The following is a 144,179-nucleotide window of genomic DNA, read 5'->3' as shown; positions in this document are numbered from 1 at the left end:
CATTGTAAAAAAAAAAAAATAAATAAAATAAAAATGCCTGCAAGCCTGGCAAAGAGCTTCCACTCTGTAGGAGACAGTCTCAGTCAGCTGATAGTGACACAAAGTAAATTAATGTGTTTCCCAACACTGGTGGCAGCTTAAGCCTTGCATTCCTCAACACTGCTCAAATAGCCAAGAGAGAACCATCACAATCTCCCCCTCTTCCATTGTGTAAGTGGCTATGAGCAATATTAGCCATGACTGGATTAGCATGGATGCGCACTTTGAAAATTGCATGCCAAGGGAGCCCTAATAAAATACTTTTTCTGGTGCATTTTCAGTGTACTGTGATTTGTGACATTTAGTATGGATAGCATGTGAACCAGATGTAGGCATTGTTCCAAATGTCTCAATTCAAGAGACCCGTCACAAACCAACCAACCAATGGCTGCTAGACTGTTGTGTTGTTTATCACAAATGTTGTTATTGTAGCTTGACCTAAGTGTTACTTTTTTCAGTGGGAATGGATTATATGTTTTCAGAGAGGCTAATTTCAGCATGTCTTTCTCCCCTCTGGCATTACGGCCCTCAGAGCTCAGCCAATAGAGGTCTGTAGCAAATTGAATAATGGCAGAGGGTTAAGCTGAGCATCTGGCAGACCCAGGTGTGTTTGTACATCTGCTTGTGTGTGTCTTTCTGCGGAAGTGTGATTGCGCGTTCTACACACCACCCCCTGCTGGCGGTTGGACTACAGCACCTCTCTCAGTGGCCAGGGGCTGCCAATACCCATCAGCGTCAGCGTGGGCAGCCCGCTGGGTGCCTAGAGCTGAAGTAATGCGCTGCCAGCGAGCTTTAGCTGCGCCATGCTAATGTGTGCAAACCAGGATGAAGGGGAAACATAGGTGAGCACCTGGGAGGGAGGCTTAGAACGGCCACTCACACGCAGACCAGGCCAACTTCATGCATAAATATTTTTTAAAGCATTTATGTGCATATGTGGCTGTGCCTCAGATGGGTTTGTGCATGCCTTCTGGTCATTTGTGGCTTTTTACAGTGTTTTAATTATTGAAGACATGTGGTCTGCTATGAGCCATGCGGTTGGAGAATACCTGTAGTGGAGCTTTAAAGATCCAAAAAATATATGGTTATTATTAGTATTATTGTTGTTGATAATAATTTAATATTAGTGCTGTCAAACGATTAATCGCATCCAAAATAAAAGTTTTTGTTTACATAATATATGTATGTGTACTGTGTGTATTTATGATGTGTATATATAAATACACATACATACAGTATATATTTTGAAAATATTTACGTTTATACATTTATATTCATTCTTATATTTTATATTATATATAAATATATTTAATATATAAACTTTTTTTTTTTAAATATACATGCATGTGTTTGTATTTATATATACATAATAAATATACAGTATACACATGCAAACAAACTTATTTTGGATGCGATTAATCGTTTGACAGCACTATTTAATATATATTATTTTTATTTTTTATTACTATTGTATATTATATTATTTTTATATTTAATATGTATATTTTTCTAATACATTCTTTTTATGTATTCATTATTGTTCACAAGTTAGGGTCGGTAAGATTTTTTGTCTTCTCTCTTAATTAATGCTTTTATTCTGTAAAGATGCATTAAATTGATCTAAAGAGACAGTATGACATTTGTAATGTTCCCAATGTTTTTAACATTGGTAATAATCAGAAATGTCACTTGAGCAGCAAATCAGAGTATTAGAATGGTTTCTGAAGGATCATGTGATACTGAAACATTGCCGTCATGTGAATGCATTTTAAAGATGTACAATTAATTTTAATATTAATATATTTTAACAAAAAGTTAAAAAAATATTAACATCGAAAACAATTATTTTAAAATGACAATAGTATCAAAAATAATACTATAGGAAACAATAGAAGCCAACTGAATGTCTCTACTGTGATAGACAAACAACTGTGTGTGTTTGTTCTTTTGCTTAGGATTTCTTGTTTCAGAGCTGTACTATATGATGAGCTGTCAGATTGTGTAACCACATGTGACAGTGATGTTTTAAACGGCTACAAAAAAGCCCCCAAAAAAACGGAGTGTCTAGTGATAGTAAAAAATTGAATGCAAAAGCAACACTTTTAGATAGATCAAACCTCTGGTGAATCAGACAGCAGGTGCTCTAATGGGACGATGGGGCTGAACTCTTCCCGGATAGCGTTGTGTAAAGAGATGGCTCCTTGTGGAGATGGCCTTGGCCCTGAGTCACCAACTGACTTAGTGTGACAAAAGCGTCTTGTCAAAATGTCACACCTTTGCCTCCAGACTGCTGCTGTCCCCCAGGCTCAGACTTCAGCTTGTCCGCTGTCATCCATTCTGACACGGGACCTGGATTTGCTCTCAACGTTGTGGCCCTGCAAACAAGTTCAGCCAATAGAGAGGAGGCTGGAACAGCGGGAAGTGAGGAGGGAGTCGTGTTTGAGATTTCAGATTGTACACAAGAACAGATGGAGGGAGGGGACAGAGTAAAGGAGTTGTTATTGTCAAGCTCTTTGTCAAGCGTTTGCTGGCTTCATTGTAATGAAGTCAACATTTACTCAATGCTTTTGTCTAGATGAGCATGTAGTCTAAGCAACAATTAGCGATTAGCAATAATGACAGACCTGTTTCAACATCATACAGTAGCTCTGTTCCAAGACCTAGTGTGATACATCAACGCCTACAAACTGCCTTTTAAGACATTAACTTGACTGTCCTAGATTCTCATGAGTGACTGATTTGGAAAGTTCTGCATTGACAGCAACTCATACATAGCATTTCAACATGTGATCAGTAATTGATTTGAAAAGGAAAATTCATCATTTCTTTTTTTCTAAATGCATGTTATTGCGCTTATTTGCAAAGGATTTCTCCTTAAATGTACGGTGGCTGAGAGAGCTCAACGCACTGCAACTTCAGAAAACACATGCAAATAGAAAAAGCACCAGCAAACCAAGAAAACGTCTTCATCAGATTGACAGCACGTGGTGCAAATGCTCACAACGCAAACAAATATAGAAACGCACTGCAAATGCTCACAACACAACCAAATAAAGAATTTTATTTATTTAATTATTTGTTTGGTTGTGCTGTGAGTATTTGCAGTGTTTCTTTATTTAGTTGTGTTGTGAGCATTTGCAGCGCTTGTGTTGTCAAAATGATGAAGTTATTTTCTTAATTTGCAGGCGTTTTTTTTTTTCTATTTGCAGCGCGTTGATCTCTCTCGGCCACCGTATAAATGTTTTATTATTATTTTTTAATAAATCAAAATATCATAGCTTGGATCTTTTGGTGACGTGACAGACTTCTCTCTGGTGACGTATGCCAGACTTCTCTGATCATTTTGTTTGCTTAAACCCGTACCTATATTATAATTGACTGCAATCTTTCATTCATATCTACCTCCATACATTCAGCAACCGAGTGAAAGAACAAGTCATCACCATGCATTTTTTTGCTTTTTCGATAATCCATTACACTTGGATGTAGGTCTTCATGTGGAAGAAATGATCTGTCTGTACTTCCGTTTCAGCGCTACTTTAATGAAGTTTGATTTAGCATTTTAGCATGTAACAGTATAATACTGTAAGCATAAAAATTCACGGAACACAAAAACAGATAAATATTTATTAATATTTTTACTATTTATAATCAACATTGGTCACTTTGGATTTTTTTTTTTTTTCACTAAGCTTTCAATTTTCTTTGATATATTTAATATGTTATAAAGTATTTAAAGGATTAGTTCACTTCCAGAGTAAAAATTTCCTGATAATTTACTCACCCTCATGTCATCCAAGATGTGTCAGGATCCTGCCCTGTCTTGTCTTTGTTCAATGTTTCTTTGTTTGTTTTGTGTCTAAGCACATGGTTCTGTCTCTGTTTTTGTCTGCCACGTGCTCCTCTTGTCCCACCTCCTTGTTTCCCCTGGTCACGCCCCCTTGTTTAGCCCTTGTCTGCTTGATTGTTTTCACCTGATCCTCGTGTTTGCTGCTCTGTATATTGGGTTTCTTTACCTTGTGTCTCTGCTGGTTTGTTTTGGTGTTTACCTGTTTCTTGGTCCAGAAATTATCCTTTGATCTTGCTCTAGTTATTTTTTGATCTCAGTTAATTTATATCCTTGTTTCCTTTTTGTCTTCTCTAGTTCTGTCTAGTTCTTGTTTATTTGATTTTGTGCATTCTAATCTAGTTTTGTTTCTCTTTTGATTCAGATTTTCATTTACCCTTGTTTTTGCAGTTCCAGTTCCTCTTTGGATCTTGGCTTTTTGTTTTTACTCTTTGATTATTTCTTTGGCTAGTTTTGGTCATTTATTGCTTTTTCTTTGTTGTCTTTTTGTTTTCAATGGTCTGATTTGTGTAGTTGTGTTGTCTTGAGTCTTGTCTGGTTTGTTATTGTGTTTTGTCCTGTCCTGCCCTTACCCAGATTCCCTGGCCACTGACCCCTACTTCCTGGAAGCCGCTCTCCACTCTCACGTGTCAAGTCTCTGGTTCTGCGAGTCCCTACTTGGCAGCTAGACTGGTGCGATTTATTTGAGTTTCACTTCAAGCTACGGGTTCCCTGTGTTCCTGCTTCTGTTTGGACTGTTTCACCCCTTATTCTTCCTGCTGTTCTAGTCTACGTCTTGTTAATAAAATACCCTTGTCTGCTCCTTTGCATCTGGGTCCCATTTCTTGCAGATCCCTGACAAGATGTTCATGTCTTTCTTTCTTGAATCGAAAAGAAATTAAGATTTTTGAGGAAAACATTCCAGGACTTTTCTCCATATAGTGGACTTCAATGAGGATCAGCGGGTCTTATCTAAACATCTTATCTTAGCTAAACGATCAGTCATTTAAAAAAATAAATAAACATGTATATACTCTTTAACCACAAATGAATGTCTTGCAGTAGCTTGGCTTCATGCGTGACGTAGGCTGAAGTACCGACCCAGTGTTTACAAAGAAAATGTGCAAAAAAAGGTAAAATAATGTTGTTGGACGATTTTGAAGTTGGAGAAAATGAGATGGGAGTTTTTCGCCTTACCCTACCTTTTTTAACCGAAGAGATGAAGCACTAACCATGTGTGACTTTTCCAACGTGATTATGTAATGCTGAAATTTTCAATTGATGACAAACGTCCATTACTCTTCCGAAACCCAGAAAAACATCTCTACTGATGAAACAAGCTAATAAATGCACAATTGCGACAGTATAGGCTTTGTGTGTGATGTTTACATGAGAAATGCAAAATTTAGCAAATTAGCAAAAAATAGCTTGATTTTTGCTAAGTATAGTGATTAGCTTGATATAAAAGGCTACAAATAACATATTTCAGCAACATTATATGTGACCCGTTCTGGCGAAATGTGTCGGAAGTCACATACGGGCCGCTCCATTTTAAGATAATGGATAATGTGGAAAAACAATGAAAAAATCGATTTTTCTTTTTTTTTTTAGCTAATTTCAAAGAACAGACATTCAAAAATAATCTCCCAAAGTTTCGTAGTCCAGATAATTGAGTAAAGGTATTTAAATGACTATTAAAGTTGACTTAAAGTTTTACTAAATTCACTGGAAATGAACATTGCTTTTCTCAACTCCTCTCGTCACTTCTGAGCATTTCACTATATTCCGGGTATCCCCTGAAACATCACTATCTCTGCTCTCCAAATATGGTGTCAAACATTGTATAAAACCAATCAAAAAGCTTAATGTATACAAACAGTGACGTAAACGCTGATCATTTCTCAATGGGAAGCCCCGTTTCGACTGACCGGCACGCAATTGGTCCAGCCATCCTCCTGTCAGACTAGCAGCGCTCTGTGTAAACAAGCTAGCAGATCTCCTCAGAAAGATAGTTCAATACTGTGTAGTGTAGTATAGTGTAGTGTAGTATACTGTGTGTAGTTCTGTTTATTAATTTGAGAAATGTCGCTGTCAAAAGAGAGCAAAGTCGCCAAAGCGTTAAACTCACTCACTCATTCACTCTCTCACACGCTTTCTCTCTGTGACTGCGTGTACATGTGTGTGTACGCGCGAGGTGACAGTCAAGGATGCAGACACACACACACACACACACACACACACACACACACACAGACGCACCCTCTCTCTCAAGCAAAAATGTACCTCTGTTCAATCTTTCTGATTTTAGTAAATCTTTGTAAAAGTGCCTTTTAAAATATTTATTCCAATAAATGCTTTAAAATAATTTGAGCTTCAGCCTGGTTTAATAGCATTTATATATATATACACAAATGTCTTTGGTCAAATTAAGCTGTAAAATAAATAGTTTATCCCTTTAAATGCAATGGATTTTGAAAGATATCAACAAAAACGGGCAAAAGGTTTTCAATTGTAAAAAGAGGGCAGACGACCATAATTCAAATGGGTATATCTTTAAAACCATTCAAGGTTTAAAGCTTATGGTCTCCTCTTTCCATTGATACCAAAATCTCAATTTTGAAATTTGGGTCACTGTGACTAATTTTGCTGGATCAGGTCACATATGGCCATTATATGGAAGTTATTACAAACACTCGATGGTGGTTTAAAGTGAATTTTGAGTAAAAGCGTAGTATAATCTTTTCTGAAACGCAAGTATGGACGAGCATCATTTTAATTTTTAAAACACCGTTTTTAAAACTAAAACGCACTAGTGTAAACGTAGCCTTATATCTATGGGGTTGGAACGCTTACACACTACAGCCTCACGTGTGAGCCACGTCTCTGGGCGTAACAGCGTAAAGTAGTGTTTTTCCTTGATGCCTCACCAGAGCCAATAACCAGCACTTGATTTAGGCACATCAAGTATGCTGCATGCTTATTGGCTTACTGACAGATTATTCCTTAGGTATCGAAATTTGGTACCGAACAACAAGACATTTTCAATACACGATGGTATCAAAGCAATTCTAAAAGTAAGAACTCTGTACCTAATCTGTAGTTTCTGGACAGAATGTAACAGTCACCCTAAAAACAAAATACATGATTGAAATTACAAAATTATTAAAATCATGTTGTAAAAATGCGGTTTCATGAAGAGCATTTCCCATAGAAGAGCACTGCTATTTTTTCACTTTTTAAAATTCTTTTCTTCTTTCTGACTGCGCTACTGTGACGCTGGTGTAGGAATTAAATGCATTAGAGGTATTAACGAGCACATTAAATTAAGACTGTAACTGCTGGGCTGCTGTAATGGTGGTAATGAAAGGGGTGATTGCTGAGAGCTGAATGGGCATGTAATGTTAAAAGGAGTGAGACCAACATTCTGAGAATACAAATCCAGTTAAGAGTCAGAGTTCTCCATCGCTGCACTCTGTTTTACTGCACATGGTTATTTACTGCTCCCACTGTAATACTATTTTACCCTCTTATGACAGAATGGTGGACCATATCTCCTGCCATACCCTTCTGTAATACCAAATAATGGAAGGAGACCAGAAACATGAAATGCTTTTCATCACTCCGCTTTGTGTCATGCCAAAGAATTACCCCTAAGCATGGTAAAATCTCTGTAATGCATGGCCTCTCTAGGCTTATTGCTTTACGCACCTAGCACCCATTTACAACAAGCAAATCAGGTAAGACTACAGGGCTTATTGAATATTAATGACATGACAGACCATAATTAATATTCATGAGCAAGCTAGTAAGTTTTATAATTATAAGTGTTCCTCCCCATTTTTCAGGTGACAGATATGTAGATTGTACTCAGCGAAGTTCGCAGGAGGTTGGATGCATAGCGAAGGAGTTCATTGTGTGTGCAAGAGACAAAAGAAAGGGAGGGAGAGAAGGACTGAGGGATCACACTGTTGAAAGTCAGTTAGATGGTAATTAAAAAAGACAGGAACATTGGATCTCCAGCTGGGCTTGACGTGACTGGTAGAATGCTGCCATTAGTGAAGTAAGCTCTCTGCCTCCCTGCTCTCCTTACAGCCACTAAATTAGCAACAGAGATGGAGACAAAATAGGAGACGGGGGATTAAAGTAACTCATTCCAGGAGGAACACGAACGTGACAAATATTTATCGTAAGGAGGGTAATGTGGTGGATATGTGAGATGATAGTGGATAGAAGAGAGAGGAATTCATTCCCATAGAGAGGAAAACAATGGATTGGTGTAGGAAAGATGAGAAAGGTCAAGAGAAAGAGAGATGCACGTTTAAGGATTGACTTTGAGTTTGTGTTTGAGCCAGCGAAGCAGAACTTCAAAATAGACTGAATAGGATACAGATAAAACCAATCTTTCATTGAGGCTCCATTCATTTTCAAGACATATTCTGTTAAGTAGTGCTTACTGTAGTAACCGTAAATTGATGTTGTAAAATGCTACCTGTAAAGTAGCATCTTGAAAGTGCAGAAAATTATTTTGAATTATTTAAAGCAAATTCATTTTTAAAAGTTGCTTATGCTTTAGGCATCTCAGGTTTTCAGAGTATATAAATTTTTATACATTTTGAAATATTAACTTGTTTTTTTTTGACCGAAATGTTTGGGGAAAAAATGGTATAAAGTTCCTGAACCAGTTTTTTTTTTATTTTTCACAGTCATCTAAAATACTATTTTCATTGTGTAAAATTGTATTTCTAAGTAAAATTGACTAGAATGAATATCACAAAATATTAACTGAATTTAAAGGATGAAACTCAAAGCAAGAACCACAGCAAACGAACAAAACTGTAAAAAACAACAACATTGAACTAATGACATGATTTCGAACATTTATGCATTTCAGTCACAGAATGAATGACACGAATACTTGGCAAAGTTTTTTTTGTCTTGCTCTTTAGTCTCGTTTTTTTTTTTTTTTTTCGAGAGAATAATGTTCCAAAATCCATTAGCAAGTGTTATCTCTCTGAATAAGTTGATGAGTAAATAAGTACAGCATGTCTTGTGATTTCCTGATGTCCACTTTAAAACTTTAAAACTTGAGAAACAATGGCAGTTAAGGGGACATTAAGCTGGACTTGGAACACTGAGGGAAGATTGTGCAGTCTGAAAATCACTGACATGGCAGATTCGGACAGCATTAAATTACAGAGAAGCTCTGGTTATAATTACATAATTTATCAAACTAATCCCATCCGAATAAGGGTTTACGCCTTCCTTCCATCTTTTACGTAGTGGACATATTAATATTTAAGTATGTGGTCACCAGTGACCTTTGTTCCCTTACTGAGGTAGCCAAACACTAGCATTAGCGATTAGCATCCTCTCAGCTGTGGCACAGTAATGTTTTTACGTACTTTCATGAGCTTTGATGTTCTGGCATTCTGACCTCTCTTTCTGCATAAAGCTGGAATAATGCAGCTGCCTCAGTAAATACTTATTATTGGGTCAAATGTTACATCTCAACAAGCTGTCTCCATCTCATTCCTTTAATCTGGTTTTATAGAGGCCGCTATCAAATGAGCCATGCTCACATCAGTCTCATGGAAAACATACAGTAGTGTTGTCTCTCATGGGCATGACATCCTTAGTAGAACATGTCAAATGAGAGTCTAATTAATCTCAAGGGAAATTTAAAGGTGAAGGGTGTATTTTTAAAATATTCCAGTGTAATGTGCAGAGAATACTGATCTTCAGCGTTTAATCTGCCCTGCATCGTTTGTTAGAGAATTGTGTGTCTTTTTGAGGAGAGGTGTTGTATGTCTTTTCTGAGCAGTTGGACCTGGTGAGCCATAAAACCGGTGAAATCCCTTGAAAGGAGGACTACTAGATGGCCGTATCTAGAGAACAGGATATCACAGAGACACAGTGGTGAGCTCTTTTGGCTTGAACCAGTAAGAAACCATCTAGTAGCCGTGCAAAATTCCCTCACATCATATAACAGTATGCAAAAAGAAAAAAAACACCCAGAATACCTTAGCCACCAGAAATCAACTCCCCGCCCAGCCTAGATTCTAGTCACTAGTCGCTCTCTTCCTGTTCCAGGTTTTTGTCATCTACATCTGCCTTACCTCTTTCTTTGTCCAATAACAAGTTCAATGAGTTTCACCTATGTAGACCAGTGGTTCTCAACCAGGGGACCAGGGCCCACTCAAGATGACTTGATTTAAAACAAGACAAATTAGCATTAAAATGGCTAAAACAACTACAAATAAATAGATATTTCTTATTTTAATTCATCCCTTGATTACTTTTTTTCTTTGTTCCCCCACAGTCTTTAAAATCCTAGATACAGGTCTGAGGAATTTAAATGAAAACATTTAAATCTTTAAACTCCATGGGCATTTTCATAAGGAATATACATTTTGTAGTTATGCCAAGCTCTAAAGTGTATTATTGGTAGAAATTGTGAATAAAACACATTATACTTGATCTTTATGAAGTAAAACATGAACAACTGGAAAAGTACATTCAGCTCTTGAAACTTATGGAATCCTGCAATTTAATTTACAGAAAATCAAAGTGTCAGGGCTTTACATATTGTTGTGCACAATGGGGGACCTTGGAGTCAAAAAGGTTAAGAAGCACTGACGTACACAGATCTTCATTAATGAAATGTTGCAGCATGCATTATTGGGTTTCCTGCATCATTGAGATCTCTATCAAAGCCGCTTTTAGGCAAGCCTCCAAGATTAACCAAAAAAGCCAACGCTGCAGTTCGCAGAGAAGGAGGCCAGAGGCCTTTTTTTATTTTATTTTTTTTGAATGGTTGTCAATGGAAGCTTCACTATGCTGGATAAACTGCTTTTATGGGAAAACAGCTGATCTTTTAATGAATCAACATCCTATTGGCTAATCTTCAACATCTACTAATGCCAATAAACATTCATTTTGTATTGATTTATTTTTACAATTTACACAAAAAATGCTGTTTTATAAGAGAAGTCACAGGCAATTTTGTGACAGGTAGAATTCGGTTTCCGGCACTTCTATGATATCCACAAACTTTATTTGACTGTCGCACAACTCAATGACGTCAACAGTGTGAGTGGTTATCAAAGCAGACATGAAGCTTTTTTCATTAGTAGAGCCGTGGACCTTGGTTTTCCCCAATAATAAGATCATCTCTGATCTGTATTTATACCAAATCCTAGATGCAAGTGTAAAATTCGCTACCTATTGCATTGCGTGTAAATTGCCAATAAGACTGTAATCTCATTATAGTTTCATTGGGACGGTGGCCTGTTAATCAGGCTCTTTCATCCAGACCCAACAGATCACGGCACCGCTGATGGGCCGTCACGCCAGAGCTGCGTCTTCTGCGCAGCCAGCTCATTAGCGGCAGCTATTCAGCTCTTCACATCCACCGCCGGTATTCACCCAAAGAGTGACAGTCCCCCGCCTTCCGCTCTGCAAATTACCATCACAAAATACCCCAGACTCTACCTATTAATAATGCAATTAGCTCCCTTTCTCCTGCCCGCCAGCTTCTATTGTGTAGCCTTTGAGGCCTTCGGCACGTTTGTTTCTTCTCCTGTGACACCTGCACTAGTTGCTCTTGCACTTCGTGAGGACTGACTCGCGACTTTCTGAACATACTGGCGTGGATGTTGAAAATAGCCTGTATTTTTTTGTGATGCTGAAAATCAGATGAATAGTCAATAAATTTGGAGTTTGAATTGAGCTTTGATTGAGTTTCGTCTCAAGAATGCAGTGGCACGGGGTCTGATTATCAGTGACGGAGAGGCATGTTAGAGGCGTTATTTATACCCCACTTGTAGTGGCATTCATTAAACATAATGATGAACAAATGAGCCAAGCCACGTCAAGATGAGAACAGCGTCTTCTCTATTCTTGCCTTTTCCTCATGTGGTCCTTCCTCGTCTTTGCACTTTATAAATCTTTCTCTTTGTTGTCCAGTCTCTATCTTCCACCACTTTTCTGTCCTTTGTCTTCTTTATCTGATCACACCAAGATTTCTTTTCCATACCCTGAGAGAGCAAGAGCAGAGTTCTGTTAACAGAAAATTGTCTGTCATTTGAAGAATTGATTGAAAAATGATTGACCAGACCAAATCTTGTTTTTATGTCAAAATCACACACATAACACACACAGCTTTCCATGTTTTATGAGGATGTAATGGTTTTACACCATACACACTGTATTTTCTATCCTTACCCTAACCCTACCCCTCCAAACTTCATTTTAGATGGAAAAAACAACCTTTGTTTAGTATATGATTTATAAGCTCTACATTTGAATTACCATCAATTGCCATGATTAAACACTCACATCTTTTAAAACACTAATAATTTACTGTTGATTGTGATCTTTAGCAAATCTCAGGATGAATCTGCATTTTCATTGTGTACATTATAATGTTATGATGCCTAAATTCAATTTTAAAAATGATTGATTTTAGTTTTTAGTGTTTTGTTGGTAACACTTTATTTTAAGGACCGTTTCTCAGTATTAACTGGTTGCTTATTAGTATGCGTATTATTAGCTTGTTGGCTGTTTATTAGTACTTATAACCCACATATTAATGCCTTATTCTGCATGACCATATTTTAGATTCCTTAATCCTACTCCATACCTAAACTTAACAACCACCTTACTAACTATTAATAAGCAGCAAATTTAGGAGTTTGTTCAGGGAAAACTCTTAGTGAATATTACTGTTTTGTTTTTAATTTATTTAGACAAAATAGTGTAGAATTTTAATTTAAGCCATTTATCAGTTATAAGCCTTAATATGAAAATAATCATCAGGCTTTTGGTATTGGACTGAATTTTAACATCGGTGCATCATTAGTGTGAATATAATTTTTGAATTTGCTTATATTAACATTTAAGTATATCAAAAGTGAAACTACATAAGGGAATGTAATGATGTATGTGTATATATAATATTTTGGAAAAGAAAAACAACACTAGATATAAATAGATCATGATGGAAAGCTTATCTCAGTCCATCAAAGTGACGGATAATGATCTGACGTGCCGAGTGAGAGCAGGAGAAAGCGAGAGACAGTCTTCGGTCCCAGGCTTGTTATGCTTTGCTGCACTCGGGTCATCTGATCTGGCTCCTTTGGACACTATGTAAAATGGATCATGTCTCTGCATTAGATTCATGTGAAATATGAATGAAGGTCTTGAGCTCCAGGGCTCTCTGAATCACTTAACTGCCATGTCCTCCACCACCTCGCATGAAAACTATCATCCACACCGTTTCTCGTTTTTTCACTGTAAATTCAGTCTCTGCTGTTGTCCAGCTGTTATTTCATTAAGCTAGGCAGCGAGAGAAAGAAAAGTGAGCTATAATTACCCCAAGGTATATCACATTCTCAAATTAGGCAGTTTTGAAAAAGAAATTGTAGGTGAAAAAGAATTACTTCCAAATTATGCTACAGTGTTTGTTTTTAATTCTAAAACTGTAAAAGTTTTCTGTTTGGGTTAGAGTGTGTGAGTGTATTAGCTATAATTAAGCTTGTGGATTAGCTGTTCAATAATATACATTATAGTAAGAGAGGGCATTGCTTGGTTTGTTTAAATGGTCTGGCATGTCACCTTCTGGCTCAACCAGTGACGTCAGTCAGGTTAGTGCTATTAAATCTTCGAGAATCCTGTTTGAAAACAGTCATTTGGTGCCACATTCCACCTCAAGATGAGAACAGCGTCTTCTCTATTCTTGCCTTTTCCTCATGTGGTCCTTCCTCGTCTTTGCACTTTATAAATCTTTCTCTTTGTTGTCCAGTCTCTATCTTCCACCACTTTTCTGTCCTTTGTCTTCTTTATCTGATCACACCAAGATTTCTTTTCCATACCCTGAGAGAGCAAGAGCAGAGTTCTGTTAACAGAAAATTGTCTGTCATTTGAAGAATTGATTGAAAAATGATTGACCAGACCAAATCTTGTTTTTATGTCAAAATCACACACATAACACACACAGCTTTCCATGTTTTATGAGGATGTAATGGTTTTTACACCATACACACTGTATTTTCTATCCCCTTACCCTAACCCTACCCCTCCAAACTTCATTTTTAGATGGAAAAAAACAACCTTTGTTTAGTATATGATTTATAAGCTCTACATTTGAATTACCATCAATTGCCATGATTAAACACTCACATCTTTTAAAACACTAATAATTTACTGTTGATTGTGATCTTTAGCAAATCTCAGGATGAATCTGCATTTTCATTGTGTACATTATAATGTTATGATGCCTAAATTCAATTTTAAAAATGATTGATTTTAGTTTTTAGTGTTTTGTTGGTAACACTTTATTTTAAGGACCGTTTCTCAGTATTAACTGGTTGCTTATTAGTATGCGTATTATTAGCTTGTTGGCTGTTTATTAGTACTTATAACCCACATATTAATGCCTTATTCTGCATGACCATATTTTAGATTCCTTAATCCTACTCCATACCTAAACTTAACAACCACCTTACTAACTATTAATAAGCAGCAAATTTAGGAGTTTGTTCAGGGAAAACTCTTAGTTAATATTACTGTTTTGTTTTTAATTTATTTAGACAAAATAGTGTAGAATTTTAATTTAAGCCATTTATCAGTTATAAGCCTTAATATGAAAATAATCATCAGGCTTTTGGTATTGGACTGAATTTTAACATCGGTGCATCATTAGTGTGAATATAATTTTTGAATTTGCTTATATTAACATTTAAGTATATCAAAAGTGAAACTACATAAGGGAATGTAATGATGTATGTGTATATATAATATTTTGGAAAAGAAAAACAACACTAGATATAAATAGATCATGATGGAAAGCTTATCTCAGTCCATCAAAGTGACGGATAATGATCTGACGTGCCGAGTGAGAGCAGGAGAAAGCGAGAGACAGTCTTCGGTCCCAGGCTTGTTATGCTTTGCTGCACTCGGGTCATCTGATCTGGCTCCTTTGGACACTATGTAAAATGGATCATGTCTCTGCATTAGATTCATGTGAAATATGAATGAAGGTCTTGAGCTCCAGGGCTCTCTGAATCACTTAACTGCCATGTCCTCCACCACCTCGCATGAAAACTATCATCCACACCGTTTCTCGTTTTTTCACTGTAAATTCAGTCTCTGCTGTTGTCCAGCTGTTATTTCATTAAGCTAGGCAGCGAGAGAAAGAAAAGTGAGCTATAATTACCCCAAGGTATATCACATTCTCAAATTAGGCAGTTTTGAAAAAGAAATTGTAGGTGAAAAAAGAATTACTTCCAAATTATGCTACAGTGTTTGTTTTAATTCTAAAACTGTAAAAAGTTTTCTGTTTGGGTTAGAGTGTGTGAGTGTATTAGCTATAATTAAGCTTGTGGATTAGCTGTTCAATAATATACATTATAGTAAGAGAGGGCATTGCTTGGTTTGTTTAAATGGTCTGGCATGTCACCTTCTGGCTCAACCAGTGACGTCAGTCAGGTTAGTGCTATTAAATCTTCGAGAATCCTGTTTGAAAACAGTCATTTGGTGCCACATTCCACCTCAAAAGTGTGATAAACTTGCTGGAAAATCTTACTCTATTTCCTTAATTCCAATATATAGTGAGCAGGAAGCTTGCTGAGGGAAGATCTTTCTTTATGTGTTCGCATGGCTTCCCTTCATCGGTTGTTCTCTTCCGATCTCAGTGCCAGGAGCAAACATTGTGAAAGCAAAGGTCAAAAGTGAAGAGATGAGGGAAACATTGAGAAATATTTGAAGACAGGGAGAAACGGAGAAGGAGGGAGAGAGCGACAGATGGCCGGAGGGAGGCTGGTGTTGTCCTGGAGTTCTGCGTGTCGTCATGCAGAAGTCCGTTTCCATTGTCACTTTTACTCTCTTTCCACCTGTCACTTGCTCTCAATCACTTTTCCATCCTCATCAGTCGCCCTTTTGTACTCTTCATCATCTCTGACACTTTCTGACTATCCCCTGCCAAACAACTTATTTTTACATTGTGTGTCGTGCATTTGAAACAGTGTCAGATAAATACATGTAGATGTCCAAGAGACAGTATAGACAGTCCTCTCATATATGAATGGACGAGATCAAATCATTCATATGATGTGTATGTAGGAATGAATGACCCTTTTTAGAGGTATACATTTCATATAGTATATAAAATGTATACCCCTAAAGGATCTATCTGTCTGTCTATATCTAGTATCGGTTTTGTTTCGTTTTTTTGGCATCAAATCTTTTGATACCATTGTAGTCAGATTTTATTACTGATTCGGCATATGTTATTAAAAATGTTTTGGAAATTTTGATCTTTCACTTTTAAACTATTTATGAGCTCTAATTGTATATAGCTTTTTATATACATTTTATATATAGTAGGTTTTACTTGCCATTTATAGCTCAAGTGATATGGCATATTTTTAATCACAACTGACTTAATGATGAACAGGAATACATGGGAATAGCTTTTTCCAGGTATTATAGACCTCCTTGGTCTAAATTAGAGCTGTCAAGGTAATGTTTACACAATTATCATAGCCAAAAAAATATAATAAAAAATCTTGATAATATCTATCGTGAAATTTAAAAATTGAGTATTTCTTATTTTTATTTATTTATTTATTTAAATGAAATCCAAAAAACCTCCACACCGGTGAGCTAATTTTAGGAATACAGGAAGGGTGTTTCGCTTACACCTCTCCGACAACATAAGTTGTAGCAGTAGTAGCTACGCACTCATTGTGTCTGATTATGCAGACTTTCATATTATATAGAATGCAAAAAAAACAGTACGCCAGAAGAGTAGTATGTCGTAATGTATAGTATTCAAAAACTGTAGGCAAAAAGTACCCAAATGACCTTCCCTGTAAAGAAGTGATAAAACTGCAGCAGTAAAAAAAACTATTAATTGGTTAACCGTAAGCTCTCCTACTATATCCGGTGAAAAACTGTTTTGGACAATACATATAATTTTATGGGAGTATACAGTTTTTGAAAGTGAATACAAATGTATAATTTATAGTGAAAAACTGTAAATTGACATTCCCAGAATTCCCTGCGATACATTTCACAATTGATGTTTCTTCTTAGTTTTTTCTTATCATTTATGTTCATTAGGGTTGTATGTTTCATCTAATGTTGTTAAATTAATGTTTATTAATGTAATGACAGTATGCTATTTCAGATATTTCAGCTATACATTTTAATAGTTAACTTTTAACTATTAATTTTTCGGATCATTGGTCATCAAAATATTGGTCACAGACATGGAGATCTACTTTAAATTTCACCAAACTGATAACACACAAAAAACTACCACAGATCATTTTTTCAGGCCATTTTCAGATTGAATGATCAATATAATGTTCATTCCCAAACGCAGGAGGCAGAATTTATCGCATGAGCCAATCACGGTGAATATAACCAGTCATATCCAATCATATCATTGCCTCCTCTCCAGTGTTGGGGAGTGGGGAGTAGCTAGTTACATGTAACGGAATTATCTAATTTAATTACAAAATAAATTTAACTGTAATCAGTTACAATTACTAAGAAAAAATGTGTAATTAAATTACAGTTACTTATGAAAATGTTAACGATTACAAAGGGGGTTACATTTATATATTTACACACATCCACATACAGATTTAGTTGATTTCTTTCCCAAATTGCACTGACTACTCTAAAATATGAGACATAGACCTACGACCCTATGATTTCCGCGATGCGGAAAACGCGGATTGGTTCGTAGAATCCAGTCATAAAAATGGAATTTCTATAACGCGGATTGTCACGGAATATGCCACATTTTGGATGAATAAATCAAAAGTAGGTCAGTACACTTGAATCAAAACGCGATATGGACTAGTGTCTGTGAATATTAAGCCGCAAAAAGACAGTATATTAATCTTGCACATTCTGTGTAAATGAATGGCGCAGACGCGCGGTTTCATTTACCACAACTACTGAAGCGTGTGTATCGCTTGTAGTGTTTTCAGCCTCTGCTGCCTCAATATGAGTACATGAACACATAAACGTAATCTCTAGAAATTCTCTTGAGTCACTTCATGAGCATTTTACTGTTTCTTTTTAGAAAAACTATTGTCATATCATATACAAACAGACACCAATGATTCAAAAAGACACATGATTATTAGCTAACCGTGATTGGGTTTTTCCAAAGCATTGTTAGATGCCAGTGTTTCCTGTAGTCATGCAAAGATTTGGTTTCAAAAACAGTAACAGTAAACTAATTCTTATTATTTTAAATCTGCATTGAACTTCAGATCAATCTCAAAGTAAAAAGTGGTTCAAATATTATCATCCTAATTCAAGTGATGAATGAAGGATTTTGAAAGTCTGACAGTAATCAGTGTTGAATACTACTGTTAACCCCGCATGGTGTAAATGTTTGAAAATGATTAAAAGTTGAAAACATTCATTAGAAATTTAGAAAAGTAATCAAAAGTAATTAGTTAAATTACTTTAGTAAAGTAATTGAAAAAGTTACACGACTATTACATTTTAAATAGGGTAACTTGTAATCTGTAACCCATTACATTTCCAAAGTAACCTTCCCAACACTGCTCCTCTCACATGACTTTTCCCCATTCATTCTCAATTAGCCCCCACCAAACCCAGCGCACACTTTAGGGGGTCTGTTAAAACTCGGTGGGCTTGGGGGAGGCGAGACTGACGCAGACTCCCACTGTAACTTTATCTGCTGGCATCTAAATCATGTCTTTTGAGGTGCTAGAAAACTTTTGGTGGCCTGTACGACCCACTCAAGTACAGAAGAGTGCACATAAATTCACACTCTCCCAACATAAAACAGACCAAGATCAAACCCTGCTAAGCGTTCTGATACACACAGATATAACACTGCCATGATCAATAGATCAAAGCCTTCTGGGACACTGGAGGATCAATTAGCACCCAGCTGGTGAGAGGGTGTGTGTGTTAATGTGTGATGAAAGCAGAAAGTGAGCATCCCGAATGCCTTTTTTTTTTTTTAGAATGCATTACATCCTGGTATTTATGACATCACCTCATTATCATACTCATTGTCATGTCATTGCTATGGAAATGGGGTTCATACGAGCTTGGTCCGTCTCTCCAATCTGCGGCGTGATCTTCAGTTCTTCTGACACATGAGCGGCACCGCACGTATAATCAAAGCGCTCGTGTGCTCTTTGCATCTCCCATTTTGTTTCCCCTCACAGGAGAGACACTGTGTTTAGCTCAGTGTCTGAGGAGGCACCTCATCTGATCCTGTTGCTGTGGCAACAGGGCCCGGCTTGTCTCGGGCTACTGTCAGGGTCCAGTGCAGCTTAACATCTGGGAGACAGACACACTCCCTTCCTCTCCCTCGCTTTATTCTCGCCCACCCTTAAGACAAGTGTGTTTGTGTGCATCTGTGTTACTACGTCACTGCTGTGTCATTAATGATTGTTGCGCTGTCTAAATGATTTTGAATGCAAGAACGCATTTGCCGCTTCTTTTCAGAGAATGTATCTTGAATTAAACATTTTTCTTACCCCTTTGGCTCATGTTTTTGTTGATTTAAACAAATCTAATAATATTTAGTGGGGTTAAAAAAAAAATTTAAAAAACAATTTGCCAGTGGGGTAAGAAAATAAACTTAAGACATTATTTCTGAAAACAAGTCTTAATATCGTAGGCAATTTGCTTCTCAAGTGAATTAGTCTTGTTTTAAGGATGTTTAGCTTTTAAGAAAACAACAAAAATATGAATTTAGAAAATTATTTTAGTAGTCTGTTGTTCCAAGCTAAATGCTAATGTAACCCATCATATTAAAATTGTAGCGGTTTGAAGAATAAAACATAAAAGTATGCTTTTGTTGTTCATAATCACTTCTGAGCACTCAAGTACTTGAAAACTGATGTCCATCTAATTTAAAACAGCCTTTGGGATACATTTCGGCTAGTTAGGTAGCTAACTAGGTTTTAAAACATAGCTGGTGTGTTCTTACATGCCCTGTCCTGTCTATATGTCTAAAGATGATTTTTTTTTTGGTTGATGGGAAGCATCACATACAGTTTTCACGTCTCAGTGTGACACTAGATACAAGGTGTTAAAGGGGTGGTTTACTGCGATTTCACTTTTTTCATTTTAAATAGTGTGTAATGTTGCTGTTGGTGCATGAACAGTATCTGCAAAGTTGCTGCGCTGAAAGTTCAACGTAAGCGGAGATATCGTCTTTTAAAAATCAGGAAGTTTAATGCCTACAAAAACGACTCATACGGGACTACAATGAGATACTTCCCAGGTTGCATACGTAAAAAACCCATAAATTTGCATCAACCCCTCCCTCCGGAACATGCCAAAGAGGGGGCAAGGCCATGTTCTGCGGCTTTGTCGAAGAGGAAGAGTTATAGTGGAGAGTCGTAGCCATGCCATCGAAACGGTGTTATTTTCACCCAGCTGTCAGGTCTTCTGTGTTCGGGCTTCCTACGGACGCTGTAGTTCGTCAACAATGGTTAACATTTATGTTTGATTATGTTCCTGACAATTACAATCCTAATTCAGCTTTCTGTGCTGCGCATTTTACGGAAGACAGCTTCCAGAATCTACACGAGTTCAATGCCGGATTCACACAGAAACTATTACTAAAACATGGAGCAGTTCCAACTTTAAAACCAGAGGCAACAGTTGTTGGGCCACAACCTGTAAGTAAGATTTCATAATTTTAAATGTATTTGCATGTATAATTTCAGACGTAATGTTTTAGTTTTATCAAGGACGTAAACAAATGCCAACGCTGGCTTTAGTAGCCAGTTAGTTAAATGCTATTTCGTGTGTCTTTGACAAACGCTGCATAAACATTTTGGACCCGAATGTGTAATTATGTACTAATTTTGTAAATGTATTTTCCATGTATACTTTATGACGTAATTTTTCGATTTGATCAAGAACGTAAACACAAGCCAACGCTGTTTGGTTATAGAGGCCAGTTAGTTCAATGCTATTTTGTGTGTATAAGACAAACGTGTACGAACTTCAAAAAATTATATGTAATCACAACAGCAAACTTCCATTCAGAAACGTTTTGTAAGAGCCGTGCTTGCGGAAGTTCTGCTTGACTCTCTTCATTACTGCTTTCTGGGTCTGATTCTGGCTCAAACTGATACGGCAATATTGACACCATTATTTACATTTGACCGCAGTACATACAGCTGTCGCCTGTGAAGGTGATGGGCGTGAAGTTTCCAGACAATGTGCAGTACGCAGTTTAGCCAATCACAACACACCGGCCCAACTGACCAATCTGAGCCCATCGCCTGTTTCTGAGGGAGTGGTTTCATAGAATCAGGAAGTCAACCGGTCGTTCAAATGACAGAGGAGAAAGAAGCTTACAATAAAGGTGAAAGATATGAAAAATAAGGCGTTTTTTAACAAACGAAACACGAAGACATGTTATATTGCACCCCATAAACACAACCAAGCAAAGAAAAAAAGCAGTAAACCACCTCTTCAAGTTCCACTGCTGTTTATAAGTGCACTGTGCTGCACGATGTCCCCTCTTTGCCTAGATTTCAAGCATTAAAGTGTTAAATGAATACAGCTTAAACACACTTTGCTTTGTTTGCCTGAGAAGAAGCTGTTTATTATTGCTCTAGGCTGCTCATAAAATTACAATGAAGTTTCTTCCATTTAAAATGTAGATGGAACAAAACAACTGCCGCAGAGCCAGCCAAACATATTTGGTCTTGAGTGCGATGCTCATGGATTTGCAGAACAGTGCTGTAGGCCGGTAGGTTGTGTTTGTGTGTGTTAAAGGTATCATAATGAAGGAAAGCCTAACACAATTCTGTTCATATTTATAATTTTGAAATATTAAATGTGCAAATTCATCTGGTTTTTTTAGTCATTAATTCATGGCACTGTTGAATACTTGGTGTTGCTTGATATCAGATTAAGGTGACCAGATGACCATAATGAAAGGAGGCGTGTCTGAGAGGGTGGTAAAATTCAAAAGTGCTCTGGTGTATTTTAAGAGAACGTTTTTGTTCAGTTTATTTAAAAAGTGTGAATGTGGTAAATGTTTTAGAAGAAAAGTTAGCTTAGGACTATTGAGTCATTGACAGTTAATTTATGACCCAAGTGTAATGGCTACAGTATATTTTGTGGTGTACTGTACATTCATTTTCAATAACTGAACTGTCAGTTGTGATATGCAAGGATAGGATCGGATATAGAAATTAGTTATATGTCCTTAAAGGGATCCAAATCATTCACTCGTTCTCAAGTCACTTCAAACCTGTATGAGATTCTTTCTTCTATTGAGCACAAAAGACGATATTTTGAAGAATGCTGGTAACCCAACTTTTGATGGTAGCCATTGACTTCCATAGCATGGTTAAAAAAAAAAAAAAAAATACTATGGAAGTTAATAGCTACCATCAATTGTTTGGAATAGGGATGCACCGAAATGAAAATGCTTGGCCCGAAGCCGAACAAAATGAAACACTGGGCCGAATACCGAACACGGTTTTTCGCATTTTTCACACTTCTTTTAAAACATTAGAATATATTACAGATCCCAATTTGAACACTATTGGTGAAGACCTCAGTGCTTCTTTTTGTTGACAACAGCATATTTATAAATGATTCTCATTACGAATTTGGGAAGATGTTTGTCGCACGTATCGGATTGTCACATGCCTTTAAAAAAAAATGAATAAAAATGCAAATGACGAGTAACAGTGTTTTAGCGCAGATTTTCCTTGCGCTTTGTACTTTGAACCCTGGTGCTGTGGGCTCGTGCAGCGCTGTTTGAATACATGCAATCCGTGCGTGTATTAGAAAACAACATTCTGCAGTTTATTTACTAATCGTTTGAGGCCATTTCGCGATTTCAATCATTACAGTAACCAGCATCAACCACCTGCAGCGCTAAGCAGTCTCTCGCTGTCGGTGCTTGTAATTATTTTTGCATCTTTCTCTGACAGTTTTAAATACTTTCATACTGCAGACGTGTTTGCTGCATTAGTGCGCACCTCTATTTGATCGTGTCATGTCATTGTTCGGTACAATTTATTCGGTCTTTTCGCTTATTTGCTATTTTCGGCCGAACAATTTCAGTTGCCGAACATTCGGTGCATCCCTAGTTTGGAACAGTTGAGTTGAGTTTTGATATTTGGATGAACTATCCCTTTAATATGTGCTTTCTGAATGAGGGTTAGCCTACTGTTTCTTATCAGTTTATCCGCTCTGATTCAGTTTTTATATTTTGGAGGTGTCTAAGATTTTTACTCATTCTGCCAGGGGTTCATGTGTCACTTTCAGCTGCTGAAAGTGTGTGTGTTCAGCTGCGATTCACTGGATGATGACAAGAGTTTCTTGACAAGAGAGTCTTTCTTAACGCGATGAGGTTGTTGAGAAGGTCAAGGGTTTTTAGTGAAGTGTGTACTCTATACACACGTCTCACTCTGAGTAGTGACATCCAGCCATCATCTGCCTACTTTATCTGGTGGCTCAGCACGCTGTGCTCTTGAGCAGTATGTGTGTTGCAGTTAGCTAACAAATTCAGCAGATAAAGAGCTGAGTAAAAATAAGGAGAGAGAAATGATGGCATGAACAGAAATGATAAAATGGACTGTGAAAATGAAGACTGTATTGGAATTCAGTGCAGTTTTTACTCTCGAGCGAATGTATAGCTGGAGCACAATAAAATGAAAATTTGCTGTAAATTTACATCCCTAGTAAAAAAGTAATATATTTAAAATACATTTATTTCATGTAGTTCAAATCTATTAACATGTTTACTGACATATCACTCAAGACTTGCTGATATAAAAATTATAATTAAACTTTATTTGGAATACTTCTTGTGCACAGTGCACAATTAATTTCTTAATATTAAGCCTAAAATGTGTTTTAATGTCATTATTGATGAGGATTGTATGATCTTTTGAATAATATCAGTCTTTAAATGCAGGATATTTAAAGTGTGCCTGGAGTAAACTTGCAATAGTTCCACTTTAGCACAGTCAAATTAGGGCTGGGCGGTATATATCGAATACGATATTCATGCGCATCTCGTCAGTAAAGCCGGTGTTCTGTCGATTTGTGCTACCCTGTCAGATTTTGCTACCTCCCATTAAAACAGTAGGTAGTACAATTCGACAGCGAAAAATGCTACCTGTCAAATTATGATTTATTAATGTCTACACATACCGCAACCCTAAACCTACCCTTACAGTAATGCAAATACAGTAATTATGTGTTATATTCGCAGTTGTGGCTAGAAGGGATACAGCTACCGGAAACCAACAATAAATAATTTTTTCTACCTATTAGATTGTGTTTTATTAATGTCTACACCTACCCCAACCCGAAACCTACCCATACAGTAATGCAGATACATTAAATATTGTTGTTCAGCATGAGAAAAAAGAAGCAATATTGATTTGCGCATGCGCAGTAAGCCCTGGTGGGAAAATCTGACGGGTAGGATAAAATGTCAGGACACCGGTTCCGTGATTAGCGCCATTTAATACACAGAGTTCACTGACAAGCTACGCAATATGCGTTCATTATCGAAGGCGATTCATCTGCGATAATGAACGCGATATTGCGTAGCTTGTCATTGAACTACGGCTCTGTGTATTAAATGGCGCAATATTTGAAAACAGGTGATGGAGATTTAGCGCTAATCACGGAACCGGCTTTACTGACAAGATGCGCATGAATATCGTGTTCGATATATATCGCCCAGCCCTAAGTCAAATATACTTCAGTATATCTTTAGTTGGACTTCAGCACTGCTTCCATACAATTGAAGTGGATTAAGTGCAAAACTAGTTGTTCCAATTCAGCAGATTTTAAGTTTACCAGTTTAGCATAACAAAAGTACAATTGCAGGGTATTTTTATTAAGTGCATAAATATGTAAATGTATTTGTGGTGTACTTAGCATTACATAAATATAATTCAAATACATTTTAGTATATTTATTTTTCACTAAGGATCCAACATGTAGATGAGTTTGTTTCTTCATCGCAACAAATTTGGAAAAAGTTAGCTTTACGTTCTCTGCAGTAAATGGGTGCCATCAGAATGAGAGCTGATAAAAACATCACAATAATCCACAATTAATCATTAAGGCACAATTTTTGGGTACTGTATGTAAGGTGTTTTTTTTTTTTGTTTGTTTGTTTTACTTAAAATAATCATTCTTAATAAGAATAAAATAGAATGAGGAATATACTTCTATTAGAGTATTTTATCAGATAGGCAAGTCACAGATAGGATATCTGTTTCTGCTGTTTTGCCGATTGTGCTTAATATTATTTAGCTAGGTTTGGAGAGGTGATCTTGGATCTGAGAGACGGAGTGAGTTTTTAATTTACTGGAAGATGAGTCTGCTCCCACAGGCAGCCATGAGTCACCATGGCCTTCGTCGACAGAGTTTCACACGGACACTCACACTTCACACCACACGGTCATCTAACGAGAGTGCAGCACGCAATCACTCACACACACACACAGAGTATACCAGAAGAGCAGGCAAAGTTTAGACTGCCCATACAAACCCACACAATTAAGGACAATGATGCAGGCAGAGTTCAGAGGTGCTCTGTCGATTGTACACTAGGGAGATCCACACTGTTTCTCTTCACAGAGCTGTGGTGCACTCAAGGGGTGTGCATACTCGCTTTTATAGTGAGATAACGGTGAAAGGTTTTAGTTAACTGCCGTTATTAATCCTCCTCTTAACATCTCTTAACACCAATAACCAGAGCAAGTGTCGCACACTCTCCCTTCAAAACACACACTGCCTGCGAGCTCTTTACATACGCATGCTTAATGCTAATGCGCGGAGGGTGGTGGGAGTGCTTCTGGAATTTGTTCCTTTTTCCACTGAGAGTTGCGTGGTTAAAGCGGAACGGCTAAACGAGCGCAGAGGCAGTCAGCTGAGGAATGGCTTCGGTTGTTTGCAAAGCTCCTCGTGGCTGTAGGTCGTCTGAGGCGATAGAGGTTCTACATAGCCTGAGCGTTCGTTGGGTGACGACCAAACTCGCCTCAGAAGTCTCCATCTGAGAGAGAACGACAGAAAGAAGACATGATGACAGATTAAGAAAGAATATGTAATACCCTGTCCCCTTTTTTTCCCCTTTTGATTTGCTGATTCAAAGTGATTCAATGAATCAGTGATTCATATTTGAGAAATATGATGCTTTTCTCCTAAAGGCTGCAGAAGCTTAAGAAGCTCTGTCAGCTGAAAAAATTACTTGATCCAGCTTAAACTGGTTTGCTGGTCTTTGCTCATCTCCCATTCTGTACTGTTTGCTGGTTTCAAAGAGGTTTAAGACACATTTCAAGCTGGGGAGACAAAATTGACTAATCAGCAGCAGGATGGGAGACCAGCTAGATCTGCCTATAAATCAACAAAGACCAGAAAACCAGCTTAAGTTTTTTCTTCTTCTTCTTCTTCTTCTTCTTCTTCTTCTTCGGCAGGCTCCTAACCAAGCCTCATAAATAACCGTTTGTTTTATGTAGGCAGTTGATTTTAATAGTGTTTGCTGTTAGCATATTTCTAAGCTAATGCCACAATACTCTGAACATCAAATTATATATCATGTGTAAAATGGTTCATTTTTTAAATGTTAAAAAAATGTTATTAATACATTTTAGCATTAACGAAATACAAGTTAATTCATAATATTTCTGTCTGTTTTATTTTTTTTCAAGCCTGTCACAATGCATTTTGGTATTACCATTTCACAAAGGGCATGTACTTCACATGTTGCTAAGATAATGCTGCAATACTCTAAAAAGCATGGAAATAGCATACGCAAATATTGGTAAAATAATTCATTTTTAATTGCTGAATTTATTTTCAGAGTGAATGCAATAAAAATATATTTAAAGTCAATCATTTTTGTCTCCCATCATGGATACATTAAATTTTTTTTTTTACACTAAGCCAGTCGCAGTGCATTTTGGAATTGCCTTCTTTCACGAAGATTACATGTGATGCTGTCTTTAAATTTGTCTAAAATGAGACTTTGATGAGAACTTTGGAGGCATAGTAATTAAATTAGCTATGTTTTTAACAGCCTTCACATCAGCTGCACAATGCCTTCAAATTCTGCTTCTCTAGGGCAACAGAAATGTTAGAGAAACAGAGAAAGTGGGATGGACAGAGCTGTTGTTGTAGATGAATTAGCTCATGCACAAGGCCAGATGTCACACCTGCAGCCTGTCTGTGTGTGAGGAAACATTTACAGCATGTGCTTTAACCATCGACTCACACCACGCTAGCTTGTCCGTCAAATCTGTTTAGTATGCTTCTGCGCAGCACCAGTGGTGCATTCAAATCGGAGTTTGTTCTGCAATGGGAGACAAATGTTGTGTTCTCTGTGGGACCTAGAGTCCTGGTCTCATTATTGAAGTCTCCGGGGGAGCGGAATATCCTAAAATAGGTTCCTTCCTCCTCATCAACTGCTTCTCATTCCCTTCGCTCAACATCTCCAACTCTTGGGCTGACTGTAGCTATATACAGGTGCTGGTCATATAATTAGAATATCATCAAAAAGTTGATTTATTTCACTAATTCCATTCAAAAAGTGAAACTTGTATATTATATTCATTCATTACACACAGACTGATATATTTCAAATGTTTATTTCTTTTAATTTTGATGATTAGAGCTTACAGCTCATGAAAGTCAAAAATCAGTATCTCAAAATATTAGAATATTACTTAAGACCAATACAAAGAAAGGATTTTTAGAAATCTTGGCCAACTGAAAAGTATGAAAATGAAAAGTATGAGCATGTACAGCACTCAATACTTAGTTGGGGCTCCTTTTGCCTGAATTACTGCAGCAATGCGGCGTGGCATGGAGTCGATCAGTCTGTGGCACTGCTCAGGTGTTATGAGAGCCCAGGTTGCTCTGATAGTGGCCTTCAGCTCATCTGCATTGTTGGGTCTGGTGTCTCTCATCTTCCTCTTGACAATACCCCATAGATTCTCTATGGGGTTCAGGTCAGGCGAGTTTGCTGGCCAATCAAGCACAGTAACACTATGGTCATTGAACCAGCTTTTGGTACCTTTGGCAGTGTGGGCTGGTACCTTTGGCAGTGTGGGCAGGTGCCAAGTCCTGCTGGAAAATGAAATCAGCATCTCCATAAAGCTTGTCAACAGAAGGAAGCATGAAGTGCTCTAAAATTTCCTGGTAGATGGCTGCGTTGACTGTGGACTTCAGAAAACACAGTGGACCAACACCAGCAGATGACATGGCAGCCCAAATCATCACTGACTGTGGAAACTTCACACTGGACTTCAAGCAACATGGATTCTGTGCCTCTCCACTCTTCCTTCAGACTCTGGGACCTTGATTTCCAAATTAAATGTAAAATTTACTTTCATCTGAAAAGAGGACTTTGGACCACTGAGCAACAGTCCAGTTCTTTTTCTCCACAGCCCAGTTAAGATGCTTCTGACGTTGTCTCTGGTTCAGAAGTGGCTTGGTAGCCCTTTTCCTGAAGACGTCTGAGCGTGGTGACTCTTGATGCACTGACTCCAGCTTCAGTTCTCTCCTTGTGAAGCTCTCACAAGTGTTTGAATCGGCTTTGCTTGACTGTATTCTCAAGCTTGCGGTCATCCCTGTTGCTTGTGCACCTTTTCCTACCCAAATTCTTCCTTCCAGTCAACTTTGCATTTAATATGCTTTGATACAGCACTCTGTAAACACACCTTTCAGTAATGACCTTCTGTGACTTACCCTCTTTGTGGAGGGTGTCAATGTTTGTCTTCTGGATCATTGCCAAGTCAGCAGTCTTCCCCATTATTGTGGTTTCAAAGAATAAGAGATACCCAGAATTTATACTGTAGGGATCGTGATTTATTCAAACTCAAATGTAAATATTCTAATATTTTGAGATACTGATTTTTGACTTTCATGAGCTCTAAGCTCTAATCATCAAAATTAAAAGAAATAAACATTTGAAATATATCAGTCTGTGTGTAATGAATGAATATAATATACAAGTTTCACTTTTTGAATGGAATTAGTGAAATAAATCAACTTTTTGATGATATTCTAATTATATGACCAGCACCTATATATATATATATATATATATATATATATATAATTACTTAAATTATTTTTAATGTTAACTTTATTTAGTTCTTTTCTTTCTTTCTTTTGTGAATGTCTCATCCCTGCTACACATTACTGTCTCTTCCTGTCTTTGTCATTTCCATTTCCATCTTTGATGACCATTTCTCCTTACATGGAGTGTAGCCCTAATAACCATTGAGAACAAAGGGTCACACTTCCATGATGAACACAAAATGAACAGTCTACACCTGTTCATCCCTTCTAATTCTGCTTCATTGTGTCTGACCCCTCTATCTATAAGTGTCCTGTCCATCTTAGTGGCAAATTCAACAATACTGTGCTTTGGTTTCTTTCACTTCAGGGTGCCAATTACAATCCCATCTTTATCCTTCTCCTCCTCAGTTGTCGCAGTATTATGTTGACTTAAACATAAGCCGTAGCTGTCTTAATCAGCTAGCACTTGTAACTGATGGAGCTGCTCTCAAAATGAACTTGTTTCGTCACTAATCACGCTTATCATCCATCTGCTCCTCCTCCTCTCTCTCGTTCATCTTTCTCTCTCTGTCAGTGCTACACTTAATCACTGTGGCTCTGATGGCATATGTATTGGCACTGGTGCTGTGCCGTTTTTCTGATGGGCCTCAGGAGGCCTGATTGTAAGTGTCTTTGATTGGTTGATACTCTGACCCTCCTCTTTCGCTGATAAGAGCTTTCTCATACATCATGCATGATCTTATCATTAAGCCATTTTGCATACGTGCCAAAGGTATGCGAAACCATTGTCATAATGGCCAACGGTGAGTGAAATGGGAATATTTACTGTCCATTAGGGCTGCAACAAATGATTATTTTGATAAATAAATAATCTACAGTTTTTTAGAACAGTTAAGGCTGGAATACACTACATGATTTTTCCACCGAGTTACAGTCTGGAGAAGTCGACGCTAGTTGCTGAAAATCAGAGCCAGTCTGCAGATTTCAGTTGACATATTTCATAGAAAATTGCGTAGTGTATGATGGTCACAGACTCACAGATTTTTTAGCTTCAGACTCTGATTCCATCCAGTCGGGGGAGATCAAACATGTTTGATATTTTCAGCCGATTTTAGAATACACATTGTTTTCATTTGTCACATGTCTCCTATTACGCGCACGTTTCTGCGTGAGTTTGTTGTGACCAGAAGGAATTTAAAGTCTGGTATGATCCCCAGTCGTTTAGTGTATGTTGGACAGTTTTTCCTCTGTGACTGTTACAAACTCGGTAAGTTTATGATGCCTAGTGTTTTAAAATCTGTTCAGATTTTAAATGTTGTGTAGCGTATTCCAGCCTTTAGTCTTGTGTTGCAGCACCACACTGGTCAAATTGTGTTATTGCAGGCCCTTACATTAGGTCATATGAGGTCAGTCAACTATTTGACAACAAAAATATTTATTGGCATATTTTTCTTATTGTTGACGTTGTCGATAATGTCTATAAACATTCTTGAATTTTTATAAAACAAATATTTATGTCCTTGTTATCTCTCTACATATAGAAAAATAACTACCTTTTTTAATATTTAGCAAATTTAATTATTTAAATATGCAACTTATACTTAACTGACTTATAACCAGCTTTGTATTGTTACAGTGTTGGTAGTATATGTAAACATACATGTTTATACTTTCTATGTTACTTGTGTTATATCCCTTTTTAATCATCAGGAATAAACCTGCACCCAGATATCTCATTTATTTGACAGCTGGATGATGTGTTAAATGATTCGGGTGAATTTTGCAGACAAATAAATGTTTGTGTGTTCAGGTAACATGGAGAGAGATTGCGCACAGTTCATTTCATATTCTTCCCACATTTTAACAATACACAGCATATTTTTAAAAGTTATCTTTTTAAAATTGGATTAATTGGTTTTGTTTAATTTTTTGTACTGTTGATTGTTTTCTTTTTCTATTTTGTTTCTTTTCTGGATTCTTAAAAAAAAAAAAATTATATATATATATAATTTTTTTTTTTTTTTTTTAACTGCCTATGCAGTTCATGGTAATACTAAAGGGCTAATTAAATGCTTTTTTTTTTTTTTCTGAGGTGCACCTATAATCTTAGTATGTTTTAAAAAAAAATCCAAAACAGTCATAATTTGGATTTAAATGGTCATTTTCTGCCCTCAATTTAGCCCTCTGATTTGAAAGGGTGCGTCTGCAGTCTTTGCATATGAAATCAGCATTACGTGTGGAACTTTCACTGTGTTTTTAAAATAACAGCCACCAAGACTAAATAATTAATCAGAAAAAAAAGTATAGCATTATATTCAAAACTACTCCCGTTGCATTAAAAGTTGCTGCCTTTCACTGTAGCCGAACACAGCCATGTCATGATCATCTTATTGCAATGTGATTTCTGCAATCTCACAAATACTTATCATAACTATCATCGTAACTACCACAGTGAAAACGATGTAAATAAGAGTCTCGTTGAGCAGTACAAATCGTGTTATTGATTAGAATAGGAGTTTTGGCGAAATCAAATCATTGATAGACTCGCACTGATCTTGAAGTAAGGGGCGTGTCAAGGAGAAATCGTCGCAATTTTAAATCTGGGCATTTCAGAAGGGTAGAAAAGAATAATTAACGTTTCAAACTGCAGACATAGTTTTGAGTTTTGAAACTTGCAGCATGTTTTTATTGTAGAGCAATCTCTCATATGTGTAAACATTTCATGACCCCTTTAATAAATTCCAGTATTTGATTTTTAAGGACATTTTTATTCACTTTTATATGATAAACAGTGCTGGAACTGTGTTTGGTTGCCACTTGATATCCAAAGTGAGATCAGTTCCTGAAGCAAAATCGGCTGCAAATCCTCGTCCTCACTGATCCTACTGTGACCATTTTCCTTTTTTCCCCAATAACTTCTTTGAGTGAAATGTTTTCCCTGTGTGCATGTGATTTCACACCCCTTCAGCCTTCCTTCCTTCCATCTTTCTTTAAATAAACGGGCAAATGTTTCTGTCAACCTATCGGCCTTGACTCACTCTCTTTCTTTTCTGTCTCCCACCCCTCTCTCTCTCTCTCTCTCTCTGTGATGTGTACTGTGAGATTGATTCTGTGCTCCTGTCCCTTTAATGTCATTTAAGTGTTTCTGTGGGCGCTTTTTTCCCTCTGCCAAAAGCTCGCCTTAGAACCTGATGAGGTATCAACAATAATATAAAAAAGAAAGGAGCAATTTCCTGCAGTAACCATAGTGAACGCTTTGCAGCATGATGCGGGTGCTTGCTTTAGCCCTATGGGGGTTGCAGTCTCCATTCTAATGATTAAAGCAGGAACACAAGCCTGCGAGGCTTTTTACAATATTACACACGCAAGTTCAGAGTGTGGCCAGCACTGTAGCAAATCCCTTAGTCTAATATAGCACATGCATATTGAAATGTGCATTTTTCTTCTGTGAAAGTTTGAATGAGGTTGAAGAAAATTTTTTGAAAAATTGCCCATAAATCACATTTTACTGAGTGCCAGAAGCCTCTTTCCGGTGCAGTGCGTTTTTGGTAGTTCCTAATTAATTGCGGAATGTATAGCGCTGTTAGATCCAGCAAAAAGCGAAATCAGCAGCCCTTTTGCCCTGTGGCTAATGCAGTTCAAACACTAGAAAATGTTTCATGAAAACAGGAAATAAAAGACAAGTGTTGGAGATGAGAGGCAGGAGGGAGGGAGAAAGAGAGAAACATGATGGAGTGAACAAGGAAGTTAAACGAGGAGGGGCAGACGGTATGAACAAACAGAAAAAAATAGCTCGCTAAAAGGTTGACCAAGCCGGAGGAAAAGACGGAGTAGAGTAAATTGAAAAAGAAATGGTCCATAAAGGTGAAGAGATGAGGCTTGTGGAGATTTAGTGGAGAGGCCTGAAGATTTCACTCCAGCTAACAGGCCTGAGGGAGGAAGGAGTGTTTTTTTGTGATGGGCTTTCACTATGAAGGTTGCATTCATTTAGTGGAGTTTTCTTTGGATTGGTCCTATTCATACAGTACGGTGCTTGTTAATGTGATGAGATTACATTGGTGTGAAATAATAAATTACACCTTCGATGTAAAGTGTATACACACACACACACACACACACATGATAAACAAGATGTTATATTGTATGATGTTTTGTGAATATTTAATGCTTATGAAGCAAATGCAGGAACAAGATTTATCATTATTAGTGGTGTCATAAATCAACCCCAAACACCGCTAATAATGGAAGATACATGTGAAAAGCTAATCTTGTTAGCAATAAATCTAGGAAGCAATAAATACCCACCAGTGACATAAATAAACCCAAAACCCTAAGTATTAAACTGCAGCATGGAACTTATTCTGCTAGCAATTATGTAGCAAACTGCTTAATTAGACAACCATTCAAAAGTTTGGGGATTTTTTTAATGTTTTTGAAAGAAGTCTCTTAGGTTCACCAAGGCTGCATTTATTTGATCAAATAAACAGTAAAAACAGTAATCTTGTGAATGTGTTCTATTTTAATATATTTTAAAATATAATTATATATTAAATTATTATATTCCTGTGATGGCAAAGCTGAATTTTCAGCATCATTGCTTCAGTCTGCCATGTCACATGATCCTTCAAAAATTATTCTGATAAGCTGATTTGGTGCTCAAGAAACATTTCTTATAACTATCAATGTTGAAAACAGTTCAACAGTGTTGCTCTTTTTTTTTCAAGAATGTATTTGAAATTATAAATATTTTGTAACTAACACATTTATTTTTTGCTAAAGTAATTTCTTTCAAAACAAGAACCTTACTAACCCTCAAACTAGTGTATGTCCTAGCACCATGATAGCAATTTTCCCACAGGTAAGCACCTAAAGCAAAAAGTTTAAATGTCTAATTTTGTGTATTATTGTATTTACTTGTCTGCTGATAAATATTAGCCTTAACATAAGCTTCCTCACGTGGTTCGAGCGCATCAGTATCATGGTGATCCTGCTGAACTGCGTCACTCTGGGGATGTACCAGCCCTGCGAGAACATCGACTGCACCTCAGAGCGCTGTCAGGTTCTACAGGTCAGTGTGGACACATATATACACTAACTAGCTCTGTTCCAAAACATGGTGAGCGACCTACTAAGTCAGCATTCTAAATGTCACAAAATGGAACAAATGGTCTGCCGATCTTTATTTTTTTATTTGTTACCTTGTTGGGCTCAATAGGGAAATTAGTTTTTCTGAAATATTTAATGCACAATTATTTAACTTAAATTAAGTTACCTTTTTGAATAGCTTTGGCAGCAGGAACAAACCTAAGATGCCTTAAAATGCTGCCTTCATGGGAAGCTCCGTAGGTTTTGAGACAGAGAATCTATATTACTGTTTTTCCTGTCTAAAATCAACCTGATGCAACAGACCAGCCCTGAATGTTGTTAACGTGTCTTGTCAAAATGCAATTTTTTTGTTAGTTAAAGAGAGTTTTTGGATCATACACAGATTTCCAGCCCATCTTGTATCAAGATACAGTCTTCCTCCTTTCTTTCCCTCCATTTATTATCATCATCCCTTTCGACTCTCTGTGGTTAATGAGGCTCTCTCTCACTCTGAGAGGTTGACGAAGCAGACAGAACTCGGGGGGTTTGTGTTGACAGAGTATGTCCTTTAATTGCTTATGTCATCTTTCGGGAGCTTTAGGGACGTTTTTATGTGTCCTCTAAACTCTCCATGCATCCACTGTCCCAGGAGCCCTGCTGTGTTCATTATCTTGCCTGGATGTGACGGCTGGGTCCAGGGAGTCTGTTCAGAGACCACACATAAAAACGTGCATGATCGTTGTGTGTTAGAAAAATCATCGCCTATGGCACTGCTCCAGTTCAGCTTTCATGGTTTCATGCAGTTGGTGATCATTCTTTTCCATGTAGTTACAATGAACGTAGACTAAGCCTTTCAAGCTTTAAAAAGGACACAAAACACCATAAAAGTTTGATTTAAAAAGGGGTCGATACAACAATGCACTTTTTTCCTAGTCTTCTGCTGAAGTCTTATTATAGGTGTATGTGACGAACAGATCTAAATTGAAGTTATTCACTAAAATCTTGACATCCACCTTAACTTACATTTGTATGTTCATGGGAGCAATGTCAGATTCGTGAACATATTCATGATTTATTCAATTTCAATGAATTGAACTAAATGTCTCTTTGATCAGATTTGGTTGGCAGTTGATAGCTTACAGGAGACATTTTCAATAAGTGACTGCTTTAATTTCGGTGTGTTTGTCATTCAAATCTGGCTTCAGAGGACTTGTATGAGCCACTTATAATTTTTTCTGCTTTTTAAATCCATTCATTGTAATTGGGGGGAAAAGGGCAACAAGTACTAAAATTCTCAAGAATTTATTTTATGTCCTGGAAGAAAGTCATTCATATGTGTTTGAAGCAACATGAAACTGAATAGATGTCTTGACTTTCATATTCAGGTAATAAAATAGTAGCAGTATTTTTGCCCTACTTTTTTCATAGCATTCATCAATGCATGCAATATAAACTCACTGTATCTTATAAATAAAACAGGGCTCTTGCGGGCAGCTCGTCCCCACACCACATCAATATGAGATGAATTTATACGCTCCTCTTGTTGAACAGTGTCATCAGGGATGGTTGTAGGTTGGTGAGTTTGACTTCTGTCTGCAGTTGTGAATCTCCTCAGTGTGTGCAACACCATGAGACATTTTGCTACACCGTCTAGATTCAAAAACCCTGTGTTCACAATAATCAAGGCGTAGACCAATTTAATCTGATGGAAAAACGTACTGCTTAATGGCATAATTCACCAAGAAATGAAAGTTCTGCCATCATTTAAACACTTTCATGTCTTTCTAAACCTTTATGACTTTCTTTCTTCTGTAGAATATATTTAAAATCTTGTGTTTTTGCACATACAATCAAAGTCAATGGGGTCCAAGCAACACTGGACCCCGTTGACTTCCAGTGTAAAACACACATACACAGATGATCTACAGAGGAAAGTAATTCATAAAGGGATAGTTCACCTAAAACTGTAAGTTTTACAAGGATTAAACATAGGCGAAGTGCTGTAAGTCATCTTAAAGGCTTTTAGTCCAGGAGATAAGTTATCGAGATCTTCCCCTAGTGACTAGGCTTTCCGCCAAATTGAATTGAATTTTATAGCAATTCCCAATCACTTTCCACAGTGCATAGCCCAATTAAGAAATAACGCTGACTGTGAGCTTACCTCATATCTCAGGCTTACCTGTGAAAGTGGCTTACGTTGCGGCAGGTTGGAGGCATCAGACGTCAGCTTTACCTTCTCATAGGTGCAGCTGAAATGGAGCGAGAGCCATGACTCAATGTTTTACCAGTCAAGATGGCTGACAGTATTCCCTCAGTGAGCTCTCACTGTTCAGAGCTGTACTTTCATTGTATAAAAAGAGTTTTGAAGAGAGAAATGCAAATTAAGAAGGTCTGCAATGCGATATTTCTCACATTAGCTTTTTGGATTGACTGCAAAACAAAAAGACGGGGTTGAAATGAAAACTGTGTGGGCAGGAATGAAAGTCTGTCTCTCTCCTGCTTGCTGTGTGTGTACCGACTCGTATAGAGAGCCATATGTCAGGTATGGCATGTGGAAGAAGGTAGCTTTAGAGGAAGCATCCTCTTGGCGCCAGGATGTTTGCGTCCTCTGGTCCCACAGGGGATCTTAAAGCAGTGCTGTTTTGCTCGCCTGCACTGGCCGGTTTCAAACTCTTCGTTTCTCGTGCGGGCATCCATCCAAATTGGCATCGCTGCCCAATGGCCTCCTCCCTGTATCACACATAAACACTCTGTAGTGTGAAACAAAACCTGTATCAGTTCTACTTGGCAACTGGGGACATGCAAAGTGACTAAGACTAAGGGGCACAACGTAACAGACGCTCTATTTTCTGCATGCGTGTGCAGGAAAATTACGCTTCTCACATCGTTATAATTATCCCTGCAGGGTTGAACTTAAAAACTGAACGAGTGACCAACATGAGAACAGAAACAAAGCCATTGATGAGGGCGATCACGGCTTGACTGGTCTGTGTAATCAGTCGCTAGAAATCCCAGCTATCTGTGGCGTCGTAATGAGAACGCAGCAGGGCTTTGACAGCGACAATCACGCGTCTGAGTGTTTGTAAGGAGCTAATTAACAGCCCTCTTAAAGTCTGTGTACTCGCGCAACTCAATTGTTTATGAAAGAAACGTTTTCTGTCAAATGGATCGTCTGCTCTGATCATCAGTCATCTCAGCATCGGTTGGGAAATGAGATCCAGGGTGGGTCGTCCGGGGTCAGGTAAAGTGAGGGTGAACAGGCTGGATGCTGACTGGACTTCATAATCAATCATTCATTCATACAAGGTTCTTAAAAGCCCTTGCGTTTCAAGCTCATTCAGTGTTTGACTTCTCTCAGGATCTCATTAGCTCTCATTGGCAGTCAGATACTGTGTATTAAAAAAACTGATGCCGTGCAACACATTGCTAAGTATTTTGGTTACGGTGTCCTTCCCAGAGCAAATTTGAATGCTTGGAGGTTATATTTGCAGAGTATACAGTTGAGCAGAGCAATTAATGGATCGTGAACCAGATCTGGAGAACTGAATCCATCCAGACTGCTAATCATTTATCAATTAAAATAATTACGGCGTGTCTGTCTCTCTGTTGTTCTTTAATTATCTATCTATCCATCTACCTACAGTATCTGGGTATCAAGCTATCTGTCTGTTCTGTCGCTCTATCTATCGTTCGGACTGTCAAACAGTTTTTGAGCATCCTTCTTCCTGAAAAGCACCAGCCCTCACTGATTTACATAGGAATAACAATTGACGGAAACAATATGTGTCTTGTTGTCTGACAAACAGCTAAAGGAAAAACATGCCTTAAAAGTCTCGATGATGGCCCAATGCGTAGCTACCATTTTCTTTCCAAGAACTCAGGTTCGCTTTGCAATCAGCCAGTAAGTGAAAGACCTAATCTTATCTTAATCTTATGTTGAGTCTGTTTTCCAAAAAGTATTTTTTTTATTTCTTTTATTCATGTTTATCGTTATTATTAAGAATTTATTCAGACAGGAACAATTTAAACTGGGCTTTACAACTTGAAAATCTGTGGTATGTGGGGAGGGACATTCTCATTCTTGAGTACATCAGATTGGACAGATCTGTGCTGTGTTTGTCAGCTTTTGGGAGCACATTATAGTGATAGTCTCAAAGCAAAATATGGAATTAATGTCACACTAGATTCAGATTTGATAGGGTCTGTTAAAACACACACTGTTATACAAGTGTCTTTGTATAAAGACTTCATCTCTCCTTCTCTCTATCTTTTAGGCATTCGATGCATTTATCTATATTTTCTTTGCACTGGAGATGGTGGTGAAGATGGTGGCTCTGGGGATCTTTGGCCGTCGCTGTTATCTTGGCGATACTTGGAACAGACTGGACTTTTTCATCGTCATGGCAGGGTAAGGGCACTTCCGTTTTCTTTCAGCCTTTCTTGACACACCATTCATTCTAGCTCCAGGTGAATTCGGGGGCTATAGTAACCCTGAGCGGGTTTACCTTTTACCTCAGTAGAGACGTCTGCATTCTGTGACCTGTATTAATGGACATTTCATTTCAGTTGTTCTGGGAAATTGGCTCGTGTAGAATATGACTAAAGGTTTACAATGTGATCTCTGAAGTATGTGTGCTTCATGTTTAGCTTCAGATTGCCCTTGATGGGCTTTTCATGTATTCTGTTGTATGTCCAGACCAAACACTTCAACTACAGTCCTTCAGATCTCACTTATGTCGAGTAAAAGCATCCCACATGTTGTTTTGATGCTGTTTTCAACATCTCCCAGTTTTCAGTTCTAAGAAGAGAAGTGAAAACTGCTAGAACTGCTATGAGAGTATTAATTTACCAAACTTTTCTGAACAATTCTTTGAGGAGGACATCAGAACAGAAAGGAGAAGCATTGGATCAACAGGACAGACCTGCTGGAGCGAGATAAACTTGTTTTCATTTGTAATACACACACATAGTCTCTGTCTCTGTCAAATTTTCCTCTCTAGATCACAGGAAACAAACACTCATAAGTTAAGAGGCTGAACAAATTGGAACACAGCCGTAATGTGATACAGGGTGTTAATTTTTTATTATATGCTACCTTAATTGGCTATGAGCAAAGCGTCCCATAACAATTTTTCATTCTCTCATTTCCTTTCTGCTTTTTCATGCTAATTTAATTACTCATCCAAATGTCTGTTCAAGTACTGTAGGGTAGTTCAGGGTTTGTAAAAGTGAGCATCCCCATCCCAGGTTCTTCTCAGATCTGGCAGAATTTGCTGAGTGAAAGATTACACTCATTATAACATGATGGGCTTGAATGTGGCCTTGTGTAATGACAGACATTAGTCTCTCCCATGCTGGTCCTTCTGGCATAAAACACTTTTTTGTCATGCGCACACACACAAATCACAGTTTTGTGGTCTGTGATAAATTCCCACTATTTTTGACAGTTTGGACTTGTTGATCTTGTCAAAGCAGTTTAAGGTTATATACCAATCTATCCTGAGGGTTTTAGAGGGATGTTGTGGGTTTTTAGTTGGTCATGTTGGGAGACCAGATGGCTGACCAGTTAAACCAGATGAACACCAGCTTTTAAGGGATCCCTTTAACTTGCTAAACCTGTCAAATATTTTTTTTTTTCAATGTGGTTCAGGGCACCTAGTTTTCCCTGCTTCCTACTATTTACCTTCTGAACTGAAGACAAACAGCTAATTACAAAATTGCTTCAAAGTAGATTAAATTAGCTGGTATTTACTCAGATAAATAAGTACATCTAACGCTCGAGGGAAGGTATTGATGGAGGAAAGCACTGAGAGAAACACTGAATTTATTACAATTCACAAATGAAATGCTGTGCAAGAAAACCATTAAAAAACTGCAGACAGGATGGACATGTTTAATTTATCAAACAATTATCATTTTTTTAAGTGTTGAAGTCATGATTTGAGAGCAAACAGCAACTAAAAAAAAATGTCAAATGTGACCCACTGGAAAGTGTAAAGTGTATGTTACTTCCACGACCCAGTGAATCGGTCTGCACTGCATGGTTGAAAAAAACTTAAGTAAACAGATTTTCTCTACACTCTCCAGTGGGTTGCGTCACGCTATGCGGTTCAGTTGAGTAGTGCCGTTTCATCTCACTTTCAGAGTGTTCGGCTTCTCGTACAGCTTATAACTAATACAGTAAGGTAGTCTGCATGAGGGACCTCTAAAGGAATAGTTCACATAAAAATTTCAATTCTGTCATCATTTACTTCCCTTCATGTTGTTCCAAACTTGTATGTCTTCTTTTTTATTTAGTTATGAGGTAGCCAAACACTTCAAAAGAGGGATGAAACTCAACTGTGCAGTGCTGATGAAAATCCATGTGACCTTTTGGCACAGAGCGGATCCGTTTCTTATGGTACAGCACAGATCAGTTTTGACCACCTGCTGCATATGTCTTAGGTGGATGTAAAATGGAATTTAAAATATAATTATTTCTGTGCTTTAGACCTTGCAGATGATGTAAACTGTTCCCTTGAACTGCTCAGACACATCTTGGGGCATTTTAGTGTTGCTATGTTGTGCTGTGTTCAGTTTCTTGCATACAGAGCTCGTCTATAAGGAAGGAAGGTCAGGAGAGAGTCAACTTCAGATTGGACTCACTGTTGATAGGGGAGCATGCTTGCGCACTCCTTGTACCACGGGCAGAGTGAAGATATTTAGAGACAGCAACAGTATGGAGGAATGTTAGATTTTTACTGAGGAAATCTAGGATACATAAAGGGATCATTGTACTTAAGTTGTTTACTTGTTTACTTGATCATGGGAATATCACAGTTTGGTCATATTCTAATCAAGCAGTCATCATGTAAACGTGCCAACCTGATAAAAACATAACCTGATTAAACTAATATTTTGGTTTCTCGATATCAGAATAAATGCTATTATGTTCATCAAGGCTGCATTTATTTGATCAAAAACACAGTAAAACAGTATCTTGTCAAATATTATGATGATTTAAAATAACTGTTTTAACATAATTTGTTTTTGTGGTAGCAAAGCTGAAATGTCTCACGTAATAATTCAGAAACCATTCTAATATGCTGATTTGGTGCTCAAGAAACATTTATTATTATCAATGTTTGAAACTGCTGTGCTGCCTAATATGTTTGTGAAAGCTGCAAGGATTAGTTAATCAAAGTTAAAAAATAGCATTAATTTGAAATATTTCGTAACAGTGTAAACATCTTTGCTGCCACTTCTGATTAATTTAATGTATCCTTGCTGAATAAAAGTTATAATTTATTTCAAACAAAAACTTGTATTTTGTAATTAATCACTCTAGTGTGCTGTTATCAAGGACATGAGTGAGAACTATTGATTGGATTAAATTACTGCATTAGAAATCGATTGAAATAAATGGAAAGCAAATTCATTATTTCCACAAGAGAATAGCAGGAAAAGAATGTTGTGCATTAGTTTTTTGGGAATATGCTTTTTGGGAATATTCCAGCTGTGGAACATTAACAGAATAAAGAAAAAAAAAACACTTTTTGTGTTATGTAGCCAGAATTGTATTGCTTTTTAACTTGTACAAATATCACTCACAGTATTAAATTAGTCGACTAATGACTAATGACAGTCAAGAACAGCCGACTGACTAAGCTACTTCCTCACTCTTTAATAAGACACCTGCGCTTGTTTGTCTTTCACGGTTTTGACACTTCTGGGGGCAATCATACAGAAATATTCTCAGAGTAAGACCTAACGGCAAATTCATTTAAAAATGAAATCCAGATGGGACGTTTAACAAACGTAAAGTCATTTGCACTCTATGAATGGTGGAATTTAAAAACTGCCGGAGCTCAACAAGTATGAAATATCACCCACAAGCGACTACACCGCCATTAGTGCACATTTTAATGAGAACCTGCGACTTCCCGGCGACGAAGACATGTTAAACAAAATAAAATCGAAATGTTACTAAGTACCCCCTGGGATACACGCACACCTGCTTGGTAAACACTGGATTAAGAGCCCTGTTACGTCAAGTCCTCTCCTGTGTGTGTTTCCTGTGTGGTGTGATGTCTGTGATATTTTCTAGACGACTCTTTGCTAATCCTTCTGTTGTGTTGTGGGTGAAGCCAGTGAGGCTATCACTAAATACACACCCAGCTTACATGCCTCTTTCTCCCCATTTTCCTGCCCCCCGCCCCCCCAAACACACACACTCACACCCAGCCTCAGAGTTTCTATTCTCACAAGCTTAGATTGCCTCACTGCCTTTTTTAGTCGCTATCTCTGTCTTTTTCTCTCTTCCGTCTCCACACCCACAGAAGAGTCATCATTTTTGCAGTCTCATTTCACAAGATGCACACAACAGCACACATACACACACATACACACCCCACACATTAACACTCTAGAAGACTGACGGTACATGAAAGTGAGGGAGATGAAGAAAGAACAGAAGAAAGAGGCTGCAGCAAAGCAGTGAACAATTAGAGAGAGGCTGCCCGTCGGCAGGTAGCTAATTACTCTCACAGACACACACTCTGATTGATGTGTGCTGAAACAGCCGAGATCTCTCTCTCTTTCTCTCTCTTTCACTCGTCTTCCATCTGAGCCTCTGTTCAGGATTTGCCTCTGTTTATTTATGTCTCTCCCCACAATACCTCACATATGCTGTTTTTTTTTATTTTTCTCTTTTATTTTTGGCTTTATTTTCTCTTTCCCTTCCTTTATCACTTTGGCGTGTTCCCTCGCTGCTTGGCATAGCATGGTTGATTTGTAATTCAATTATTCTGTTGAAGTTATACTAGATTCACCTGGGGGGCCTGAGATATAGTAATGACTATATTCATTACAAAAGTAAAGTAATGAATCCTATCTCCATCTATCTATCTATGTAGCTATCTAGCTGTCTGTTGTTCTATTTCTTTCTATCATTCTATTCATCATTATGTCTATTTATCTGTTATTATACTAGAGGTGGGCGATATAGATGTAGATACAATTAACCAGTAGAAATTTGACAACCGGTAGAGATTTTTGGACTATCGTCTCCATCGTGGTTACACGGTCACAAGAACTTAACGTTTGCACATGTGTTTAAGCATTGCGGTTTAAAAACAAATAATTTTAAGCCACTGAAATGCAATCAGCAGCGAAAGAGAAGTCATTTCACTATATGCGTGTGCTGTCTGAGAGACTGTTTCTGAGCGCGGTCAGAGTGGCACACACACGTGAAGACGATGTTCAAAGAGCACAGGAGTATTGAAAGTTATTTTTGTCGCTTTATAGGATTTGAACGATTAAATACACTAACTTGTATGTTTTCAAATGCCTGTCTTTAATAGTATCCTCGTCAAGACGGTAATTTAGGTCTTAAGTGGAAGCAAACCGCTGAGAAAGAAAACGTGTAACAGTATATTGAATCTGGATAGCTCTTAAAGTGACAGCAGTCTAATATTCCTGATAGTCGAATCATATGTTTGGGGGCAGGGTGCAAAATACATTACCAAGAGTCAAGTCAGACATTCGACAATCATAATTACTGACGTTAACACACAGGGAAAATGTGTAAGGAGCGCCTCGTATATACAAAAATAATGTTTTATGTTTTGATTAAAAGATAGTTAACATTAAACGTCTTCGAAACCCTAAGAATTCACAACAGTTTTTTTTTACAACATTGCTGTCATTATAACGTTATGTATATGACAGTAGTTATTAATGTTCTGCATTTATGTTTTGAGCTGTGCATGCTGAAGATGACCAGTAGAGTGAAGCATTTGATAGCAGGTTTTTAATCAATGGGATTTAACTCATCATTTATCTCATATAGATTACGCTTCGTTATTTATACAACATAACGTTAATATTACGACTGACGTCATAATCTGCACAAAATGCCCCGAATGCGAACGTGTCTGCGCACTTCTGAGTGAACTCCTTTTGTGGGCGCATTCTTCATGCAACAACTTGCAGAAACATGGCAGCTAAACTTAAAAAATTCACAGCGTTTTATTATAATAGTGTTCTCATTATAATGGTATGCATATGACAGTCCCAGTCATAGTTATTAATATTCTGCATTGTTGTTTTTCCTGCTCGCACTGCGCACTGAAGATATAATCACCGTAGTACTACAATTCTTATTTAAACTGAGAAATTGTACAATTTTATGCACAAAATGAGCTCATTTCAAATTTGATACCTGCTACAGGTCTCAAAATAGTTGGGACGTGGGCATGTTTACCATGGTGTAGCATCTCTTCTTCTTTTCAAAACAGTTTGAAGACATCTGGGCATCGAGGTTATGAGTTTCTGGAGTTTTGGTGTTGGAATTTGGTCCTATTCTTGCCTGATATAGGTTTCCAGCTGCTGAAGAGTTTGTGGTCGTCTTTGACGTATTTTTCGTTTAATGATGTGCCAAATGTTCTCTATAGGTGAAAGATCTGGGGTGCAGGCAGGCCAATTCAGCACCCGGACTCTTACTACAAAGCCATGCTGTTGTAATATCTGCAGTATGTGGTTTTGCATTGTCCTGCTGAAATACACATCATCTGGAGGGGATCATATGTTGCTCTAAAACCTTTGTATAATTTTCAGCATTCATAGTGCCTTCCAAAACATGCAAGCTGCTCATACCATATGCACATATGCACCCCCATACCATCAGAGATGCTGGCTTTTGAACTAAACGCTGATGACACGCTGGAAGGTCTCCCTCCTCTTTAGCCCGGAGGACACGGCATCCGTGATTTCCAACAAAACTGTCAAATTTGGACTCGTCTGACCATAGAACACTTTTTCACTTTGAAACAGTCCATTTTAAATGAGCCTTGGCCCACAGGACATGACGGCGCTTCTGGACCATGTTCACATATGGCTTCATTTTTGCATGATAGAGCTTTAGTTGGCATCTGCAGATGGCACGGCGGATTGTATTTACTGGCAGTGGTTTCTGGAAGTATTCCTGGGCCCATTTAGTAATTTTTTTAATGACAGAATCATGCCGATGAGTGGTGCAGTGTCATCTGAGGGCCCGAAGACCACGGGCATCCAACAAAGGTCTTCGGCCTTATCCCTTACGCACAGAGATTTCTCCAGTGTCTCTGAATCATTTGATGATGTTATGCACTGTAGATGAGATTTGCAAAGCCTTTGCAATTTGACGTTGTGGAACGTTGTTTTTAAAGTATTGCACAATCTTTTTACGCACTCTTTCACAGATTGGAGAGCCTCTGCCCATCTTTACTTCTGAGAGACTCTGCCTCTCTAAGAAATACCTTTTATAGCTAATCATGTTACAGACCTGATGTCAATTAACTTAATTAGTTGCTAGATGTTCTCCCAACTGAATCTTTTCAAAATTTCTTGCTTTTTCAGCCCTTTGTTGCCCCCGTGCCAACTTTTTTGAGACCCGTAGCAGGCATCAAATTTGAAATGAGCTCATTTAGTGGATAAAAGTGTAAAATTTCTCAGTTTAAACATTTATGTTCTCTATGTTCTATTGTGAATAAAGTATTGGCTCACGTGATTTGAAAGTCATTTAGTTTTAATTTCATTCAAATTAAAAAAAAAAAAAATCCCAACATTTCTGGTATTCAGGTTGTAAGATTTTGGTCATATTGTCAACCCCTATTGTATACTGCATCATGCTATCTATCTACGGTTCTGTCTGTTCTATCGTTCTGTCTCTCTGTGTCATCTCTAATTTTCAGTTAGCATTTATTGGTTTTACACCCTGCTATGGGTTTCATGTAATACAAAATATACAAAAGATAAGCAGATTTGTCTTCAGGTATGTGTCTCTCTGTCCAGGAGGGACTGCTTCTGTAAGAATATTTGATGCAGAAAGACCTTCTGCAGGTTTAATCCTTCCAGGTGGAAAGGAAATTGATGAGCTCATCTCTCTGGTTTATGTATGTGTGTGAATTTGCATGTGTGTCTGTGGTGGTTAATTTGTCTAAATGTGGCTAGTTCAGTTCTGCATGTCCTCTCGTGTCCCTCTGTTAAAGACATCCTGTAGGCATCATGATGCCTTTGAGGGTCAGACCCTTTTGCCATTAAAGCGTGTTTGTGTAAATTGTGTTAATGTCAGTGTGTTTGTAGAGGGGAGAGATCCTGCTCTCTTAGGTATTCTCACTCTATATGACATTTCAATCGCCAGTCTGACATTTCAACTGATTCTACAAAAAAAAAGGAAAAAAGCTCTGCTGATATTTTTGGATCATCCAACCTGGCCAGTCTTACTTCTACCAGAATGTTTGCCTTGAGTGCAAGTGTGTACTTGTGCCCTCTGAGCATTTGTGTGTATTCACCCAAAGCCTGCATTTATGCATATAAATGGAGCATTTATTTTGTTCGTAATCAGGAACACTGTGAAGAACACTACTTAAAGTGCTACAATGTTGTCCGATTATACACCCGTCTCATTGGCTTCACTCTGAAACAAAATAACTCAACATGTAGTGTTCTTCACTTAGCTGTCCAATCCCCTCTCTGATCCTCTATTCTAATCAGCTCTCTTTGCATGAATGAATAATGTATGTATGCTAATGAGAGGACCAGCTGCTGTATGTGATTAGCAGGTGTTTATTGAGTGACGGACGGAGCGCTGTAGGCTCTGCCTCCCTCAGCAGGCCTGAGCGTGAATAAGTGAAGATGTTATGGAAATTCAAAATGAAAGAGAAGAAGAAATATTTTTCTACTAGATTGAAATTGAATGGGATGTTCAGAATGAGTTGATGCAGTAAGGGACATCGCTGTTACAGCAGTATCGCTCCAAATAATGCCATTGAAACCATTTTTTAATGGCGGTGTTGTGTTTAACGTGGCATGTATGGTAGTAGATATTCCCACGTAGCTTGAGGTACTCAAACTTGTTTGTGGAGCAGCGCTCACGGCTCATGCTTAACATTGCCATGTATTATTTGAGTTCAGAGCAAGAGTCTGCTCGCACAGGATGCTAGATGTAGCGCAATAGAGTGGAACAGAACACAGGGATCTCGAGACTCGTTTCTCAAAGAAGAATGTCCCAGGTTTCGTATGTAACCATGGTTCCCCCGAAGGGAACGTGACGCTGCGTCGAGACACTATGGGAACGCCTTCAGCGTGACCACGCTCTGAACCACGTGTGTAATCAATCCAATGGATGGGCGAGACGTCACGGGCAGGTTATGTAACGACCAGGAAGCTTAAAAGCACGTGTGATGGAACCGGCGTCAGTTTCTAGGAATGAAGCAAGCGCTCACAGGGATGCCGGAAGTATGGCCCCGAGAACCAGCGTCTCGTGCCTTTCGGGGAACCATGGTTACATGCGTAACCTGGGACGTTCCCCTTCAGGAACTCAAGCTGCTCCAAGACGCTATGGGAATGAGGTGCCCACGCCACCAGACTTACAAATCCCTGCCTATTGTGGAAGAGCACAACTAAAGCGAGAGAAAAGGAGCCAGGAGTGGCTAAAGTCACGAAGGCCAACTTCTGGAGGAGTGAGCCTTGACCCCCAAGGAGAGGGGAGATCAGAGGACTCCTGATCCACCACTTAGCATAAGCTTCTCTGGCCGGAGGCCTCAGCCTCAGCACACCGGAGGAAACGTGTAACTAGGGGAGTGTTTGCCCACTGACTGGCCACCAAGAGGGGCGTGGCAGGCCGCAATGGCCGCCATGTAGACCTTTAGGGTGGAGTGGGTCAACCCTGCAGAGAATCAGGCCTGCAGAAACTTCAGCACTGTACCAACAGGGCAGTTAACTGGGTCAAGCTGGCAGTCTCCGCACCTTGAAGTGAAGAGTCTCCACTTCAGGGCGTACAGTTTCCTCATTGAGGGAGCTCTGGATTGGAGGATGGTCTCAACAACCTCGGTTGAGAGACCAGAGGCTATGAGTTGTGCCCCCTCAGGGGCCACACTCACAGTTTCCACAACTCGGTGAAAGATGGAGCCCCCCCGCCTGTGAGAGGAGATCCATCCTGACGGGAATCTCCCATGGAGAGCTGTCGAGGAGAGAAATCAGGTCCGAGAACTAACTCAGCCCGGCCAGAATGGGGCTACTAGTAGCAGACGGATCCCATCCTGGTGCACTCTCTCCAGAACTCCATCCTGTCAAGCCCCTGCCTTGACAGGATGTCTGCTCCCGTATTGAGATGCCCAGGAATGTGAACTGCTCTCAGCGAGAGGAGTTTGCCCTGGGACCACACAAGGATCTGGTGTGCCAGCCTGCAAAGGGGGCGCGAACGCAGACCTCCCTGGTGGTTGATGTAAGAGACCACCGCTGTGTTGTCGGTGCGTACCAACACATGGTGATCTCTTAGGTCTGGGAGAAAGTGTTTCAGTGCTTGAAACACTGCCAGCATCTCCAGGCAGTTGATGTGCCATGCTCCACAGACAGCGGGCAGGGTGGCCACTCATGACCGCTCCCCAATCGGTGAGGGACGCGTCCGTCGCTAGCGTTACGTGGTGACAAGGAGCTCCCAGCACCAGGCCCTGAGACAAGAACCAAGGTTCCCTCCACATGTCTAATGTAGGCATCACCGCATGACCTTGAGCATGCGGAGCGACTTTCCCCTCGGGGAGAACCCCTTGGTCTTGAGCCACCACCGTAGGGGTCTCATGTACAGCAGGCCAAGAGGTATCACGTTGGACACAGCTGCCATCAGACCCAGCAGTTTCTGAAACTGCTTGACAGTGAGTGACCGGCCATCTCTCAGTCTCTTGACTGTCGTGAGGATCGACTCGATCCGAGCAGGGGACATACGTGCCTGCATCGTGGTCGAATCCCACACAACACCCAGATAAGTGGTTCTCTGTACTGGAGAAAGCACAATTTTCTGGTTAAAAGTCTTAACCCCAGCTCTTTGGAGTGAGCGAGAATGACATCTCGATGCCGAACCGCCATCCGCTCTAAATGAGCTAATACCAACCAAACGTCGACGTGGTTGAGCATGCGGATGCCCTGGAGTCACAGAGGAACCAGAGCAGCATCCACACACTTCATGAAAGTGAGGGGTGAGAGTGCAAGGCCGAAAGGAAGGACCCTATATTGGTACGCTTTGCCCCCAAAGCAAACCTCAGGAACTTCCTGTGATGGGGAAGGATGGAGATGTTGAAGTATGCATCTTTTAGATCGATCGTGACAAACCAGTCCTCGGACCTGGTCTGAAACACGACCTGCTCGATAGAGAGCATCCTGGACTTCAGTCGCATGACTGAGCGGTTCAGTTGACTCAGATCTAAAATAGAACGCAACCCTCCATCCTTCTTAGGAACGATGAAGTACCAGCTGTAGAACCCGGACTCTCTGTTGTGAGGAGGGACCACCTCGATGGCGTCCTTCCTCAAGAGAGTATTCGCTTCTTGTTCCATTACCAGAGCCTGCTCAGGACCCACCAGTATGGGAATGACCCTGTTGAAAGGCGGCGGCAGAGCGCCGAACTGAATGCGATAGCCTCTTTCTTCAGTTTGCAGGACCCATCAAGACACATTTGGCAGTAGTTTCCACGCTACCAAATAGTCTACTAAGGGAACCGGTCTCTCGATAATTGAATAAAATAATTGAAACAATAGTAAAACTAACTAATAAAAAAAACGACAATATCACATAACAAAATTACTAAAACTTGAACTAAAATAAAAAATAAAAATCTAAAATAAATTCAAAATCTTAATAAATACTATAATAATATCTACAGTAAATAATGCTCAAATCTATGCCCATCAATTGAGAAGCACTGATTTAACTGGCATCATACTGTAAGACATTATGGAGGTGTCCTGAAAACTTTTGACAGTAATGGAGAGAGAATGGGTTTTGAGAAAGGGAGATACTACAGGGAAAAAAGAGAATAAAAGAGGTTGAGTAAAAGGAAAGAGGGAGAACGAGTCAGTGATGAGTGCACATCAAACTTGGGAGTTTTCCTGAAGCCATGCTAGTCTGAAGCTTTTCAATAATTCATGATGGACATGCAGGAAGGCAGAGAAATCTAGAGAGAGAGAAAGAGCGGGATGGAGGGAGAAAAAGCAGTGTGAGCTGTGTGTATCTTAACATAGACATAGGCTGTGTCCGAAAATGCATTTCAAGCGGTACATGGAGGTAGGAAGGCATCAAGGCCCCTCTGAATCCAATGTTTGCATAACATCCGATGAAGGCAGCATACATCTATTTTTTGCTGCCTATGATATCCCACAATCCTGTGCATGTTGTCCAATGGTTTGAAGAAAGAAAAAACTGCATCTGATGTAATGGTTAAAAGCAGTAAATGAGTTCATAAATGTGTAAATTTCCAATCAGAATTCTGTTTTAAGAAGAAATGACCATTGCAATCTTTAAATATTCACTTGGTTATCTCTAAAGCTCACTCATATTTGTTTTTCAGTAGATCATTAGGCGTGACGTTATGGTGTCTTAGAAGGTCTTCATGCTAGTTCTGTCTGTTTAGTCATGGTCTGACTGGGCAGTAGGGCACCTGCCTTCAGTTTTGAACAGTTCACAGTTGTTGAGATTGTTATTGTGAGGGTTTCTTCTTGTTAGCATGTTTCTGAAGGGGATCGGTGATGGGTAGTATAGTAGTTAAGGACTGATGACCCAAAAATCTCAAGTTCATGGGGCGATCTGCAGGGTAGCCCAGAGCAAGGCAGTTAAACTCAGGTTTTTCCAGGCTTGCTGATGCTATAGTAACTGTACTATAGGACATTACATATAAAAAGTGTAAGCTGAGAATAACTTAAGTATAGTACACTCTTTGCATGCAGTGGATAAAAACAGAACAACATTTCAAGTGAAGGCTATGCATGTATCACAATTTTACTACATCACTGAATATGAAATTAAAGTGTTTGAACAGAAATCATAAACCGTTCTAGCAATTTGGACACTGGTCCCCCTCCATCATACTTTTTTTATTCATTATTGTGTAAGTTCTCAGACATCAGACATTAGATGAAAAATTTCCACAAGAAAATTCATAAAAAGCATCCCATCAGCAGAAGCATCATGGAAGTCATGAAAATACAAGGTATGCATTCTACAGCTGCATTGTATTGGGAACACGCATAAAATCCAATTGATGCTGATTGGTTGTGATTTTCTTGCGTCAGCATCACACAGCATTTTTAGTTTCTCTGTAGACAAAAAACATTGCTTGTCACTGGAATCTTGTCACATCGTGCATTGCTATGACATGGTGTATATGTTATATTTGTTAAGAGAAAACTTCTGCCTGTTTTTATGAGGATTTTCATGGGTATTATGAAACATTATGCCCTGGAATTTATGATTGTTATGGAGTGTGTCTGTCACTGCCTGAGCCACACACGTGTGAGCCACACAAGCAGTGTGTGTGGCAGCGTCCCACTACTCAAGTGCTGACACCGCTGTCAGTCAGACAGTAATTGACATAATGGGATTGTCAAGCTCTACAACACCACTGCAGTCGATTGTTCTTCTGTGTTAGTACTACGAAGGAACACAGTCCGTGTCCTCATCTTCTTATGCTCTCTCTCTTGTTTCTGGCCCATTTCCAGCTCAGAATTACTCTTTTGCCTTAAGCCAAGTTTATTTAGATAAATCTATGCCGCTGGGGGTGACGAATATCCCATAAGTCCTTTGTACAACTTTTATTAACATGCAGTCTCATTGGTACAGTCATAATGATTGGTTACTTTTCTAATCAAGGCACAGCATGTCTGCACCTGCCTGTCGAAATGCAGTGCTTGCAACCAGATGTTTAGTCTCTACTGAATATTTTAATTAGCTCTTTGTTTCTACTCGCCGGTGGGTTGGATACAAAAAAAAAATCTGAATTTCACTGCAGTGTTAATTATTACGGTTGTTTTTGGTTTTAGTCCTTTAAAGGGGACATAACACACACAGTTTCACCCAATCTCATGTTAATCTTGTGTACCTATAGAGTAGTATTGCATCCTTCATATCTCCAAAAAGTTTTATCATATTTATAAAAGAAAGATACAGATTTACGATTCTCTCCGAAAAAAGCCGAGCTCCTGGAGGCGCGCCGTGGGCGGAGTTAAAGAGTGACGAGCACTTGAGCGCTGATCACCAACAAAACAGAGACATTTGATGCCGTTTCACTTACCATCTGCAGTTCTGAATCATGACCAGGATCTTTTATAGCTGGGACCGCTCCATCTTTCAGTATCAAACGATGTGCAAATCCAGCGTCGAACTGGGCCTTGTTTATAAAACGTTCGTCAACAAACACACTTGAGAAATTCTGTTGCTGCCCCGAAAAAAACAAACTGCATCCACTGTTTACGTAATGCTGGGTTCTTCGGGAAGCTGAACAAGGTTATCTTTCCCTCAAAACCAAAAACACACTTCTTTAGAGACATTCTTCCTGAGCGAGTCCCGTGCAGTGCAGCCGAATAAAGCGAGTTGATGGGCGCGCTCTTGCTCTCGCTCTGGTTGATGCATGCACGGGCGCATTCTTACGGGAGAAATGCCCATATAAGGAGTTCCACCCTCGTTTACGTCATGAAGAGCCACGATCGAAAAGTAAGATTTTTGGCACAGAAATACTCTTTGTCCATTCTTAGCATGAGAATCCAACTCTTTAACAGTGTAAACAACTCTGAATGCATGAAACAGCATTGTACCCCCCCTTTAAATGCAGTCAATATTTTGTTTTGTCATGTTCATTAATTTTAGGCCGCTTTACTTGGACTAAAATGACATCTAATTTTAACACAAAAAAAATGTATTATTAAAAAAGTACAAAATTAAAACAAATATTCAGACTTTCGAAAAAACATTTTAAAACCATTTATGTATAAACCTGAGCTCCTAAAATTATTCATCAATTGTATATCAATTATATTGATTAGCAATTATATTGAGTACAGTGTTATTGAGTTCTGTTAATCTTTATGCTATAGTAATTTATTTTCCACGTAGAGCATACTATGGTGGCCCAGTAGTGCACAACACATCAGAAAGAAGCTACTACACAACAAAATTATCACAACACAACGGAAACAAGTCGCAATACAATGGAAACAAGCCGCAACACAACAGAAACAAGCCGCAATAAAATGGAAACGAGTCGCAACACAACGGGAACAAGGCGCAACAGAACGGAAACAAGCAGAAACACAATAAAATTAGTTCTATGCATTGTGTTGTGGCAATTTTATTGTGTTGTGGAAATTTTGTTGTGTTGCGCACTACTGAGTAGCATACTCTGAATGTGACGTGCGCATTCTGGCCAGTGCATCACTTGTGTATTTGCATAATTTTGTGCCAATTTAAGTTGCAAAATTATATTTATGTTCTGCATACAGGTGCATATGGCTATGGGGGGTTATCACAAAACTACTGTCATAAAAAGTTATAGTTTTGTATATACATAACTCCTGAATAAAAATTTAAATGTGTTGATATAGTTTTGAACAAATTTGATTGGTTTGTCGATAGTGAGCGCAAATGCAGGTGATAAGCGGTTTTATTAAGCGAGTCATTGAGTCGTTCATTCAAACGATTCGTTAAAACTGCCGATTCATCAAGAATGAGACAGATGTTTGTGCATGGGTCATTGAATCTTTGACTCAACCGATTCGTTCAAAACACTGAATCATTCAAAACACGATTGAGTGTTGCTGTGAGATGCGCTATGCTGTGATCTTTGTTGGGATTCATCGGATCTATTTTCGCTGCTAAAATAGACCAAAACAGTCATTATTTCGTCTAAAATGTAAGTGACTTAATATTATTAACTTGTTTGTTGAACTGTCATATGAAATCAGGCTCACATTTTCAATCGTGAGGTGATGGTAAATTAAGTGATGGTCAATTGTCAGCTCTCTTGGTCGTCAGGTCGTGTGATGTATGTTGCTGAACTGTATTCAAATGTTATAAATGTAAAAACACCCAATTTAGTTTATTTGTGTGTGCTGCGCTCATAGACTAAAGACTAAAGCTCATAGACTAAAACAGCGCTCATTTGTTTGATTTCTCCTCGAGAAGCTGCGCAAGCCTCAAAAGTTTAAGGTCCTTGCACCCTGACTGAGTCCGAAACTGTCGTATTCGTTTTTTCATATTCGTCATTTGGTGGCTCTGAATTGTCAAAAACACCCCTCAAAATATTTGCGGATGGTGCGCAGGCAATGACGGGGCGTGAGCGTGGGCTAGCTGCTCACATTCAGCAAGTAGCTCCACTTGTGAAATGGACACATTGCATGGTCCATCGCGAAGCACTAGCTGCTAAAAAAATGCCAGTTCTTTTTGACTCCATGCTGAACCAATCCGTGAAAATGATAAATCTTATCAAATCACGGCCGCTAAACTCTCGCTTGTTTGGGGTCCTCTGCCAGGAGATGGGGTCAGGGCACGAACAGCTGCTTCTGCACACTGAAGTTCGCTGGCTCTCCAGGGGGCGGGTGTTACAGCGGTTGTATGAGCTGCGAGAGGAGGTGAAGTGGTTTTTGACAGAAATCAAATCAGATCTGGCGAAGCATCTGGATGACACTATGTGGCTTGCGTCTCTGTCCTATTTGGTCGATATATTTGACCGCTTGAACGGCCTCAACCTGTCTTTGCAAGGCCGCGAAACTCATATCCTTGCAGACAAAGTGCACGCCTTCACACAAAAACTAGAGCTCTGGCATGGCCGCATCAGTCGAGGGAACTGCGACATGTTCCCCAGCCTTGCAAACTTTATCACTGATGCAGGCACATCACACGATTTCTCCTCCCTATTTCAATCAGCATCTGAGCACCTGTCAGCAATGAGAAAACAATTTGCGACGTACTTTAAAGAGGATTATCGCTCTTTTGCATGGGTTCGAGATCCGTTTGTGTGCACAGCAAACGAGCTATCAATTGATATGCAGGAACAGCTTATTGAGCTGAAGAGTGACAGTAGACTGAATGAACTCTTTAGCTCCTGCCCTCTTTCGTCATTCTGGGCAGCATTGATGCAGGAATATCCTGAACTCTGTGACGTCGCCTTGATTCTCCTTCCTTTCGCGTCGACATATTTGTGTAAGGCAGGATTCTCAAAAAAGACTTCACTCAAAACGAAATACCGCAATCGTGCACAAATCGAGGATGATTTGAGGCTATGTTTATCAAACATTGAGCCAAGAATTGAGGATCTTTGCAAGGCAAAGCAGGCTCAGGTCTCACATTAACATCACCTACCTGCAAGCTTCTGTAAAAATGCAGATGATGCCTTCTATTAGGCCTAGTAATAATAACAATAATAAAGCATAAATTAATATCAGAGGTCTGGTGCCAATTCCCAATTATAGCAATAGCCTAGTAATGATAATAGGCCTATACGGATGATAATAATAATAATAACAACAACAACAACAACAATAAAGCATGTAACCTCAAATAATTATATAGCAGTAGCCTAGTAAAGATGATAGGCCTACTACTACTCATAATAATAATAATAATAATAATGTCTGCAAGCTCACATTAGAAGTCTGGTGCTACTGCCAATTATAACAATGGCCTAGTAATGATAATAGGCCTACCTACCGCTACTGATGATAATAATAATAATAATAATAATGTGGGCCTAAAATAATTACCAAGGGCTATCTATCTATCTATCTATCTATCTATCTATCTATCTATCTATCTATCTATCTATCTATCTATCTATCTATCTATCTATCTATCTATCTATCTATCTATCTATCTATCTATCTATCTATCTATCTATCTATCTATCTATCTATCTATCTATCTATCTATCTATCTATCTATCTATCTATTCATCTATCTATCTATCTATCTATCTATCTATCTATCTTCATCTATCTATCTATCTATCTATCTATCTCTATCTATCTATCTATCTATCTATCTATCTATCTATCTATCTATCTATCTATCTATCTATCTATCTATCTTCATCTATCTATCTATCATCTATCTATCTATCTATCTATCTATCTATCTATCTATCTATCTATCTATCTATCTATCTATCTATCTATCTATCTATCTATCTATCTATCTATCTATCTATCTATCTATCTATCTATCTATCTATCATTCATCTATCTATCTATCTATCTATCTATCTATCTATCTATCTATCTTCATCTATCTATCTATCTTCATCTATCTATCTATCTATCTATCTATCTATCTATCTATCTATCTATCTATCTATCTATCTATCTATCTATCTATCTATCTATCTATCTATCTATCTATCTATCTATCTATCTATCTATCTATCTATCTATGCAAGGTGGTGTGGGGTTGTGGGGGCCCAACTGCAATGAACCAGCTTTGGGGGGGCCCAGCTTGCAAAAGGTTGAGAACCCCTGCCATAGAGAATCTATGGAGTATTGTCAAGAGGAAAATGAGAAACAAGATACCAAAAAATGCAGATGAGCTGAAGGCCACTGTCAAAGAAACCTGGGCTTCCGTACCACCTCAGCAGTGCCACAAACTGATCACCTCCATGCCATGCCGAATTGAGGCAGTAATTAAAGCAAAAGGAGCCCCTACCAAGTATTGAGTACATGTACAGTAAATGAACATACTTTCCAGAAGGCCAACAATTCACTAAAAATGTTTTTTTTTAATTGGTCTTATGAAGTATTCTATTTTGTTGATATAGTGAATTGGTGGGTTTTTGTTAAATGTGAGTCAAAATCATCACAATTAAAAGAACCAAAGACTTAAACTACTTCAGTCTGTGTGCACTGAATTTATTTAATACACGAGTTTCACAATTTGAGTTGAATTACTGAAATAAATGAACTTTTCCACGACATTCTAATTTATTGAGATGCACCTGTATATCTGATTAATCTTATGGATATGATGTGGGTGAGTTAATTAACCCACTAATAACGGGGTTCAGTTTACCGGTGTTCATTCACTGTTCAGCTTCAACTCATGAAGCTCAACAAAGTCAATCCCCAAATTCCTGACATAATTGGTTTATTTGAAACAATCATATTCTTTCTAGATTTCTTTTTTTTTACAAAAACATTATTTCATTGTTAATGTCATGTGTTATTTTTGTTCTTTTTTCAGCAGTATTTCCATTATTGTTGATGAAATAAAAACTAAAAACAAAAAAATTTTTAGCAATAATTTTGTAATTAATGACAGTAGTATTTCACCTGTCCAATCAAACAAAAACATTACAGTTTGAACAGTTCAATTACACAACCACCTGCTTAAATCTGTATTGCAAAATCAGCACAGAAACAGCGTTTACAGATTCCATATGGGCCCGCCGATCATTCTCGTTAAAGTAAACGCTACTAAACGGTTTAATTGCATGTATGTGGGCAGGGTTTTGGCAGAAGACTGGCTCTGGAGAGCTGTGGAGTATTTCTCGCTGTGCGGTTATGTAGACATGTTGAATGTGTGACTCCCCGTGCTGCTGCTGTTATGAGATGCTGTCAGTATATTCTCAGTGGCCATTGTGACTCATTCGTCCCGTTCTGTGACTCAGCTCTCACCACAGATGCCTCCCATTGAAAAACATCTCATGGAGACGGAGGTTAAAGGGAGGCTGACGAGATTGGTGACATCACGGGAGGTGTGTCTGTTTTAAGATGGCCCTCGCTCGAGTGGGAAGGATAAAGTGGCTGTGTGTCTGCTTTTGGTAGTAAAACAACATCTAGATTTGTTCGCTGTGATGAACCGTGCAGATTAAAGGGGAGATCAACAGCAGATAATGTCTGCTTCTGTCTGGGAAAAGAAACCCTCTGGCCTCTATTTTCAAACACATGGTCCCACAGGACCTTTGATGCAGAGAGCAGTCGGTAACTATCCCAAACAGAGCTGCTCTCACACAGACAAGAGAGATGAACCCCCACCGCTTCAGTTCCTGACATAGTACACATGGTCAGATCAAGATGAACAGCGTTGTGCTTTGGGTTGTGTTGCACTAGAATGGCCTGTTCTCCTTCTGTGTGTGTGTGTGTCAGAGTGATGAATGAAGGTCTCTGTTTGTTGTGTGTAGGGATAGTCTCTTTTAAACTGCTGCTCACCTACAGTGGATGTTAACTGGTGCTGAGGATGGAAGCAAGATCAAACTCTTTTAGATTGCTAATGAGTCGAGACAAAACAGATGGGATGAGTTGACATGCTGACATTTTTTTTTTTTTTAAATGAGTCTCTTATGCTCACCAAGGTTACATTTATTTGTTTAAAAATACAGGGGGGAAATGCAATTGTGAAGTATTAATACAGTATACTGTAATAATGCTTACTGTAAAAACAGTTTTCTGTTTGAATATATTTTAAAATGTAATTTATTTATTTGAGGGCAAAGTTGAATTTTCAGCATCATTACTCCAGTCTTCAGTGTCACATGAGCCTAAAACCGGTTGGCTACTTAATATTTTTTGTGGAAACAATGATACATTTTTTTTCAATATTCTTTGAATAGTAAGTTAAAAAGCAGCATTTATTTGAAATACCAATGACATTATTATGTCACTGTTACTTTTCATTTATTTAATGCATCCTTGCTGAATAAAAGTATTTGTTTAATTTAAAAAATAAATAAATAAAAAACACCCAAAATTATATAATCAGTTTTGGATTTTAAAAATGTGAATACATTTTAATTAAAAAATATATGAGATGGGTAAAATTTGTCAAGTCACCTTTATTTTTATAGTGCTTTATACAATAGAGATTGTTTCAAACAAGCTTCACAGTAATGAAGAGAAAATTAACAATCAATCATTCAAACTTTAAAAATTTGGCAAATCCAAATTCTGCTATAAAGCTGCTGTAAGAAGACAATAGTGTCATTATTGAGCTCCAGTCAGTTCAGTGATCGTTCAGTTCAGTTCCATCGTTCAGTTGATGTTCCAAAATTCATGAATTAAAAACAAATTCGATTCAGAAACTAGGCTCAGTTGGGGGACAAGTTCTTCTCTGGCCTAAATGCATAAACCTGACAAATCAGAGACCGACAAATCACCTTTGACTGTGTTAAGCCATTTTATTTTCAACAGGGTAGTTAAAGAGAGATTAGAAACAGTCAAGATTAAAATGTTTTGGTGTAAGAAATGCCTAACACAAAAATAGAATACTACAGAAGTATAGCCTATGACCTCTTGTAAGAAATGAAATGAGTGGAAGAAACCAATGTTGTTGTCGATATCTGCTCATTTAAGGCAGAAGTCAAGACCAAGTTGAGAAGAGGGTCACGTTTTGAGTCAAAGACTACATTTTAATGGTGTTGGTCTTATGGACTGGAGAACATGTGGACTCTGTCTTGACTCGAACTCAACCCTCTTCTGGTCTCTGTCTAGACTCTGCTTTAATGAGCTGGTCTGAACTACAGAAACAACACTCAGAGTTTGTCTATACCCAGTGACTGTGACACTAATTTTCTCTGTTTGTTTCTTCTTCTCAGGATGGTTGAATACTCCCTTGATCTCCAGAACATCAACTTCTCCGCCATCAGAACAGTGCGTGTACTCAGACCTCTCAAAGCCATCAACAGAGTACCCAGTGAGTAAACACACACACACTTTCCCCCAAAAATCTGTATTCTGCAAACCTCAGGTGTTACAAATGCTCTGATTCATTGTGTGCCGGATTTTTCTGGTTTTGTTAATGCCCGTGTGTCGGTTCCAACCCCTGCCCTATCAAACCCACGGTAGCGTGCATGTGTAGCTTTGTTTTTGGCGTGCAGGTCTTCCAGAACAGCAAAGCTGGAATGAACAAAGAGGATTTCAGAGCCATTACTTTTCTGCCACCACCATTAGCAGAGCCAGATTAATCCTTCCTGTAATTGGGTAGAAAAACAGTTGTCCTTGAACAAACGCCATAATTCATATTCCTCTGTCTCACGTTCACACCCCTCCCAAACATTGTGGCCTTTCTTTGAGCTTCTATAAGAAACCCAGGATTTATCAATATTTCAGTGCCCATGGCAATGGTGTAGCGCATGAAATATGAATGCTAACTGAATTAACTCGCACTTGATTTTCTTGCCCGAAGTCTTGATGAAGAGATAGTGAGTTTTCGAGGGGAGGGTTTCAGGAAGTGTTTGTAGAATGTAGGTCTTTGTGTGTTAACTCGTGTGCATCTTGGGGGAAAAAACAGATTTTAAGACTCACACAAACCCAATGCATACGCACTGTTACACACTCTCCCTCCTGCGTGCAGGCATACAGAATTAAATTAACATCCATTTAACTCTGCATGTAGCATGCCAAATTGTAGCATGGCTTTATGCAAGATTTTATTAAAGGGATAGTTCACTAAAAATAAACATGCAGTCATCATTTACTAATTCTCATGTCATTCCAGACCTGTAGTTTCTTTTTTTCTACTTCTGTGGAATAGGCAAAGGGATGTTTAGCTAAACGTTTGCAAAATCACCATCTGCTTTTGTTGGAAAAGAGCAGTGTGGACATTTTGCATGGTTTCCATGGTTATCAAAAACCTGGAAATTTCAGGGAATTGTAAAAATTCAGTGTCAAGACAATTTTCTGAATTTTCTACTTCTGATTAGATCCTATTTCAAATTATTATTTTTTTTAACTATGGCAGAATTTGCACATTTGGGGAACTTTGTAACATTGAGAAAAAAACAAACGGAGAGAGAAAGAAAGAGAGGTTTCTGTCTTAAGACATGGAAAATTATGTTGTGATACCTAAAAAAAAAAAAAATAACATCCCACTTGGAAACTAAGCTCTCATGTGACCTTTGCATCAAACGTTTTAAATCATTTTTTTTTTTTAAACTGTGATTCCCTTCATTTCTCTGTAAGTGGCCTAAGACAATTCTGCTTTCATTCCAGAGGTCCAGATATGCACAGCACCAGTCGCTTCACCTGTCCACATAACGTTTATAGCATTTGTGTGTTACCACACACGACTCGATGTGTTAATGTGTTCCATCATTGTTGTGTTAGTTCCCAGTTGTGTTTCCCCAAACCACAAACACTGCAGTAATCACATGCTGCTGTTCTCCAATCAGAACGGACACACACCCTTCATTCAATCCCAGCAGTGCTTCACTAACACACACATGAACACGCTCTCACTCACAAAAGATCCCACTGGTGTGGAAGTAAACACATAAATTAAGTTTTATGAAGACTTTATGAAGCTTTCAAGAGTTGCTAGACGGTCACAGTGACACAAATTGCTATCTACAAATAAATGAAGGATAAATGACCTAAAAATAACCTAAGATTGGGAATGTCTAACTTGCGTAACATGACCATTTATGACTAATCAGTGAGAATGACATTGATTTTATGCATTGAGATTTGCTTAATAATAGTAGTAAGTTGTGTCAGAGATAGAAAAAAGTTAATACATTTTATGAGGATATTAAAACCTTTTTTTTTTTTGATTAATGAATATCTCAGTGCACATTATTCTTTTGCATGATAATCATTTTTCTGTGTTCTTGTGTTTGTGTAGGTATGCGTATCCTAGTGAACCTACTGCTGGACACTCTGCCCATGCTGGGAAATGTGCTTCTGCTCTGTTTCTTTGTCTTCTTCATTTTTGGCATCATTGGCGTACAGCTGTGGGCTGGACTATTAAGAAATCGCTGTTACCCAGAGGAGAACTTCACCCTGTGAGTACCAAAAGAGGAGGGCTGGTGGGCTTAAGGGAGTGAGAGAGAGAAAAGACTGAATGTACTGAATGTTTCAACTGTGATTTAATTGAGGAAAAAAGCACTGTATCCAAACTGTGGGTTTATTTGGATGACAGTTTAGGTTTACCAAGGATAAAGAGATTGAATTTAGGAGGCCGGATCTTCTGGAAGATGCATTTCAGAGTACCTGATCAGTCCATCATTGGATTGCACTTGTATTTCAGATGTCCCTTCTCGAAGAAGGGATACTTGATGTGATCAGTGGATATTTTGGGATCGCATGGACCTTGGGGACCAATAAACAAATCAGTCGTTCAGTTCCATTTAGGGATGCACAATGTTATCAGAACGTTATCGGCATTAGCCGATAAAGTTTTAAAATGTAAACATTGGCATCAGCTGATGTGAAAAAAATTATGCCAATATGCCTTGCCGATAAGACAGTGTGAGTCTGAGTGTGCTAGCTAGTACTTGTAATAAAATGAAAGTTAAATACACAAATAACATTAAGATACTTGTGTTTCTGAATAAATAAAGCAGTAATTGATTTCATAAAATCACAAGTCTGTTTTGATTTAAAAGTCAGAAGCTATACCTTACATGAATAAAATTACAAACATGAGGCACATACAGATTTGTTAATTTATATGTAAGCTCTTTTGCTTTAGGCCATCTATTAATATTAAATTTAAAAAAAGTTAAGGTTTCAAATGCATTTGTCTGGAGAATACAGCAGCGATTTATTTTATTATTTAGTACTCTCAAATATATATATATATATAAACAAATGTAAAAGAAAATAATAATAATTTATAATATCTGCACAGGAGAGATTTGGCATTGTTTCAAATCAAAAGGAATTATACATCGGTATCGGCATCAGCATCGGCTATTGGCAAAAATGGTGTGAAAAATATTGGCAAAAATGTTATCCTTGTCGTATATTCTCAAAATTGTAGTTTTTAAGATGTAAACTGGTCTTACTTTCACTCATCTTCTCACATGTATCCTTCTGTTTAGTCTCTACTCTCATCTTCTTGTTTTTACTGTCTACCTGCCACTAAAAATGCAAATGTGGTTCCACCCAGTCGATGGCTCCAGTTGATTAAAACTCAGATTGGCGTCCATATTCATGAGTGGGTGTCTGCCTGAGGTTACCGTGCCAACCGTGGTCTGCCTGCCTCTCTCTGCTGTGTGATTGGATTTGAAAGGACTCACGGTGCATGGCAGCGTGCGAGACTCACCGTGCGTTTGTTTGTATGCGTGTGTGTGGGATAAAGAAGCGCGTGTCTGAGTTTAAACGTCAGCTGAGGCCTGATTGTCGTTTATTGTCTTGCAGCGAGAATATTTACAGGCTGGCACTATAGTCAGAGGATGATGAAGTGTTTTGAAAGGAAAGTCTATCATAGAGTCTCCTGAGAGAACGCCTGGTTTTCTTCTGCTTTGTACATTCTCTTACAGTCTTCTTAAAATGTATACTCTCCTTCACTTTTGGTGGGGATGAATTACTTGAAAGAACAAATGCTACACAGTTTTAGTTTAGTTTAGCGTATAAGGGGGTCTCTTTATATGAGAAATTTCTTTAGCTTTTGCAGACATATAAGTAACTGTGAATGTTAGATCACAAGTTAGTCGGAACACTGTTTTCACTGGCTTCAAAGGTTGATTTCACTGGAAGATCTTATGATATAAGGTCTAAAAGCTATTTAAAAATGAAAGATAAGACTGTTGACATTAACTACGCTACAGGCACTGAAAAGACCATTTCGATTTTCATGGCATCTGCTGACGTTTGACTCGAGCAAATGGAAGAAATTCCTTTAAAAAGTCAGCCCTCAAAGTCACACTTCTCCTCGGGGCTAGTTTTATGCTGCATTCCTTAACATCCGCCCACCTGCGACGACCCACAAACAGCTTGTCAGTCATTGGTCAATTATCTCCATGTGCGAGAGCAGTCTTATTGGCAGTGGAATGGCATTTTGTGCCACAGTGGGGTGTTAGCGGTGTGCCACGCTGGGCTGTGCTTCTCAGTGTGCTGCCATGCTGTGCCCGAACCCTGGCACTGGCACAAACATCATTCACACTCCAGCACTCCTTGCAGAGCCCTGACAGACTTACTGATTCTCTGCCGCTCTGTCTTTCTCTCCCAACCCTCCCAGTTGTCGCCATACCGCTGAGCTCTTAAAGAAAAGCGGTGGCACGCGGTCCAGCTTGACTGTCGTGTTGAAAATGCAGACTGACTTTTATAGGAGAGATCTCAGTGTGTGCCGCACAAAGCCCACGGGGGAATCTGCGAAGGCTTGATGCATTGGCTCAATTTGCCATATCACAGGCATTGATTAGTTTTGTGCCTTGGAAATGTGCACACGCATATCCTCACACGAGTGTCACCATGGTGGTCTGCCTAGACAAATTGCTTTTTCTGGTGTAGCCTGATATACCAATGCTCATTACTGCTATCGAATGGTTCAGCTCTTTTGGCTGCGGTGTTGTTGGGGGCAAAGGAAAAACGTCCTCCGCGACAGCAGAAACATTCTTGGCCTTTATCGAGCTGCGAGTCTGCGGAGGAGTCCTCTGTCCAAATGGGGAGAATTACACCCTGGGGATGATGAACCAATCCTTTCTTGGCGCCCAATACCTCCAACATGGCTGTCATGGGAGCTTTGTGCGTGTGCGAATTTAGATGAACTGTCTAGACCACAAAGCAATAGAGGCATTGATTGATTGGTCAGTGTGGCTTGCATGTGCTATGCTTGTTTGTGCTAGGTGAATAAATGGCATTGCATGTTGGTGCTTATTCGCATATACATGGATGTGAGAGAGAAACGGGGAAAAAGAGAAAAAAAGGAGCGAGAGAGAGGGGAAAGGGAGTGTAAATAGTCATTGTGACCCTGTTATGTGTATGAGAGGGCGAGTGGCTGATGGAAACGGCTATTTCTGGGCAGTGAAACAATGTGATTAAGGGGCAGGCTGCCCTCAATGGGTCACTCCCAGAGAAATGGGCTTCACACACATGTACGCACACACTTCACACGCTCAGTTGGTCTGCTATAGAATGAATCCGCACTGGCTACTGCTCAGATCTCTTCAGGTCTGCCTAGAGATGTTTCAGCTATACTGTAAGAACACACTTTAATAGATGCAAAATTATTTAATTATTTAATTATTATTATTTTTAAAATTATATTTTTGTAGTCTTTTTTGTTTTGTTTTGTTATAAGCACAGGCCTCACAACATTTTGTTAATATGAAAAATCTACTTAATTTTGGGAGTGTGAGAAAAATATGATATTTAGGCAAAATAAGAAAAATGTACACATCTTCATTCTGTTCTCCTCCATCTTCATTGATGCTTCCTTCTGGAGCATCAGTGAGCGTTTGAACTTTTTGTAGTAGTTGTGTATGAGTCCCTCAATTGTCCTCAGTGTGAAACAATGGGTCTCAAAATCATACATTGAAAGGGATCAAATACGCAAAAGATGCTGGGAAACCAACTAATTTGTGTGACCTAAAGGATTTTTCTGAAGAAGAGCGGGCAGGTTAACTGTTCAGGACTAGTTTAACTATCACAAAACAAAACATTATTTTCTCTTGTGGACTATAGCCTATGCAAATGTATTTTATGTGAAAAATCTTATTCAGGTCAGTACTAAATAAACAATAACATGCATTTTGTATGATCCCTCTTATTTTGGTAAAATAATTAACATTTTGCGTAAAAATTTAACCACAACTGTAGATAGATAGATAGATAGATAAATGAATTTGGTTTTGATGCACATTAATTTTGTTCATTTTTTAACACTGAATTTTCAAAAACCTTGACTTCTCCTTCCGTCTTGTCCTCAGCACATCTGGCCTCACCCTCCCCGCCCCATATTATCAGCCTGAGGAGGATGACGAGCGGCCATTCATCTGCTCGCTGGCTCAGGATAACGGCATCATGTCCTGCAGCGACGTGCCCGCTCGGAGAGAAGGCGGACGGGAGTGCTGTCTAGATAAAGAGGATGCGCTGCACCGTCAGGCCCTGGGCCTGAGCGCGGAGCCGCTGGTCAACGGCAGTGCCTCCGCCATGGGACTCTGTGTGAACTGGAACCAGTACTACACCCGCTGTCACACAGGACACTCCAACCCACATAAAGGAGCGATCAATTTTGACAACATAGGTTATGCATGGATCGTCATATTTCAGGTGAGAGATTGAGTCAAGTGGCATTTGTTGAAATTATTACATCTGGTTCTGATCCTATCATAAATGAACAGCGCTTACTACAGGTGTAAATGCGATTCAAAGCATTTTGTGATCCAATCACTCAAACCACATTCAGGGAAAGTTGAAAATGCATGTGACAGCATTGCATGTGCAGTGTGTTGCAAATGCTAATCCATCCTGATGCATCTTGGACAACAGTGAAGGGCCGCCTACACATCTGTCAATCATCCACTGTGGTAAAACAAAGGTTTAAAGAAATTATTTGCAAATGAGGTAAGAAAAAATCAGCTTGGTTTCACTTTGATTTAATTAGAATTTTTCTTACCCATTGGCAAATTTATTTATTTAGCAAAGTGTTTACTCAACGCAACTTGACATTGTTTTCAGTTACTAGATGAGTAGCTACAAAAGCTACAGAAGAAGTGAAATCCAAAAAAGAGCAATAGAGAAGTTTATATATATATATATATATATATATATATATATATATATATTTTATTGTGCTTTTGGAGATATGTGTGTATACATTTCATCAGAATTGCTGAAGAATTCATCAACAATGAGGTTTTAATGAGTGATGTTGTTGTTCTCTTAATGCTTCTAAATCTTATAAAATTATACATTTTATATATCGTCACAAAATTAGAGACTCTACCCTCAAAATCCGATTACAAATAGCAGACGCATGTTGCTTCATCTTAAACAGCATTTGCCTCAACTGACGACTTGTAATGGATCATCTGAGACAGATCTTTACCAGGTGCATAAAGAGCTTGATTGTGGTCTGATCTGATTTGTGCAGGTGATCACGCTGGAGGGCTGGGTGGAGATCATGTACTATGTCATGGACGCTCATTCCTTCTACAACTTCATCTACTTCATATTCCTCATCATCGTAAGTTTTTATACCTTGCCATGCATGTGTTCAGAGATAAAGCATGTGTCCTAATTATTGAGAACTTGTAGTCTGTGGTTTTAAATGGCATATGTAATCTGGGTGGACCTGAAGTTTGGTGACCTTTAACAGGACCAGAGGGTGAACTAGATGTTTGGTCTCACTGGTAAGCACCAAAAGGTCATGTCTTTCCCCTGGACACAAAAACACAGCTTAACCCATCACAACAATGAAACTTTTAGCACAAAGCCTACTAAGTAGGGATGCACTGATATTAAAGGGGTCATTAACTGAGAAATCAAAAATGACCCTTCACAAAGAGCATGATAAGCGATCTGACCAATGATAACAATTGTCTGACAAACAAATCAGACAGGAGAATCGATTAACTTCGGTGGACTTAAACTTAAAAAATTGTGTGTATTGGTGTCTTTCTGTGGTTGAAACAAAATGCATTCTGATGTTCATTCATGTTTATTTCGTGCTTTAAATAAATATAAGATTGGTTCACATGCCGCTTGAATTGAGGTGCTACAGCAATCTGTCACAACACATTAAAGAGCCACAAAACAGTATTTATTATTTGAATTTCTTAAAAACAAAAATCTGAAAGCTGAGATCTTGTTTCATACCAGAAGTAACCTGCCCTATCATGTTCTGTCTGAACATGATGTGTAGTGTGAGAACGCCATGGCTTGTCGGACATAGCAACAGTAACTAAGGAGGGCAGGTTTTTGTGAAGGGTTAATTCCCTTGATCTTTTGACATATAAGAGGTCATTGTACTATTAAAATCCTGTACGTTTCGGAACTCAAAACTTTCTCGTTAGTCTAAAAACAGCTTATATTGAAGCCAATCTGCCAAAACATCAGGTTGTGGAATGTACCACTTTGACGTAACAGTGTGGCTAAACACCACCAGAAGAAGATCAACTCCTGCTTCTACATCACTGCCTGTTTAGCCCTTTAGCAGTGCAAAGATGTGGAAAACCGTCTTTGCATTACCTTCCTTCTGATACCAACGTCAGGAAAGAGTGAATGAGCTTTGTAATGAAGATCTAGACCACATCAGTAAGAACTGGGTCTTTTGTTCAATTCATTTTAGCACGGATTCGTTTTCAAACAAAACACAGTTCGACGCAGGATTTGCAGAAAAGATTGAAACTAAAAGACGATGGTGTGCCGACTATATTGAATCTGACAGTAATGTTGCAACACACAAGTTTGAGTAACTGTTTTTATTACGTGATCACTATTGCTTTGTCTGTTATTACAGATCTTTTGATATGTACTGAGTATTTATGTGTTTTCAACCTAAATCACAACTGCGTCCATCTATAAAGGCTGTAGCCTGTCAAACATACACCACTGTTAGCCAATCATAGCAGTGGGCGTATACTTCTGAGTCTACAATCCTCCACACCTATTCAAACTGAGCGTTCTGATGAGAGGGGTTAAAACAGGACAGAAAATAGTCTATTACTTCTAAATTATAAAGTTTTTGATGTAAAAATCTTGATAACATTATAAGTGGACCTCAGAGAACAGTACAAAATGAAAAATAAAGGTAGTTCATGACCCCTTTAATATCCCGGCCGATACCGATAAGACAATAATTATTTTCATGTTATGACTGTTAGCTGATAAATAGCTGATATTAAAATTCTGTACTATTTTGTCCAAGTAGAAATTTTACAAATACATTTTAATTATTTGTAAAACATTATAGTGAACAGTATGAAAACCTGACATTCATTTTGAGGTTAAAGAAATCACAAAAAATCACTACTAATATCAACAGATAACCACTGTGGTACTGGTATAGTGTGCATTGCTACTTCTAATTGTTTACTTTTTCTTCTAATACAATCATCTTGTAAAAAATTTAGACTCATGTTTATCGTTTAGAGTGCCATCTGTAAGCTCAAACTTAATAAGTATTTTTAATGCAAGGCCACGTAACAGTAATCAGTTTGATTAGTCCTGCCATATGGTGCATTGCAAGTGAAGTTTAAAGTCTTGAAAAAATCACTACTGTTATTCCTTAGAGATGTGTACGGACCGAGCTTTTATTGACAGACTGAACTGAACTGAATCTGCAGGACTCATGTTGATGGCCTGAAGGTTTCAAAGATGCAGATATTAGCTAAACAGCACATTTAGTAGTCGACAGAGCCACATAGATCAATTAGGCAATGAACAACATAGTGAAGAATCAATAGCTGGACACTATAAAATGAATTTATCTTTGCTTCGGCAGCATGTTTAACGATGCCGTGATGGAGCCAGTTCTCGCACCGCGCCGGCCCTCTCTGTTGAATAGTAGGAACAGCAGCAAAAGAGACAGCCCTGCAGTGAGATGTGCTTCGGATAATGTCTCCTCCCAAGATTAAAGAAGAGAGAGAGAGAGCGGAAAGAAATGCCCTGAGGATAAGGAGGAAAAGGATCTGAGACTGAAAGACAGCAGGAGTCTAAAGGAATAAAAGAGGAAGGGAATGGATTTAGGAATGAGATGTGCAGGTCAGATAGTAGAGAGGCCTGCTGATATTTGTTGTAGCTATTTGTGCTTTTCTTTACCTTTCCTGTTTCCTGCGTTCAAACGCGTGTTAGACAACTGATGGCTCTGCTGGAGACGCCGAAATCCATTTTAGCCCAACAAATAGCAAGTAAAGGGAGATGTGGATGTGTGTCTGTAGCTAATGACAGGGCCTAATCCTGTGTAGGTCAGCGGAGTGAAAGCATTAGCAGTTAATTAGAGCCCATCAGACTAGCGGACCCCTGCCGCCATCTCTGCAGTCTCACACTTCCTGACAGAGACCCTGCTACCCCGACACATGCACCCTGCGAAGCTGTCATGTGATCCTTCCCAGCATGCACCAGCAGAACGAGTGAAGTATAAAGAGACTCTCAGGACTGAGATATTACTTAGATTAGTCATTATCAGTATTGTGTTGCCTAAAAAAACAGGAAGTGACAGAAATCAATAGGTGCAGCACAATTGATTCGACTTTGTACTCCCAAGATTTACATTATATATATATATATATATATATATATATATATATAAAATTAACACTCGCCAAGCACCAAATGCGAGTAAAAATCGGTGTTGGCGAGTATATGTAATAGTGTCAGTCGCCAGTTGGCGGGTACTACTTTTACGAAATATAACAATGCAATGTAGTGAAAACAACAGCCAGGTTTTAAAGAGATTCACTGTGTCTGACATAAACGAATAAAATAATCTTTTCCAAAGATCATCGTGATGCTGTTCTGTCATAAGTGACAATTGCGAATCAAATAATACAAACGGGCTGATAAGGTCAGAGCAGTGATGGCCAGCTTGTCCCTAGACACGGTTTTACCTGAGAAGATTTTGCTGCTTCATTTCAGAAGATTAACTTTTCCTTCTTTATTCTTCATAACCCGAGAATGTGGTGACACATATGTGGGGTTATGCCGGCCAAACGGTGCAGTGAAGTAGGCTATAGTTTGAAAGGTTGCTCTTTCGGCTGAACCACCAGTAGCGCTTCAACGGACGAAACACGCACACAGTTATGTTAAAATGCACGGTTTTGGCGAGTTACCTCATAAACGTAGTCTTAAATGAGTTATGAAGTCTTAAATGACCGTAAAGAGTTAGAAGAAAATTGGATATGTGTCAGATCCACGTCATGTGCATCAGGTTTTAAAGAGACAGCGCTGCTTTTAAAGTGAAACCTGCTGAAGTCTGTGTCATTGATGTAAATCAAAGATCAAAAGAAAAAGTGAAATCGTTGGACTGCTCTAGTCGCTGATTAACTTTTGTAGCTTGAATAAAGATCAATCTGTATCGTTTATGCATATACAATTTATAGTTTATGTAAAGATTGTTTTAAAATCACTTAAATTAAAAGTTGTTATATATTTCAGAGCCTATTAAATGTTAAAAAATAATGGCTTTCAATTATACTGTAATGTTGAATGGCTGTAATTAATTGGTAAAATTGAGGGAAAAATGCATTTAATAGAGACACCAGTAGCATAGTAAAAACTGCCTGTTTTTGCAAAAAGAGTTTCATGGCTGGTAAAAAAAAATTTGGCCATTGGCAGGTGTGGCAAAAAGTTAGTTTTAGGCCCTGTGTATATATGAACAGTTTTTATGCTACTATATCTATGTAAATACCATTCAGGCCTACTAAACCATATGTAAGAAGGCAGTTTTATAATATTAATAAAGTTATAAAATTTCCATTGTCCCAAAGTCAAGTTTTTATTTTTGTTTGTTTGGGGGTTTTTAATGGGTTTTTAGTTAAATGTCTACAATAAGGCATGTGGTTAACACAAGCTTATTGTATTTTCATGTTTTATTCTTTTATTCATTAAAATACATCAGTAATATCCTACTTGTGATTTATTTTCTTTTTTTTTTTTTTATGTAAAAAGGTGGTTGCTCATAAGTGGCCAAATAGGACAGGGGTTGTTTGGGACAATGTGATCATGCTGACCAGGAAAACTCATCTACAAAAGTCTGCTTTACAGCCTTGTTGTGTTCATATAGTACTTTCACTCTTGCAAATCATTCTCAAACTTGTAGATTGAGAGAGTTTTAAACAGTGATTTTGACTTTAACTTTGAAGTTGGTCTAGTGTGTTTTTAGCTTTTTACCTCTGGTGATTGCATTTAGTCTTCAATTCAAAGTGGGTTAATTTGTGAAGATTGATGAACAAAACAAAGCTATTAGCTTTTTGTCAAGGGAACCAGGGTTATGCTTACTTCTGGGCTGGCCTACAAAAAATATGTCATCCCTGCAGCAGTTTATTATGCAGGTTTGCGTCTTTATATAGCCCCAATTTTTGTCTGTGATTGTCATCACTGTGTGTGCATTAAATATTTGCACTAACTGGTGGGTCCAATAGGGAATAAAAACAAAAATAACAGGACTGTGTGGAAGATGTAACAGCAGACAGAAAAAAGGAAGTGTGCCATAGGGTTCAACTTTAAACTTGAAATAGTTTTGTCTCAAAATTTCAAATCCCTGCATGTTCTGCAGTGTTTGAGGGGAGTAAGATGTGTCTTTTCACTGTATGTGTGTGTGCAGGTTTATGCGAGTGTGTCCCTCTGCACTTTTATTTACTTCTTTGACACCCTGCTCTGTCTGTAACCTGGCAACCACACAGCCAGCCGTCGCTACCTGTAGAGAGAGGGCCATAGTGTGCCGACACAGCCCACACCCCGCCAGTGCACCTCTATTCACTTCCTTTCACTTCTATTGAACATCGGAGCAATTAATTCAGGCTCACCTTCTCTGTGCCCAGTTTTTCCTCTTCAGCTGTTCTCTGATGGATCAGTACGAATGGGCAGAGGGATCTCAAATAATTAGATTAAAAACATTGTCTCTGATTACAGGCAACAAAATATTAACAAATCTTGTTATATTTTTGGCTTGCTTATGGGATTTACTCATGGATATTAATTTTGAGCTGATGGCATGTGAAGAATTTATTTTATTTTATTTTACTATCTATATTGTGTTGGCAAAGTTCTCCCTGCGTTTGCACATTGAAGGCACAATTATGAAATGGCCGGTTCTACCTGCTGTTCTTTTTTTGGACAGGAAGTCTTAAGGTCACCCTGCCTGCAGCCAGACCCTTCGATTGTAAGAGCAGTATTAAATGAGAGTATAAATCATCACCTGTCATCTTTCATCCAACTGTAACAGAACTGAAGTATACTCACTAACCAGCACCCCTTTGACCTCTCCCTTTCTTCTCCTGCCTCGTTCCATCTGTCTGTCTGTCTGTTTGTCTTTCTTTCTTTCTTTCTTTCTTTCAATCTGTTTTAATAAGCAATTTTTTTTCTTTAAAATAATATAGAAAAATGTTCTTAACTGTAGTAGAGGCACCATTTTGGATTTAAAGTAGTACATGAATTAAAATAAGTTCTTCATGGCTAATCTTCTCGTTTTATGAGCTATTTAGTATCAGTCATTGAGTAATCGAGATTGATTAACCACATTAATAGCCAGATTAAATTGATATGTGAATGAATCATTTAGACCAGTGATCCTCAAATCTGGCTCGCAAGATCCACTTTCCTGCAGAGTTTAGCTCCAACCCTAATCAAATTCACCTACCTGTGATTTTCTAATGATCCTGAAGACATTGATTAGCATGCTCAGGTGTGTTTGATTAGGGTTAGAGCTAAACTCTGCAGGAAAGTGGATCTCGTGAGCCAGATTTGAGTATCCCTGATTTAGACCGACTATTCCTTAAAGTTAATAATTTCTAAGATTTGACTTTTTTTTTTATTTAAAAAGATCCATTCATAAATTAGACATGGTTACTTACATCATGATCTCGCACAAAGTGCCAATGTTTTGTTTCATTTTATTTATTTATTAAATCATTCATTTTGACAGTTTTGCCTTTGTGATAGGACAGTATGATGACAGGAAGCGAAGTGGGAGATAGAGACAGGGACGGGATCGAGAAAGGTCCATAAGCCTTTACTTGAACTCGGGACGCCCGAAGCACAACAGCGCTATATGTTGATGCGCTGCCCACAAGGCTATCAGTGTTTTATTAACAGTTTTATTTTATTTTATAGGAAATCTAGAGTCAATGTCTAGATTTTCAGTGAACAATGATGTAAATTATAATCTATTCTTCACAAAAAGAAAATTCTTCACTACCATTTTTATGATGCTTATTTTGTCATTTTGAGGTCATTTTCATAATATTAAAGAATGCCCTGAATTTTCTTCAAAAGTTCACATTTGTGTTCCACAGAAGAAAGTCAGTCATACTGTACAGGCATGAGGGTGAGTAAATGATGACAAAATTGTCATTTTTGGGTGAACTATCACTTAAGTATAAATCAAATAAGTATAAAGGGTATCGTGTGTGTGTGTGTGTGAGCAATTACGTCAATACCAACAAAAACAACACTGGACTGGACTGAAACTTCAGGTAAAACTTGCATGTCTTCCCTCTGCTGATCATTCTGTTTCACATTAAAAGCCAGATTACAAGTTCTCCCTACCAGACTCAAACTTTCTATCTGGTTTCCTATAACTATCTTGAATGGCTGCCATGCTTATAAGGGAATGTACATATCACGCCACTCTATGGGGTTCAGGTCTGGTGAGTTTGCTGGCCAGTCAAGCACACCAACACCATGGTTATTTAACCAACTTTTGGTGCTTTTGGCAGTGTGGGCAGGTGCCGAATCCTGCTGGAAAATGAAATCAGCATCTTTTAAAAGCTGGTCAGCAGAAGGAAGCATGAAGTGCTCCAAAATTTCTTGGTAAACGGGTGCAGTGACTTTGGTTTTCAAAAAACACAATGGACCAACACCGCACCCCAAATGACATTGCACCCCAAATCATCACAGACTATGGAAACATAACACTGGACTTCAAGTAACGGGCTATGAGCTTCTCCACCCTTCCTCCAAACTCTAGGACCTTGGTTTCCAAATGAAATACAAAACTTGCTCTCATCTGAAAAGAGGACTTTGGACCACTGGGCAACAGTCCAGTTCTTCTTCTCCTTAGCCCAGGTAAGACGCCTCTGACGTGGTCTGTGGTTCAGGAGTGGCTTAACAAGAGGAATATGACAACTGTAGCCAAATTCCTTGACACGTCTGTGTGTGGTGGCTCTTGATGCCTTGACCCCAGCCTCAGTCCATTCCTTGTGAAGTTCACCCAAATTCTTGAATCGATTTTGCTTGACAATCCTCATAAGGCTGCGGTTCGCTCGGTTCGTTGTGCATCTTTTTCTTCCACACTTTTTCCTTCCACTCAACTTTCTGTTAACATGCTTGGATACAGCACTCTGTGAACAGCCAGCTTCTTTGGCAATAAATGTTTGGGGGGGGGGGTCTCCTCATCCACCTCCAGTGTGCAGCATCCACCTGGATGATGCGACGGCAGCCATAGTGCACCAGAACGCCCACCACACACCAGCTTATTGGTGGAGAGGAGACATCAAATACCAAATACCATATCATTAAATACCAACCACTCCTAAATATTATTTCAGAGATAGGTTATCAGGGCCGATTATTTGTTTTCATATTTGGCAGCTTAGACACACACAGGCTGGTTGTGAGAGGGCTTCAACAACTTGGGATGCCCAAAGAGAGGGCTAAACAGTTAGCAAAGTACTGTGCTCTGTCTGCTATCATAGGTAGCCTTCATATATGGCGGAGACGTTGTTATTTATACCCATAACAACTGAGTGACATGCTTAATATTGTGAAGATCTGTTATATGCCACTGATCCATGATTTTTTGTACCTGTATTTAACTGCACGTTTTTGTGACAAATGAGGACATAAATTTGTATAATGACAAGGGTATGACATAGGTATTACAAGGAGAAGGAGACTTTTCAGGACATTACCCCATGTCCCCTCTTTTCAAAACACTTATAAATAACACAGAATGGAGTGTATTGAAAATCTGAAATAGCACAAAGTTTCCTGTAAGGGGTAGGGTTAGGTGTAGGGCAATAGCACATACAGTTTGTACAGTATAAAAACTATTACGCCTATGGGATGTCCCCACTTTTCACAAAAAAAAAAACATGTGTGTGTGTGTGTGTTAAAGCGTGCAGAGGAATTGATGAGAGGAAAGAAGTTGTCTATCTGCATAAAACAGAGGTCCAACTGTTGATTAGGAGCAGTCCAGTCACACATCAGACTCCCAAATCAGGACAGCAGATGTGGAGGCAGGACACACCTGCACAGCTGCCCCACACACACACACACTTCTGTGCATTTCTCCACCTCCTCTGTCCTCCTCACGACTCTTTCGTCCTCTCTGATCCCTACCTCACATATGCAGAAACCAGGCTGTACTTTCATTAAGACCTAAGAGCGAGCTCTGTGTGCATTCGCGTGTTGACAAATGCCAGTGATATGAATGGCGAATGATATAAGAGCAGGCTTTCTGTTCTGTTGAGTCTGGAACTGGTTCACTCTCGGTCTTTAAAATGATTGGCTCACAATTCTAATCCGTTTCACATTGGCAGAGGGATCTAGCCTTCTCTGCGAGGACTAGGAGATATTTAGAGGTTTTGCTCCTATGAAAGAGCCTGATAATTATAGCATATCAAAGCCAGAGCAATACAGGCACACACACAACAAAACAGGCTCTTGTTTGGGCGTCTGCTGACTTTTTCAAACATAGGGTCCGTTTATAGCAGCTCATCTAGACAGCTATGGCCTCTGCTTATGCCAAACACTGCAGCACAGGCTGCGTTAGAGAGCTTAGAAGGGTTTAGGTGTCATGTAGATCTGGATATTTAAAGCAGCTGAGACTTCACACGTAGAGCAAGAGTTATGGTAACAGAATTGAGTCAAAAATGTATCTTTAGTGTATAAGAAAGTAATGACAGCAAAATGCTCAAATAAATGAACTCCAAAAAAAAAAAAAAAAACAGCATATGCTGGTTAGGTATGTTTTGAAGCATGGCTGCTGGTTAAAGCTGGTACAGTAGCTGGTCATGTGCTGGTCCTAAGCAACTAGCTCCTGCTCAGGACCAGCTTAGGACCAGCACATGACCAGCTCAAACCAGCAGCCATGCTTCAAAACATACCTAACCAGCATATGCTGGATTTTTAAACTCAATGAATATTTAGTCATTATTTACTCATTTATGTACTCAACGTGTTATTTCAAACCCTGTCATTTTACACTGAATGTTAACTGGAGCATACAAGCTTTAAAATGTTGCAAAAATATTATAAAAGTGGTCCATGTGCAGCTATTGTTTGCTGCATTCCAAAAGTATGGAAGTTATACTATACTTTTGTCTGACAAAAAGTTGCTATTCAGAGAAAATAGTTGCTAGCAATCCTTAGAATATTTATGAAAGAAGCACTAATGTCTGATATCCATAAATGAATCTGGGGGAATTTCTTTGATTTTTTTTTTTTTTTTGTCAAATTGTTTAAATCCGGTTCAAACAATAAATATGAATGCATCTGATTTAAAGAGGAGGTTGTCAATGTTTTTGTCTCTTTCTCTGAAATGGCTTCAGAAAGAAAAACAAGCAGTTCCAGAAAGCACTCAATATTTCTCCAGTATTTTGTATCCAAAGAAGAAAGTCAGTCATAGGGGTTTAGAGCAACATAAGCAACATTTTCAACTCTTTCTCTTCTTCTTCCTCTTCCAGATTGGATCTTTCTTCATGATTAATCTGTGCCTGGTGGTCATTGCCACTCAGTTTTCGGAGACCAAACAGCGAGAGCACCAGCTGATGCAAGAGCAACGCGCTCGCTACCTGTCCTCAAGCACGCTGGCTTCACTCGCTGAGCCCGGAGACTGTTACGAGGAGCTCTTCCAGCTGGTCTGCCACATCCTGCGCAAGGCCCGCCGCCGCTCGGCCGCCCTTTACTACATGCTCCGTGGCAAAGCCCCTCCCCCTGGAGGAGGGAGGGGGCGTGGCAGGGGAGGGGCAGGATCGACAGGGGGAGGAGCTAATGTGAATGGGAGCGAAAGACACCACTGCCATTCTACTCAGAGTGAGTAAGGAAAGAGTTAGAGACAGAGGAATGGCATTGGGTCATAGAAATGCTGTGTCTAACAGTGTTGAGGAGAAAATATCTAAAATTAACCAAACAAAAGTTTGGTTTTGGTAAAGCCTGACATTAGCTCGGCTGTGTTCAAAATAGCAGCAAGCTGTCGTACTAAATTGTCCTTTCTTGTCATATATTTATATAATGTTGAAAAGGTTGATTAGTTCTAGAGAAATCAGCCATCCTAAACTCCCCATTTTTGCTTATGCAGTGTTGAAAAGTTTGATTCAATCTAGTGAATCAGTCATCATGAAGGACCCTTTTTCACTCATAGTGTAGGAAAATTTGCCCTAAATTGTTCTTTTTCACTTATATGTTGTGCTAGAAAGTCTGATTTGCAGGGATCAGACTTTCCAACACAAAATGTGAGTGAGAGAATATTTGAAAATCTGATTTGTTTCAGTTCAGTTGTTCAGTTCATCCTAAACTCTTATCTATCACTTGTATTTGGCATCAAACATTTTAATTTATTCAAGTGAATTGATTCATGTTAAAGTGCCCTCTCTTGTTTATACTGTATGAATATTGGAAAATGAAGTTTTTTCTAATAAAGTGAAAGTGAAGTTTTTTAACAATGTAAATGAATATATAAAAAAGAAATCACTGCACAACATTTTAAGTAGTTTTGAAGTAAGTCCTAAGTTAATTTAAATTTAAAATGCATTATGGTGTTTTTTTTATTCAGTTAATATTTAGGATATATTCTATTCTATTTTTCCCCCTTTGATTTAGTATCAATTTATTTGTAAAAGTCTGGTGATGTCAATGTTCATTCATTCAAACCCCAAAATAATATGGCTCTAAAATGAGGAATTATATAATCAGAAAGTTATTTTAAACAGTATTGCCCCTTTAAGTGCCTTCAGTGTATTTAGCTTCTTTTGTGTCATAAAAAATAGCTTGTAGCCTGGCCAAGTTTCAAAGTAGCTTCCCCGCCGCTCTAAACCAAATAGCAAGTTATAAAAGCAAAGAGCAAGTTGCAATAAAAACAAGAACATATCCATCCATGTGTTTGCTTTTATGGCCCAATGACATTTCAATCCCAAGCAGCAGCGTGGCAGTTGTCCAAGAAACTAACAGGCAAAAATTTTATTGTATTATATGAAAATGTCAAACAAATGTTGAATTTTTCGTCTGTCTAGCAGCGCCTCATTGTATTCACGATACCAAGTTGGACCACAGCTCCCAACCTCTGGAGAACGCAATCTCCCTTTCCGTCACCCCAAACCCCGAGGAGTGTCCACAGTGTGCTGCCACCCTGTCACTCAAGGAGGGGGCGGGATCGACGGGGCACTCAGCCAATGGGGAGGAAGAGGAGGGTGCGCTGGAGGAGACCGACAGGGATGAGAACCGCTTGGATGAGAAGCTGGACAATGACTCCGGGGACTCGCCAAAGAGGAAACGCTCCTGTTTTGGGAAATGTAAAGATGTTTGGGATGAAATAAGAGTGAAGCTTTGGGGTATAGTTGAAAGCAAGTACTTCAACAGAGGGATTATGATCGCCATCCTCATCAATACAATCAGCATGGGCATCGAGCACCATAACCAGGTAATTTTACCCGCAGTGCAGTCGGTTCACATAATGAACCCACTCTGAAGAAGTGTTCAACCTCATCATGTCACATATTACTGTAATAGCCGGCTCTTTCTGCGGTGCTGATAGAGTCTTCACAGGGCCTGCCATTCAAAGTAATGAGAGCGTGTGGAACGGCCTTTGGAGTCTTGTTGGATTTTTTCTTGCCATGAAAGTGCAGTTAATTATCTTAGGAAGATGTAGAAAGCTACAACTACTCGTGCACACTCTCTCTGTCTTGCTCTCTCTGTATGTCTCTCCCCCTCCGCCTCCTCATGTCTTCACTGCCTCGCCTGCAGTGGGGCCTGTTTTCTCATCTCTCTGGGCTCTAAAAATATCAACAAGCAGAGAGAGACAGATATAGAGAGAGAGAAAAAGAGATAGTCACCGCTGGCTTCTGTTACGCAGCATTTTTAACATGTGAGACATCATGTAAATGCAGCCTACGCAGGCAAACAGAGGAGCCCCTGTGTACGTGCTCGCATTTAAACAGGACTTTCCTCATGAGAGTTTGTGTTCCAGTCGGTCTTATATGGTTAAACGGATCGTGTGTGTTGACATCATCTGCTGTGACTCCATATGTTTTAACCGGACTCTCAACCAGTCTGGTAAAGATCACAATATTTACATGTGATCAATATATTGTGTGTGTGTTTGTGTGTGTGTGTGTGTGTGTGTGCTCGCACACAACAGTTGATCGAACAAGTGTCAATGTACTCGGTCTGCACACACGAATGCATTTAAAGGTTCCTGTTGCTTTAAGAGTAGAGCGTGGCGCTAGCAACGGCAAGGTCATGGGTTTGAGTCCCAGGAAGTGTATTAACTGAAAACTCTGAAAAGCAACCATTTTAATTCAGCATCATGCAGAGATTGTGGGATTATCTGAGGAAGGGTCAAAAAAGTTGCAAAATACTCAAATTTATGCAACTGAAAGCTGAAAAATGCAGATTTAGTCTGTAAAATGTTGCATATTACCGTATGTAATTCATATTTCAAATTGAGTTTGAACATTCAACATATGGATTGGATAACAAAATGGATTAATCAGAATCAGAAATTGCTTCGTTGCCAAGTGTGTTTGCACATACAAGGATTTTTTTTTATATGAAACTTCCATTGCTCACATATAAAGACATAATAATAATTGAACAAGTATAAAGACATGCACATTTGTGCGATTAATATGAATAAATAGGAGTTAATTTGTAAATTATTCCACTGAAAGTGGAGTATTGCACTAAGGAAGGCCTTTAGGTGCATAAGCTGTTCAAGAGGGAGATGGCCTGTGGGAAGAAGCTATTCCTGTGTTCCAGTCATTTGTGTACAGGGAAAATTGCCATTTTACTATGTAGGCCTCCTTACTGTAACATGTATCACTTTCTTTCTTCTGTGGAACACAAAAGAAGATATTTTGAAGACGTTTCTGTAACTTTTGACCTCATATGGACAAAAAAAATCACTGGAACATTTCTTAACATTTCTTAGAAGAGAGTAAGTTGCAGGTAGCAGGTCATCCGGGTATTTGTCACCTACCTTTTCATGAGTATTGTGTTTTCGGATGCTCAACACTCAGTTTGTGGACTTTCGCACACTATGTAGTAGGGAAGTTGCCAAATTTGGATGCAGAGATGGTGTTAAACATTAAACTGGCCCCCGTCTCCAAAATCCTGCCCTCCATGTCGATGAACACTCAGAATGACTGACAGGCAGCAAATGCCTAAAAGTCTTTAGAGTCATGGTGAGATTTTTCAAGTCATATTTCAGTGATCTGTCGGGTTGTAGTGACCAATTTATTTACCAAAAATCACTTACAGGATTGTTGAAGTATTGTACAAATAGGTTTGATAATGAGATGATCTGCTGATGGATTGATTTAAGAGCAGTTTACAGTACAGCCTGTGGGAGGACAAAGAAAAAAAGGAGTGATAAAAATGGAAAGAGGGAGGAGAAGCTATTGGTGTTTTCTTAACGTATTGTTTTGCCATTATTACTCCTGATTGCTGTGTCAATATTCAATTTCTCTAAATGGCATCTCCCAGGAGCTGCCTGTTGTTTTGGTTTTCATTCGTCCTTCAGTTGTGATTTCTTGGCTTTAACTCGTCAACGGAGAGATATCGATCAATAAAGGGATGGAGAAAGAGGGAACAAAAGGGACAACGAAGGAAGTGTTGTCAAATCAGATTTCGCCTTTGCTCCCCTGGAATTTGGCCACCCTCTCACTTGTGCACATGAACATACATAGTGTTATCGCTTGAGATAAGGTGTAATGGATTTATGTGATGTCAGATTACACAGCGTGGACTGAAGCAGATCAGGGTGGTCTGCTGATCCCTTTCTAAGCGCAGTAGATCTTACACTAGTCTCAGCCTTCGATGGACCACCCACAGTCTGTTCACCGACTGTCTGATGCTTAGTGCGGACAAAAGTGGCTTAAATCACCATCTGAATAGCTGGATTTCTACTATGTACATGACCACATAGGTTGTTATTAGTCTGCCTAGAAAAACAGCTTGTTAGAATGATTGGATTTTGGAGAAATTAATTAAATTAATTATCACATAATTACATTTAAATATATATTAAAATAGAAGACAACTTAAATAGTTATAGTAGTTCACAATATTACTGTTTATTACTGTATTTTTGATTAAATAAAAGCAACCTTGGTAAGCAAAAATCAAACCGACCCCAGCATTTTAGACAGTAGTGTGTATATATAGTTATTATATATATATCATATTTGCATATTATGTAAACGTGCAGTGGGCATCAGCATTTTGATTCATATAAAATAACTACGTAGTTAACTATTGTAGATATTCAAGATATTCACAAGCAGAATGTTTGTTTTTTGCATTTGTTTGTTTTCTATTATCAGCAATTTTTACAGTGTTTTTGGGCCAAACGTTCACAGAGACTTAATGTTTTTCTGTGCCTTTTTGTGTTGTGTAATCCATTTCAAACAATCTGCCTCTAAACAATGCATAAAAACAAAACCATCTGTGATTGGTCACCTCAGTTTCTTCCTGTCTAAGTGGGCAGTTCTTGGCCAGAATAAACTGCAGACATGCAGTACTTGCAATTCACTTACAGTATCAGTGTACTCGCATCACCCCTGATCTTTTTCTAACTGACGTTCCACAAGGAATTGTTCAGGTTTAAACTCAGTTTTCTCTGACCTTTTATATCATATGAGGAGGTCACAGCCTCACTGAGGAACTCATGCCTGCTGTCAAAAGCTGATCTTGTCCATGCAACAATGCACACACTCTCTTGAACAGCAATGCAGTGATCTGAAATGACCTCTCCACATTTACCTCTTCTTTTATTCTTCCCAACCTCTCACTTATCCTCAATGTCTCTCTCTCTCTCTCTCTCTCTCTCTACAGCCTGATGAACTGACTAATGTCCTGGAGATATGTAACATAGTGTTCACCAGTATGTTCACCCTGGAGATGATCCTCAAGCTGACTGCCTTTGGCTTCTTTGAATATCTGAGAAACCCCTACAACATCTTTGATGGCATTATTGTGATCATCAGGCACGTGCATTCACTTTTATACTCTGTGGTCTTATAGGCTTATAGTCTGGGGGAAAAAAATCATTATTTTGCGTAATATTTTGACAAAATAACGGCTTGACAGGAAATAACTCCACAAAAATAGTTATATTTACCTTGGATCTCATCTCACGCATGCTTTTTACTCATTGTCTCATTGGTAACCAAGAACACTTTAACAGAAACATTTTTTAGTAATAACATTTTTTTTGGTATAGTGAAACTACAAGAGGTGACACCAAAACAGACAATTTTTGAAAAAAAAAAAAAACAGTTTTAAGTATAATAATTGTAATAAAAAGTTTGTCGCTTAAGATTTAAGTTCTAGGTCTAGGACAAGAGTACATGTGACCTTTAAACTGTATGATTTTTGCCTGTGAAAATTTTATGAAATGACACTGTGACCACACCTTAAAGCTATTAATAATATGTGTAAAAGGCATTGAAGTAGCACAAATTAATGATGAAGGCAAGATAAAATGTCAGTTGTAATGCCGTGTTCAAGTAAAGGTTATTGTATTATAGGCTATTGTGTACCCTTGGACGCAAAATTTTAAGACATGATTAAACTTTTAAACACTATATATATATATATATATATATATATGCACAAATATATTTTTTTCTACATTATAATCAACACTTTTTTGTGTGTTTGTGTATAGTGTATGTGAGATCATCGGGCAGTCTGACGGGGGTCTGTCCGTCCTGAGGACGTTCAGACTGTTGAGGGTCATAAAGCTGGTGCGTTTCATGCCAGCTCTGCGCAGACAGTTGGTGGTCCTGATGAAGACCATGGATAACGTGGCCACCTTCTGCATGTTACTAATGCTCTTTATCTTCATATTCAGGTGGGTTGAGCTTCGTTATTGTATTCCTGTGGGTCTCTTGTGCAATTATTGGTGAATGAAAATTAATGTGTTTCATATCTGTGTGCTTACTCATAGTCTCTGTCTGTATCTGAGCGCACACTTGTTTGTAATAAAAGGCACTTTATGATTAAACACACACACATACATATTTTTTTTCCCCTTGGCTTGTTTTGTTATATACAATAAAAAGAGGAAAAATATTTATGTATTTGTATTTGGACTGTTTTATTATATAAAATAAAAAAAAAATACATAATATGAGAGTATTTATTTCTGGGCTTAAGATAGTAAAAAAGAAAAATATATAAATAACAAAATATTGAATAAAGCTTCTGTTATATGCTGTTGTGTACCACTTGGGCACAAGAGTGTATGTGTATATGTAAGTACATTACAGATGATCTCTTGGCCTGTTTTATCATACAAAATCAAAACATAGAAAAAAGAAATTTGTTCATTCATACAATTTCTTTGAGAAATAGAAAAAAAGAATATATGGTAACAGTTTAGTATAGGGATCAATTCTTACTATTAACTAGTTCCTTATTAGCATGCCTATTATTAACATATTGGCTGTTTATTAGTACTAATAAAGCACATATTCTGCATGACCATATTCTACTTCCCTAATCCTGCCCAATACCTAAACTTAACAACTACCTTACTAACTATTAGCAAATTAGGAGTTTAAACATATATTTAAATATATAGCTTTTTTTGTTATTGTGTATATTTATTCATTCCTTTATTCTTCGTTATTGCATTCAAATGGTTCTCATATGCAATTGCAGTTGAATGAAACTCACTCACATCCGTGTGCTTACTCATAGTCTCTGTCTGCACCCGTACGCACACTTGTTTCTAATAAACGCCACACACTTTATCACACAAAGCAGCGAGGGTTTATAAAATCTCACACCTGACAGCAGCTGGATCACGCCGGGCTCTGCATGGCTGAGTGTCTCAGCTGCACAGTGTACACCTTAGCTTCAGCTGCAAGTGACAGGCCCATAAGGATCAGAGTGAGATTGATGGAGGGCAGAACAATAACACTCAGGCCCCTGGTGCCCACTGACTCTCCCGCCTTCCCCCTGCAGCGCTGCAATTCCAGCGGAGTGCACCGAGACAGATGGAGGCTGCTGCAGGATTGAGTGCATAAACCAATCCTGCCGATCCGTCTTTCCCACTCACGTTTAGCTTTCAGCATATCCCCTTCCCCCCTCACCAACTATCTCAATTTATAACCCCTCATCTGAAAACAATGCCCTGATTTATGTCTCTTAAATGGATAAAGTCGTCCCCAGCCTGCGGGTATAGTCAACAGGCTTTCGTAACTGTTAGCAGATGACGTATGGATGGAGAGAATGTAGAGAATGAATCAGCATTACAGACTGGAAGCTATATTTGTGCCAATTATTAATCGGCTTCATCATTGCTCTGCTGCATAGAGAACTGCTGAACACAAATGAGGAAAGAAACACGTTTGTCACTGGGTGGTTTGTGTGGAGTTTTGTGGGATTTTATTTTGTTTATTTTGACCATATCTGCGAGTTTCAGGACGGAGCAAATCCACCACAGCTCTGATGCAGTCCCCAGATTCTGATATTTTGTCCACTACTCATATTTATCAGCATTGTTTTGCAGTTTTTAAGTTGTAAATCTGGCAGTAGGCTGCAAGAAATCATTGTAATGAATTGTATGTCACTGCTAAGCATGATACACACTGTCTAGAACTACAATACCCATTATACTCACATATACAACAAAGCTTTTGCACCACAAGTAAGCGTTGGTTAGTTGTAGCTCACATATATTGGTTTAAATGTAACAAATAACGTTTATGATCTGATTACGTAAAATCTGTCATTAGTAACATGCTACCGCCAACACTGTTTGTATGTTTATAGCATCACCCCTGTCTCATTTATCTCTTGGTGTGTGTTGCATTCTGTATTCTGTGATCCGTCTCTCCAGCTTGACTGGTCTCATCTCTGGCTGCTGTCCAACCAGGACATATGTCTCTTCACACAGCACTGATATCATTTTTATAGGCTCCTCATCTCTCTCATTCATCTCACATCCTGTTGTGGTCGATCGGAAGCATACGGTATCAGAATATCTAAACATGAGAGTAACTTTCAGATCTTGTTTGTTTGTATGTTTTTGCAGTATTCTGGGAATGCACATATTTGGCTGCAAGTTCAGCCTGAAGACAGAGGCTGGGGACACAGTACCTGACAGGAAAAACTTTGACTCCCTGCTTTGGGCCATTGTCACAGTGTTTCAGGTGTGTAGCGCTCTCAAAACTCATCTCACTTATGACAGCACTGCTGCAGGTGACGGAAAACACAGGGCAACTGGGAACTGGGTGAAAACACATTTTAAACACACACACACACACCTGAGTATTCTCTCTGGAGACTACTACATGGAATTGTTATATAAAATAGGCTAAAAATGTCTTCGTATTTATTTATAATTTTTTTGCGTATACTATATTTGATATTGTTAATATAGTAATATTTATATTTATTGGCATGGTCTGTAATATACATTAAATAGAGAAACAAAACATAGAAATAATATAATATGAGATGATATCAATATTTATGTATGCGTGTAGGTATTTATTTGTTTATTTTACTGACCTTTTTATTACAATAAATAAAAAACAGGGAATGCATTAGATATAAATGCTTATTTAGATTTTTTATTTTATTATATAAAATAAAAAGATAGAAAAATACATGTGAGATTTTTTTTTTTTTAGAAAATAAAAAATATATATAAATAACAAAATATGGAATTTGTTTGTTTATTTTTTTATAGTAAAGCATGTCTGTTATGGGCTATTGTGTACCACTTGGGCACAAAAGCGTATGTGTGAGAAACAAAATAAAGAATTAATATAATATAATCATATCAATATTTATGTATGCATGCATGTATTTATTTATTTATTTATTTTATTGGCCATTTTATTACAATAAATAAAAAGGGAAAGCATTTGATATAAATGCTTATTTATATTTTTCTTATATTAAACAAAATGTTCAATTCAAATAAAATTCATATAATGAAATATATAAAAAATACAAAAAAATCTACAATTTAATGATTATTTATTTATTTGTTTGTTTATTTATTTATCAAACTAACTTGCTCCCATGAAAATTTCATGTAAAGTTAAATTTGTTTTTTTGTCTGTGTGTGTTTGTGTGCAGATCCTAACTCAAGAGGACTGGAACATGGTTTTGTATAACGGCATGGCCTCTACCTCCCCCCTGGCTGCCCTGTATTTCGTCGCGCTCATGACTTTTGGGAACTACGTTCTGTTCAATCTGCTTGTGGCCATCTTAGTGGAAGGATTTCAGGCTGAGGTAAGGTACACACTGCAAGGCATTTGGGAAATCGAGTGATTTGTTTGATGCACAAAACAATCTCCGATGTAACAGGGCCAATAACTTTTGGGTTTAGCTGCTGAATATTAATATTTCATGCTCACTGAGTTAACTTGAATACGTTATTGTGAAAAGCATCTGTTGGCTGTGACGCTTTTCATAACGGGGTCAAATTTGTGCTGGTGTTTAGCAACAAAATGACAGCGAGAACATGGCGTGGCTCTAATAACTTACCACTGTCCTGGGGCATTTTTCCACAGGCTTTTGTTGTTCTTGCTGGTGAATATATTTTCGATGTGCATGCTTGTATAAATAGGGCTTCACAGGCAGGTATGCAGACTGCAGGAGTAGGTTATCTCTCCAGGGAGCATGTAGAAGTGGGCCTCCAGGTTATGGTCTAGATCTGAGGCACTGTGTGAGGGTGAGTGGGGAACTAGAGCAAATGCGACTGACTTTCAGAGGGAGGGCAGCAAGATTGACATATCTATTAAAAAAATGCTCAGGGCTGTTTAGTTATTTTGCAAAAGAAATTCTGTCCCTCACTTTCATCTGTTATTTGTCTGGCTCACGCAGCGCTAGAATAACATTGTCTACCCTGTGGTTAAGTATGGTTATGTTCACACACTACAATCATAAATGAGTGAAAGCCACAGTCTATAACCAAACTGACTTTAAGAGTGAAATTTCTGTGCCATGTGAATGTAACTCAAGCTATCTTGTGTCATTTTGACCTTGTGTCCCTGTTTTTTGGGGGTTTTTTTGTCTGCGACAGGGTGATGCTAACCGTTCCTACTCTGATGATGACAGATCCTCTTGTAACTTAGAAGAAACTGAGAAAAAGGACTCACTCCAGCTGTCAGGTACTGAACTGTGGACTAACTAAGGAAGTGTTCTTAAAGCACAGCTGTGTTTTTCCGTTTGCCTCTGAACCTTCTGTTCTGTTCTTTTTTTTTTCTCTTTTTTTTTTTGTTCATTCTAAGCAGAAACTATGTGTTCATGTTCTGAGCTCCTTTTCAGATTATCTGAAAGAAAAAAAAAAGTTAATAACAGTCTTTTACAATGACATTACACTGTGCTATGGTCAGCTACATGTTAACATTCATAAAGTAAGCCTTTCTGTATTTTGACTTGTTAAAATAATTTTGTTGGTGAAGGTTTTGTCAATGATAAGTCCAGATGTAAATGATGTGTTATGCCAATAATTTTAATTAGTTAAAGCTAATCATTTATCATTTGGGGTTTTGGGGTCATTAAGATTTTTCTTTTTAAAGAATAGTTTTGTTTTTTCTTTAAAGAAATGAATACTGTATTTTATCAAGGTCTAAAGTTGATCAAAAGTGACAGTAAATACATTTATAATTTTGTAAAAGTTCTCTATTACAAATAAATGCTGTTATTTTTCATTAAAGAATCATTAAAAATTATAATTAAAAAACAAAAATCACAATGTCCTCAAAATTATAAGCAGCACAACTGTTTTCAAAATTGCTAATAATAAGAAATGTTAATTGAGCACCAAATCAGCATGTTAGTAGTGCTTCTGAAGGATCATGTGACACTGAAGACTGAAGTAATTCAGCTTTGTCATGGTAGGCATAAATTACATTTTACAATAGAAAACAGCTATTTTAAATTGTAATCATTTTCAAAATAGTACTTATTTTTTATTTGAAAAATGTCGACCCCATAGATAGACCAGTTATTGTGACAAAATGCTAAAATCATGCAATATCCTAAACCGTTTCAAAGTGAGTAACTGAAAACAATACATTGAATTGTCTCATTAATATCTGGTCAAAAACAGAAAAAAATCATGGTGCTGTGAGATCTGAGGACATGATGTTATGAATAATGCATGTATACACTGACGCTCTCCACAGACAGAAGACAAACTTGCACTCTCCCACCACTGTCGCCTGGCATGAGAGGAGGCTTTAGAAATACCAGAAATCATGCAAGCTTCAAACTTTAATAGGCTTGGTGGAATGTACTTCTTAATTCCGCACCACAAACACAAAACAAATAGTTTTTGACTTATTGTGCCTTGCGATAAGCCAGCTAGTGTTTCTCATGGCTTGAGTCCTTCTGATGTGTTTGTGATCTAATCAGTCTTGGCATGTGTGTTTGTGCAGATCCCAAGATTTCCACTTTGACCCCTAATGGGCATCTGGATTTGGCACCTGCACCCAACGCCAGGGGCCTGTACCCATCTGAAAGGCTGAGCTTTGCCCTGGGTTCCCGCAAGAGCAGTGTGAGCTCTCTGGGCAGGGCTAGCCTGGAGCTGACGGCGCTGGTGAGCTATTGTGCATGCTGCAGTCAACCTGCCATTCATTACAGGGTCTTACTCACCAAGAGGGCACCGAAGCTATATCATACCACTCCAGCAATCCAAACCCTCTCAAAAAAGCACAAAGAACACAATAATTATCCATCAGCTCTGCATGTATTAGCATTTTGCGAACCATTAATAAGACACTTACTCAGCACTTAGAGAGCCGTCTCTACTTGTCTAGCTTGCACTATATTAGCATACACACAGAGGGTCGTTGAGCGGGCACTCGAAGAGCTGAGAGCAACTTATAAACTACATAATTATTTTTACAATGGTTTAAATAATAACAGCCCTTGTGAGGAGGTTGGCTTTTTATGAGGGTTCTAGACAGTGAGGGTGGAATTCGCTAAGAATGAGTAGAAAGTGTGGTTTATTTGTATGCGCTGTCTGTTGTTTTAGTCAGATTCACCAGGAATTATATAAATCATGTAACACCCAAAACTTTAGTGCATGGTGTGGGATGGTTTTGGGTTGTGGAGGTCAGATTAACGCAACAAAAGAAACTTTACGGTACAGCATCATCCAAACTCCTGGATCTGGACCCATCTCTTTGAAATACAGTATTCGTTCCACTAAACATGTTAACCATCAGCTTCCTATGGACAGTAGAAGCACAACATTAATTATGCCAAGCAAATAATGCTGAGTGTTGATTAATATGTAAATGTATGGTAATTTAAAAAAATTAAATTAATTTATACTGTTGTCTGATATATAATAATATCCAGTCAACTGAACCCATCACTTAAAAACACAGAATGTGTTCAACTAAAAATCGTGTTTACCGCTTATTTCCCATGGGAGGTAAAAGCACAATGTTAATAATGCTAGGCAAATTTTAGTAATTTAGTAATTTAATTTTAATAATACAATTAATTTAGAATACTTTTGGATATGTAATCATTTTTAATGATAGTTTCTAAAAAAATATATTACAGTGGCTTTTTAATTATGCATTTTTTTGCATCTATTTCAACATATTTTTCACCTTCTAAAGCACACAGTACAAATTTTTTAGTTTTTGTGTGTGTGTGTGTGTGTGTGTGTGTGTGTACACTGTAAAATGCAGGCTAGCTCATCGTCCTCACTGACATGAGTTACGATTCTAAAATGAATTTCGTAAAAGCTTAGTCCATAGCAATGCTCCAAATAGCTTGATGGAAGAACTGATGGCTTAATGGATGACACTTCCCAAAGTGCACTCTTTTGCTCATTTTCTCACCCTTTCAGAACAGTCTGCACACCTGTTGACAGGTCAGCCAGATTCCAAAACGTTTTGATTACTGTTGTTGCAGCACTCACAACTAGTGCCAGCCTGTCTCACAACCATGCACACTAGAAGTGTCTGCAATGAGCATACACTCTGAGTTGAATATGTTTTTTAGAAAGCAAATAAGTTGTTTCAGTCTTGCAGTGTGTGTTTGGGATAAAACATAGGGGTGTGTGCTTAAATTTATGTTCATATATTGACTATCAGCTTGCATTCTATGCATTTCAGTGTCCAGGACGAGCCTCTCTGTACCACAACTGGGGACGGCCCGCACGGCCAGGAATATGGAGTCGCAGGTCGAGCTGGAACAGCTTGGGTCGATCCTCTAGATGCCTGGGGATGGGGGGCGGAGGCAGTTTAAGGGTCCGTAGCCCTCACTCTCGCCCTGCTGAGCAGGAGTCCCTGCTGTCTCCTCCGCCCCCTCCGCTGCACCCGTCTTTGCTCTCCAGACACTTCGTCCCACGCAGAGAACGGCGGGCTCTCTCTCTGGAGCTTCCTGAGCTGCTGCAGGTGCCTGGACCGGCCTTGCCTCCTCTGCATCCCCGGCAACGCAAGAAGAGCTTCTCTGGGGGTCTGGGAAGCGTTGGAGAGCACCAGGACTGTAATGGGAAGACACCGTCAGTCCAACCACAAATCATCAACGAAGTCTACCCTCAGGTCAATACACGAAAGGACAGGGAGGATCTGGATGATGAGCTGGACTATGTAAGTGTCCATTAAAATGTTTTCAAGGGATAGTTCACTCATTCTGTAATTGTTTTTCTAACTCATGACTGACTTTCTTCTATGGAAAACAAAAGTAGATATTTAGATGAATGTCCTGGGTACTCTTATCCTTACGATGAAAGAGATAGGGACAGAGGCTGCAGAGTGGCACAAATGACAAAAAAGCACCATAAAAGCAGTTCATACGGGTTCAAGTCTTATTCCAAGTCTTCTGAATCCATACTATAGCTGTGGGTGAGTAACAGACAGTCTGTATTCACTGATCAACCCTTCCACAATAGTTCTTAAATCTCATTTACGCATTTAAACTGCATTTAAATTGCTATATGACAACTATTGACATTTGGTGTGATTGCCATTGAACCTGGCACAATGCATCTCACACCGTGATTATATATTATATTTGAGCTATAGTTCAATTCAGCTAGGATGCAATAAATGTGTTTCACTGTGTTTTTGGCCAAATAAATTTAGCCTTGGTGAGCATAAGAGACTTCTTTCAAAAATATTAATAAAAAGTGTTACCCGACCCCAAACTTTTAAACAGTAGAGTACGGCTTCAGAAGACTTTAGAAATTGGTGTTCCATGGAAGAAAGAGATTCAAATGTTGGAACCAAATTGGTTTTGATGAAAATGAGAATTGTCTTTTAAATGGTAATTTTTGTGGATTATCTTAAATTAGATTGGCCCCTGTAAAACAGCGTTTGCACACATTGTAAATCTTCTTGAAGCAGAGCCAGTTGCACATACAATCAACTACACAATGAAAATCGCCCAATTATTATCTGTTGAGGATGAACGCTAACAGATGGCAGTAGGATTTCAGTTTTTAATTTACAGCCAGACTCTTGTTTTTTTACAGCCAGACTCTCTTGTTTTGTAAGCAATTAAGAGTAACGTGGCAGCTCCAAGGGGACCTGAAACATTGGAAAGCTCCGTTTCATAACTGCTTCAACAATCAAACTCATTTCCAAGAAAGTTCTCCCACCCTGAATACTGCAGAATTAATCTTGGTCCTCATTTTTGCCAACTAAATACATCTTTTTCTATCGGCAGAGTCTATGTTTCCGGATCCAGAAGATGATAGAGGTGTACAGACCAGACTGGTGTGAGACCAGGGAAGACTGGTCCGTCTTCCTCTTCTCTCCCCAAAACAAGTTAGTCCCTTCACTGTCTCATCATGAACGTACTTTATAAGAGCTGATGGAAGTTGTTTCATCTATTGTTTAAACACAATTTATATAGATAGCTTGTTATACATGTTATATGCTAACTGTGAGTTCTCAGTTCATTTTCAATGAGAAATCGACCTTTTGGGTGATTATGTTCACAGCCAATCAAATGGCATTTCACTTTTAAGTGGTCAAAGAGACTTTGCAGCAAAACTCGTCACTAATAATAATTAAATGCCATTTTATTTTGTTTGCCTTGTTTCTTGTATTAGCTGTCACTCACATGAAACAGGGAGTACAATATTTACAATAATCACCTATAGCAGCTTAAAGTAAATAAATACTTTTTAAAAAACAATCAAAAATAGAACATTAAAAATGTTTGGGGAAAAAATTTTTTTTTAAGGTTTATTATTACTATAGCTAAATGAAAACTATAATAGTATCTTAATGATAACACTTTTTACCTGCATGTAATGTGACTATTATCTGACATCACAGAACTGTTAAATTATTGAAATATCTCAGTGGGTACTTGAAATAATTACATATTTTGGGTCATACGGCTTTGGCTGAGAAAAATGTTTGTGAAAACCTGGTCTACTGTAATGCTTTTGCACTTGCGCTGCTGTGTCCCACACGGCCTCATCGTAAACAAAACCTGCTGGCAATCATGCACCTTCGTGTCCCTTTACACTTTAAAAATTACTCATGGGTTTTGTCAGGTAAATGTTGTCAGTCTAAGCAAAATTTGAGAGTGCAGCTGGAAGTCTGACCTCATTATAGCACAAAACAGATTAGTAGTTGCTCCACACCCAAGAACAGGTTGAAATTAAGCAGATAAAGGCAAGCTTGTGTCACAGGTTGTTTCCTATAGTGCCACTGATTTGATCTCTGAATTACACAGAGGGAAAGATGCCTGCACACCTCTTCTTCTCTCCTGACGGTAACTCGGCCAGCAGTTATTCTGCTATCCCTGCCTGATCAATAGCACTGATGGGCTGCCAGCTCTTTAGAGGGTGGCTTGATTAGGATATTGATCTGTGTCAGCGAGATAGGAGCCGATTATTCCCACCCTCTGCCTGTCAGTCTGTTTTTTCCAAACTGTCTAGTCTTTGAATATCCAGTCAAAGTTTGGACTGCAGTGGAAAAATGTAGATACTTGACGGTTCCAAAAACTAGTGAGCTGCCAGAATGCATTGTGACAAGCACCGTGAAAAAATAAATTCAAGATGGCAGATGAAGTGATAATCATATACTACTGTTCAAAAGTGTATGGGTAGTAAGATTTTATTTTATTTTATTTTATTTTTATTTATTTATTTATGGATTCATTGATTGGTTGATTGATTGAAAGTAGTTAGGTAAGAGTCATTCATTATTTAAGAAAAGAGTTCTATTTCAAATAAAGACTGTTTTTCAAACTTTCTGTTCATCAAAGAATCTAGAGGAAAAACATTATATCGCAGATTCCACAGTTTATTACCATTTTCAACAGTTATAATAAGAAATGTTACTTCTTGAGCATCAAATCAGTATATTTGAATGATTTCTAAAGGATCATGTGACACTGAAGACTGGAGTAATGATGCTGAAAATTCAGCTTTGCATCACAGAAAGAAAGATATAATTAAAACAAATAAATAGAAAACAGGTCATTGAAATTATAATAACCTTTTGGAAAAATTGTTTTTTTTTTTTTTTAATTTTCATCAAATAAATGCGGCCATGGTGAGCATAAGACGCTTCTTTTCAAAATATAAAAAATGTTACTGCCCCCAAACTTTTGAAAAGTATTTTATATACCAAGGTCTGTCTTACATTTATTATTGAGATGTATTGATAAATCCATTCAGGGAAATTACAATATTAATATTTTACCCAAAATGTGTATGTTTTACATTTGTGCTTATTGCTTAGTACTGTGCTGTTAACTTAGCAACATTCAAACATCAAAAACCAGTTTCAAGTCTAGTCTCACTTGCAGATCACACCCTTGATGCCTATGTACTGTGGAATGTTCTGAATCGCTCACTTGTGAGATTCCATGATGGACTTTAGTTGGTCTCTGTATACAGTATCTCTATTCCTGCCCTCCTCCTTCCTCTTCAGGTTCAGGTTGATGTGCCAGTCCATTATAGCCCATAAGCTGTTTGACTATGTGGTGCTGGCCTTCATCTTCTCAAACTGCATCACTGTGGCTCTGGAGAGACCCAAGATCCTTCAGGGTAGCCTGGTAAGACTGAGGCCAATGGACCATTGTTTCAGTTTTTTAACCCATTGTTTTTAGTTATTGATCATTTCCATGTTGTCCACAAGCAGATATTATCACAGCACTGACAAAATTCCAGCTTTTCCCTTTCTACTCTTTCCATAATTTTGCTCTTTTTTTCTCTCCCTCCTCCTCCTCTTTCTGCAGGAGAGGCTTTTCCTCACCGTGTCCAATTACATTTTCACAGCCATATTTGTGGGGGAGATGACACTCAAGGTAAATATTTACATTCACAGCATGATATATTGTGCTGATTTCAGGACTCCCATGTATAGATTTTTTTCCCTTCATGTATGAGCTGACATGCCTCTGATCTGTGTTGGTGAATCAAGAGAAAATTATCAATATGGCAATTGTTTTCACAGCAATTGCAGATACTGTGAATATACCTACTACATTTTTTTTCTTGCATGTTTTAATGGTTTGAGTATAATATAATCCATTTAGTTATGCGTATAACATACAGTGGGGTACAAAAAACACCAGTGAAAATGGATTTTTTTTTTCGTCTTTATATTTCAATGCAATTTTTCCATTACAAATTATATTATCAGCATGAAAAGTTTAATTAAAAATTCATATACATTTCATAATTTGAGATATTCCAAAGTACTTCTTGTGCTTCATTGGAAACTACAGCGACATACTGCCTGTACAGAGTCAAATTTGCATATTTGATCAGTGACTTAGAAATAGTCCCAAATCTTTCAGTTTTGTGTATGAACGAATATTACATAATGCATCATTATATTATACTTTGATAGATATTGAACAAAATTACACGCATTCAGATGCATTGGAGACATTGTTAAAGACTCTGGTCGTTTGAATGGGTAATTAGCTAAATATTTTCCAGTAGATGAAACAGTGTGTGTGTATCTCTAATCCATCTCTCATTTCATCATCTTCCTTTCGCTCTTTCTCACTCGTTTTCACACATACTTTCTCCTCTGGACCTTTTGAGAGTGGGGTATTACGTTGCTGGCTGGATCTCTTGTGGCAAGCAATTAAGCAATGATATTAATTAGAGCCAGTTTCCCCTTTCAGATGCAGTCAATCTCACAGACTGGCCCATCTATTCAGCTGTAAACGCATTGCACGCATGTAGGTCATCGGTTACGTAACTTAATCAATTATTATTGAGAAATGGAACAAATAAGAAATAGACCTGTCAAAAGCAACGCTACATTACATAGTAGGTCTATACCAGTGAATTTGTATGATTTTATTGTTTGTATTTTATTTTTATTTATTTTATATTTTATTATTATTCCATCCATCCATTCATCGTTTTATTTTTTTAATTTATTTTTATTTTTCATCCACCCATTTTCCAAACTGCTTGTCCTATGTAGGGCCATGGATATTATCCTTTTTTAAATGTAATTATTTTATGATAATATTTTTTTTGTTTGTTTTGTCTCTATATAATAATTTTACAAGAAAATATATATATATATATTTAGACGTTTTAGATAGCATTTCATACATTTGTTACCATTTGAAATCTCATGTCAACCGCCTATACACGTTTAATATAAGAGCATATCCTTTACTGTGGACATTTTTAAAAGCATTGGTGCAGTGGGAGACATAAGTCAAACAATGTTTCCACCTTTCTCTCGAGGACCAGAAAGTCAACAATTACAGTTCATCCTTGGGGAGCCAGATTCTGCAAGCTACAGCAAAAATATACCTACCAGTATAATATAGCCTGAGGGGCAGCGGCTGATTTTACTGTCCCCAGCCCACCTACACTCGACTAATAGGAGTTCTGCGAGCAGATCTGCTCTCACTCAAAAAGCACCTCCTTAAATTGCTAGCGCGAGTGTCACATTACTGTACTAGCCTGGTATACATCACTGATTTATTATTGGCTTTCTTTGGCAGTATTGTAAAGAAACTGTCAGACTAATACAGCCCAAATTGATCCCAAGAAAGAGCAGATACGTGTCGCAGTACGGCATCTCATTTCTTAAAAGTACATAATTCTCTCTGTCTACCTCTGTTTTCTTTCTCTCTTTGCTCTTCTCACTCTTTAGACCTTAGCCAATGCTGACGTCAGATCGTGCGTGTGCGCATACCGTTTCTTTCCTGTCACTCGTCTTGTTAGTGTCACAAGAACCTGCCTGGGAGGCCTAAGGCTCAGGTCACCTTGGAGCTTCAATGGATTTTGTATTTTCGTCATTTTAGTTTCATATTTCTTGCTGTTTTTCCTCTCAGACTTCAGCAGCTCCCTTAAGTACATCTGCATCTCACCGCTGACAAAATGGTAGATTTTAGATGTAAATTGTGCAGAGCTCAGTTGAGTTGTAAAATCTGCTCTACAGGAAGCACTATTTTAGGGCTATAATTAGAAGTCTTGGCTTGGCTTGCCTGGAGATCACAAACTCTGACTTTGCTGTCTGTTTCTCCACTTCAATAAATGTTTCGATCAATTCCAGCAAAGATCTGTAAGCAAAATCACACTAGAAAGGATCGGAATGAAATTCAAAATCTTATTAGAGGACCAGAACTCAGTGTTACATAAAACCGAACAAAATCCATGCATTTTAATGCTGTCCATTTGAGATGTTGTTTCTTTGTTTATTGTAGGTGGTGTCTATGGGTTTGTATATTGGAGAGCAGGCGTACTTGCGCAGCAGTTGGAACATTTTGGATGGTTTCCTGGTGTTTGTGTCTTTGATTGACATTGTCGTGTCGATGGCGGGCGGGGCTAAGATCCTGGGGGTGCTCAGGGTTCTTAGGCTTCTGCGCACACTGCGCCCCCTCAGGTACACCTAAAAAATGCAAGCGTTCATGTGGCTTTGCCCAACATATGCTTGGTTTATAACTCTGCTGAATGCTTTTTTCCCTTCTGACAGGGTTATCAGTCGAGCTCCTGGCCTCAAACTGGTTGTGGAGACTTTGATCACCTCTCTGAAGCCTATAGGAAACATAGTTCTCATCTGCTGTGCCTTTTTCATCATCTTTGGCATCCTGGGAGTCCAGGTAAAGATGCTCTCTGAAACATCTTGTCCATGCATACTGAGGAGACAATGTGCTACCTCTGATGCTTCAGAAGAGGATTTTGAATGCAACTTTTTAAAGGAATCTTTGTATCTTTGATAAATATTTGTATCTTTGAAAATTGAGGTGAGTTGTTATTATTATTATTGGCAAAATATAGAAACACTAAAACCTGTGGCAGAAAGTCACCATTTGTGTCTAAATTTAGTTTTAAAAAAGGCTGCGAGGAGAGACCCTCGATAGGATTGTAAAGTGCTTTGGATGACAAAAGCGCTATATAAATGTGTAATTATGTGTGTGTGTGTGTGTGTGTGTGTGTATTTGAATATAATAATGTAATTTACTCCTGTGATGGCAAAACTGAATTTTGACCAGCCTATATATATATATAGGCTGGTCAAAATTCAGTTTTGCCATCACAGGAGTAAATTACATTATTATAATCAAATAGAAACCTTACTTTACCTTAGTTGTTTTGAAAGTGTTATTTTATTTTTTTGCCACTGGTGCCCCCTCAAAAAATAGATCAATGATGCCCCAGCGGGTCCTGATGCCTTTTGTCTTTTTTTTTTTTCTACAGATTTTCTGCTTAATCTCACTATCATACCCTTTCTCTCTTCATCACCATTGCTTTCAGTTTCTTTTTATTTTGTGTTTATTATTAGTTCTTATTCCTTTTTAGTGCCACATCTTGTTCTTTTCTTCATAGAAAATGTTTTCTTATTCTGTCCTGGCCTTCTTTCATAACACCCTTTTTCTTTCAAATATCCTCTGCTCTGACAGTTTTATTAAAGAGATGCTTGAGTAGTGTGGCGTTGAGTGACATGAAGTGTGTGCCATTTCTTTTGCCTCAACAGCTTTTCAAAGGCAAGTTCTACTACTGCTTGGGCCTGGATGTCAGAAACATCACCAACAAGTCCGACTGCCTCTTGGCCAATTATAAGTGGGTCCATCACAAGTACAACTTTGACAACTTGGGGCAGGTTAGTTTGTTCTCTGACTGGGCTTATCAAATTACATGACAGATTCACAAAATACCAAATACTGAGCAACTCAATTTGTTGCTTTGTTTGATGTACCTTTATTTGTGTGCATCTATACCAGAATGACCTCTTCTTTACATCACATGTGGTTGTCTATCTGTCCTTGCACCTTATTTGTCTGTTCAACCCCCATCTATCTTTGTTTTTCCTGCTTGTCTTTCCACCTATCTCCATACTTCTCCACATCTTCTGCGTGTCCTTGCATGTGCTCGTATGAACGTGTGTTTATGTTTTACAGGCTCTGATGTCCCTGTTTGTGCTGGCGTCGAAGGACGGCTGGGTCAACATCATGTATCATGGTTTGGATGCAGTGGCTGTGGACCAGCAGGTAATGCTCTTCATGTAACATCCTGATAATGCTAACCTGGTGAATATAAATTGTGCTCTTTCAATGTCATATGGATGCTATAATACATTTGCATATTGGTATCACAGTGAACCATCACAGTCAGTCCTCTCATATAGTCCTCTCGGTGTTAACCCATTTATACAGACTTTTTAAAGTACAAATAGCAACACATATAATCACAGATATCTTATAAAATACAGAAGTCTAGGGTTTAAAGAATTGAAATAAAGCTGGAATAAATATTAGATGAAAATCTAAAAAAAAAAATGCTTTAAAGAATATAACAATTTACTAAAAATCAAATCAAAATTAAAGCTAAATATATTTTTTTTTAAAAACTGGAAAATTATAAAAGCACATAAAATGACATATTATTTATGAGTCACTTTGGATAAAAGCGTCTACTAAAATAACAACTGTAAATGAAAATATAGAAATAAAAGCCAGTTCAGTTTTTCGCAGTGGCCTGGTGCACAGTGCACTTTTAAGTAAAAACTATATCCTGTAACGAAGATACTAAGTAAGCTTTAACAACTTTGTATAAAATTAAATTTATTTTTTGAATTCGTTATTTTCATTCTTTATTAAGTGTTAAAAGGTCTCTGAGTCACTTTTTTTTTAACTAAAATAAAGAGCTTTAAGGAATAAGCACTCAACAGTGAATATTTAATCCCGAATACACACAATCAGCTTCATGAATACTAACAGGCTTTTGGCTCTGAAGCTAAAAACAATGACTTTCAAGAGTCCTCGATTCAGAAAGCAGTGAGCTTGCGTCAGTTAGGGACCAGCAGATAATGATTAAGTGTAGGCCTGCAGCCAGACCCTCTCATACTGGAAGACACACAGGGTGAAAAAAAAAAAACAAACTCATGGATTAAATGGCATGTGTAATTTCCCCACTGCATCATCTCTGTCACACCAGAGTCCACTGCAGGATATAATCTATGTGTGGAAGCAGATGGAAATGTGCAGAATACCGTGTGCTTTCTCTTCCCATGTTTTACAATGAGCTAATTTAGACTTTGGCGTCTTTGTTTCGCTCCACACTGCTGCTAAGCAACCAAATAAAAGCTGCTCCCAAGTTCACTTTACCATAATTTGACCAATTTCCCTCAAGCTTATGAGTGTCTGCATTACACAAGGCTGTGTTGATTATCTTGTTGAATTAAATTTTAGGCAGTTCCCTGTTCTGACCAGTTTCTTGTGTCGTTTTTTAGTAGTACTTGTGAAGAAAAGCATCATTATCATTTCCATTGTTCCTAGTCAAACTTTGAGGAATAACCCTTTCTGCCTGGTTTGTGGCAGCCACGGCAGCCACCATTCACATTTTCTTCAGAAAATCAAGTGTATGTCTTTTGTGACTAACATTCTCCGTTCTTTCTGTCTCTTCATTTTTCAGCCCATAACCAATAACAACCCCTGGATGCTGCTGTACTTCATCTCCTTTCTCCTGATTGTCAGTTTCTTCGTGCTGAACATGTTTGTTGGAGTGGTGGTGGAGAACTTCCACAAGTGCCGACAGCACCAGGAGGTGGAGGAGGCCAAGAGGAGGGAGGAGAAGCGACTGAGACGCATGGAGAAAAAGAGACGGAGTAAGAAAGAGAAAAAGAGATGAGAGGCAGAAAGCATGTGCCTTTTTCAATTTAACATGGTCTTTAGTTTGGGAAAGACCCTCTTATTAGGCTGAATTAATTTAGATATGTATTTTACCTGCAACAATTTATGATGACAGAGTCAACAGGGCAAAAGAATACATTTAACCATAAATAAAGAATTAAATGAAACCAAAACAGACCCTACTGGCCATACCAGTTCCACGGAGAGGAGAATGAAATCCATAAGGAAAAGAGAGGGGAGGATGGAGCGCAGTGAAATGAAAAAGAGTGTAAATGAAAAGCAATGATTTGATTTGCACATGATATGCTGAACAACAGGTTTAATTCTCCAGACATCTCATAATAACATTAGCCAGATAGAAAGACCGCACAGGTGTGTTCTGTGATGCATCTTTCCTCTGCAGAAAACAAATCTAGTTTATGGACCAGAGAGTAGCCTTTTCGTCACATATATAAACTGTAGATTATTTTGATGGTAAAATATTCTCTTGTCCCAATCTAATGTGCAGAGATAATTGTAAGTAATCCAATAGTAGGTTGATTTTCAGAGAAGTGTTATGAGTGTGGCTCTGTAGCACTATCAAAACATATCTCTTTTTCTTTGAGCCTCACAGCCTAGCAACATTGGCTGAACCAGAGGAATGAGTTTGGGGGAGGGACTATGTGTTTGAGTGTTATTGTAGTGTTAAATGAAATCTGTTTGAGTTCTATTTGTTGACTTTACACACCTCAGCTTTATGTATTTGTTGTCAAAAGGTGCTCATTCTGAACTGATCTATTTGTTTCTCTCAGAGGCCCAGAAGTTGCCCTACTATGCCAGTTACAGTCATGTGCGACTGATGATCCACACCCTGTGCACCAGTCACTACCTGGACATCTTCATCACCTTCATCATCTGTGTAAACGTTGTGACTATGTCACTGGAGCACTACAGCCAGCCTCATGTAAGATAAAATGCAGACATTATTCTCTAAAACAGGGTTTCTCAAATTTTTTTGAACCATGGTGCTACTTTATCTTTTCTTTTTTCTCTCTCTTTTTGTGGAAACTGTGACACTTTTTTAGAATTATTGGATGAATAGTTCAAAAGAACAATATTTAAAAATGTTACATCTTTACTGGTACTTTTGATCAATTTAATTCATCCTTATTAATTTAAATTATGAATTTCTTTTAAAAAGAATTCTTACTGACCCCAGACTTTTGACCAGTAGTGTGTGTGTGTGTATACAGTGGGGAAAACAATTATTTGATCCCCTGCTGATTTTGTACGTTTGCCCACTGACAAAGAAATGATCAGTCTAAAATTTTAATGGTAGGTTTTTTTGAACAGTGAGAGACAGAATAACAACAAAAAATTTATTTGCATTTTAATGAGTCAAATAAGTATTTGATCCCCTATCAATCAGCAAGATTTTTGGCTCCCAGGTGTCTTTTATACAGGTAAGGATTTATCTCTCTCTCTCTCTCTCTCTTAAAGGGAGTGCTCCTAATCTCAGTTTGTTACCTGTATAAAAGACAACCTGTCCACAGAAGCAATCAATCAATCAGATTCCAAACTCTCCACCATGGCCAAGACCGAAGAGCTGTCCAAGGATGTCAGGGACAAGATTGTAGACCTACAAGGCTGGAATGGGCTACAAGACCATCGCCAAGCAGCTTGGTGAGAAGGTGACAACACTTGGTGCGATTATTCGCAAATGGAGGAAACATGAAATAACTGTCAATCTCCCTCGGTCTGGGGCTCCACGCAAGATCTCACCTCGTGGAGTTTCAATGATCATGAGAACGGTGAGGAATCAACCCAGAACTACACGGGAGGGTCTTGTCAATGATCTCAAGGCAGCTGGGACCATAGTCACCAAGAAAACAATTGGTAACACTACGTCGTAAAGGACTGAAATGGAATGCTGCCTATGACCCCAAGAACACCATCCCCACCGTCAAACATGGAGGTGGAAACATTATGCTTTTTGGGTGTTTTTCTGCTAAGGGGACAGGACAACTGCACCGCATCAAATGGACGATGTACGGGGCCATGTACCATCAGGACCAGGGCATTGAAGCCAGCCAGGGCATTGAAAATGGGTCGTGAATGGGTATTCCAGCATGACAGTGACCCAAAACACACGGCCAAGGCAACAAAGGAGCGGCTCAAGAAGAAACACATTTAGGTCCTGGAGTGGCCTAGCTAGTCTCCAGACCTTAATCCCATAGAAAATCTGTGGAGGGAGCTGAAGGTTCGAGTTGCCAAACGTCAGTCTCGAAACCTTAATGACTTGGGAAGAGTCTCTGCAAAGAGGAGTGGGACAAAATCCCTCCTGAGATGTGTGCAAACCTGGGGCCAGTTGCATAAACTTAACCACCATGTTAAGACTGTGTCTTAAGAACTAGTTTGACCAACTAGCAGTGGCCAAGGGGTAATCAGTCTCACTTTTCCAATACAAATAAGACCAATCTACCTTTTCATAACTGAATTTAAAGTTATGACCAGTCTTGAAGAAAAAAAAATTAGATGACTAACTTTTTAAGACTAAACAGTTTATGCAACCGGCCCCTGGTGACCAACTACAAGAAACATCTGACCTCTGTGATTGCCAACAAGGGTTTTGCCACCAAGTACTAAGTCATGTTTTGCGAAGGGGTCAAATACTTATTTGACGCATTAAAATTCAAATCAATTTATAACTTTTTTTAAATGCATTTTTCTGGATTGTTTTGTTGTTATTCTGTCTCTCAAATAATTTGTTTTCCCACTGTGTGTGTAAATATATATATATATATATATATATATATATATATATATATATATATATATATATATATATATACAGTAGTGGTCAGAATTATTGGCACCCTTGGTAAATATGATCAAAGAAGGCTGTGAAAATTAATCTGCCTTGTTAATCCTTTTGATCTTTTATTTAAAAAATTCACAAAAATCTAACCTTTCATTGGATTTTAAGAATTTTAAATGGAGGGAAATATCATAATGAAATAAATGTTTTTCTCTAATACACTTTGGCCACAATTAACGGCACCCTTTTATTCAATACTTTTTGAAATCTCCATTTGCCAGTTTAACAGCTCTAAATGTTCTCCTATAATGCCTGATGAGGTTAGAGAACACCTGACAAGAGATCAGAGACCATTCCTTCATCCAGAATCACTCCAGACCCTTTAGATTCCCAGCTCCATGTTGGTGCTTCTTCCCTTCAGTTCACCCACTCATTTTCTATAGGGTTCAGGTCAGAGGACTGGAATGGCCATAGCAGAAGCTTGGTTTTGTGCTCAGTGACCCATTTTTGTGTTGTTTTTGAGGTTTGTTTTTGGATTATTGTACGGTTGGAAGATCCAAACATGGCCCATTATAAGATTTCTAACAGAGTCAGTCACAGATTTTTTATCTGTTGTTATTTGATAGAATCCATGATGCCATGTGTCTAAACAAGATGTCCAGGACCTCCAGCAGAAATATAGGCCCACAACATCAAAAATACAGCAGTATATTTCATTGTACACATGGGGTACTTTTTATCCCTGTGTTCACCAAACCCATCTTGAGTGTTTGCTGCTAAAAAGCTAATTTTTAGTTTCATCTGACCATAGAAGCCAGTCCCATTTGAAGTCGTGTCTGATAACTGAATATGCTGGAGTTTGTTTTCGGATGAGCTAGGAGAATTTTTCTTGAAACCCTCCCAAACAACATGTGGTGATGTAGGTGCTGTTTGACAATTTTTTTTTTTAAGGTTTTCTGACCTCGAGACTCAACTATTTTCTCCACCTGTGGTCCTTGGAGAGTCTTTAGCCACTCAAACTCTCCTCCTCACCGTGCAATAGGACGATATAGACACACGTCCTCTTCCAGGCAGTTTCATAACATTTTGATGGTGGAAATGGGCATTTTCACTGCTCTAGCTCTTTTCTTAAAGCCACTTCACTAATTTGTGAAGCTCAATTGTCTTTTGCTGCACATCAGAAATATATTCTTTGGTTTTTCTCATTGTTATGGATGATTAAGGGAATTTGGGCTTTATTTTCCCTCCTATTTCTGTGAAACAGGAAGCTATGGCTGGATAATTTCATGTTCATAATCACCCTGGAGTGCTCAAAATTGTGAATATGAATGAGAATATACTTCAGAGATATTTTACTCATAAGAATTTCTAGGGGTGCCAATAATTGTGTCCAACATGTATTTGAGAAAAAAACATTTATTTCATAATGATATTTCCCCCCATTTTAAATTCTTATTATCCAGTGAAAGGTTAGATTTTTGTGAATTTTTTTAATAAAAGATCAAAAGGATTAACAATGCAGATTAATTTTCATAGCCTTCTTTGATCATATTTACCAAGGGTGCCAATAATTCTGGCCACTGCTGTGTGTATATATACAGTCATGTGAAAAAGAAAGGACACCCAATTGAATTCCATGGATTTCTGTATGAGAACATAATAAAAAATCATCTGGTCCTTAGCAGGTCTTAAAATTTGGAAAATAAAATCTCAGATGAACAACAACACATGACATGTCATACGGTGTCATTATTATTTATTTAGCAAAAATAAAGCCAATAAGGAAAAGCCACGGGTGACAAACTAAGGACGCCCTATGATTCAATTGCCTGTAGATCCACTTTTAGCAGCAATGACTTGAAGTAATCATTTTCTGTAGGACTTTATCAGTCTCTCACATCGTTCTGGAAGAATTTTGGCCCACGCTTCTTTACAACGTTAATTCAGTTTATTTGTGAGCATTTGTTTATGCACAGCTCTCGCCTGAGCATTTCAGGCAGGATGTGGTCTGTGCTTTGACTGGGCTATTACAACACCTTGATTCTTTTCTTTTCAGCCATTCTGTTGGAGATTTACTGGTGTGCTTGGATCATTGTCCTGTTGCATGACCTAATTTTGGCCATGCTTTAGCTGTCATACGGATGGCCTCACATTTGACTCTGGAATACTTTGGTATACAGAGTTCATGGTCAACTCAGTGACTGCGAGGTGCCCAGGTCCTGCGGCTACAAAACAAGCCCAAAATCATCAGCCCTCCACCAGCATGCTTGACTTTTGGTATGAGGTGTTTGTGCTGATAAGCTCTTTTGGCTTTCACCAAATGTGGCGCTGTGCATTATGGTCAAACATCTCCACTTTGGACATTGTTCTAGAAGTCTTATGGTTTGTTCAGATGCAACTTTCCAAAATAAGCTATCCTGCAATGTTCTTTTTAGATAGAAGAGGCTTTCTTCTGGCAACCCCAAACATGCCATACATACTTGTCCTTTTCTAATTGTAGTGTCACAAACTTTATCATTTTACATGTTAACTGAGGCCTATAGAGTCTGAGGTGTAGCTCTTGGGTTGTCTGCAATTTGTCAGAGTTGTATGGTCTGAGCATGGGGTGAACTTTCTGGGACATCCACTCCTGGGAAGATTGGTCTTGAATGTCTTCCACTTGTGAATAATTTTCCTCACTGTGGAATGATGGACTTCAAATTGTTTGCAAATGGCCATATTACTTTTCTCAGATTCATGGCAGCAACCATTGCTTCTCTAAGATCATTGCTGATGTCTTTCCTCTTTTGTGTTAACACACCTGAAGGCTCCAGACCAGCAAACTGCCAGAACTGGTGCTCACACTTGCTGATGATTAGTTAATCAAAGGTATTGAAATAGCGGTGTCTGACCATTATTTAGCCTCTTAATTCCTATGTTAACAGAAAGGGAGTCCTTAGTTTGTCACCCATGGCTTTTCCATTTTGGCCTAGATTTTGTTAAATAAATAATGCCATGGTGTTATATCTCATGTGCTGTTTTAAAGGTCCCATGACATGCTGCTTTTTGGATGCTTTTATATAGGCCTAAGTGGTCCCTAATACTGTATCTGAGGTCTTTTTCCCGAAATTCAGCCTTGGTGCAGAATTTCAGCCACTATGAGCCAGTCCCACAATGAGCTTTCCTTAGGACGTGCCATTCTGTGTCTGTAGCTTTAAGGATGAGAGAGGCGGGGCAAGGTGGAGGGTGGGTGTGTGGCCTTAACCAGCTTGCGCTACCATGCGCTAATGTTGACAGTGGATGTATCGCAATGGCTCATAGACAGGCAGTCGTTCAAGCTTTTCAGTTTGACCCAGAATCTGATCCGGATGGAGAAGCACCGGATGAAGAAGTACAGCAGGACGTCTCCGAATGGTTAGTTTAAAATATTGTGTCTGGATACGGTACTTTAGTTGGTTTGTTTATGTATGCTGTTACAGTTATTATCATGTAACTAATGCTAGCCATAGGCTCGGATGAAGGAACTAAAAAAATACTTTGTGTTCATTTGTACATCCCTTTGCTCGTTTGCAAGCCATGATGTCTCTCGAGGAAAAAAAAGTATTGCACTCGCCTCGCACGGAAGTAGCTCATTTTCTCATGGGCGGGCAAAGCAGAGAAAGGGGAGGTAACCTTTCCCCGTATGACGACATAAAGGGAAGATTCAAGATTGGGCCATCTGAGCTTTCATTTTCTCAAAGACGAAGCAGGATACCCAGGGCTCGGTTTACACCTATCGCCATTTCTATCCACTGGGGGACCATAGGCAGGCTAGGGGAACTCATATTAATGTTAAAAAACCTCATAAAGTGAAATTTTCATGCCATGGGACCTTTAAGACCTGCCAAGGACCAGATGATTTTTTTATTATGGCCTGATACAGAAAACCATGGAATTCAATAGGGTGTCCTTTCTTTTTCACATGACTATATGTATATGTTTATCCTTACAGCCATCATTGCTGATTTGGCTTTATATCACTTTGCCTCCTTGTTTTCTGTGAGACTTTTTTTTGTTCACAATTCAGAAATTTCCCACAGTCCCTCTGGCGATTTGACACCCTGGGGGTCCATAAATTTGAGAAACTCTGCGCTAAAACCACTTACAGTCTGATGAATGCATGCAGCTTGTCTCAATATATTAAGCTTCACCTGAGCATTCATAGAATACTTGATATTGTTATATTGCTAATGTAAAAATGACTGGTTTGGCTGACTTTATGAACCCGAGGCAAAAGTCTTTTAATCATTCACACCTCTCTTGTTCTCTTCCTCTGTCTCTCTGGCTTCCTCTCCATCTGTGTGTTTCCTTCCCCCCCAGTCTCTGGAGATCACACTCAAGTACTGTAATTATTTCTTCACCAGCACCTTTGTGCTGGAGGCTGTCCTGAAGCTCATCGCGTTTGGCTTCCGCCGTTTCTTCAAAGACAGGTATTCAGTTCATTCCCCTTCTCACCTTTCATCTCCTCACTTTCCTCTCCTCCGATCGCTAATTGATTTAATGAATTCATTACATGTCGATTCCACCTGACCGAATCCTCTTAGTTTGTTCTCTAGAGTCACTGGAGGGTGTGTTATTGGCAAAACGTTGCATCTGCTGTTGCATTCATGGCGCAGATAGAAATGAAATTAGCCCTGTGTGATGTTAATGCAACAAAGCGCAGCAGACTACAGTGAGGAGCGAGAGCGAACGTGGTTATTTGTCTCAAGGGTTTAATGAAATCTCTCTCCTGTGTTTGTTTCCCTAATAGAACTCCTACTTATCATTAGGCTGCCAACAAGAGCGGTTCCTCTGGCTTGTCATAAACTAATACTGACATGTATCAGGGTGCATTGAGCAAGCACAGAGTGTAAACATCCTGGCATTTTGTAGCTTTATTAGAATATATGGTATTGACCCATTTAAAAGAGTAAAAAAATAAAAAAAACAGGTTCAGACCGCAGTGCACTTTGTCTTTTTTATTCACGCATATTCGGGTCTGACACCAGAAAGCTTTCAACAAGCCATTATTTATTGTCGTAGCTCTCCGTGCCTCTTAACTAGGTCACAATTACGAGCTGGATGGCAGAGGTGTGTGCGCAGACAGGTGTGCCGTGGCTGGTTCCCGCACCGCAGATGTGGGCGACTGTGATTTGTGCTGGAGTGTAAAAACGAGCCATCCCTTGTCCTGCATTAGCGAACGAGGTCACCTATGCTGGAGTGGGTCCTTAATTCTCCCTAATTGGGTGTTATTAAGTGGTCCCCAGCAACAATTCAAGTCCCAAGCCGCCTGTTTGACCAGACCGAGCTTCAAATGTTAATTTCTTTTAAGTCACCTCTCTGGAGGAATAAATGACCAGAGTGGAATGAAACTAGAGGGAAAGGTTGGATTCAGAGTGCAAGAAAGTTGAATTTTTGCATAACTGAGCAAATCTGTCCCTTGTGAATGTGTGCAGGTGGAACCAGCTGGATTTGGCTATAGTGCTGCTGTCAGTCATGGGCATCACGTTGGAGGAGATCGAGATCAGTGCTGCTCTGCCCATCAACCCCACCATCATACGCATCATGAGGGTCCTGCGCATTGCACGTGGTTAGTTATAGAAACACAGACAGTGACCACTGGCTAACAGCACTCATCATAGCTGCTGCTGGACGTTTCAGTGCCCCTAAATACATAATTAAACTGTCAGTCCTTTATAATGTAATATAATCTTTCCTCATGCTTGCCGAAAACAGAGACTTCAGTAAAAATACCTCTGGGTATTTTTTTGACTCTGTCTCATCAGAAAGAATGGGTCGTGATGGTCGACCAGTCATCCCACAAGCAACCTTTCGATTAGTGAGGCCAACTAGTTTATCTAGATTTTTCTGTTTATGTAGTTTATGAAATTATGAAATATCAAATAAAAATAAAGATGCTAGTAATATACTGTATATGTGTGTATATATATATATATATATATATATATATATATATATATATATATATATATAAAATTAATTTACTATATTATTATGGTAATTAATGCACATGGCCAAAAATAACAATATGAAATAAAAATAATGTTATCTTTCTATATTTTTAAATATTTATTTTTTATGCATTATATATTTTATTTAATTATATTTTACATTCAAGAATATGTAGTCCTTAACTATAGTCAGTGAAAACGGATATACTTCTAGCAATATATAATACATGCAGTATGATTGGTTTATTCGAATATCAGTGGAGCAAGTTGAACCTCTTGCTCTTGAGGCAAGAACTATTTCTCTAACCCACATCAGGTCATGTTCAGATAAGATTGAAATCCTAGAATTGCCCCTGCCACCCATCCATTCTGGCGTAATCTCGGCGAGTGCTTATTGTCACACACCACAGCCATTACTCTCCTGACTTTTATCTTTCTTTTTATTTATTTTTAGCCCTTTATCACTTTTATTGAGTGGCAAGTAGCAAAGGAACAGGAAATGATGGGGAGTGAGAGAAGGAATGAGCCTGGGAAATGTTGCGAGCCAGATTTGAACTTGATCCCCCACATGAGCACCACAGCCAAATGCGTTTTAGCATATACGCCAATTTTTTTTTTTATCCGTTATCCTAATAAATGACAAAAATCTATTTATTTTGTTTGCAGATCAAATGGCTTTATTTCCTGTCTCAGCTCGCTGTTTAATCTTTTAATCAACCAGCCAGCCTGAAATACAAATGAGCTCCCTTCATGTACAGAATATTGTTACGAAAAGTTGCTTTAATACTCATCTCCAGCACCAAATTCAATTTGTCTCCCCAAATCTCTCATTTTCTCTTCCCCATTTGCCTCTAACACCTGATCAGTGGCCCGTGTGTTGATAAGCCCCTAATAGCCAATGAGTCTTACGTTCGCCTCATTACCCAATACGAGCCTTAGAAATATCGACTCCATCATACCAAACTGGTATTTTGCACAGGTCAGTGGTGCTGTATTATTGAGGATTGATCTGTTTGTCTAGAGTTTAATCTGGTATTTAATCCTGCTGTTGTCCACAGCCATCACTGAGTCAGTGTGCCATCACTCTACATCTGTACGGGGAGAGGGCGGCAGTGTGAGGGTTTAATTTTAGCCCTGACCTTTTCCTTCTCTCCTCATTAGCCGTTTAGGCTGGAATTAAACCAAGGTTGGGGGGGGATCCTTGTCTGTTATCGGCCTCTTTGTTTTTCTTCTTCTGAAATGATCAACGCCTCGTAGACATGCACACACACTGAGCTGTCTTGTTGAACTCTCTATAACTCTCTCTCTCTTTCTCGCTCTCTCTGACAGTGCTAAAGTTGTTAAAGATGGCCACGGGAATGAGAGCGCTGCTGGATACGGTAGTTCAAGCCCTGCCACAGGTGATAATACCACTACGAACTTCCCTGATGAAGCATTGCATTGTCACCCCACCCCCTTTTAGCCATATTTTGGCTCGAGAGGAGGAAGTCATCCAAGCGGTGTCAACAACAAGAACAGGCTGCTCATTGGCCTATGAAATTTGGTGATTCATAGGAACCACAAACTCGCTCAGGGCACATAATAACCCCAAAGCAAGAATAAAGTACCTGCTTTTGCATACGCACACTCACACACACATTCATCTTGTTCATTGCTTTTTCAACTTGGATACATTAATAATAAACTTTATTTTTATATCACACCTTTAAAGGTAGCTTTAAAGCACAAGATAAAATCAAATAAAAAAAGACATGAAATACAAATGAGTCAAATAAAAGCTCTCCTAAAGAAGAAGCTGAAAATCTAGTGTATCGAGATCTATAATTTTGATCGCCCATATAAGTTTTAGGAACAGTTTGAAGAAAGATGACAGGTAATGTGAAAAGAAAGCGGCTCCCACACACACACGCTTCATAAAGCAATCCAAACGCTTTCATAATCAAACACACAGAGCGTTGTTGCCGTCTAAGTGGTCACAGAGTGGTGACTGCTTCAGGAGAGAGCTGCTGGCTAGACATCTCCAGGGTGGAGTAAAGCGTCACTCCTCTGTGGGTATCGATCCCTTGTTCATTACTGCTGGGCCCAACATCTTATCCCCATGGCATCTGTGAGGTAATTAACGCTGTAGCTGATTAAAGAGCCACTCAGGCACTCAGTCCCACCATGCAGTTCTTATTTAGTACATCCTTCCAGAAACTACTGTGCATTTCCTTTACAACTCTCTTAGAGATACTGCTTCAGATTGGCTTTTATGAATTATTCAAATAACCCCCTTCAAAAGTTTGGGAACCCTTGGTTCTTAATACTGTGTGTGGTTACCTGGATGATCTACGACTGTTTTTTGTTTTGTGATGGTTGTCCACGAGTCCCTTGTTTGTTCTGAACAGTTAAACTGAGCACTGTTCTTCAGAAAAATCATCCATGTCCTTGCATCTTTTGCATATTTGAACCCTTTCCAGCAGTGACTGTATGATTTTGAGATCCATCTTTTCACACTGAAGACAATTGAGGAACTCGAACACAACTATTAAAAAGGTTCAAACATTCACTGATGCTCCAGAAGGAAGCACGATGAATTTCATGCCGGGGGGGGGGCGAAAACTTTTGAACAGGATGAAGATGTCCAAATTTTTCTTATTTTGTAGAAATATATATTTTTTCCATTTAGTACTGCCCTTCGGAAGCAAAAGAAGATACTTGCATATTTCCCGGAAGAAAAATTAAGTACAATTTACCTCGATCTTCAAATTCAAAAAGTTTTCACCGATGCTCTTAATGCATCGTATTTCCTTCTGGAGCATCAGTGAATGTTTGAACCTTTTTTAATAGTTGTGCTTGAGTTCCTCAGTTTTCTTCAGTGTGAAAAGATGGATCTCAAAATCATACAGTCACTGCTGGAAAGGGTTCAATATGCAAAAGATGCTGGAAAACCAAGGGTTCCCAAACTTTTGAATGGTGTTATTTGAATAATTTCAGCTATTGTTTTGTCTTGTGGACTAAATGTAAACATCTTTGATGTAAAATATCTTACTCGGGACAGTACTAAATAAAAAATAATACATGAGCATTGTAGGCTCATTCTAGATTTGCCAGAGATGCTTACTTTAGGAACAAAAAGAATGAAGCAGTTTTGCAGCTTTTATACACACAGCCTGGTTCTGTTAAGTCATAACATCTTGAAGCCAGAATGTCTTTGTCATTTTGTAGCATTGCTTTGTAGGTTTGATAGGCCATTACTTAGCATTAAATGGTAATAAAGCTCAGCTGTTGTTTTATCATACCCGCTGGCACGCTGCATAAAATGACACGACCAACCGTATCCGTGTAACTATACAAATTACATTAATGCGATCTAAGCTGATTGTTTTATTCACCATTTTGCACGTTTATAGCTCCCTCACACTGTTTTCTTAATTACCAGCACTTTAGACTAGCTGTTAGCGCCTGTGCCATATTCTTTGTCGCCTTCGGTTTTATCTCATCTCTTTATTTTGTTTTGAGATTCCTGTGCTGTAGTAGACACACCCTGAACTCCCTAACACATATTGTTGACAGGCTAGTGTGTTAGCGTTAGCGTGGTGAGCCTTGCTCTGGCCACATAAGGACACAGTTCATTTGCTCCATTAAGAGGGTTAATTCTGTTCCCAGAGCTGTACCTCTGACATGACCACTGGTTCCATCCATCATTTATGAGCTTTTTGTTAAATCACAAATTTGTTCTGCTTCATTTTGCTGCAGAGGAACAGGTACAGACTGTGTCTACTGAGAGACACAAATTGCAGGGGCATTAAAATCTACATTACATTGCTTTTTGTTATTGTTACGTCTGTTACAGACACTTCTTCCATCTGTATTAAACCTCAGGGTAATGTTTCATCTTAGAAACACTGCAAAAATATTTTTCTTAATGATTTTTCCCCTTTATTGTTTAGAGACAAATGTAAAAACATTGTTATAACATGAAATATGTATGCGAGAAGCAAAACTGCATAAAATAATGAGATTTTTTGTTCTTGTTTTAAGCGTAAATATAGTTTTAGTAAGAAAATTTAGTAAGGTTTAAACATAAAACGAGGGGTAATGTCTTTTTTATTAAGGCACAGTGGGGTTAATATGAGGGTAAAGGTGTTTTACTTGGAATTGTGATCCATCTTCTTTAAACTATACAAAAGAAAAGAAAATGAATTTTGCACTGAGTACAGGGCAGCCCCATTTAAAGATTTAAGATTTGAGAGATTTTGTCCAAAACTGCAACATTTTACCCACTAGATTTAGCTCAATCCAGATTGTGGTGCCGCTATTGGCTTTTAATTGTTATTTGCATGGATGAAAGCGTCTGCTAAATGATTCAGTGTAAATGTATCACGGCAGGCTTGCCTGTATTTTGTGTCAAGGATGAGTGCATGTGTGCTGGTTTCAGTCTTGATTGGTGTCTTTCAGGTGGGGAACCTTGGCCTCCTCTTCATGCTGCTGTTCTTCATTTATGCTGCACTGGGGGTGGAATTGTTTGGAGAGCTGGGTAAACACATACTACTCATCTTTTACTCCTTTTGATGCTTATTTTCATTCCAATCCCTTTCTCTCTCCCTATCTCACTGGTTCAATTCTTCTGAATTCAAAGCTGAATTTGGCATGACTGCATGGGTAACATTGAGACAAAATTTTAGGTGATGATAAACATTCACAAAACGTAGTTTTCAACAATACAAACTCTATCTATGGCTCTTTCTGTTCTCTGCAGTGTGCAATGAGGACTACCCATGTGAGGGCATGAGTCGGCACGCCACCTTTGAGAACTTCGGCATGGCGTTCCTCACCCTCTTCCAGGTCTCCACTGGTGATAACTGGAACGGCATAATGAAGGTACAACAGAACAGAAAGCTTATAGTACTACGAGTGTGACTTTGTTATAAAAAGAGGTGGGGACAGTTAGTAAACTGAAGGTTTTTAAATTTGACCAAAAAAACAGCAATATGTGTATATATTGTGAAATAATATTACAATTTAAAATGACTGTTTTCTATTTTAATATATTTTAAAATGTAGTTTGTATTGTATTATTTTATGGGAGAGCTGAATTTTCAGCATCATTACTCCAGTCTTCAGAGTCACGTGATCCTTCAGAAATCATTCTGATATACTGATTTACTGCTCAAGAAACATTTCTTATCAGTGTTGAAAACAGTTGTGCTGCTTAATATTTTTGTGTAAACCGCGGTACATTTTTCAGAATTCTTTGAGGAATTGTAAATAAAAAACAGCATTTATTTGAATTTTTAAAAAGTTACATTATAAATGTTTTTACTGTCACTTTTAATCAATTTATTGTGTCATTGCTTAATAAAAGTATACATTTACATTAAATAATTAAATAACTATACAAATCTTACTGAAGCCAAACTTTTTAATGTCAGTGTAGGTACACAGATGACCAGAAATGGAGAATACTTAGCTAATGAATATTAATGATTCATTTTTGACCATCATATGCTTATGCTTATGTTTATAAGCTGAACAGTCATTCTTGCTGCCCGTTTCAAGAGCTCAAATGAGCTGACATATTTAATTTGATATCTTCATCCCTACATCTGCCACTGTTGTTCCTGGGATTTTGTAGATTAGTGGATAAATGCATGGATCAGCAGTTTAAAACCAAATATGAGGAGTTCAAGACCATAATAAACAGAGCCATAATTGCATTAGGCTTATACTGCACCAGCAACAGAAAGACATTTCTTTGCATTTTAGTTTATTATTCCACCGTTAAAAAAAAGACAAGAGAACATCGCTGTTGTCACTTTCTGGCACTGCAGAGAACTGAAGCGACCGCTCAGCAAAATTTTAAAAATAACATATTCCAATGCTGTATCTGCATTCATTATAGCACAAAAAAACAAAACCGAATGAAGTGAAAACTTGCTTTTTTCTGTATTAGATATAACACTGCCATTTCATAAAGTAATGCAAACCAAATCAGCCCTGGCAAAAGGTGCCCATCCTAAGTGATTGGTACCAGTTTATGCACAGAATATTTAACAGAGGAAGTTGACAACTAGACAATTAAGAAATATTCACAAGCAAAATGCTTATGATTTCTGATGTTTCACCGCAATAAAGAGACCAGGATAGGTTGCCATGAGGAGTCCTTTGAGGTAGCGGCTTATAAATCTATAATGTTACAGTCTTTTCTCACCATTTTTCTGCACTTTTCTTGATCCCTCCTTTTGCTTTATATGGTATTTCATCATAGCCTCTTTCATCATAGTTTCTCTCGTCCTCCTGTGTCGTTCTCGTCTCTAATACACTTGTCTTTGAGGAATGAGTCCTTATCGGCCTGTGTAAAGACAACCTGCCACGTTTCATCTCCTCTCCTTCCAACCTGGCGTTTATATGAGAGGTATATGATGGAGGAACTACCAGCTCAGCATATTCAGCGCAGTAGTAAAGTGCACCTGAATAAATGAGAACACATTGGCGCGATATCGATGCGTAACGCCCTGCTCACACCAGAGGGTGTGTTTGATGGAGGGTGACAAGCTCCCCCCATTAGGCACACATACAATGAGTTTTATGGTTTACGGAGGCTTGCAGTGGTTTCCTGGCAGCTAAAGCACCATATTCAGAGCTGTAAATTACAACCTGAGCTCGTACGATACCTGCAGAGAAGCCACCGCCTCCCCGAACCCCAACCACACGCATGAGTGGCCAAGCAAAATTACTGCCAGAGCTTGCACCCATCACCCCTCTCACTCACAGCAGCTTTGGAGGGGAAAAAGAGAGCATTTATGTTATATCAAAATAAATCAGAATGAAATTGGCATTCTGGGATTTGTTCCTATAGTTCAAGCTAATCAAACTGCAGATGATAAAATGAGGGAGGGGAAGACAATTGTCACACTAAATACTGGTTATCTGCCGCCTCTAGGAAGTCGAGGCCATGGAAAATGGTTTTATTATTTAATGGCTAGTATTTGATTGATGTAATTAGTATTATTTTCAGAAATGGGTGTCAAGTGTTCAGTGCACAACCACATTGCTGTTAAAAAGCAAGTAAATTCTTGAGTTTGACACTTGAGACACAATGTAAAAAAAAATGTATGCTACATTTTTAATGTATTTTTAAATACAATTTTAATAAATTGTATTTAAAATGGGATTAAAAAAGAAAAAAGGTAATTATGACTTGCGACTGTCACAATTGAGTCTTTTTTATATCTATATATCTATAAAAATAAGTATTGTGAGATATAAATTTGCAATTGCAAGCAATTACCTTTTTTTATACCATGGTGGAAACAAGCTTACATAGATTATTGTATTGTATTGTATTTTATATTCTATTTGTTTTAAGAGAATATGTGAATTGAATTGAATTTGTTTTTCTTACCCTGTATGAACTTAAACATTTTAAGATTAAACACCACTTGTTAGGCTTATGATTTTAAAAAGAAGAAAAAATAGCCACAAGTAAATGTGTCTTATTTTAAAGTTGTTGTTTTTTTCCTCTGGAGAAAAAAAAAACAACAATAACAAAGAAAATCGGCTTATTACAGTCCAGTTTATCAAGTGTAATGTCTCATAATTGGATACCAAGTTTTCAGCATACAACCAAATTGCTGTTAAATTACATTTCCAAAAAAAAAGGAAATATTTTGTATTATTGACCTATCAGACACGATGCAAAAATTATTTAATCAGTGTTTTTGTCTTGTTTTCCAGTATAAAATGTAATAAATTCTTTCTGTTAAAATAATCGTAAAATAGTATTTTAAGGATGTTTAGCTAATTTTACTTGAAAACAACACAAAAAATCTGATTACAGAAATGCTGATCACTGCAGTCCACCTATTGTACTCCATCAAAGAAAACAGATCAAAATGAAGTGTGATCAAGTATTGTAATTCTATAACCCTGATGTGTCCAGTCAAATGAATTGAACATAACTAACTGTGGTAGAAGTTCAAATATCTTTAGCGTGACTCTCTCTTCACTCCTGTAGGACACTCTTCGAGAATGCCCGCCAGGCGAATACACCTGTAATCCCAGCCTACAATTCATCTCTCCGATGTACTTTGTGAGCTTTGTGCTTACGGCCCAGTTTGTTCTCATCAATGTGGTCGTGGCAGTGCTGATGAAACACCTGGACGACTCCAACAAAGAAGCCCAGGAGGAGGCAGAGATGGATGCAGAGATTGAACTGGAGCTGGCCCAGGGAACGCTCTGCTGCATCGGAGGAGGGGGGCCTGTAGCAGAGAGGAGCAGTATGGGGCATCAGGGGGCTGGACCCAGCTCTACTGTTCCACCTCACTCCCCAAACACACTCCTAGGGGTCCACGAGCCCAACAGCACCAGGAAACTCTACTCACCAGCCCAGGTACGACACGCACAGTGATGGCAGGGGATGGATGGATGGATGGATGGATGGATGGATGGACTGATAAACAGATAATTGATGGAGGAATGCATTCCTGAATATTATGATTTGGTTAGATGGTAGATAAGAGATTGGGTTATTGAGCATTGGATTGATGAATTGATGATTTGGTTGAAAGTAAGAAAGGATAGATCGTCACTGTGTTGATAAATGGATGACTTATGGATGATGATGCATTGTAGATATGCACAGATAGATTGTAGATTGAGGAATTTAGTGATTAAGAAAAGGTTTGACTGAATGGATAACACATTAATAATGGATACTGTAGATGTGATTGATGATTGGAGTGATAATGGGATAGATAGATTGACCGATTGTTAATGGAGGAATGAATTGGTGAATATGTGATTTGGTTGGATGTATTCATGCATGAATGGCTGTAGCAAGGAGTGAGTTTAAATCACATTTATGGTATATCCATTATCACAATATGGTTATATTTATGCTGTAAATTCAAAATATGAATAGGGGTCTACTTTTTATTTATATACATTTAATAGGGGTCTACATTTTATATAACAATGTAAAAGTCTAAACAGTGTTATAAATCTTACATTACCCCACCTTAACATATTTATTTATTTACAATATATTTATTTTTAATATATATATTCATTTATTTTTTCATTTGAAATAACACAAGGATTCAGCAAAGATTCTGTCTCAAAAAATTAAGCAACACAACTTTTTTCAGCATCGATAATAAGAAATGTTTCTTGAGCAACAAATCAGCATATTAGAATGATTTCTGAAGGACCATATGACACTGAAGACTAGAGTAATTTGTCTTCATATAAATTATAATAACACATCAGACCTAATTTGTAACCTAATTTGATTTCACAATATTACTATTTTTAATGTATTTTACTGTATACGGATCAAGTAAACACAGCTTTGGTGAGCACAAGAAACTTCATTTCATTTCACCTGCCATGTAGAAAATTCTCTTTGACATGCACAAACTTAATATAATGAACACTTTATATATATATATATATATATATATATATATGGTATTTAGCAAATTTCTACCATCATGTGGTATCACAGCCCTATATGGATGGATGATTTCTGAAAGTTCTGTACGTGTGTGTGTAGTGTTTTGTAGCAATCATTTTCTTCATGCATGGAAAAATGTTAGTGCCCTTTGCTCATGAAGTTAGAGTATGATTTGGGTCTGCTAAAAAGGGCAAAAAAGGCATAATAAGGGGGAAGGAGAAGCCACAGAATGAGACGTTTTCATTATAGATCCTTGGGACTCGCCCCAGCTTGGGTCCTGTCACCATGGCAACACATTATGTCAGTCTGCAATGCTCTCTTAGATATGTAAACATGCTAAACTACAAATAATCACCTTTTGTAATTAAGTAAAGGATCAAATGATTAACTGTTGAACCAGATCCACCAGGAAAGAAAAGTTCCACACATGCATGACTGAATTGCTAAAAACAGAATACTGACAAATGTTGTGGTGCACTCACACAGACACACACACACGCACACGCACACATGCCGTGATGACTCACTGTCAGGCAGCTATTGTGGAGCTATAATTGTCTTTACCTGTCCATTTTTAGCTTCTGCAGCAGATTATGTAACTGCCGAGAGAAGAGGAAAAGAGAGGAGGAGGACAGAGAGAGAAAGGAACGGAATGCTAATTGAAGGGTTGAATTCATTGCAGTGTTAAAGCGCACGGATTCAGTAGTGAACCTGGGTTTGTTTATGTACCTAATTGTCAGTGTTTGTGCATGCTCATGCATTCAGGTGTATACTGCCTTTACATTTCATAACATAGCAACATTTTACACTCTGAAGAAAAGAGTTCAGACTGTTGTTGCATTATTTTTATTTTATACAAATTGGAGTTTTTTTATACAAACACTTAAGAATTGTTTTTCTCTTCTTCTTTTTTTAACAAATGGTCAGTGAAAGGAAAATGCTTAACCTTCAGAAAACCTTAATTGTCAGTCTCAGGAGGTCAAACCAAATAGTATATGTGACCCTGGATCATCTAAAAGCTGAAAAAATAAGCTTAATTCCATTGATGTATCATAACTTGATTTGTTAGGATAGGACAATATTTTGCTGAGACACAACTATTTAAAACTTGGAATCTGAGGGTGCAAAAAAATCTAAATATTGAGAAAATTGCCTTTAAAGTTGTCCAAATGAAGTTCCTAGCGATGTATATTACTAATCAAAAATTAAGTTTTGATATATTTACAGTAAAAAAAATTACAAAATACCTTCATGGAACATGCTATATACCCGTGCTACTTATGATTGGTTTTGTGGTCCAGGGTCACATATGAGCTGTTTTATTGTTTTACTGTTTGCCATGTAAGTAGTTTTAATGTAATAGAATTAAAAATTTAAATTAAATGAAGAAATATACACATTGTATAGAAATATATAAAAATACATATTTATTTTTCATATAGAGACTAGCTAGCTAAATATTATATTATTAAAGTAAAATTTCATTTGAATTTAATTTATGAAAAGTTTCACTTTTTTTCAATAAATTTGGTTGCAGTTTTAAAGGATGAGCTGGTAAATGGAGCTAAAATTGCTATTAAATATTTCTAGACAGTTTTAAGAAATGTAACTTTTTTGTTATGAGCAGATATCATATAACATTTAAAATGGGGAAAATGGCTAAATATGTATGTTTTTGGTATATAAAATTAGTTAATTTAAAAATGTATAAAAATGAATTGAATAGCAAGAGAGGACAGATAAAACTAGCTGTTTGTCATGTCCAACATGTTCTCAGAGAAAAGGGGGTTTGGGTGCTTGATGCTTGATGAAAAACAGTATTGGACACCATACCATATTCATGAAAAGTGCCATATCAGTCCAGATAGCTGTTGCTTTGAAGCTTTTGGTAATCTTTCAAGCAAATTCTTCCACATTTTCTCCCTAGAAGTTTAGTCTAGTGAATGGAGCCAAAAAAGTCTCCAAAACTCTCAAAATAATTTTTCAATACCCTTATGTCTCATGTCTTCTGCTGTCGCAGTGCGGGCATGTGCTGAAACTAGCCCCAGTGCTGGTATTAGTTTATTTCAATACTAAGATCCAAAAAGACAGATGTCCCATACCTGTTCTGGGTCTCGGCTCGATAGTGACAAACACAAACACAAACACAAAGGCACAAAGGCGCACACAAACACCACAGACTAGACAGCAGCGGCTTTCCATGCAGTGAGCTCAGTCCTTATCACTACCTGCAGGTTTGGGGCTGAGAGATGGAGAGGAGGAGGCAAAGGCAGACACAGAGACAGGAAAGAGGTATGCATGACTGTCAGCAGAACAGGAATTGGAAAAACTAGTTTGACTTCAAGCAGAAGCCATGTCAGCAGACTGAAAGCATTTCATCTCCTCAGAGAGAGAGCAGAACTGAAGAAGGTTAGAGACACAAGGAATGCAAATGTGTCATTAATGAGCTTCATTTTTGCTTAAGTTTTGTATTCACAGATGGTCAGCAGGAGATTTCACAAAATGAATTCTGCTCTTTTTATATTGGGTTTTAGGATGGAGATATACATACATACACACATACATACATACATCCATGAACATGCCTACAAAAGCCATAAATATGTTTACTAAACTTGAACTTCTTGTAATCTTATTTTATTTGCTATAGCACTTTATAATGATGATTTTAGATATTTATGTATTTTGGAATAATATTTGTATTTATTTTGCACTGTTCCTTATCTTTTACTGTTCTTACAGTATTTATCCAAAGATAAGCTGCTTTGGCAACTGATTTGGCAGTTCAAACATACTGTTATTTGTTACACCGGTAAGGCTTGCTAAAACTGAGCAGCAGATTGTGAAAGAGAGGTTTACGTCCGGAGTTCAAGCACAGTTCAGTGTGTATTTATAACAGAACATATTTTAAATGCAGTGGGAAGCCACCTCCCTCTCCAGGCATCTCTTCTGAATTGTGCCTTGCGCACTGACACACTGACTGCAGCATTTCTGCTGAACAGCTCTTCTCGTCCTTAAAGCACTTCAGCTTTTCTGGTCACACGGTCTGCCATGGCCAAGAAAAGTAAGGTGATTTTTCTGAGTCAGATGATGCTGTCGAGTATGCATATTTGATTTTTACAGTATCCTTGAAAAATGGGTAACGGAGCTTGTGCATGTCTGTATAGGATTTTGTTTTCATTTACGTTTACATTTAGTCATTTAGCAGACGCTTCTATACAAATCATTATCCAATCATTTTCATGTCATTATGCCTTATTTTTGTGTATGTGTAGTTTGAGTTGCATTATGCCTTTTGTTATTTCCATTTCATGTGGTTCGTGTCAGGGTTGTGTATCATTAAGAATTTATTTGAGGAAACAGGATAAAGAATTTGAATGTAAAGGCATAGAATTAAAATTAATTGACTTCAAAGAAACTCTCAAGTTTCTCAAGAATCACTTTGAATGTTGACTTGACAAAGACTTTTAAAAAGCTTTAAAAGCCTTTAAGTATAAAGACTTTTGCATTGTCGAAAAAAAAAAAAAAAATTGAAATAAATGCTGTTATTTTGATCTTTATCAGAGAATCCTGAAAAAAAAACATCACAGGAATAAATTACATTTGAAAGTGTATTCAGATAGAAAAAAGGTGTCTTGAATTGTTATAATATTTCACTATATTACTTTATTTTTTAAGTATTATATAAATACAGCCTTAGTGAGCATAAGAGACCTCTTTCAAAAACAGAAGATGGATGGATGGATAGAACGTGCTACACAGTTTTTACGCAGCTAGTGAATGGCACTCAGTCTGCATTAATGTGTGTCAGTCTGGGAGGAAACAGCATGTACTGATTAGGTCCCCAGTAACACATCATTTTCCTCATGATCAGCATTGTGCGAAACCACAGTTATAGTCAGCAGAGGAGAAAGCACCGAACAGCCTAGAGTCAGACTGTGCCTTGTATCGCCTTTTTGTATTGTATTGAGTTCACGACAGTCTCCAGTTGATTCATCTACCTGTAAAACACAACCTTCAGAAAAGTGCAAAACCAGCAGATGCTGCTTTTCCTTGAATTCACACCTGTTCGCGCCATGTGTTGAGTGATTTGCCACCGGGAAGCCGCCAGAAATCTCATTAAATTAGATGGTTTTGAGATGTACACGCTCTTGTGCTTCAACCTGTGATTTGAGGAGTGTTGAGGTAGCCATATGCTGAGACACTGATACTCCCATATGTTGAAATGTCATTAAAACTACATCCCTGCCAATTATACAGCATTTCCCCGCTCCATCCGGCCGATACGAATTATGACCCACGCTGGCGCAGGTGAGACTCTAACACCCATAAATGTGGCACTCGTGCTTAGAGCCATTTTGAAAATGATTGTTCTCGCACTACAGGCCGTGACCGCATCGCCCTGTGCATTGGCCGCAACCAGACCCAAACGGGCCATTATCTCTGTGGGTCATGGCTGGAACCATAAATTGGTTACTTAAACCTCTGGACTACAGAGGTATATGTGATCCTGTAACACTGGCCACTGCTAGGTGCTAATCTTCAGGGGATAATAGCAGCCTGTGAGTTGGTGTCAGGCCTTAAGTGTGAAGTCCTGCTGTCAAACTCTCATTAGAAGTGCTGAGGTGTTTGCAAGAGCTCTTTTGTTAGTCCTGTTTATTGTACATGAGAGGTTGCTTGCTAATAACCAAGTGCGCTTCGAATTAGCAGGCAGGCCAGCCTGATCAATTTTCATTTAACTCAAATTAGTCATTTCAGCTTAATTGTTTATTGGTGTAGGAAATCAAAAGCGTTTGGCAGTGACGCAAAGAGCACAATTACCTGGAGAAATAAATGATTGTTATTAGACAACGCCACATTTTGATTGTTAGATTGATTCTTCACTTGACTGCTTCCTAAATTGCTCTGTTGGGTAACTGAATATTGAATGGTCAGATCTTTATTCCTTCTCATAGAAAGAGAGATTTTGTTCTGGAATCGTACTTGCACCACATTTACTTCATCTTGATATTAACATTGAGTGATGTGGCATTTATGAGGGAAGCTAAAATAGACGTTGATTGATGCGGGCGAAAGGTTTTTGTTTACGTGTTCAGAGCCCTCGAGTTTAGCCAATTTTCAAAAAACTTTTGAGGTGTCTTAGACGTGTTTTCGAACTTTTATCACTTTGAATTTTTTACACAAAGGATTTTGCTGAGCGGATACAGTGTGTGGAGTGTGTGACTGTGAAACATATGTGTGTGTGTGTGTGTGTGTGTGTGTGTGTGTGTGTGTGTGCAGGTTTAGCCCTCTGCACAGCTGCTCTTTGAAGCTCTGCTGCTATAAGGCTCCTCTCAAACGCCGTCATTAAGACCAGTCCTGTGACAGTGAAGGAGACCCTTTCTCTGACCCTACCCTCTCATTAATGTGTGTGTGTGTGTGTGTGTGTGTGTGTGTGTGCACGCACAGGTGGGTAGGATGTTCTATTTTCTAGTGCAAGGACCATTTCAAAGTGCAATATCATTGATGCACACTATATTGTATATTTATTTATTTAAAAATAAGGTGGATTGAAATGTATTATTTGCCATTTATCAGCCATAATGTTGCCAGCTTGTTCTAGCCTCTAGAATTATGTAGCTTCCCTATAAAATGTAAATGATTCAATTCATCCAAATGTTGTAGAATTACAGTTCCCAACTACACAGACTTAGTGTGCTCCCTCATCATAGATTTTGGAAAAGTGTTCCCAGATCCCCAAATCCCAGTCGATGGCCCTGCACTTACTTTAGTGGCTTATTGTTAATAACTGTGTGTTATTAACTCTGTTGTTGTGTTTGTATCCCAGGAGAACTTGTGGCTGGACAGTGTATCTCTGCTTATCAAAGATTCATTTGAAGGGGAGATGCTGATGATTGACAACCTCTCTGGCTCCGTCTTCCATCATTACTCCTCTCCACCCGTCTGCAAGGACTGCAGGACTCATCCGCAAGAGGTACACTGGAGCTACGTCAGTGTTTGCTAATGCAATCTTGAGTTTAAGAAGTCTAATCTTAAAAACTAACCTATATCCAAATCTTCACAATTGAATAGAGAATGCCTTTAAATTCAGTTTTAAATTAGCAAACATGATGCCATTTGAATTTAAAATTCATTGAAATTTAAAAAAATAAATAAATAAAACGATCTTGAAAGCAGTTTAAAAATCACTAAAGTTTGATTTTCAGATTTATAGGCCTTAAGTATGGATAGGTAGATATTTTTAGATAATTTTATTACGATTATTTAAAATAAATGCTGTTTTTAATATTTTGGTAATCAAAGAATCCTGAGGGTAAAAAAATTATTGAGCAGCAAATCAGCATATTAGAATGATTTCTGAAGGATCATGTGACACTGAAAACTAAAGTAATGGCTGCTGAAATAAATGACAAATTACAAATAAATTACAAATTAACATATATTACAATAGAAAAGAGTTAATTTAGTTAATTTCATAATGTTACTGTTTTTACTGTATTTTTTATTTTTTTTTCAAAATAATTAGACTGATGTTATTGTACTATAGCTCATTATTTAATGTACACACAAAACATCTCTCAGTGCTTGTGTCGCATCACAATGACGGACAGGACAGGGATAGTTCAGAAAAGAAGTAATTCAAGCCGTAACCTCCACACCTATCATCCTGCCAAGCTGCCAACAATGTCAGTCCATCAGTCTGTTTCCACTCCCCTGTCTCTGCTCTCCATACATCTCTGATTTGCAAGCTCTTCTCTCCCACTCACTCTGTTTGACTCTAAACGTCTCTCTTCTTGAATTAGCCAGATTTCTTCTTTGGAAAGTCATCATCACGTTGTCAGACATAAACCATGCTGTCCATAACAATCCAAAGTCTCTGTTGACAGTTTTATCACTCAAACTCAGCTCAGCACTCTGCAAATTTAAACAAAGCTGTTAGACTGGCATACAGTAAAAGTCTGCAGAAATTCAAATAGTTGGGAAGGTTTTTAATGATTAACAACCCTCTCAATTCTCATCGCTATAAATTCTTGCACACAGCAGATCCACATGGCTGAACTGGAGCAGGCGTCTCTGAGGTCGGAGCAGCTCTCAGATAAGTCATCCTCACCAGCGCTGCCTGATGACCTCAGCCTGGACGAGCAGAGCGTGTACCAGATGGCTGCCAAAGAGGGCAAGGTGAGCTTTCTCTCAGAAAAACGATTTTGTCATTTTGAATGCTTCACCCTCACGATTATCTTAGTATCTACACTTTGAAATGTTTGAAAATCTGTTTAAAGGTATGCATTCATCAGTTTTCTTGCTAATATCTGTATTTATTATTGATGATTGTTGATAATTACGTTCATACTATGGCCAATAAGTAATAAATAGCTCATATTAAAATATTAGACTCTGATCATTCTAATCATCTGGGGTCAGAAAGATTTTTTTAATGTTTTTGAAAGAATTCACTCACCAAAGCTACATTTATTTTATGCAACATACAGTACTGTTGTGAAATAGTATTACAATTTAAAATAACTGTTTTCTATTTTAATATATTTTAAAAAGTAAAAAGTAATTACTGTGATGGCAAAGCTAAATTCTTATTATTATCAAAGTTGAAAGCACCGCAGCTTAATACTTTTGTGGAAACCATGATACTTGAGACCTGAGAAGAGATGATGCCAACCCCCCAGAAGACCTCAGATGATGCCAACCCTCAGACAACATACAAAACTACCAAAAACTACCAAATTTTGCTACAAGTTTGATCGCAACATATAATCATTGCTGTGTTCACTGTCTGTTTGATTACATGACATTAACTAACTGCTTGATTTTTACCGTACATTTCTGCCATATGGACATCAGCTTGCTTTTACTAAATATAATGTAGAAACTTTACATTTTCTGTAAAGCTGTTTTGCAAAGATTTGCATCGTGAAAAGCGCTATACAAATAAACTTGAATTGAATTCAATACTTTTAGGATTCTTTGATATACAGAAAGTTCAAAGGACATAATTTATATGAAACAGAAATCTTTTGTAACATTATAAATGTTGAATTATCTGGGTGTTTTTAAGAGATAGCATTTGAAGTTGATATAGTTTTGATGTAATTTTTTTATTTTCATGACCTTAATAGTGGCTCATGCTCCGAAACAGATGAAATCTCTGCCCCCCTGGAAATGATTTACCTCTATCTGATGTATAAACTGTTGTAATCCCTTATATCCCAAACAATGATCCTTTAATTATATATAATCAGTGAGAATGACCACAGACTCGCACTAATTAGACTGAAGAAATCAAATAACTATAAGCTGCTAGTCTAAATCCTGCAGTCTCATGGGGCATGTAGCTTCGCTGCTCAACCAGTGTAGTTCTTCAGCAGACTTAAACATCTCTAGCTATTTGTTAGAGAAACCCCATAAAGGACAGTATGTGAGGCAGATGGCTCAGATTATCTTGCAGAGTTTAATCGTTCCTTAATCTCTTTTACTGTTATAGAGTGAAGCCCTGAGTGTTTAGTTTACCAAGAAAATAAGATGTTAGCATTTAAGAGACTTGGAAGTCTCCCCAGGATCCTGAAAGCTCATGCTAATATTTCTGCTCAGGAAAGGGGTTGTGATGAGTGCCTAAACACTGAAGAACCTGGAGGGAGAGGTGACGGCAGGTTACAGCGACCCTCTCGGGTTCACAGCTCTGGGACAGATGATGGGGCGGCAGTGAATGGATGCGGTTCTCAAAGTCCACATCACAACACACCTGCTCGTCACAGCATAGGTAATGTACTACAGAAACGATACTGGAGAACAAAGCAAGAAAAGCATTGTGCACATTAGTTGTGCAAGGTTCAGAATTGAAAAATTGTTTTGAATTTGAATTGAACACTAGAAAACAGTTGACCTAACATAAAAAAGGCATTATTACATTAAATTCGATAAATTAAAGGGATAGTTCACCCAAAAAATGAAAATTCTGTCATTAATTACTCACTGTCATTTCAAACCCTTCAGAACACAAATTAATAAAAGCTTCATAAAATGAAAGTTGAACCACTGATATCACATGAACTATTTTAATGATCTCCTTACTGACCTTCGGAGCCTTGAGCATGTCAGTTGCGTTGCTGTCTGTGCAGGGTCAGAAAGCTCTCAGATTTCATCAAAAATATCTTCATTTGTGTTCCGCAGACATGAGGGTGAGTAATTAATGACAGAATTTTCATTTTTGAAAGGCATTATTTGCCTCTTAAAACTAGAGGCAAACATTTTACAAACACATCTCACAAACATCAACAAATTAAATTAATTCAGTGAAAATATGAACTCTGAACCATGTGACAGCTAACTAACAGTGGCAACAGTGACATCAGCATAAATTAATCCAGATTTTAAATTCTATTAAATTTTGAATATATGTATTAAATATACATATATATATACATTTTATTTTATTTTATATTTATATATATATATATATATATATATATATATATATATATATATATACACACATTTTTAGTACCGCATAATAATTTCAAGCTGCAAAGCATGCCTGAAACTTTCAAAACATTGTTCCGTGTGACTAATTTTGGAAAGCTAGGACAACATTTGGACAGGTTTTGGACAAATACTTGATTATCTAAACATGTTGCCAACAGCTTTTGTTACCAACATTGTTATAGTGTTATTCTACTTCCTTACATTCAAACTCAAATCTGCATACTGTTTGCTACCTCAGTTTAAATTCAATTCAAATTCAGTAACTGAATTTGTGTGCAGGTGGAGTTCCCTGTAGCAGCAGTAATCAGGAGCACCCAGAGGTTTCTGGAGCTTCGAGCCTCTCTACCACTCCTATCCGTCTCCCTGCTGAATTCTTCTACCCAGCTGCCGCGGCCCTCCCCGCACCCCCGAGAGGCCGGCCGGGACACAAACCAAGAGGGCTTCGGCTAACTTCCCCAGCCTCATGGGCGTCTCTACGCTCTCCTGGAGCAAACACCAGGCTGCTCACCACACAGGTTTGATCTTACACACATGTACAACTTGTGTCTCAATACGTTTACATGGACATCAGTAATCAAATTATTTACCTTATTCTGAATAAGACAATATTATGATTAAGGTGTTTACATGAGTTGCTTTTAGAATATTCCTTTCATGTTTCCGTTTTACATGTTAGAGTACATAGATCGATTAATGGCACACATTTTACGTCCCATATTTGACATAAACATACAGTTCGTCTTCGTTATGGTACCAAATACAGTTTTGGGCGTTTCATTTTTAATTTTACGAAAGCTGAAGCGCAGTTATTGTCGTGCTACTTGCAAACAGATGACGGCGGATACAAATTCTCCAGCATCAGTCCTCCTTCATTCATACCCCCGCGACAAACTCAAAGGTATTAGATGAGAGTACAAAGTAAAGACTGGTGGGAGAGAGTTGTTTTAATTAAATTTTTTGTTTGCCGTCAAACAGTTGACCACTGGCTTGTGTGTATCCTGTCACAAAATGTGGCAAAAAGTCCTACTCGATGGTAAATAGTGTGATTAAGGTGTGTACTTGTCTATACTCCCTGTTGAAAAATCCAGCATATGCTGGTTAGGTATGTTTTGAAGCATGGCTGCTGGTTTAAGCTGGTCCTGAGCAGGAGCTAGTTGCTTAGGACCAGCTTAGAACGAGTACATGACCAGCTAAGAACCAGCTCAAACCAGCAGCCATGCTTCAAAACATACCTAACCAGTATATGTTGTTTTTTTCGACAGGGCTGCACTTCGATAATGCAACAAAGATTCAATTTGTGTTTACTTCGAGTATGACTTTAGCCGGATTAAGGTAATCAAAAATCTGTGTTTACATGGTAGATTCTTAATCATGTTAATATTGGAGTATTGTTGTCCATGTAAACATACTGATTGTCAATTCATTGCTAAAAACTCGACCTTTCTGCCCCCAGTATCCATCTCACAGTGACTCCTCCCTGGCCACGGGGAGCTCAGAAAGCAGCCTACCAACCACCATGGAAGAAGGGCTCAGTTTCATCGTATCCACCACCCAGCCGCTGCTGGACACACTCCTCGACGATCGCGCCAGCCTCTCCACGGAGACCCTGAGACCCAGTCCTCCAGCCACCCAGAACCTCCAAACTACGAGGGGACACCAGCGCAGCAAGAGCAGCTGTGAAACGGACATGAGTGCAGGAAGAATTCGGCAAGGATCCGATGAAGATGTAGGGATGGTACGGTGCAGTTCTAACCAGACGTGTGACAGCCAGCAGCTCTCAGAGACGCCAAGCAGCCTGTCGCTGACGTCGCTACTTCTGCCGAGCTCTCTAGCGCCCCCGTCTGTGAAAAAGTGCAACAGCACGGGCAGCTTAGACCACGGGACTCTCACAACCCAAGAAAAAGTGTTCACAAAAGAGCCACAGGGTAAAATCACCAGCCCCTGGAAAAAAAGTAGAGAAGCAAGAAGAGAGAGTCAATTGGAGGCAGCACAAGGAAAAGACGGGGAAAGTACAAGCCAAATAACAATTGTGGGCTCCAGGAAAAATAGATGAAACTTTACCTAGTGTTAGTTATTTCTAAAGCCCACTACTCGATCTCTGTTTTTTTCAGGGAGCAGTTTGACATGTGGCGTTCCATCAAGTCTTTCTCTCTCTATCTCCCTGTTTTCATTTGTGACCTGTTACCATTTTGTATTTGCTTGTGGTAAACGTCCAACAGGACTGTAGAGAAACTGGATAGAGAGACCTGAGAGCAGTTTGGCCCCTTAGAGCATGACTAGACCGAAGGGGACTGTTCAAACAGCTGCCTGAACAATCAGGTCAGGAGACGACATACAGTACAGGCAAAGCTTTCCGTATGCCGGAATGCTGGGAGTTTTCTCAAAAGTTATTTAAAAAGGAAAAAAAAAAAGATAAACCTACTATTATATATAGAGGAACTGAAAAGATACGGAGATACAGTTAAAAAAATACAGTAAAAGAGATTGATTCTCTAAAAGAGGGCATGTTGTGTTTAATGATTTGACACAGTTACATTACAATGAAGATTTTAGGATTTTAACTCTTTCAGTATACACATATTTTTACAGGTTTTTTTGTTCGTTTGTCATTTTGTTTGTTTGTACTTGTTTTATATCACTGAGGAGAGAGAACAATGTTCCTCATTCAATCTGAAGCAAAGCATTTGTTTTAGAGAGTGACTAAAATTAATGAGAGGAAGTCAGACATCCATCTATCTATCTTATCTATCTGTCTGTCTGTCTGTAATTTTATTTATTTATTTATCATTCAGATTTATTTATATATTTATTTAAGTTATTGTTTATATATTTAATTAAAGGGCAAAATATGTAATCTCCTACCTTTTGCATTAGGAGATAAAGAAAATATGGACACAAGGACAAAGAACAGTCCTCTGCATGACGGAGTCTCTTTACAAAGAAGTTCAATGTAACAACTACTGAAGATGTCAATGCTGGAAGAAAGCAGTGAGGTTTTTACTCAGATATTTTTTTATTGATATGCTCTGGATCAAGGAATAGGTGACGCGCATTGTTGTGGTCACCGTTCTCCTCCCCACAACCCAAGAACATTTCTCTATGTGACTTTATTCCCTGCAAGTGGCTTCCATTTTTATAATTTTGATTTGGTGGAGGAGACTTTTTGGTATGCTCGGGTAAATACAACCAAGCAAACAAAAAAAAAGGAAGAAAAAAAAAAAAAAACATCCTAAGGATTTTAGACTGTGGATTACATGAACTTATGGATGTTGAATACAGCCAGACACAAAGGATGATGAACAGGCTGTGGGATTTAAACGTGTCTTCAAGAACCCAGGAGCCTCTGCTTTATTTTGGTCCTTGGATGACATGTCAGATGAGGAAAACACAAGATGGTGATATTTAGCTTTCATTTTGACAAAACTAGGTTGATTGGATTTGCAACTGAATCAATTATTTACACATGAATTTTCTTTAGCATGGTTACTGGACTGCAGTAGGACACCTCTGATTTATTATTCCTCCTCTTTGAAAAAAAAAAAAAATGCACTCGTTTGCTCTTTATTTCCTTTAGCTTAGACTCGGTCACTGTATTCATGTGCAAATGGAGAAACTCTAGGTATGACACTCCAAATATCTTAGTTTAGTCTGCTGTAGTGTTTAGCACCCCTGATGTTTTTGTTGTTGTTTTTTTCTTTTAGAATATTCAGGTGAATATCACTTGTAAGGCTTGACCTGTTGATGAACTTCATTGTCATTTGATTGGTAGTGACTGTCCATCCATGACGTCTGGGTCTCTGTACATTACGTCAGTTGTGTTGTGGTTTAGTCAGGACCTAAGTGCAGGATTGTCGTTTTATTCATGGAGCCACCGTTTTGAAATGAGGAACACCGAAGTATTAAAGTTTAATCAGCAAAACACAATAACAAAGGGCTTACTTGGTTTCCAAGGTGTTCTTGGATCTCACCAGACAATTTTTGCTAATAGTGCGCAAGACTTCAAAGGTTAGTCTGACACTACAGCAATAAAGAGTAGCTTTGTGTGCCCCAAATATACATAATGATGTCAATGTCCTTTTTTTTTCCCTTTTCAAGATTATTTACCCTTGTTTACTAAGTAACAAAACCTGCACGACGTGAGGGCTGATCACATTACATAACCGTTCAAGCATTGAGAATAGATGGGCTGCCAATGGTTCAGATGAACAAATGAAGTCATTTCGAACTCAGGGCCTTGGAAAATACCACTACCGAATGCGCTGTTTCCTCAGGGAGACAGATGGCTGGAAAAGGAGGACTGTATGTTAAATGTTAATGTTCATTTGATTTGATTTTGCATTTAATGCTCTAATAAGCTTGCGTCAGTGCATCGCCATTATAGCAGGATACGAGTGTAGGCCAGTTTTATTAAAGTAACAGGTAAACTGAAAGCTAATTCATAGCCATCACTGTATAGTTTGAAAGTGTATGTAGCTTAAAGAAAAATCTGACCATGCATTTAAGGATGGATGCATATATTACGTGTATGTACGTGTGGTTTTAAATGGTCTGGAGTGATGGGTGAGATTTTATACAAAACTCGATGCGTCTTGTCACTGGGTTGAACATATGTACATATCCTTTTATATATCAAATTGCATGTGTGCTACGACCAATGACAATGATACATGCATTTTAGAGCGGTTGAGGCTTAGGTTTTATTATTTTATTATTTTTTCCCTCACCCTGAGGTCTTCCTGAAACTCTATTAATGTAAACTTAATTTGAACCTCTAGCTTAGATGGACAGTTCTGGTCCTCGAATCTGATTGGCTGTGCAGCGCTCAATGAGTGCTGATATATCACCTTTAGGACTACATTTTCACTGTTGGAATGACTCAGATTGTGTGTGTGTGTTTGTGAGCGGTATGGAGTGGAAGTGGGATCGATTTATTTGTGTGAGCAGGGGGCGGGAAATGCAAAAAAAACTGGCTTGATTGCAGTGCTCTTTGCGGTCACTCCATTCTGCTCACATCCTCTCTTCTGTTGTATGTACGTTGGTTGGCAACATTCCCATACGTTTTTGCTTCAAAATAACGTTTGTCATGTTGTGATTTACCTCATAGCTGACTGGTTTAGTTCTTGGCTTTTAACTCTTTACTGGAGATGTTTTAAAAATCCCTATGGAAAAATGAATGGGAAAGATACTTTCAGAACCAAGGGTGCTGAAAAAGTGGGCAAACACTTTTGCACTCTATTGGCTTTTAAACGATCTTGTGCTGTGAATGACGACAGACTTCTCATTTTTTGGTCAACTATACCTTTAATTTCTTGTGCTGATATTCAGCGCAGCATGCTTATGTGATATTGCTTAATTTGGATGTTCATAAGTAAAATTCATTGGTTTGCCCCTCTAAAAGAAGCAATAAACTCCATGTAGCATGACCCTTGGGAAAATGAAGATGGGTGGAAAAAGACCAGAGAGGTTCTGACAGGAGACACGCTACTAGTGCTTTGGCATGCTTGTGTGGTCGCTCAAAAAGCACTGAAGCGGAAACTCATGGGAGAAGTGTTGTTTCTCCACACCTAAACCATCTCTCCCCTCCAGCTATCTGTCCTTTAAATGTCAGCTGCTCTGCTGTCCCATGTCCTGACCGCACGCTCGTAGGGCCATGGTGTCGCCCGCCTCGGGAATCTTAGGATGCAGGCTGTCACACCACTGTACAAATCATGTCAAAATATTTCATTTTATCATGTGAAATGAAGGGGTGATCTTTGGCTGAGCAGTAAATTCCCTTCTGAAAGGGTAGCGTTTCTGTAGCTGCAGTTTTTGTCATTTACGTTGGTGCCTGGGAAGTTCTGGAGGTCGTATGCTTTATATTTGACTCATATGCGCTCTTATCTAATCATTACAGCTTCGGAGAGTGTCGGTTAGATGTATGGAGACCCTCTGACTTCAGTGTTTAATCTAGAGGTTGAGTAATTACTTTCCCCGTCTGACTGGAATAAAGCAAGTGCTAATGGCTACAGAAGTCATACGGGTAAAATAAAGGTGATCCTCCCACTTAATGACAAAAAATGATCTTCCGTAATGACCAGGGCACCCCTAAGAGGACAATGAGATGGATACCCTTGTGGTGTATTGCGTGGCCTTGAATGTGTCATTATCTGTACCTTTCCGTTTCTTAAGTGAAAAGGAAGAAAAATGAAATGGTTAAAGTTACTTCTAGGTGTTGTAATTTTGGACTAAATTGCAGCTTGTTGTGAAATCTGAAGTGTAGCCCTGAGTAGGTGTGTTTGATTCTCTCTCTCGCTCTCTCTCTTCCCTCTCTCATTTGGTTTGTTTGGCAATCACTAAATCAAGGCACTAGCACTCCATCATCACAGAGCACAGCACTTCATACCTGAAATATGGTAGCCTACTCACACATACACACAAACAACAGTTTCATCAAGGTGACACAAAGCAAATCGCTCCTGACATTCTGTTCGGATTCGGTTACTTAAGCTCAGCCACATTTAGTGCCGATAAGGGAAAAAATGAGGAGCAAAACAGATAAAAGACAAAAACACCATAAGCATCCTGTGACAACAGGAACAAAGGCTGAGAGTTATATGATGTTCCTGTCAATCTGCCCCATTAGAAGCAGTACGCTCTGCAGCAGTGCCTCTCAACTAGTGGCCTGCAGCATCTTGGTAGAAGGTAGCTGATGTTGGTAGCCTTGAGCATGAAACCATAGAATTGTAACCAAGATTGTCCGTTTTCTATACCATGCGTATGCCAGTCATGATAATAAGTTTAATATTAATGAGTTTCAGTATGATTTAACAACGTTTTTACTTTTGTACGATAAACAATATTTTAGTACTTTGATGTCCTGAAACAAAACCAGCTGAAAAGCACTGCTGTAGTCTAATTGTATCTTCTAAACCCCATCTTCCTATCCATTTGATTGGCCAAAATGAGTGAGTGCAGGATGAGTCATCAATATTTCCAAATTTTAGGGGTGTAAATCTGCAAAAAGTCAACATCGTTTCAGTTTTTAGGACCACACTGGCATACAGATGACCACAAAGCTAATAGAAAAGGACTAGCAGCCGCAAAATTACATGGAGTTTTTAATATTAGACTGTTCTGTATAGCCATGTGTTAAAAAGTTAAGTGTGCAGACGTGCTTTGGGTCAGTTTATATTAGTAACAGATGAATTTGGAGCTTTTTATTTTGTTTTGTTCCCATCAGGCACAGGAAGTGTTCAAACTGAAGCTGAAGCCGTTTCCCAGTAGAGGTTATATTACTATGCAAGATTTTGCATATAACATGAATTTGCTTGCTTGCATGTCCTTTCCTACTTCTGAATCATACATTTATGTTAAAAAATTAGTAGTAATGTCCATTAATGTTCATGTTTCTGAGAGCTTTGCTAATGTAGGTTCAGCTTCAGTTCAGTGTCTATTATGTGTAAGTTTATGTATGTTTAATAAACAGCTGATGGCAATGATAATTCATTCTTTGTCTCAGCGATTATGAATCCCCTTTTGATCCTGATTTAAAAATACAAACTGCTAACTTTAAGAATAGTAAAATAAATTTCATATCCTGAATCGAGACAGCAAGTGTTTGGGTTGAAATCCTTGCCCCAGAACCCTACTTGGAAACAAGCGAGATCTTTTTGGGGGCCTGAGACTGATGATGATTCTTATTTGCAATGACGGCGTCATAATTTCTTGTTTGGGTGCGGCAGGCCTGCTACTGTCTGGGCTTGTCTGCGAGCACTACGACAGGCTTATGGAGTGTTATTAAGTTTGCCCAGGCTCACCTTGCCTGTGATTGAATTATGGCCCAATAGTAGTCATCTAAATTAGGGGACCACTAAAATGTGCAGTTTATTGCTTCAGTGTTCATTTCAACAATTGAAATGAAAAATCCTTCAAACAGTGCACTGAAGATTTAACTAGACTTTAGTCGCTGCTCATGGTAACTCATATGTTGCTGTTTTGGTGCCAAAAAGAGAAAAAAAAACAGGATCTGTAATTCTAACCTGATTAAAAGTCAGTTTTTATTTTCCTTATGGCTGCCATGTAAATCTTTGCTAAAAATGATTTTGAATGGACTTTAAAATGGTTTCTTTCCATGAAAGTTTTGAAAGATATACAGTAGTTGCTTGATGCTTTATGTAAACATATTTACTGTTTTTTTGTTTTGTTTGTTTTTTTCTCCAGTCTGAACGGCGCAATGTAAACAATATATTTCAGAGCATGAGTATTTATTTATAAGTTATAAGGTTTTTGTTAGTTCACAGATGTCTGCTGAGTGTTTTGCACAAGCTCGGTCAGAGAACTAACAATGTTTATTTCCAGCATGTTATGTCTGTTTATTTATTTATGCTGCATTGATATTAATTAAGCGAGCAGTGTCTATATCCTCCAGGAACATTTGGCTCATTTTCATGTCTTTTCATGCACTTGATTATTTACAGGTACAATGTAATTCATACATTCAAAGTCATCATTAGTCGTGGATGTTGTTACTTATCTTAACAAACATGATCTTGTTTTTATCAAGCAAAACATGTTGAATTCTAAGTGTAAGCTCAAGGCTCCATTTCCAGAACCTCGTTTCACTTTACAGGAACGGATTGAACATGTTGCTCTGATTAAAAAAAAAAAAAACCTGTAGTCCAAATCATTCTTGCTAAATGACTGCACCAAGGGCTCTGTGGAAATCCAAATATGCTTTAGCGTTATAGGGAACAATACATTATATATACAGGGCTCTCAGTGAATGAGTGAATGAGGCATGAGTTCTTAACTTCTGCTTTCTGCTTGGAACAAGGTACAACATTTTCCACTTCAATGTTACAAGATCACATTTTAAAGCCAAGGTCTTAGAAAGCACAGCCATTTGGCCATTGGTTATTATCATTGTTAAGGACCATGAAAAATTATAGCTTGCCAAGCTGCAAGCTAATCATTGGAAGTAGTTGAACTAAAGTAGTCAAAAAAAGGTGGCTGCACTATATAATCTGCGCCATATTGTTGCTGGCATTAATGAGATCTCAGTTAGGGTGACATTATCATTCTTGAACAGGTAAATGTATGCTATAAAATACACCCAGATTTACATGAGCGAATCGAAAATATAGTACAGAGCTTATCAGCATTTTTTATGTTTATTTACATCCGAACGAATCAATTCATTCAAATTAATCAGACTCTACAATGTTAAGTGAGAAAGGACAGGATGTGAGTACACTTCTTTATTCCCCATTGCAGACATTAAAACAGTGAAGTAGCATTTGATAGTTTTTAAGTAGTAAAGCAAACTAATTTGAAACAGCTATTTTGTGGCACTACTAAAATTAAAAATGTTATTAAATTAGTTGTGTCGCTGCTTTTTGTGATGCTTCTCCTCAACCCTACAGGCCTACAGTCCCAAAACGGAAGCGTTCACTGCAAATTGCGTCCTAATGTCATGACGCAAGCACATCAATATCATCACGCGCGGCTGCATTCATGATTAGATTTGATTTTCAGTTCAGCGCAACAGACTAAAAGGCCGTTCATTCGTCTAGTTGAATGTTATGTCACGGTTTAACATGAAGCATGGTCCTTGCGCTGCAGGTAAAGCCTCTACTGTCCCTCTTCGTCTTCGTTCCGCTTCATTTAAGTGGCCATTTGTTTGCGTTCACGCAGTATATTAACTCGATAAAAAAAACCTCGTCCGTTTTTCTATTAGAATGTGAAGTGCTAATATTGGAAAGAGATTACTCAAAGACTGTTTTGCCCAGGTTGACATTAATACAGCGGCAGCAGTGTTGCAGATAGGCGCTGAGAGACAAAAAAATCACTAGCAATTTATTCCTGATGTGTCATGTTCTCTATAGCAATTATGATGCTGGCCTATTGTGTGAAGAATAAAGGAGATGCAAAGATAGCATTTGCCGTTTTTCATCAACCCTGTGCACAGCTCCTGATCTGTCACAACAAAATGCTCTCTCTCACCCTTTGCTCTCCATATCTGTCTTTCTCTCTTTCTTTCATCCTTGTAAACGTTGAGCTGCACGTGCTTCGGCATGCCTCTAGAAGATTTGACTTGTGCATGGCGCGCGACTGCAAGTTCACACTAGGCAATGGCCCTTGGGACTGTATTACATATTTATCATGGCAATTAGGAGACTTGTGCGCTAAGGGCCATTAAAAAACGAAAGTGCCCCAGCGCAGTGATGCAGTCTGTGCTCGCCGCTCGTTCTTAAAGCCGATTATCAATGGCTGTGGCTTTTGTGTATACACAAGAGATGCTCAAACTCTCCATTACAGCCACCATCTTGGCACTATACAGCCCCACAAGGGCTCTGCCACTCCCTCTCACTGTACCACTCTGCTTTTATAGAAAATAGCAGCTCGCTGAGAGAGAAATAAGGAGGATGTGGTCTGAAAAGCTGTGATAAGGGTTCAGCAGGCACATACAGCTTCACCAGCCCACAGACATCTACGAACCAAGGTTGAAAATAGCCCTTGTTTGTCTGGGTGACATATGTTGTATAGCCAAGGGCTCCAGGAAACCGGTCCGAAGCCAGCACCTCCAGCACAGGATGTTACTGTAGTGCACGTTACTATGATTCTCTTAGTCATTCATGAAGAGAGAAACCAGAGCGCCTGGCTGTGAAATCTCTATACAGCAACAAATCGGCTACAAATTGCTGAATGCTGTATAAGAGGAGATGTGGGACTTGTTTGGAGGCCCAGAAGGCTGGTCGGATGGGTAGACTCTGGGCCCCTGCTCCGCATTCACAATCGAATGGCCCCAGCCGTGCATGAATGAATGGATAGATGCATTAGCATCTCCTCACATCAGTCCTCTGATGTCTCCCACACTTTGATGTTTGGAAAGATGGACAGAAAGAAGGGGGAAGGAGAAAGAGATGGCACGGGATGAGAGAGCGGGATGAAAGCCAACGCTGAAGGAAGAGAGAGGAAGATGGATCATTTGGGATTTGCACATTTCTCTTTGCATGGGTTTTATGTTGCATCATCTATGAAATTAATCATGGCATAGAAAGTGGAAGTGGGAAACAGCTCTTTTGGACATGTCTGTTGCACTTTTTCTGTAATGATCCACCATGATGGTCGTGAAAAATCAGATTATTACTAAACATCTGGGATGTACACATGGCCAAAAGTTTGTGACACCCCACTTCTAAACAACAATGGATTTAAATACTTCAATCAGATGTTTTCAGTAGATTCTTTACTATTCTTTATCTGGTCCACACAACTAGTCTAAATGATTTATTCACTCACTGATTCAGTGGCAATGGTTCTTGAGTTGGGCAACCTAAGTTTCAGTCTGTTTCTCACCCAAATCAGTCATATTGCATTGCACATGAGCTATAATGGACCACTTTGATGGTGCTTTTTATAGTACTTTTACTTTGAAGCTTGGAAGCTCTAGTCATAGTTTATTGTAATTGCATGGGAAAAAATGACCAGAATCAAAATGTTCCTTTTTGTGTTCATACAGCTTTGGAACTGTGTGAATCTGAGAAAATGCCCATGATTTTGGAATTACAAGTTACTTATGGGTGTTGTGTTTTTTTGTTTTTTGACCATTTAGTTTATTCGAGTGGCAACGGAGAGAGATGAATGGTCTCATCATCGGTTGTTTGAACTGTAAGAAGCACAGCCTTATGTCATGTTTCCACATTTGTTAACGTACAAAGCCCTTTATCCCAGCAGTCTGATGCAGCGATCGAGTCATTAGAGATCCACTGGGGGATTTGAGAAAGAGGGGCCATCATACTCTATCTACACTTGGTAGCACATATAGACCACTAGCTACTTCACTGTGTGTTTACACAGCAGCTGATGGAGTGGCAAATCGAATGGCTCTCAGATGGTGTGAGCTGGATGAAAGTGAGGAATAGGACTACAGTAGATGGGTTTGAATCACAGAAACAGATACCTCAGATGATGAGAGCTCTTCAGAGGAAAGAATAGGTGGAATGGGGAAATGAAATATTTTAAGCTTATTATGGTTGTGTGATGTGTCCCATGTCTTATGGGTCTGTGGAATAGAAAATCTAGAAGGTGTCTTGTATTTGTAAAGCGTATATTGTTTAAAGATTGAGAGCACAGAATATAATGGAAGACATAAATCTGTGCAGGATTATTTGAGAACAAGGGTGTTACGATATCTAAGGGTGCTTAAACTTCACAAATGATTAAGCTTTCACGAGTGGGAGGTACTTCCTATGAGCAAGCCCAATCAGCAGAGCTGTCACTCAAAATTACTGGGGGTGTGGCATTACTCACCGCTACTTCTCTGGCTTTCTGCTGCAGTTTGACTGATTTATCATGTTGAGAGGCTGTTTATATGAAAGACTTTATGAATATATATATAAATATATATTAATATATGTATACATAACACTTTATTTTTGCTTTCTTTGTACTATATTGTCAAAATGGATTGATTGCTTTATTTTGTTGATTCTGTTCATATAAAAACCAAACAAAAAGTTGTGCAATAATGAACAATGAAGAAAAAATGTACCTTGTAATTTAGTGTATATATTCAGCCTGGTGGCAATAAAGAGGTGTGACTTCCAAAAAGATTTGACTGAGAACGGAGACTGAGGTGTCCTCTCTCACCTTTGTACATTCACCACCGGTCCTGCTTAAGATTTCATTGTAAAATGTATTGTATTAAATAAAATTTAAGATATTGAGACTTTATGAAAAACATTGGGTTATGTATTACTATTTGAATGAATTTTGTTTGTACGAATCTTATGTTTCTCAGTTCACAGTGGTGTTTTAGGTCTCTCGTTGACATGTAATAGTAATAATTTCCTTTTTCTAATAGAATCTCAAGGCCTCATTAATGCATATTGACCCTGTTTTGCTTTTTCAGGCGAAATAGAGGCAGCAGTTTGTGTGTTTGGTGATTTCTTCCTCCTCTTTTTTTGGTGGGTAGGGGGTGTTTAGGATGAGATGGCATTGTTTGGAATCCATTTTCTGTCACAGATGTTCATTTGTGTGCATGCCAGATCTACTCCTACAATATTTGCCCAAAGCTAAATTGCTGAACACCCTTTTACCCATCAAGCTATCGAGTCTTAGTCTCAGGAGTAAAATAACATCTCAGACACGCTCGACTTCCCACCGTCTTTTAATAACACAGATTAAAGGACTGTTATTGACAGACTGATGTCAAATTTCAAGGGTCAAAGCAACAGAGAGTCTTCTGCTTTCTAAATAACACTGAGTCGTCTTTAATTAAATGTTAACAAGGATGATATTGCTTTTTGCTTGTGCTTGAAGCCTGATTTTGGGCTTAATGGCTTTGAAACACAAAATAATTGGACGTTAATCAGAAATCTGAGCATGTGTTTATAAATATTTCGTCAGGGATCAATGTGCTGGTTTTAGGCAAAAATATTTAATCAACCAAACAACATTTTAAGGCTCAGTATTGGGAAACTGATTTACTTTTTATAGTATGTGCATATGGTATTTTTAATTTTTTGTACAAAACCGCATGTGTACTTGCATTTCACACAGATGTAAAGAGGCAGAAACATACGTACACAGTATTAACGCTCTAATGCTCCACAGGACTTTCCCAGGCAAACAGTAAATATAAGTCAATTGCTTTGCACCTTTACATTAGTCAGCATCAGTACACACACAATAAAATGTCACAGAAATGACCAACGGCACTAGTCAACGTTCGACTCCCAGGGGACACAAATACTGCTAAAGTTTATACCCCGAATGCACTTCGAGTCACTTTGGATAAAAGCATCTGCTAAATGAATAAATGTAAATGAAATCTGCTTTATCCACAGGAGCTGAAATTATGTAAACAAGGCTTCAAATGCCATCTCTATCATGTAATCGTGTAATATACACATTTTAGCATCCAGAATGAAGCAGAAGAGCAAATAAACACAAACGATAACTTGCATACTCTACCCACGTCATGTTTCGTATCTCTGCCTCGTTTTAACAGCTAATGATTGTCCCCTGAGGGCGAATGCTTCAAAGATTTCATGGAGCTTTATGTAAATGTACACCATACAACCACAAGGAAGAATGTCAGGATGACAAGAAGGATATTTTACATGCCACGTGAGATTTCATAACTGAATATTTTTTCAGAGTACATGTGGTGGTGGACAACATGTCAAGACTATGCAAGAAAGGATTGTCAATAAACGGAGTATGGAGGTTCTGTGCATCCAAAAGAAGACTATTTTTGGATCATCATCTTGATTTTGTAGTTGGAGATCTGTGAGTGTGTCATGGAGGTAATTAAGGAACTGATATAACAGTATAGTTGCCTGAAGCACACCCTGCCTCATTCTCCAATATGAGCGCCTTTGTAATTGATACTGCCAATTACTTTCAGCTGCATGCACTGGTGTGAAACAAGACTTTAAAAAGCCACTGGGCATTTAGCTTGAGGAGAGGGCTGCAGGCTTGCGTGGCTGGCATTTTCCAGGTCCTTTAATTCCCTTTTCTTTCCATTGTAGTTGTTTTCCCTTTGATTTGTTCCCTGGCATGCCTCTTACATGGAATATGTTTGTCGGAGCTGGAGCTCTCGTGTGGGTCTCTCACCAGGAAGAAATACGTTATTTATAGTTTATTTTCTCTTCAGTTTTTGTTCCCTTTCTTGTGGCTGGCCAGAAAAACCTTTCGTTCAGAGGTTCTCATCTGGCTCTGCTTCGAGTGGCTACCAGATAGATTACTCATACTGTACAAAATGTCAACTAAATCCACTTAAAACCCAATGTTGACATTTAAAATATTCCTTGATTGATGTTTAAATATTAATATTCAAAAATATATTTTTGTATTTCTTGTTATTATAAATACTAAAATGTTAATATTGATATATAATTATATTGTAGTTTAAATAATTTACTGTTTTGAACATTTTAATCTTAAATGAAATTTACTCTATTTGGCCAGTATGTAAGTTTATTAACATAACAGGTGTAATAGGATAATTTACGCTTATGTAAATGTATAAACAACCGCAGATGTATGATTAATCATCCTAACACTAAGCCAAATATTGTATTAGGATTAACTGTATTTCCAAGTCAAAAACAAATTTACACCAGAATTGCACACATTTTTTGTTTGGATGCATATTCTAGTTAATCTTATTTAGTTTTCTGTCCTCATTATTACATGGGTGCATGGTTAGTTGCATTTTACTAATTGCTTTAGTAATACTGAGAACCACTGCTTTAGTCGATTATTCTTTGCTTAAAGTGATGAGAAATTTGGGAATGAATGGAAATGAACATAATTACTTCTGGGCAAAATGACTTTCTTCACCCTGCAGCATACACGTCCAAGCACACTATGTCTATGATATCAGTATTGTCTGGGCTGCAGGTGTGTGATTCCCGTGCAATGTCACAGTGTTAAATCCATGAGCCCTGATCAGTGTGAAGTCTTTGAGTCAGCGCAGCAGTGCTCCATTTTGCTCCAAACAGGAACATCTGATCCCTCTTTCTGCTGGAACGGCGCATGAACCTGCAGCCAGATCATCTGTCTGTCAAATGTGCATCAGATCTTTTCCAGCTTTTTATTTAAATTTGAGATCTGCACTTGTATGCTTGACTGTGCACCATTAGTTTTCTGACTTTTGTTTTCTCCCCCAGCCCTTATCATCTGCTTGACTCTGGCTTTTCAGGATTGTCTGTCCCCTAAGGTAATTTGTGTTGATTGGAGGATCTCCAGTAAATTGAAATGTGATTGGTGTAGCGTAGCGAGACGACACTCATCTGCCAAGTGCAGATGAGTGTCTTTACAGCTTTATGCTTAGAGCCAAGCATACACACAAGTGCACACATTCTCTATCCTACATGTTTAGATGTCCAACTACGTTTCTTCCTCCTGTTTTACTCCACAGGACATAATCCGTGTGTATCGGTTTATCTCCCTCTAGCTTACTCCTCACCAGCACAATGTTCAGCCAGATCTCGCCAAGAAACCA

The 144,179-nt window shown here is 38.3% G+C and overlaps 1 protein-coding gene and 1 long non-coding RNA gene across 5 annotated transcripts; both read left to right on the top strand.

Annotated features, from left to right (window-relative positions):
• Positions 1 to 20,269: 20,269 nt before the first annotated feature.
• LOC131535923 (uncharacterized) lies at positions 20,270 to 24,354 on the top strand. The gene is made up of 3 exons (XR_009269782.1): positions 20,270 to 20,559; positions 21,058 to 21,254; positions 21,556 to 24,354. It is a non-coding gene; the product is annotated as an uncharacterized LOC131535923 (long non-coding RNA).
• Positions 24,355 to 33,713: 9,359 nt separating this feature from the next.
• On the top strand, positions 33,714 to 140,889 carry cacna1ia (calcium voltage-gated channel subunit alpha1 Ia). Of its 4 annotated transcripts, none has more exons than XM_058768451.1 (35): positions 33,714 to 34,028; positions 38,320 to 38,453; positions 59,406 to 59,503; positions 61,433 to 61,592; positions 65,463 to 65,805; positions 66,629 to 66,721; positions 76,884 to 77,232; positions 78,432 to 78,835; positions 82,249 to 82,400; positions 83,084 to 83,269; positions 85,460 to 85,577; positions 86,515 to 86,670; positions 87,464 to 87,551; positions 88,824 to 88,984; positions 90,522 to 90,998; positions 92,077 to 92,177; positions 94,305 to 94,428; positions 94,612 to 94,680; positions 97,060 to 97,238; positions 97,329 to 97,455; positions 98,331 to 98,456; positions 98,755 to 98,844; positions 100,268 to 100,460; positions 101,277 to 101,428; positions 107,621 to 107,730; positions 108,736 to 108,869; positions 110,581 to 110,651; positions 113,692 to 113,770; positions 113,993 to 114,114; positions 117,251 to 117,625; positions 124,518 to 124,664; positions 125,735 to 125,869; positions 127,295 to 127,463; positions 128,465 to 128,700; positions 129,639 to 140,889. In XM_058768451.1, the coding sequence occupies exons 1-35, from the start codon at positions 33,939 to 33,941 to the stop codon at positions 130,236 to 130,238; spliced, it is 6,348 nt and encodes a 2,115-aa protein (XP_058624434.1). In that variant the 5' UTR covers positions 33,714 to 33,938; the 3' UTR covers positions 130,239 to 140,889. The 4 variants fall into 4 exon arrangements, with proteins under 4 accessions (XP_058624434.1, XP_058624431.1, XP_058624432.1 ...); XM_058768448.1 differs by having other exon boundaries at positions 78,429 to 78,835; XM_058768449.1 differs by having other exon boundaries at positions 33,715 to 34,028; positions 125,732 to 125,869.
• Positions 140,890 to 144,179: the final 3,290 nt, after the last annotated feature.

This window comes from Onychostoma macrolepis, chromosome 03 (assembly GCF_012432095.1).
Source record: "Onychostoma macrolepis isolate SWU-2019 chromosome 03, ASM1243209v1, whole genome shotgun sequence".
NCBI lineage: Eukaryota > Metazoa > Chordata > Actinopteri > Cypriniformes > Cyprinidae > Onychostoma > Onychostoma macrolepis.
The sequence above is the reverse complement of the archived record's forward strand: the minus strand, read 5'-3'. Positions and strand labels throughout refer to the sequence as shown.

What these genes read in the sequence shown, in the direction of transcription:
- cacna1ia (XM_058768447.1), top strand. Translation starts at nt 33,939, where the DNA reads ATGGTGATCCTGCTGAACTGCGTCACTCTGGGGATGTACCAGCCCTGC. An exon ending in CATGGATCGTCATATTTCAG is followed by an intron (nt 65,806 to 66,628) that starts GTGAGAGATTGA and finishes TGATTTGTGCAG; the next exon opens with GTGATCACGCTGGAGGGCTG. An exon ending in CTCTTCTCTCCCCAAAACAA is followed by an intron (nt 92,178 to 94,304) that starts GTTAGTCCCTTC and finishes CTTCCTCTTCAG; the next exon opens with GTTCAGGTTGATGTGCCAGT.